General features: G+C 37.1%; 18 protein-coding genes across 29 annotated transcripts; 8 read left to right on the forward strand and 10 right to left on the reverse strand.

Annotated features, from left to right (window-relative positions):
- Positions 1–514: 514 nt before the first annotated feature.
- Positions 515–12494, forward strand: LOC121744823. Its single transcript, XM_042138481.1, has 22 exons — positions 515–1626; positions 2839–2954; positions 3238–3443; positions 3637–3753; positions 4012–4140; positions 4217–4342; positions 4657–4712; positions 4834–4933; positions 5078–5195; positions 5427–5636; positions 5822–6155; positions 6453–6546; positions 6982–7090; positions 7339–7610; positions 7736–7863; positions 8040–8274; positions 10039–10227; positions 10354–10640; positions 11095–11287; positions 11401–11643; positions 11918–11997; positions 12083–12494. Exons 1-22 carry the CDS (start codon positions 794–796, stop codon positions 12228–12230), a joined length of 4323 nt encoding a protein of 1440 aa, XP_041994415.1. The 5' UTR covers positions 515–793; the 3' UTR covers positions 12231–12494.
- A 1564-nt stretch (positions 12495–14058) lies between these two features.
- Positions 14059–18003, reverse strand: LOC121743020 (glutamyl-tRNA(Gln) amidotransferase subunit C, chloroplastic/mitochondrial-like). 3 transcript variants are annotated; one of them, XM_042136193.1, is made up of 6 exons: positions 17764–18003; positions 17623–17663; positions 16323–16378; positions 16031–16082; positions 15943–15956; positions 14059–14360 (listed from the first exon to the last, which is right to left on the reverse strand). In XM_042136193.1, the coding sequence occupies exons 1-6, from the start codon at positions 17941–17943 to the stop codon at positions 14170–14172; spliced, it is 534 nt and encodes a 177-aa protein (XP_041992127.1). In that variant the 5' UTR covers positions 17944–18003; the 3' UTR covers positions 14059–14169. The 3 variants fall into 3 exon arrangements, with proteins under 3 accessions (XP_041992127.1, XP_041992128.1, XP_041992129.1); XM_042136195.1 differs by lacking the exon at positions 14059–14360 and having other exon boundaries at positions 15665–15956; positions 17764–17997; XM_042136194.1 differs by lacking the exons at positions 15943–15956; positions 16031–16082.
- Positions 18004–19355: 1352 nt separating this feature from the next.
- LOC121743339 (serine/threonine-protein kinase Aurora-2-like) lies at positions 19356–21934 on the forward strand. Its single transcript, XM_042136622.1, has 9 exons — positions 19356–19476; positions 20028–20144; positions 20381–20527; positions 20615–20710; positions 20847–20942; positions 21024–21120; positions 21275–21392; positions 21478–21550; positions 21646–21934. Exons 1-9 carry the CDS (start codon positions 19441–19443, stop codon positions 21745–21747), a joined length of 882 nt encoding a protein of 293 aa, XP_041992556.1. The 5' UTR covers positions 19356–19440; the 3' UTR covers positions 21748–21934.
- Positions 21935–22358: 424 nt separating this feature from the next.
- On the reverse strand, positions 22359–27444 carry LOC121745247 (ATP-dependent 6-phosphofructokinase 6-like). Its single transcript, XM_042139073.1, has 14 exons — positions 26971–27444; positions 26135–26181; positions 25996–26035; positions 25469–25531; positions 25237–25374; positions 24692–24850; positions 24536–24589; positions 24367–24435; positions 23871–24000; positions 23339–23592; positions 23151–23199; positions 22926–23080; positions 22659–22776; positions 22359–22520 (listed from the first exon to the last, which is right to left on the reverse strand). Exons 1-14 carry the CDS (start codon positions 27070–27072, stop codon positions 22459–22461), a joined length of 1440 nt encoding a protein of 479 aa, XP_041995007.1. The 5' UTR covers positions 27073–27444; the 3' UTR covers positions 22359–22458.
- A 4314-nt stretch (positions 27445–31758) lies between these two features.
- Positions 31759–36734, reverse strand: LOC121743739. The gene is made up of 10 exons (XM_042137094.1): positions 36469–36734; positions 35715–35797; positions 35554–35631; positions 35096–35208; positions 34940–35005; positions 33858–33959; positions 33243–33774; positions 32795–33000; positions 32541–32704; positions 31759–32142 (listed from the first exon to the last, which is right to left on the reverse strand). Exons 1-10 carry the CDS (start codon positions 36618–36620, stop codon positions 32007–32009), a joined length of 1632 nt encoding a protein of 543 aa, XP_041993028.1. The 5' UTR covers positions 36621–36734; the 3' UTR covers positions 31759–32006.
- A 3458-nt stretch (positions 36735–40192) lies between these two features.
- LOC121745517 (tryptophan--tRNA ligase, chloroplastic/mitochondrial-like) lies at positions 40193–45543 on the forward strand. Its single transcript, XM_042139464.1, has 15 exons — positions 40193–40263; positions 40365–40514; positions 40976–41063; positions 41656–41697; positions 41964–42053; positions 42152–42274; positions 42769–42840; positions 43075–43187; positions 43349–43370; positions 43469–43534; positions 43662–43718; positions 44178–44224; positions 44392–44473; positions 44557–44646; positions 45139–45543. Exons 1-15 carry the CDS (start codon positions 40196–40198, stop codon positions 45271–45273), a joined length of 1245 nt encoding a protein of 414 aa, XP_041995398.1. The 5' UTR covers positions 40193–40195; the 3' UTR covers positions 45274–45543.
- Positions 45544–45933: 390 nt separating this feature from the next.
- LOC121745076 (cell division control protein 2 homolog A-like) lies at positions 45934–49276 on the reverse strand. 3 transcript variants are annotated; one of them, XM_042138847.1, is made up of 9 exons: positions 49247–49276; positions 48593–48633; positions 48327–48511; positions 47993–48113; positions 47414–47587; positions 46982–47145; positions 46674–46761; positions 46522–46575; positions 45934–46422 (listed from the first exon to the last, which is right to left on the reverse strand). In XM_042138847.1, exons 2-9 carry the CDS (start codon positions 48599–48601, stop codon positions 46384–46386), a joined length of 834 nt encoding a protein of 277 aa, XP_041994781.1. In that variant the 5' UTR covers positions 48602–48633; positions 49247–49276; the 3' UTR covers positions 45934–46383. The 3 variants fall into 3 exon arrangements, with proteins under 3 accessions (XP_041994781.1, XP_041994778.1, XP_041994779.1); XM_042138844.1 differs by having other exon boundaries at positions 45934–46399; positions 49247–49275; XM_042138845.1 differs by lacking the exon at positions 49247–49276 and having other exon boundaries at positions 45934–46399; positions 48593–49240.
- Positions 49277–51443: 2167 nt separating this feature from the next.
- On the forward strand, positions 51444–53806 carry LOC121746229 (pentatricopeptide repeat-containing protein At4g17616-like). Its single transcript, XM_042140167.1, has one exon. The coding sequence runs from the start codon at positions 51695–51697 to the stop codon at positions 53666–53668; it is 1974 nt and encodes a 657-aa protein (XP_041996101.1). The 5' UTR covers positions 51444–51694; the 3' UTR covers positions 53669–53806.
- Positions 53807–54327: 521 nt separating this feature from the next.
- Positions 54328–57470, reverse strand: LOC121745276. Of its 3 annotated transcripts, none has more exons than XM_042139118.1 (4): positions 57277–57470; positions 55971–56204; positions 55792–55896; positions 54328–55333 (listed from the first exon to the last, which is right to left on the reverse strand). In XM_042139118.1, exons 2-4 carry the CDS (start codon positions 56188–56190, stop codon positions 54600–54602), a joined length of 1059 nt encoding a protein of 352 aa, XP_041995052.1. In that variant the 5' UTR covers positions 56191–56204; positions 57277–57470; the 3' UTR covers positions 54328–54599. The 3 variants fall into 3 exon arrangements, with proteins under 3 accessions (XP_041995052.1, XP_041995051.1, XP_041995050.1); XM_042139117.1 differs by having other exon boundaries at positions 55971–56201; positions 56557–57470; XM_042139116.1 differs by having other exon boundaries at positions 55971–56201; positions 57277–57469.
- A 587-nt stretch (positions 57471–58057) lies between these two features.
- Positions 58058–62038, reverse strand: LOC121745054 (mediator of RNA polymerase II transcription subunit 17-like). Its single transcript, XM_042138816.1, has 8 exons — positions 61809–62038; positions 61505–61730; positions 60848–60961; positions 60576–60661; positions 60059–60452; positions 59491–59955; positions 59007–59324; positions 58058–58614 (listed from the first exon to the last, which is right to left on the reverse strand). Exons 1-8 carry the CDS (start codon positions 61895–61897, stop codon positions 58300–58302), a joined length of 2007 nt encoding a protein of 668 aa, XP_041994750.1. The 5' UTR covers positions 61898–62038; the 3' UTR covers positions 58058–58299.
- A 2016-nt stretch (positions 62039–64054) lies between these two features.
- Positions 64055–69844, forward strand: LOC121745153 (casein kinase 1-like protein HD16). Its single transcript, XM_042138952.1, has 16 exons — positions 64055–64740; positions 65281–65412; positions 65494–65567; positions 65644–65713; positions 65806–65861; positions 65948–66019; positions 66776–66870; positions 66970–67036; positions 67116–67245; positions 67317–67535; positions 67629–67771; positions 67854–68028; positions 68193–68283; positions 68850–69007; positions 69110–69298; positions 69383–69844. Exons 1-16 carry the CDS (start codon positions 64336–64338, stop codon positions 69440–69442), a joined length of 2136 nt encoding a protein of 711 aa, XP_041994886.1. The 5' UTR covers positions 64055–64335; the 3' UTR covers positions 69443–69844.
- A 4509-nt stretch (positions 69845–74353) lies between these two features.
- On the forward strand, positions 74354–76295 carry LOC121743759 (GATA transcription factor 9-like). The gene is made up of 2 exons (XM_042137125.1): positions 74354–74782; positions 75477–76295. The coding sequence occupies exons 1-2, from the start codon at positions 74486–74488 to the stop codon at positions 76194–76196; spliced, it is 1017 nt and encodes a 338-aa protein (XP_041993059.1). The 5' UTR covers positions 74354–74485; the 3' UTR covers positions 76197–76295.
- Positions 76296–77548: 1253 nt separating this feature from the next.
- Positions 77549–79692, reverse strand: LOC121743212 (protein NONRESPONDING TO OXYLIPINS 2, mitochondrial-like). The gene is made up of 3 exons (XM_042136444.1): positions 79453–79692; positions 79118–79236; positions 77549–77875 (listed from the first exon to the last, which is right to left on the reverse strand). The coding sequence occupies exons 1-3, from the start codon at positions 79578–79580 to the stop codon at positions 77850–77852; spliced, it is 273 nt and encodes a 90-aa protein (XP_041992378.1). The 5' UTR covers positions 79581–79692; the 3' UTR covers positions 77549–77849.
- A 1223-nt stretch (positions 79693–80915) lies between these two features.
- Positions 80916–83072, reverse strand: LOC121745321 (small nuclear ribonucleoprotein-associated protein B-like). 2 transcript variants are annotated; one of them, XM_042139178.1, is made up of 2 exons: positions 82162–83072; positions 80916–81203 (listed from the first exon to the last, which is right to left on the reverse strand). In XM_042139178.1, exon 1 carries the CDS (start codon positions 83001–83003, stop codon positions 82170–82172), a length of 834 nt encoding a protein of 277 aa, XP_041995112.1. In that variant the 5' UTR covers positions 83004–83072; the 3' UTR covers positions 80916–81203; positions 82162–82169. The 2 variants fall into 2 exon arrangements, with proteins under 2 accessions (XP_041995112.1, XP_041995111.1); XM_042139177.1 differs by having other exon boundaries at positions 80916–81231.
- A 1585-nt stretch (positions 83073–84657) lies between these two features.
- LOC121744768 (nuclear pore complex protein NUP85-like) lies at positions 84658–90317 on the forward strand. Of its 4 annotated transcripts, XM_042138400.1 has the most exons (18): positions 84659–85086; positions 86135–86237; positions 86328–86438; positions 86532–86615; positions 86946–87017; positions 87106–87162; positions 87305–87424; positions 87496–87696; positions 87835–87945; positions 88030–88067; positions 88309–88465; positions 88625–88726; positions 88843–88899; positions 89056–89202; positions 89355–89425; positions 89524–89611; positions 89798–89854; positions 89949–90317. In XM_042138400.1, exons 1-18 carry the CDS (start codon positions 84740–84742, stop codon positions 90141–90143), a joined length of 2118 nt encoding a protein of 705 aa, XP_041994334.1. In that variant the 5' UTR covers positions 84659–84739; the 3' UTR covers positions 90144–90317. The 4 variants fall into 4 exon arrangements, with proteins under 4 accessions (XP_041994335.1, XP_041994337.1, XP_041994336.1 ...); XM_042138401.1 differs by lacking the exon at positions 89949–90317 and having other exon boundaries at positions 84658–85086; positions 89672–89806; XM_042138403.1 differs by lacking the exon at positions 89949–90317 and having other exon boundaries at positions 84658–85086; positions 89664–89798.
- A 16750-nt stretch (positions 90318–107067) lies between these two features.
- LOC121743149 (dehydration-responsive element-binding protein 3-like) lies at positions 107068–108012 on the reverse strand. The gene has a single exon (XM_042136366.1). The coding sequence runs from the start codon at positions 107866–107868 to the stop codon at positions 107281–107283; it is 588 nt and encodes a 195-aa protein (XP_041992300.1). The 5' UTR covers positions 107869–108012; the 3' UTR covers positions 107068–107280.
- Positions 108013–112377: 4365 nt separating this feature from the next.
- LOC121744582 (putative nuclease HARBI1) lies at positions 112378–113686 on the forward strand. Its single transcript, XM_042138177.1, has 3 exons — positions 112378–112809; positions 112910–113135; positions 113241–113686. The coding sequence occupies exons 1-3, from the start codon at positions 112378–112380 to the stop codon at positions 113684–113686; spliced, it is 1104 nt and encodes a 367-aa protein (XP_041994111.1).
- Positions 113687–119909: 6223 nt separating this feature from the next.
- On the reverse strand, positions 119910–123337 carry LOC121743415 (probable glycosyltransferase At5g03795). Of its 2 annotated transcripts, none has more exons than XM_042136717.1 (5): positions 123304–123337; positions 121906–122745; positions 121685–121815; positions 121235–121583; positions 119910–120901 (listed from the first exon to the last, which is right to left on the reverse strand). In XM_042136717.1, the coding sequence occupies exons 2-5, from the start codon at positions 122659–122661 to the stop codon at positions 120251–120253; spliced, it is 1887 nt and encodes a 628-aa protein (XP_041992651.1). In that variant the 5' UTR covers positions 122662–122745; positions 123304–123337; the 3' UTR covers positions 119910–120250. The 2 variants fall into 2 exon arrangements, with proteins under 2 accessions (XP_041992651.1, XP_041992650.1); XM_042136716.1 differs by lacking the exon at positions 123304–123337 and adding an exon at positions 123062–123282.
- Between the last annotated feature and the right edge of the window lie 647 nt (positions 123338–123984).

Below are 123984 nucleotides of genomic sequence, written 5' to 3' on the forward strand. Positions count from 1 at the left end.
CTTAATCGTTTTTGTGGCGGTTTGACTACGCTGTGAAAATATTCTTGAAGTTCTCTAAATCCATATAAACAGAAGACCAATTTTATTCTATCATGCATTCTTATGGATTTATATATAACAATAAATTTAAAACACGATTAATCCGACGATCATTTTAAATGAAGTACTCCTATATATTTCAACGATTTACAAGACATATAGTCGATTTAGATTTTAAAATATGAAACATTTATCAGACAATAATTATTTTGTTCATGCACTTATTTCTCTTCATCTCATTTTGCATAGTACATTTATTTTTAAGTATTTTAGTTGAATTGCAGTATAGTAATTTTTTATTTATCAAGAGTTCATTATAAATCCAAAAAATAAGATGTAAAATTTTAAATAAAATTTAATTAAGATGTAATCATATTACAATAATAGGAGTATTTTTATACTGAATATTTACTCCATAAAAAGATTGGATTAATAAAATGAAATGTAAGTAATGCATATGGAGTGGATTTCGCCCCTTCCAAATTAAAAACTTCACATTCACATCTCTTTCTCCGCAACGCATCTCTCTCTTCCCGGCCACCGAGTCACACGAATTATATCTATAGTTCTCACAATCTCGTGTATCATCACACACACTGCTAGCTCACTGCAGTAAGCTCCAATTGTAGCTACCTCGAGCTTCAGCAGCGGTTTATCGAGGGTTTTGATTTGGAAGTTTACTCGTCGGGGATGGATATCCTTTCAGCTTCTTCAACGTCGCACCGTTTGATGTGATGAGTCTTTTCCTCTCTCGATGGCGGTTTCTAAGTTTCGTTATACTGTTTCACTTCGATTAATTGGCTCCGCATTCGCGATTCTGCTAGTCTACATCGCAATTCTCGCTTCGGCGGTGTCGGAACCGGATTCGGATTCCGATTCTGATATTCTACTGTTCCATCAGGACTACTCGCCGCCTTCTCCGCCTCCGCCGCCGCCGCACCCGCCGTCGCTCTCGTGCGAGCATATCGGCGGCGTTGGTTCGTTGGACACCACTTGTGAAATAGTCTCCGATTTGAACTTGAGCGAGAACGTGTATGCAGAGGGCGACGGGAACTTTGTAATTTCGCGGAATGTGAGGGTGAGCTGCTCATCGTTTCTCGGCTGCGAGATTTCAATCAACATCTCTGGGAACTTCTCTTTGGGCGAGAATTCTTCGATAATTAGTGGCACCTTTCAGTTAATTGCAGATAGCGCGAGTTTTGGGAATGGTTCTACTGTGAATACGACATCTCTAGGGGGGACGCCACCTCCGCAGACTAGTGGGACCCCGCAAGGGATTGGTGGAGGCGGTGGGGGGCATGGGGGTAGGGGAGCGGCATGTTTGACGGATAAGACTAAGCTTCCAGAAGATGTGTGGGGTGGGGATGCATATTCGTGGTCTAGTTTGAAGAAACCGTGGAATTATGGAAGTAGAGGGGGGACGACGAGTAGGGAAGTTGATTATGGGGGCGGAGGAGGAGGGAGGGTGATGTTGATAATCTCGAGGCTTTTGGAGGTGAATTGTACTATTTTGGCAGAAGGAGGAGATGGAGGTGCTAGAGGGGGTGGTGGTTCTGGAGGCAGCATCTTCATTAAGGCGAATAAGACGTAATTCCTTGTGTCTTTACTTCATAGTAGTATAATTTTCTTGTGCTTTGGTTTAGATTCAGAATTGTGGTTACATCAACCCGTTTGATGTAATTTGTTATTTGCATAGCATGTTAATTCCAATTATGCTTATCGTGAAGTGAAGCTATGTTATTATCAAGACATCCAGGGTAGCAGTTATGATAGGAATTTTTGAAGGACAATAGTGCTATTCAAAACTTAGTAGTACCTTTTGGTAGCTCTTTATCCATGCAATTTTTTAGTTAATGCTTCTAATCCTGATAGCTTTATATAGTTTGGTCTTATATTGGGTGCATTAGTAATTAGTATCCCTTGCAGAAGTTTCATAGCCTTCTAGTTGTGGCCTTGTGGGTTTTGCTGGCATTGCAATCATATTACGACATCATTTGCATTCTAGAAAAATATATGGTGTCCATGTCTCAATTCTCAAATGTTTTATAATCCAACCACTAGCTCTTTAAAACTGAGCTATAGCGTGATAGGCAATTTACTAGTATTATTTGCTTAGCATTGGAACACCTGAAAATGAACTGCTTTTAGCACAGAAAGACGGGAATGTTTCTCGTTGGATGTTCTTATTAATTTACATGTCTGCTATTTGTTGTATCACAGCACATTCTAAGCCAATGAAGTAGGAGTACTATGTTTTTTTTGAAAAATAGCTTGGACAACAGCGTGCATATAGATCTAGCTAACACACATCGCATGTATAGAATTTTGGAATATCCCCCATCTACGTTGTAACATATTCAGCTGTAAAGAACTTTTCATTTCAGAGTTTCATCTCATTCATTTTAGATCTACATAGATTATCTCGTGGGCCAGGTGGGGTTTTGTTTATGCTGCTGCATTTAAATTGTTACGTCAATATTATGTTTTGAACATGCTTCTTGTTATTGTAATTCAGATAATGTGTGCCACAAGTGACTATCGTATTTGTTTGTTTCTACTTTATTCTTCTGCCGGTCCTGTATTCTTGTCTATTTTGCGACTTTGAAAGCCAATAGAAAAAGCAGGCACCCACAGTTTGATCTGTACAATATCAAAATTCATTTAATTCTTTTAGTGATCAAGTCTTCTTGTCTAGGAGTATTATGTTTGGTTAATTTATTAGCTGTGATTCTGAACAATCCTAAATCCCCAACCTAATACTTTAGTTGATATCAGTCCATTGTTTAATTTGAAGTGCAGGGCTGGAGTTGGCCATATAAGTGCTAGTGGGGGTAGTGGTTTTGCTGGAGGTGGTGGTGGTAGAGTTTCAGTTCATGTATATAGCTGGCACTATGAACCACCTGTATATGTACATGGTATGACCTACGCTACCTTCTGTCTCTTTTCGTTGTGATTCTGGACTTTTATGCTGCATTTGGTCATGTGATAAAAATCTCATGATGTAAAGGTACTTGTTTGCATCTATAGCCTACTTTTATGTTTTAACATCGAAATACTTGTTATTGTAGATTTGAATTATTTGTTATGATATGGTAGCTACGGATTGCTAGTAATCTGCCTCTGATCTCTGGCTAGCTTCCTATGAGATGGAGTATATAAGCCGGTCAGTTCTAACATCATATATTATTCTATGGTCAGGAGGGAGTAGTCGCAGTTGCCCTGAGAATGCTGGTGCGGCTGGTACTTTTTATAATTCGGTACCTCGCAGCCTTACCATCAGCAACAATGACAAATCTACTTATACGGACACACTTCTCTTGGACTTTCCTCAACCATTTTTGACAAACGTCTATATCTCCAATCAGGCTAAGGCTGCTGTGCCCTTGTTATGGAGCCATGTGATGGTCAGTAGAACTGTATATTTGCATCTCCTCTAACATTATAGTAACAGTGTAGCTCTTTTTGGTATATAATCCATTGTTTACTTGATCATTCTCAATGGAATGAACTACCTATCAACTTGTTATAGAGACATCCACTCGGGAGTATATTTATTATCCTTCTTTTGCATTTTAAAACCAATCTAGCCTTCTTCAGGTTCAAGGACAGATCAAGCTTTCACGCGGAGCGTTAACCTTTGGGCTTGCACATTATACACTGTCAGAGTTTGAGCTTTTCGCAGAAGAACTCCTAATGAGTGATTCTATTCTAAGAGTAAGTGATATTTTGTTATTCACAAAAAATATATGGAGTGCCTGACAAACTGACTCTTATACCCTATGTGTTACTGAGAACGGTTCTGCTGCATTGATGGACATGCTTTGACATACTTAACAATATCATTGATGGTGTGATGTTGCATAACCTAGTATCGTTTTGAGAAAAGCTTGTGCTTATTTTTTACATTCTATTGTTTTTTTTTTGAGTTTGATAATTGAGAAACATGACACTGAGTTGTACAATATATTCTAGGTTTTTGGTGCTCTCCGCATGTCTGTTAAAATGTTTTTGATGTGGAACTCAAAGATGATAATATATGGAGGACGGGATGAAACTGTCGGGACATCATTACTTGGGGCTAGCAATCTCTTAGTTTTAAGGGTAAGTAAGCTAGGTTGCCTATTGTATCTTCACATGGCATTAATAATTGACTTCCTTGCAAACTTTCTTTTGGCAGGAATCCTCTCTTATACATTCGAATGCAAGCCTTGGAGTTCAAGGTCAAGGTTCATTAAATTTGTCTGGTCCTGGAGATTGTATTGAAGCCCAACACTTAGTTTTGTCATTGTTTTCTAGCATCAAGGTATGCCATCTCTGAGTATATGTTTCTTCTAAGCCTGATTCGTCCTTCAAGGCATGGACTGGAGTATATGTTTACTTTTTCTGTATATTGGATGCCAATAATATGCTGCACAAAGGGCTCTCTTTTTTGTTGGTTTCCCATGTTCACCAAGTTTTTTTCCACTTGTAATTGGGCTCGAGAAGACCTTTGCAGCTGACTTTAACTACTTATTCTTTTCTTATATTATATTATCCACAGCTCGTGGCTAGCATATGCAACAGATGTTATATGTCTAACTGGGTATTATTGCTTTGTTTCTTCATTTCATGATGAAGATTGGACATGGATCGGTTCTGCGTGGTCCTCTTAGAAATGCCACAGACGATGATGTGTGAGTCCCATAGTTCATGCTAAAATAACTTGAGCTTGACGTGTACAATTTAGCTCGTCCAAGATTCACCAGAAGATGGTCAAGTTCGTATCGTGGTTAATTGTTTGTTGCGACTTGTTAGGATGCCCAAACTGTACTGTGATTCACAAAATTGCCCTATTGAGCTGCTTCACCCACCCGAAGATTGTAATGTTAACTCTTCTCTCGCCTTTACCATGCAGGTGCAAATTTGTTACGAAATAAAACATCATTAATTTTAATTTCCACTAGTGTTTAGCTTAAAGATTTTGGTTTTTTTCTCCGGGCTTAGCATATGTTTCATTTCTGGTATGGATTTCTTATGCACTTTGTTATTTGTTGTGAAGATCTGTCGAGTGGAGGATATACTAGTTCAAGGTCTTGTTGAAGGTTCTGTTGTTCTTTTTCATAGAGCACGAACGGTGACTGTCCAATCTTCTGGAATTATAAGTGCATCTGGAATGGGTATGACTTGGGCTCATCTCCTCTTTTCAGTCCATCATGCCTATTTTTTATGTAATTATTTTATTCTAAGAATATCTCTCTCACTCGCTCTCTCAAATCGTTAAGAGTGTGAGTAAATTGGAAAAGTTTCTATTGTGTCATTGCATCCGTAAGTTAGTCTGATTATAGAAGACTTTGCATTAATGTCATACAGTACTTGACAATTTAGGATTTGAATTTGTACTTGTACAGGCTGCAATGGTGGTGTTGGTCAAGGAAAATTACTTGGCAATGGTCTTGGTAGTGGTGGTGGACATGGTGGTCAAGGTGGAATGGGCTGTTACAATGACAGTTGTATAGAGGGAGGAGCATCCTATGGGGATGCTGATTTACCCTGTGAACTGGGCAGTGGAAGTGGAAATGATAGCTTGGCCATGTCAACTGCTGGTGGAGGTGTTTTAGGTTAGCTAAGATTTCCAGTTGAATTATCACGCCCCCCCCCCCCGGCCCTACAACAACAAAAATAAACTAACATAAAAGAAAATGCTGTATATTGCTATTCTTGGACATGGTATATATGTTACTCCTAGTTGAGTAGTAACCTGTTTGCGTAGCCAAGTCATTCTTCATCTGTTCCTTCCTTGCAGTGATAGGCTCCTTGGAGTATCCGTTGCAAAATTTGCAGATTGAAGGTTCCGTTAGAGCAGATGGGGACAACTCCAGTGGGAGCATCCAAAAGAAGGATTCCCTCATTAGTGTTCCATATATTGGTCCAGGGGGTGGATCTGGAGGTTCCATCTTGTTATTCTTGCATACATTGTCCCTTGGTGAATCTGCCGTTTTATCCAGCACTGGAGGTCATGGGAGCATGAATGGTGGTGGTGGAGGTGGTGGTGGAAGGATTCATTTTCACTGGTCGGATATTTCCACTGGAGATGTATATTCGCCAATTGCTTTAGTGAATGGAAGCATTCTTGCTGGGTTAGTGCGAATACTTCTTCTATTGCCCCTCAATTCTTGCAATTTCTGGAATAGTTTATCAAGTAAAATCCTAAATTAATGGTTTTTTAAACTATGTTCTTGTACGTACTAATTGCACGCTTTTCTTGACAAGATAACTAGCATTTTTTTCCGAAGTTGCAATTGAAGAAGCAATGTGAAAAATTGGCTCTTAATAATTTCAGCATGTATGTCGATTCAAGTTGAATGCTGGGAAGTGCCTGTTTTTTCTTGGTGCACCTTGGCATTTATGCTACATTAACAGTTCTTTTATCATAGGGGTGGATTTGGTGTTAATCAGAGTCTCATGGGTGAAGATGGAACAGTCAGTGGAAAAGCTTGCCCCAAGGGACTTTACGGGATATTCTGTGAGGTGGTTTATAATTCATAATCCCTAACCTGTCTCCAAGTATTCTTTCATCTTTAGTGAAATATTTTGGTTATGTTTCTCTTTTCAATTTATTTGGGGGGGGGGGGGGGGTTGGGTTTCATACCCTGTATACCTAGGTGCCTAAGGTATAGTCTTTACCAAGTTCTCATATAATATTTATTGAATTGGTTCAACAGATTGATGGCTTGTTATATCACAAAATCATTGCACTCGTGTAATATGATGTTATTAAGGTTGAGATAGGATATGCAAAATCCTTTCTCATTGCTGCTGTTTAATAGTTTGCTAGGTTGGTCTGTCTACCCAAAATATAAGAATCACACTGATCAGAACCTGTTACACACTAAGTAATATTTGTTCAACATGGTTTTGGTCAAAATTTCTTTCTGAGCTTGTTACTGTTTTTCATAACTGCAGGAATGTCCAGATGGCACTTATAAGAATGTTACAGGGTCAGACATATCCCTGTGTTCTTCATGTCCAAGCCATGAGCTTCCCGGTCGTGCCGTTTATGTTCATGTTCGAGGTACTGCGAAATCCAGAGGGTTATGTGGTTTCTGTCCTTCCTTTTTGTTATCCTTGGAATTATTGATGTCATCTTCCCCTTTCTATGTAACATATGAAAACTGCAATACATTCATACTTAATTTTTTTTGTCCCGGTCCCGAAATATAATACCCTTTCAGTAGTCAAAAGTTCTGCTTATTGTTCCTTTTCCATTTTATACGCGGAGTTGCAAGATTTAATATACTAGCCTCCTGATTGTTCTGGCAGGCGGTGTTACTGAGGCACCATGTCCTTACAAATGCATTTCTGGGAGATATCACTTGCCACACTGTTATACTACTCTTGAAGAGTTGGTATATACATTTGGTGGACCCTGGGTGTTCAGCCTCCTCTTTGTAGGTGTCGTTATCTTGCTTGCAATGGTGCTAAGTGTGGCACGGGTGAAGTTCAGTGGGGAAGATGAAATATCCAGCCATGGTCCTATACAGCAGGGTTCTCTAACAGATCACTCATTCCCTTTCCTGGAGTCTTTGAATGAGGTAAGTTCTGTATAACCTTGAACATTCAGCCAATAAAATATAATAATATGAATGCCAAGATTAATCTCCCATTCTCTTATTTTAATGGTGAAGTATGAAAGTTTTTAGCTCATGTTTGCCACTAGGTTCTGGAAACTAACAGAGCTGAGGAGTCTCAGAGTCACATGCATCGGCTGTACTTTATGGGTCCAAATACATTTAAAGAACCTTGGCATCTTCCTCATTCACCCCCTAGACAAGTTAGAGAAATAGTGTAAGTTTCTCCTGTCATTATTGCTCTGGCCTGTTTGGCAAATTAGTGCAGATATGCTGCAATTGCTTATCTTACTATTCGAAGTTGCAAATACAATAATATTCTCTGTGCCATTTAGAAGATTAAGAGATACTGCTGACCTAGAGGTAACCTTTGACTTTCTTACGAAATGGCAGATATGAGGACGCATATAATATATTTGTTGACGAGATCAATGTGCTTGCTGCCTATCAGTGGTGGGAAGGTTCAGTGCATATTGTTCTTTGTGTACTCGCTTATCCTCTTGCATGGTCATGGCAACAATGGCGCCGGAGAATGAAAGTACAAAAAATTCGAGAATATGTACGGTCTGAATATGATCATGCTTGCTTGCGCTCCTGCCGTTCACGTGCTCTGTATGAAGGGTTAAAGGTTAGTTTCTCAAGAATCATGCATGTATTTTGAACATCAATATTCATGGTGGTTACCTTACTTTGAAATAAGAATCTTCATAGTTGGGCACTGCAGCTATTATAGCATCCCTGCATCACATCCTGAGTCAGTTTTTTATCTATATAGATCGAATACTTGAGGAACATCATCGCGCAAATTGTCACCTTCGGTATCTGTACATACCACGGAAGGAAATGAATAAGAAATAGGAAAACAAAATTTTGACGCTATCGATGTCAGTTTTTCACATAATGATTGAAGAAAATATTTGCCAATTCTTTTTTATTTAAGTTCATAGACCAATTTGGAGTTTAAACAGTATAACAACTATTTTCTGTATTCATGCAACATCATGTAGGAGCAGAAAGACAGTTAAAATGCTCAGCAACCTGCTCTCAGGGCTGGTTTCGATGCTCTGGAGGCCTACAGCCTGAAGCTGCCCAAACCTGTTTCAATTTTCACAATGTCACGTTGCAATACGTTTAGTAGCCTATGAAACTCTTGTAGAAATCATATGAGGCTTAGTGAATAAAGAATCCTCAGCATTAGCAATGGCAAAAATCTCATCACAAAACTTGGGCAGATCATATATAGTAACTGATACTATCACTGTTTGTTCCAAGGAATCTTCTTGTTTACTGGAAGCACGAACATATGAAACCTACCTTGTAAGATACTATAACATATGAATTGTCCTCTGAATTCTGAAATATGGAAAGAAGGAAGAAAATGAAACAAAGACTTGCTTCTAGAGGATGTTTAGCAGCTGAATGGATCTCATATTACTACTTATGTTGTGCAATAAGACCTAATAGGATGTGATTATGTTAATGCTTCAAATATTGCTAATAAACTTAGAGAGGAAGTCAGTTGTCCTGAAACAAGAATGCGCATGAATCCTTCCCTTTGCCAAATCTTCCCAACTAAACACAATCTAAATGATACTATAAAGATTCATAGCTTTAGCCTTACGAAAACATCAGACTGAAAAGGGGAAGAAACAGATTAACAGTCACTCGACTACACCACTTTCTATTTTAACAAATGTTGTTGTTAGCATACCAGATGCTGGAACCGTTTACAAGATCTGTCCGCTGGATTTAGAGAAGAGAATGCACTAAAGGGTGCAAAAGAAACTGATAGCTGTTCTTAGATGACCTTCAACAGCTTATTGGATCTCCTATCACTACTCGTGTTGTTAACAAAAATCATCATAGGAATATTTAGCTAATTTTCCAATTTTGCAACGAACTTGAAGAATTTCGTTATATTGAAACAAGAGGCTCTATTAATCCTACTTCTAGACAACACTTTCAACAGCTTATTGGATCCTCCTTCATGGTGGTTACCTTATTTTTCTTTGAAAAGTCATATCATTCTGGCACAAATTCTGGGAGTAACACTTTGGTGGGCTATTGCGTTTTTTTTCTCATTATTCCCTGTTATAGGATAGTTTCCCTGACTAGCATTAACTGATCTGCACTGTGAATCTGTGATACATGTTATTCTCAATATACCAACTTTTGAGTTCTGGAACTATTCGTTAACCATCTAACTTTGTGGTTAGCCCGACTAATAATCCATTTACATGAATCAGAACTTCTAGCCAAAACTGGAAATTGCTCTAGAGACTGTTTGCAATTAACCCAATATGCCGACCATCTCCTTGAAATCTATTTTCTCTGGCTGCAATCTTGAGTCTTGACACCCTTTTTATATAATTACTGACATGTGTTACTTCAGGTTGCTGCCACACCAGATCTTATGCTAGCATATCTTGATTTTTTTCTTGGAGGCGATGAAAAGAGAAGCGACTTTCCTCCTTGTCTCCGTCAAAGATTTCCAATCTCTCTAATATTTGGAGGAAATGGGAGCTACATGGCTCCTTTCTCACTTCATAATGACAACACTATCACCAGTATCATGAGTCAGGTTTGTCATCTAAGTACAGGGAACTGTCAACCACTTTTTTTTAATCAAGAAAACTCTGAAATAGGCATTTCGTTGGTATTTTTTTAATAGAATACAGAATTCTTCTGAAACACATCTTTTCTTCAGGCTGTGCCTCCCACTACTTGGTACCGGTTTGTGGCTGGCCTGAATGCGCGATTACGCTTGGCTCACAAGGGTTGTCTGAAAAGGAAATTTCGCCCAGTCATCGAATGGCTTGAAACTTGTGCAAATCCCAAATTAAGTATCTACGGGGCGCGTGTGGATCTTGCTATATTTCAAGTTACTGTTAGTGGCTATTGCCAGTACGGACTTATGATATATTCTGCTGAAGAACTGGACCATATATCATTTGGACATCTTGATGAATCAATTCATAATGAACAACACTCAAGGTATGCACAGTATGCTTACAGAGAAATTTTTATTTAGTTATGGATACATGCTATTTTTTGTATTTAAAAAACATACAAGTTTTATTAAGTCTTATTTTGGTTAATTTTCTGCTCTGCCCCTCTTTTCTTTTGATGATAATGAATCCCATCTAGTACATATCTGATTATTAAGTCTTATTTTGGTTAATTTTTCGTTGAAAGGGATATGCTTAAATTGCAAATTTGTTTTACAAAGGGCTCAAATGTATATTAGATATCCCGAAGATCTTGTACGAAAAAATCTATAATTTGGCCAGTCCTTCCTTCTTGTATCCCCTTTAGATGTAAAATGACTTGGTAACTAATTTGGTGGAAATTGTGGTAATCTGCAATGTCATTGCCATATTGTACTTCCACGCCTGTTAATTACTCCTACCTGCTGTTGTTGCATCATATATCTCCTTTTGCCTGTCAGTTCTGTGAGTTTATTCTCTCTGAAAGATGAGATTGACTCTGCCCAAAGTCGGAGAAGCTCCAACTATAACTCAAGACAGAAGATTTATCAAGGGATATTAGATATTAAAAGTTTGAAGGCGCTCAAAGAGAAAAGAGATGCATCTATTCTCTTATCTATCCTGGTTCACAACAGTAGACCTACCAATCATCAGGTACCTTCATGTCTTCGCTCTCCACATAGTTAATCCACCCACTTGCTATATATTTGTACGTCATTGTGTTTATTATCTTATTACTGCTAAAAGTCGTGTGAACTCTGCTGCAGGATCTTGTCGGTTTGGCCATCTCTACCCTGCTTCTAGGAGATTTTAGCTTAGTATTGCTCACATTGCTTCACCTGTACTCACTTTCCATAGCAGACGTCTTTCTCGTGTTGTTAGTATTACCCCTGGGGATTTTGATCCCCTTCCCTGCTGGAATCAATGCTTTATTCAGTCACGGACCAAGGCGATCAGAAGGAGTTACTCGTATGTATGCTATGTGGAATGTCTCATCCTTGATAAACACGGTAAGTTGCACTTCTTTCTACATCAGTGTCTGGCTACTTACACGTACTTCAAATTCACAAAACATTTTTTTTCATAAAAGTTAGTCTTGTTACCATCCCACTTAATTCATGGAGTAAAAAATAACTGTTACAGAAGAGGTTCCAACTGAAAAAGTTCCCTTACTGGGATATGTTTTTTGTTTGTTATTAGGATTTTGTTACTGAGTTAGTGGGAAAAATCTCTTCCTATAGTTTCTCCTATCAATATCAATATTGCCTGATTTTGATGGCACAGGGTGTTGCATTTGCTTGTGGCTACATACACTATTCCAATCAATCAAGTAGCCGACTTCCAAACTTCGAGCCACTGAATATGTGAGCCCGGCATCCTACTTTTTATCTCTTTTTTTCATTTTGGACATTCACCTGAGTTGTTATTAAGATGTGATGTAATCTGCAGGGACGGAAACGAGTGGTGGATATTCCCTGCTGCACTTGTATTGTGTAAGTGCATCCAGTCGCAACTCATAAACTGGCACGTAGCTAATCTGGAGATTCAAGACCGTTCACTGTACAGTAAGGACTTCACTATGTTTTGGCGATCATAATATTAGTCACTAAGCAAAAACTCACCAATTCCCATCGTTTTTTGGTGTGGGTTGTGTTTGTAGTGCATGTTAATGATAGTCCCGTAGAGAAAATAGATTGATTTTTGCAGAGTGGTATAAATAAGTTGAAAATGAAATTGGGAAAAGTTTGGTAGGATTAGCTAGCTACTATATCTTCTACAGTTGTGTTCCTCCACTGTAAATAGTGTTTTGATCTCTAATTCGAGCCACTTGTCGCGTTAGTGAAGGATTATGGCATGTTAATACACCATGATGTTAGAAAGGGAGATGGGAGTATTATTTGCAGTAGAAACATTCTTTTATATATACATATTCAAATGGGAGAAAAGATGGTTAGAGTATTGTTAATTGAAGTTGAGTAAATAGAAAAGATAGAGAAAGAAACTGGAGAGAGAACGATAGACTACCTTAAAAAAAATAGAACTATTGATAATGAACAAAAGGAGCTGTAAATTCATTGGCTTTGCATGTTTTGACCAAATTAATTTGAAGAGCATGAGTGTGAATTCGAAGTGCAAACGAATCATGCCTATTCAGAGCGAGCTAATTTGGGTAGATTGGAAGTTCCAACTTTTATTCCAATTTTGATTTTATGTAAATATGATTACGTTATGTGAACTATATTGAAATCGTTTTTGTGTGTGTGTGTGGGGTGTCGTGTCAAGGAAAAGAATCAGTTAGGATCCACTTTTATTCAATTTTGATTATATTTAAATTAGATTAAGTTAAGTAAAATATATGTACGTGAGAGAGAGAGAGAGAGATTAATATACACCATCAAAATGTCGTGCATAAATGATTTAACAGAAGAGAAAATCCAGTTCGTTGGAACACAACTATATTATTCCACCTCATTTAAGAAGACCTTTGGAACTTTGATATAAGAATCTTCATATCCACACAGTTTTTGATTCATATATATTAAATTTCCACCATTTTCTGAACGGATTATTATCAAATACTTGAGGAGCATCATCGCGCAAATTGTCACCTTCGGAAGTAAATGAATTGGAAATAGGAAAACAAAATTTCGAGGCTATCAATATCAGTTTTTCACATAATGATTGAAGAAATATTTAACATTTTTATTTAAGTTCATAGAGAGCAAAAAACGCATGAAGAGGAGCAGTGTAACAACAATTTGTGTATTCATAAAATATAATGTAGGAGCAGAAAGTTCAATTTTTAGCAAGTTTTCGTAATTTAAAAATCTGGAGTTCATTATAAGTTTTTTATTACTTCATTATAATGAATTTCAGATTATCTTATAATGATGTTGCTAGGTGTTTAGCGTTTAAGAATGGTTGGGTATTGAAACTATATTCAAAACACCATTTATTACTCCATCTATTATTACTAACATTCAACTATATAGTAAAGAGTTATTTGCCTGTAAACACATAAACTTTCAACTTTTTCTGATTTTTTCCCTAAACTTGAATTTTTTAATACAGATGCATGAACTTTAGTTTTTTCTGATTTTTCCCCAAAATAAAAAATCAAAACTGATGTGGCTATATGGCAATCAAAACTATGTCGTTTTGATTTATTAAGTTTTACAAAATAAAAATAAATTCCATGTCATCATAGCAATATTGAAAAATAATACTCCTTCCATTCCACTAAAGATGTCCCACTTTCCTTTTTTATTTGTCTCAACTAAGATGACTCATTATTAAAAATGAAAACACTTTTATCTATACTTTATTCTTTCTCTCTTACTTTAACTCTTGCCGCTCATAGAAGGGGTCATCTTTCTTGGGACGGAATGAGTACATTTATAAAAATTGAAGGGGCGAAAAAGACATTTTCCAACTCAATCCTAATGATATTTAAGCTCACCGAACAATCAGGAACCAACACTCAAGTTCACATATAATGCTCTCAACAATCTCAGCTAGAAAAATGAAAATGCGTCTCACACAGAGAGTGTCTTCTTGATCATGTAGAGTAGATGAGTCGCCCCCTTTATATCTAGGCTGGGCATGAGATAAAACCGAATCAGCTCACAACCTCCTTCGGTCGTTTGAACTCCAAAGCCTATCTTAATTCTTAACCAACAGCTCGCAACTGCTATCTTAACTAACTTCTTTATTTGCAGTTTGGTCCCTACACTTGCCAAATAACATACAAAGTATCTTATTTAGTTTAGATATCAATATAACTATCATAATACATCAATATAATACAAAACCTAGCTTTCCCAGAGGGAGGAGGGTCAGAGGGAGGGAGTTTTAAAGGTAGATAAGTCACAGAAACTACCAAGAACAATCATGCAAGGATTTTCTAAAGCTATAACTCTACAGTTAGCAAGCAAACAATTAAAACCGCGTACACAAGCAAGCACACATAGGTGGTTAGCCCAAAGTGTGCTCAATATGAATATACTTAACAAGCAACCTCAAGAAGCATGCTAAAAGCAAAGATCATCCCTCTCTGTCATGAGCACCCCGGCAAGAAGATTTCTAGTTCCCAAGCACTCAATGTGTGAGGGCGCAGGGGGTCACTCAAGGCGGTTAAGACACTTGGTGGATAGGTAACTTTCTCAAGGAGTCATTATACTCACTGATACCCACTTTTGCTAACACTTAGAACATCAGCACATGCACATCGGAAGAAAACAAAGGAAAGCAGCAAGAGCACCTTGTAAAGCAATTAAAACAAGAGCAAACATGTGCAATAAAAACCTAGATCGCGGCCAGTGATGTCTACCAGCACATAATCGCAAACTTAAAACTAGAAAGTGATAAAAGTTTTAAGGGATAAGCCAGAGCGGATACCCTATCGTTAAGGGATACCCGATTATACCTCAAAGCCTGCCCAGAGGCTGAGCCTTACTCTGTAGAACCCACCCCCTTATAATTTAGCAACTCGGCTTGCCCGTCAATCCCATCGTGGCTCTGATGCTACTGTAGGGATCAGATCGACAGAGTTCACGAGACCTCTTTTTGATTACAAGATGAGAGATGGTCAATCTCTCAATCACAGACCAGTTACAACTGAATCAAGATACTAAGTACATGCAATAATACAAGATGAAAGTCCTAGCACTAGCCAGATCATCAACCGACTCTGACTCTAGTCAAACGCCATTTATAGTACCTGCACACTTAATTAAACCAAATAGTAACCACAAGAGTCGGACTATGTCTGGGGCTGGGGAGGAGCTGCACTTTCAGATGAGCACCGTGCTCACCAACGAGGACACGTGCACCAACGCCGCGCTCAGGGCAGTCGGTCACCAGCAATGCTCTGGCGCTCGTCAACTGCTTTGTTGATAAGGTTGTGGTTCCATTAATTTTCTTGTAAACGCTTTTAGGTTTCTCATTGATAAATGTTTTTTACAGTACTTGTTTTTTATAGTACCACACCTATTTATTTTGGTGCACATGAAAAGAGATAAGATGTGCGTATAAAAGCAAAACACCTCATGCATCCAAATTCATACAATCTACCTCCAACACTACATTTGATCAAGCAAATCACGATCACACAAATAAACGCACAACACACAGTAAAACACTCAAATCATAAAAGAGAGAGAGAGAGATTAATATACTCCATCAAAATGTCCGGAATAAATTATTAACAGAAGAGAAAAGTCCGCTCGTTGGAACACAACTATATTATTCCTCCTTATTTAAGACCTTTGGAACTTTGATATAAGAATCTTCATAGTTGGGCACTGCACCTATTATAGCATCCCTGCACCACATCCAGACTCAGTTTTTGATTCATATAGATTACATTTCTACCATTTTCTGAACGGATTTTGTTACCTATTATCAAATACTTGAGGAACATCATCACGCAAATTGTCACCTTCGGTTTCTGTACATACCACGGAAGCAAATAAATTGGAAATAGGAAAACAAAATTTCGAGGCTATCAATATCAGTTTTTCACATAATGATTGAAGAAAATATTTAACAATTCTTTTTAGTTTAAGCTCATAGAGACCAAAAACACATGGAGTATGAAGAGGAGCAGTGTAACAACAATTTACTGTATTCATAAAACATCATGTAGGAGCAGAGAGACAGTTAAAATGTTTAGCAAGTTTTCGGTAACCTGCTCTCAGGGCTGGTTCGATGCTCTGAAGGTCCACAGCCTGAAGCTGCCCAAACCTGTTTCGAATTTCACAATGTCACATTGCAATACTTGTTTATTAGTAAACAATGAAATGCTTGTAGAAATCATTTGAAGCTAAGTGAATAAAGAATCCACAGCATTAGCAATGACAAAAATCTTATCTCAAAACATGGGAAGATCATATATTGTAACCGATAATATCACTGTTTGTTCCAACATATCTTCTTGTTTAGCATACTGGAAGCATGAACATAGGAAACCTATAACATATAGTTACAAGAATTATCCTCTGAAATATGGAAGGAAGAAATGGAACAAAGAGTCAAAGACATGCTTCTAGAGGATGTTAAGCAGCTGACTGGATCTCCTACAACTATATACTTATGTTGTGAATAAGACCAAATGGGATGTGATTATGCTAATGCTTCAAACATTGCTAATAAACTAAGAGAAGAAGTCAACTGTCCTGAAACAAGAATGCGTGTGAATCCTTCCTTTTGCCAAATCTTCCCAACTAAACACAATCTAAATGATAAAATAGATCCATAGCTTTAGCAGTACCAAAACATCAGACAAAAAAGGGAAGAAATAGATTAATAGTCACTCGACTACACCACTTTTTATTCTAACAAATGTTGTTGTCTAGCATACCAGATGCTGGAACACATTTACAAGATCTGTGGACGGAATTTAGAAAAAAAAGGAAGCACTAAAGGGTGCAAAAGAAACTGATAACTGTTCTAAAGATGACCTTCAACAGCTTATTGGATCTCCTATGACTACTCGTGTTGTTAACGAAAATCATCATAGGAATTCCATATTTTGCAACAAACTTGGAAAATTCCATATTGAAACAAGAGGCTCCATTAATCATTCTTCTCGGCAACATTTCAAAACCAAACACAATCGCAAAGTTATAGAAACCATCCTATATGTCAAGTTGCAGCACCACAACTTTGGATCTTATATAATTCTATTGTAGTTAAACTTCATACGATGTGTACAACATAAGTGGTGGCATTATACTCTCATGAAATAATATACTACCAGAATGAAATACATGAAAACCACGTGAAATGAAATTGCTAGCAAACTCAGAAGACTACAAAAGCATAAAATGAGTTCCACTCAGTCACTTTATAAGTAGATTTGTTACGATACACACACACAAACATGCATCAATACACATTATCCATACAAAACTATACATCACCCGCCGTACTAGCTCAGCACACATTCCCACTCGCCATAAACGCACAAACACAGAACAAGAGAGTACCAGTCTACCACTTGCCGAATTTTGGGAGCAAATTCCTCGACCTATAAAATACGAAAAATCGAATAACTAAACAGATAAATAAAACAATCAGCGGCTGAATTCACATTGGAAACAGACAGAATCCGAAACGCAAATTCATACTTGTTTCGGGGTGAGAGAAATCCGAGCTTTCTCAGCCAAACTCGGAACATCCGGCGGGTCGAGGCTATACTTCGCCGCATAAAACCGCTTTTTCGATTGAAATGCTTTCGGAAAACCGCTGCTCCTGAAGCTGAACAACTGCGGATTAGCTCGGAGAAGCATAATCGCTCTGCTACCCATTTTCACGATAAGGTACGACGAATCTCTCTCTCTTTTTCTAAACGCAAGGACTCTAATGGGCTTCAAAATTTGAGACCAATAACATTTTATACCCATGAATTAGGCCCATTTTGACATCTTGCAAATTTTAAATGTTTTGGCTTTGGCATGATGAAATTAGAATTAGATAGAATTCTCTATGTTAGCTTATATGGTGGAGTTGTTCTTTCAATCTAGTTTGTATTTGAAAATCGAATAGTTAAATCTTTTACTTGACAACCTAGAATTCATAAATACATCACTTCTAGAATTAGCTACTCCACTAAGGACCCGTTTTATAGGTGATAAACCAAGGTTAAGGTTGGTGGGACCCACCACAATCCAATGTTTGATACAAATTTTCAGCCTGGATAAATGCAATCCAAGGCCCGAAAAAAATTGCGGCGGCCCGCCAGGCCCGCGTGAATAGTGCCCGTTTTCACTATTGGGCTTAGTTAATGTGACCCACAAAATTTGTGGGTTTATTTTATCCTGTTGTGGGTTTATTTTATCCTATATAAATCCTACATTTGGCCCGAAAATTTTATCCTATGTTAATCCTCTTGTTATAACCCACTCACTCTATAAAACGGGTCCTAAGTAAAGATTTCATATCTTTATTACCCTCTTTATTTCATATTAATAGATGCATTTAATTTTCTATACTCGTTTTGAAAAAATAGTATAAAATATAAATAGTTAAAATTGAGAAGGAGTAGAGTAAGAGAGAGAATAATGTATATATTATTTTACTCTATTTTTCTCTACTTTTACTATTTATTAATATATTTTTTTAAAATGAGTGCAAAACATAAAATGCATATATTAACATGGGACGGAGGAGTGCTTTTTATTTGTGGTTATTTGTAATTAGTTCTCAACAAATCTAATTTTATAGCATTTCATAATAAATCGTAATTTATTCACGAGCAAATCCAAACTAAGTCTTTTAACCCTTGATTGTCTAGTTTTTAATCATATGATAACAACTTACTGCAAAATTTAAATATTCAAATTCGATCATATTAAAATATTGAAACGAAAGTGGATCTTTTGATAGTAAACTATACTGCATCTAAAATGAAATCATTACACAATGCAAGTATTATTGAAAACCTTAATCAAACAAACTAAATAATAAATTCAAAGTATTTCCAATCTAAAAAATATTAATCATGTGACTCATGTCTAATAAAGAAAAGGAGAAAATTACTAGAAAAACTATAAATAAAGGCCCGAGCCCGGGCCCGGTGTAGGACGCTCTTCTTTGAATTTTTTTTAAAAAGTTATTTATTTAATGCATTATTTGAAAAGCATTTCCAGCGGCAAGGCACGTGTATACATATGACCGTTGCTATATTACGCCAATAAAAACCAAAAACGGTTCTCTTATTTCTCTACAAATTTGAAAATCATTTTTGCAGCATTCGTGTCTCTCTCTCACGTCAACTGTGTGAGCTTTGTGTGTGTTTTCCGGAGATGGCGATCGCGGCAGAGTCTCAACAAGATCACAAGGTAGGCGATTAAAACCTCTGTTCGTAAAAATTTGAAATTAATTTAGGGTTGTTGGATGATTTTTGGTCCAGTAATTGAACATTCTCTAAGGATCATTCCATCATTCATTTTCCCCTTTCTGTTGTGATTTTGTTGTGTCAATTTCTCACTATAGGCTTTGGTCGTTCATCTTTACTTTTTCTTTTTGTTTTTTTTCATTGAATTTGGTTTTTAAAATGCAATTGCACATGAAATTATCCATGTTTTGATTTTTCAATGTTTTTTAGTAGAAAGAAAGGAAATTGCAATTCTGAATTCGTAAATGTCAACAACTACTAAGAAACTCAGATGTATAATAGAAAAAACCCGATGGTAAAACCTCTTTAATTAGGGATGTAGCATCTTTTTTTTTTCTGTCTTTGCTTCTATGATCGGGGAAGGGGGATATCATGGGGCTCACCATGTCTGCATTGTGTTTTCTTAGCTCAATCTGTAGATTTTTATTGTTTGAGTTTCTTTGAAGTGCTTTGTGATATGCCTGAATATGTTAAAGAAATTTCCCTTTTCTACAGAATTCTTCAGAAAGCACAGCAGCAGAGAGGAAGAAATGGACCCTAAATGACTTTGACATCGGAAAGCCTCTCGGCCGAGGGAAGTTTGGGCATGTATATCTTGCTAGAGAAAAGAGGGTCAGTGCTGTTTAAATCAATAATCTTATCTTTTGTATTTGTATAGCTTAGATCTTGCTTACTCTGATCAGTACCTAGATTCAAGTTATTTCACTTTGATATGCAGCCCTTGATGTGTTGTGATCAATAGCTTTTAGAGTATACACTAAACTGGAAAGATAAATTGGCTGCTTCTGATGTACTTACTACCTACTTGGGCTTACAACTCAATTATGTTTCAATGTTGTTTGAAGCAGAGCAACCATGTTATCGCACTGAAGGTCTTGTTTAAGAGCCAGCTTAAAGAGTCTCAGGTCGAGCACCAGCTTCGTCGTGAAGTGGAGATACAGAGTCATCTTCGACACCCCAACATTCTACGGCTATATGGTTACTTCTACGATCAGGTATAGAGCATTTCCATAGTTTGCTATGCCTTGGAAGTTGGAATTAAACCCTTGGCTGGGCTTGAAGTGTGAGATCATTAACTGCAGAAACGAGTTTACTTGATTCTGGAATATGCTGCCAAGGGAGAGCTCTACAAGGAGCTGCAGAAGTGCAAATATTTTAGTGAAAGACGCGCTGCAACAGTGAGTGATCGATCCTCTCATTTTCTTACCCTCTTTTATGAACTAAGATCAGATAAATGCACCATTTAGCTTTATGTTTTTATGACTTGTCTCGAATAAATATAGTTTCTGATTGTACTTTTCCAACATGTTACAGTATATTGCATCATTAGCCCGAGCACTCATATATTGCCATGGTAAGCATGTTATACACCGAGACATCAAACCTGAGAACCTTTTGGTCGGAGCTCAGGTAACTATTGCTCTCTATTTGGTTGATTGAAAGAACCAGGCTGTAGTCTTTCGCTTTTGACACTTGTGTTTCCAATTTCAGGGTGAGCTCAAAATTGCAGATTTTGGCTGGTCTGTCCACACATTTAATCGTAGGAGGACCATGTGCGGCACTCTTGACTATCTCCCACCTGAGATGGGTAAGCTATCTGATATTTATGCAAGATTTGGATAAGCAGGCGAATCGATGAATTCAAACACACCTAATATCAAGCCACTCTGCAAAACAAGTCTTTTTACTCCCAAGTATTTCCAGATCTGTTATTGAATAATAATGCCGAATGTTTAATGCAGTGGAGAGTGTGGAGCATGATGCGAATGTAGATATATGGAGTCTTGGTATTCTGTGTTACGAGTTTCTCTATGGATTGCCCCCATTTGAAGCAAAAGAACACGCAGACACATACAGAAGGTAAATCCACGATCTTAGCACACTCAATTTCGTATATGAATTTCACATATTAATCTGCAAAGCTTGTGTTGTTTGTTCTGTGAAGGATTATCCAAGTGGATTTAAAATTTCCTCCAAAGCCAATAGTTTCTTCAGCTGCTAAAGATCTAATTAGTCAGGTAAAACTTAGCCCATAAATGCCTATATCAAGCTTTCTGCTATGGGTCTCTGAGTTCACCGAATTCATATCTATCGATCTTAATAAAATCTGCAGATGCTCGTCAAGGATTCTTCGAAGCGTCTGCCTTTGCACAAACTACTAGAGCATCCATGGATTGTGCAGAATGCTGATCCATCTGGTGTTTACAGGGGTTGATTGATGCTGCTGCTATACACATGTTATGCCTTGATTATATCATTTCACTGTAGATTATATCAATCTTTGTTGTGTTAAATGTAGATGAGAGTGATATAATATGCATTCTCTCCTATATGCATATATTGGTGCAGTAATCAGCATTAGCTGCCAAAACAATTATCTAATTGAATAATGCTTCTTATTATTGGCAATAATTTACAATTCTTTTGTGGGAGTTCAATTTTTTGTTACCTTTCTTCCATTGACGTGAATACATTACATGCACAATAATAACATCTCAAATGGAGTAGTTGAGTTTGTGAAATGCAGGTTTGTGAAAAACAATGTTATGGGGTTATATGCTAGAGTATATTTGAAACAGACATTTTCCACAATAAAAATGGAAGAATGATTACTCATTACAGATTTGTGAATGTGCGGATAAAAAAATAATATGCTTCCTCCATCATGATGCCTGCTGTATTGCTCTCTCTCTCTCTCTCTCTAAGACACACACACACTAACAATTATAAACCATCATTAGCTGCTAATTCCACAACTATACACTTAATGCGAATGCTAATTCAGCATAAAACAAGATAAGTAACACACAAAAGACCTTAACTATATAGCTTCAAGGACCTCAACTTATTACTACAAAGCAATAAATGTACAAAGTATTTTGACTCCCAAATGTTCAATAAATAAATAACTTCAACAGATTGTTATTCACGGCTTCAGGCTGAGGCATCCTAATAGACCGGTGACCTTGTCATATGTTCCTAGTTGACCTGATCAATCCGATATTATAGTACATAACTCATACGTTGAGATGTGGAACAAAATATATATTTTTTTTGTTGGCTGTCAACAGGAAGTAGTCGAGAATCAAGTGTTTTCTGTTCCGTTTATACCGGAGTCTGTATTACCTGCATTCGTAAGACTGGGGCATTTCGGTCCCAGAAAGCTTGGTTGATTAGTGGAAGATAGAAGCCTTGCCCACATCCTGTCTGTTATGACGACCTTGTTTTGCTTTTCGATGATACGCTGCACAAATACAGACATTTTCCATCACATTCGTATAGATGATGGATCAGGACATACACGTCCAGATTGTTTTGTTAGAGCTGACGTACAAATCTGAACTCTTTTGAAATATAATCAATCATCATATTTATTTACTGAAAATCACTTACATTGAAGGGAATGTATGTATGGCGGCCATTAACAAGCCCGCTTGTGAAGCCTGTATATCCTGCCATTGCCCCATGAACCGCGCTTTGAGCAAGGAGTGTGCAGTAAACGTTGTCGGATGCATTGCTAGGAATGGCACGGATCATGTAAGTTGGATCTGCATGTTATCAAGTTTAGTGCCACTATCTTAATAAAGGATAATATGAATTCAATACAAGTATTCTGACCTATATATTTTAGAGTAATTGGCATTTTGGTTTGCTTCGCAAAATGGTCCTGTCAAAAGAGAAAAGTAGCTTAACAGATTTTTTTGACAAAGAAAAACATGATTCTCGTACTGTGAATTCTCAAAGAGAATGAAAGAGACGCGGAAATTAAGGATGTCACTGAAAGTTAGCATCAATGTAACCTGTACCTTTATCCTTTGAGCAATCCACAACCCGACATCCTGAAGTAGCTTGTTTCCTGAAGCATCTTCTTCATTTTTGGTAGGAAGAAGCTCCTGTCCTGCTCCTTCAGCAACAACAATGACCATATGCCCATTTTCTTTGAGCTTTTTCTCTATATATTCAAAAAGCCCCCCTTTTCCTTCAAGATAGAAAGGCGATTCTGGAATCAAACAGCAGTCCACATCTCGGCTCGCCAGTGTAGCATGCATTGCAATAAAACCTGCAGAATAAATCTGACAATTTTAGAAGGAAGTATAAATTGGGCCATCATAAAAGAAAGTGTTTCACTGAATAATAACTTAGCTAGGGGCTCCTGTTTTTGTTTGTAATGGACCTTAGCCATTTGTACGCGTATACGATATACATCTTTGTTGCTTTACATAGTAAATGGTATCTGAAATTATTGTGAAAGACTTTCTCTAGACTATGATTCAATTAGAAAGTGCAACCTTTACATCATAAGGTTTCTGATTTTTCAGTTGTATAGACTCATCTTACCGCTATAGCGACCCATTAGTTTAACCATGCCAATTCCATTCTCTGCACTATTGGCTTCAACATGTGCAGCATTAATGGCACGCTGAGCTTCTTCTACAGCAGTATCAAAACCAAATGACCTGTCAATAACCTGATAATAGAAGCCAAAGGGATTTAGTTAGGGATGAAAAAGGAATAGTGATTGTAGGCATACAAAATAAAGGAAATCACAAGTAGATGCAGTGTCCCTGTGATAAAAAAAAAGTGAGGGGTGATCTATTCAAAACACATTTTGCTAGTGAAATTTCTAGTTGGTTGAAACACATTTTGAACATGGAAGACAACTGGTCCTCCATGCGGACCCGAAGGTTAAGTTGCTTTTAGGAGGTGCATATGAAATACTAACAGATTTCATTCCTCACAGTTAACCATGTAATTTAATACTCAGAAAATTAATAAGAAGAACAATGTAAAAACAGTTCATCTAATAGGAAGTATGGTGACTGAATACTGATACCGGAATGTCATTGTCAATTGTCTTGGGAATGCCACCAACAGCGACTTTTAAACCACGCTTTCTGATTTCCTGCAGAACGATTTAGACACATGCTAAGCTCAAGGACATATGCACTGGGAGAATGGAAGAGTGGATAAAACAGTTAAGTTTTTCCCCTTAGTAAAAATACCTCATAGATCACATTTGCTCCTCTTAGAGTGCCATCTCCTCCGATAATATAAACCTGAGCCAGTAATACTGTTCATCAGAGCTTAAAAAATGCATTTTATAAAAAGAAATCCTAGATTCTTGCTGTGTCAACGGTTTAGTACAAGGTAACACGTGCCTGATTAATTCCACGGTCCTGAATGCTGTCAACAATCTTTGTGGTATCATGGCCACCTCGAGAAGATCCAATGATTGTCCCACCACGCTTATGTATGTCATTACAAAGCTTTGGTGTCAAATTAATTGTATTCTTTGAATAAAAACCCCTGTAGCCTCCCTAAGAAAAGAGATGCCACCATTGTCAGATTACAGATTCGTAAAAATGATTAATTAACCTCAACAAAGAAACTGCCATGACGAAAATATGCGACTTTAGTACTTTTCTTAACCAGCATGTCTGATGAGGAAGAAAGATGCATTGCATGAATTGGATGATTAAAGATCCATCGCAATTAACATGTATGTCTGACAGGTTAAAAGTGCAGAATCTCAAAAAAAAAACCAGACATAAAGATATAGATTAGGCAATTCAAAACTAACTCTTCTGAGATACAAAGAAGAAGGCGGACAGGTCTTGACCAGGTTTCATGATTTAAAATGTAAGTGGTGAAACCTAAAAATAAATTGTAAAGATTCTATTAAATTCATGATTGACCAACTTACATCTATTCCTAGGACTTTGGTGACCCCGTACATATAATCAAGGCTGTGCACAATTTCTCTGATCACCGTGTTTAGTCCAGGACATAGGCCACCACATGTCACAATACAAGCAAGTACGTCATCTGATGCAAAATAGACCTGTGGACATCAGTGAAAATGTGTCATATTTAGCTTTAAATTAAAATTTCCTCAAGGAAAGGAAAAAAAAGGGAACAAAAAAAGGTTTGATTACCTGTTGACGAGGTCCAGCTCTCCGAAAATGTACCCCTCTTGGAGTATCCTTGTGAACAACAATCTGTTAAAATACACCAAGCATACATGCATGCAATATAAGAATGAATTTCTCTGAGTTCGTGTGGAAGGATATCGTACTTTATGTCAAAAAGGATGAATATCTATATATTACAAAAGATATACTATCCCCCAGTCACGTGAAATCTATGATAAGCAAGCAGCCCAGGGACACAATATTTCGAATCTTGCATTGTTAGTGGAAACCAAAATTCAATTATGACGCCTTTTAAGGCTTTTATACTCAAGTCTTGGATAACATGAACAAAATCAACTTCGGGTTTAAACTATAGGACCCCTTTCCAGTGTCGTAGGTTTGTGTATAATATAGTTGCCTGTGGGTGCCTTACTATTTCAGCCTTATATTCATTAACCAGAACCAGCGTTTTAGAAAACCATAAAGAATAAATACAACTCCCTGATTTATGATCCTGGCTGCATAGAACCAAGCTGCAGGCTAGATCATACCTTTTCAGGGACACTGTCATCCATGTCAACAAAGTATTGCCTGGAATCAGAAGTAAGAGCACAGATTATTAATAACTATCAACATATAATACAATGCTGCGATAAAGTAACCAGGTCCAAAGAAGAAAATTCAACTCACTTAACCACTGAGTATGCGGGATTGGAGCGCAGGGGATTTGGATAAGTCTGAAACAAATGTTCGTGCACAAAAGTAAATAATTAAAAGAAAAAGGAACTAAAACTATTTTAAAGCAAAAGGTACAAAACAATATTGGAATTATTGACACTTAGGCCTCCTACCATCTTCTACATTTCCTCAAAGAGACTGTATAAACAAAACCATGGCAGTAAAAGTACTACTTCTATATAGTAGTACATTTTTTTCACTTTTCTCTTCCTTCTCACCTCAAGTATGCTATGTTCATGAGAATTATTTAACGAACATAAAAATTCCAGATAAAGCCTTGACTGTGGAATTAAATACTAATCAAGTTCAGCAGCTAATTCCTTAAAAGTTAAGTTAAAAAAGGATAGTGGAAAAAGAAAAACCAATGCATTTGAGGGGCACATGTACCAGAACAATTATTTCATATTTACTGATAAATAAGATAGACTTGTGCCAAGGAAAAGAATCAGTTAGGATCCACTTTTCTTTATTATCCCAGCAATCAATATCTTGTATCATCATTCACATTGTAATGCAAAATACACATGCAAACTGAAGCTAAACCACATAACTCTATGTTTCTTAATCTTAGATAGATGCACACATATTTGAAAAATGTACTTTGTGCATCTAAATAAGTACTATCATTTAAGCAAAACACATCATGTATCTAGATTCATACAATCTCCCTCCCACGCTACAATTGATCAAACAAATCACGATCACACAAAAAAGGCGAACGTCGCAAATCAACTCGCTGATGCGCGCACAACACACAGTAAAACACTCAAATCATAAAAGCAAATTACCTGAAGATCGGAAATGTAATCGGAGAAATGAGGCACATCTTGGAGAACGTATCCGAACTCTCCTGGAACCTCCTTCATCTGAAAATTACTCTGAGAGCCCATAATCAAGCGAGAATTCACCCGATCACGAAAAAACGAATCGACGAAAAACGGTGTATAACTAATAAACAAGCTGCCAACACGGTATATCAGAATTTTCACAAGCGGAATTCTCCGATTAAAGGTGATCGAAAGTGGAATTTCAAAAATTGAAAATTATTCCCTTGACATCAGGAGCTTAATTGTCAAATTCTTCCAGAAAAATTGCTTAATATAAACAGGTGGCGCCACTTTGCACGCTTGATTGAGCTGCGCTTTCCGCATAGTTGATGGTTTGAGCTCGTGTACGATGAGCGAAGCGTGAGGTACCACTTGTTATGCTAAGTTGAATTGTGTGGTGTGAAGCATGGAAGATTCTCGTCAACTCGGATTCCGTTGAAATTTGGAACCTACAAACTTTTATCATTGGTTTATAATAACGGTGACGTATTTATTTTATTTGCCGATAAAGGGAAATAAATATTTAGGTAGATTTCAGGTTGTTTTTTGTTTTTTTCTATTTTTGTGAAAGTGGTTGTTTTCTGTCATATTCCAAATAAAGTTTTATGTACCCTTATTTTTGTTAATTAAATGTATAAAAATATAAATAACTGAGAGAATAAAATATAGTGAGACGTCTTAAGAAAACGGATCAAATTAAATAGTGTATAATTATTCTAGATTTGTTAAAAAATGAAGAGTTGACTTTGATTTGAATTTTAATGGATGATTAAATCGACATTATTTAAAGGTATTAAAGTACTTGCTCGAATCTTATTATGATTCGTATGAAATTGGTTTCGTGTTTGAATTTAATTGGACAATTAAAGTATTCAAGTAATATATTGATTATTATACACATCATATATTCAAATTAAGGTGAAAAAGAGAAATGATTGTTTGCGAATATGTATTGTTAACTCAAAACGGTGACATTCCACTTTATGGAATATGATTGTAACACACAACAAATTAAAATAAAAATAAAACTGATTGCAATGTTACGATTTTCGTACATTTCTAAATATGTTTTGCATATAAATTAGTAGGTGCAAATACTAATTTTTTATAGTAATAACTAATAACTAAATATCTATTTTGTACGTTAAAAATATCAATACACAGACATAAATTTATCAATTTTCTTATATTGATAAATTTATATTTTTGTGTATATATATTTAAATTTACATGTTGCATTGATATAATTATATCTTTATGTTGATAAATTTAATATACATAATTAAAAGTTATTATTTATTACTGTAAATTAGTTAGCACACTAACGCAACCCTAAATCAGTATATTCTTTATTTGCATATGCCCATATCAAAATAATCGTTTTTCTCAACTTTTAAGAAAATCCATTTTTGTTGTATTTATTTATTAAAAAGCATTATAACGCCTACAACAAAATAACCGTAGTCTTGGTTGTAATAGGAAAACTTTATTCTAGCTTCCTAGTGCTTTGTTCAACTACAATAATTATAAAAAAAAAAGTACTAGAACATATGTCGAAAATATATTTCAACTGTAATAATTATCTTGTTTATTCACTAATACGTAGAATATATAAAATACTCCTTTATTACTATGAGTCAAGTGTCAAATCAATAACATATTAAAGCTAGCGATTAACCAATCAATGAACTTGCATGAGCTGTCGCGCACGCCCACTGTATTAATTAGTGAAATTATTTATTGTGTGACAAGATGAATTACTTCTACTCCTCTGCTCCCTCCGTTCCGCGGTAATAAAGTCGTTTCCATTTGATACGTGAGGGCATTAGCAATGTGGCGCCCTAAGGCGCCCTATGGCGCGTCACGTCAGCAGTTTTATCCTCCTACCTCCCCAACTGCAGTGGGGAGCCCTAAGGCGCGCCCTATGGCGCGCCACGTCATCATTTTTTTAATATTTACAAAATCCATACGAATTTTAAAAAAAATAATACATTAAAATACGAATTTCAAAAACTTCATTTCATTTAATAAAAATTAATACATTACAATGCGAATTAAAAAAACACAAACTCAGCGACGGCGGTTACGAGCCCACACTTCTTCAATCATGTCGCTCATGAGTTGTGCATGCTCCTGTTGGTTGCGCATTGAGGCCTGTCTAGATAGAACATCTTCGAAGCCTAACGGTAACCCTCTATCGGGTGTGTCGGTCGATGTGCCGGAAGAGCTAGATGCACGGTCGTCTTCATTCCAATCGGTGATGCTTCCGCCTTCACTCTCGACTATCATGTTGTGCATGATTATGCACGCATATATGACATCGGCGATGACTTCCTTGTACCAGAAACGAGCCGGCCCTTTCACAATTGCACACCGTGATTGGAGCATCCCAAATGCCCGCTCGACATCCTTCCGCGCCGCCTCCTGCTTTTGCGCAAATAAAACCCTCTTCTCACCAATTGGGCAGCTGACCGTCTTTAGGAAAACTGGCCACCGTGGGTAGATGTCACCGGCCAAGTAGTACTCCATATGGTATTGGCGTTTGTTGGCAGTGAACTCGATGGTCGGGCCGTTGCCGTTACATTGGTCGGTGAAGAGGATGGACGAGTTGAGGACGTTGATGTCGTTGTTCGACCAGGCTACGCCGAAGTAAGCATGCCAGATCCAGAGCCAATGGTCAGCGACGGCTTCGAGGATCATCGTCGGGTGGCTGCCCTTATATCCACTTGTGAATTGGCCTCTCCACGCCGTCGGACAATTCTTCCACTCCCAGTGCATACAGTCGATGCCCGGGAAACCCGTGCGCCCTCTCGTGCATCTGCATCAGACCCTAGCAATCAGTGGTTGTCTGCTTGCGCAAATATGTGTCGCCGTAGGTCTCTACTATCCCCCGACAAAAGCTCTTCAGACACTCGCAGCTTGTAGTCTCCCCACAGTGGAGGTACTCGTCAAAAAGGTCCGCCGTGGTGCCGTATGCCAACTGACGAATAGCAGTCGTGCACTTTTGCAATGGTGTAAGGTCGGGTTTCCCGATGCCGTCCTCCCGAAATGTGAAGTATTCATCACGTGAAGACAATGTACGAACAATGCTGAGAAAAAGGTACCTCGACATTCTAAACCGGCGGCGGAAAACAGTCGGGCCCCATCGCGGCAAAATAGTCTTCAACCAGACATCTGTGAGCTTCCTGGTGGTCGCGTCGGACATACGACCTATGTCGAATAGGCCAATGGACTTGCTCAGCCGCCGTTGCCGCCCCCGCGGCCGCCGCCTCCTTCTCGCGCTGCATTTGCGCATAGCATGCCTCCATGGCCTCTTCAACGGCTGCATCTAATGCTTCGTCAAGCGAACCACCAGATTCAGACGAACTAGAACTATTGGTGTCGCCGAGATTCATTTTGGTTGGATGTAGAGAGAGAATATGTAAAGAGATAGTCGATATGTTTGTATGCACAACTGAATGAGAAACGAGATTTAAATAGAAAATCAAAACCGCGTGCCATCGTCCGCGTCGATCGTCCGCAACCTCCACAATGGGGCTGACGATGGCGCGGACGATGACCATCGTCCGCGGCCATCGTCCGCGACAGCCGCAATGGGGCGGACGATGGCGCGGACGATGGCCATCGTCCGCGCTATCCTCCGCGACCGAAGTATAGGGCGGCTATCGTCCGCGCCCTATGGCACGCACCCGCAAATCCGCAATGGGTGCGGACGATGCGCGCCATCGGGCGTGCCATCGTCCGCCCATTGCGGATGCTCTGATTTAAAAAAAATTATATTCAGTGAGTTAAGTAAATGAAGAATAAAATAAAAATTGAAAAAAAATAAAGAGATAAAAGGAGAGTAAAGTAAGTGAGAAGAAATGTATTGACTTTTGCTATAAAAGGAAATTACTCTATTATAATGAATCGTACCAAAATGACTTCACTACTGTGGAACGAAAGGAGCAGTATATTTGTAAATAGTCTGTTTCTAACCTCACACAATAATAACTCTAGTGAATCTCCAAAATAAGGTAGAGAAAAATGAGCAAAGTAAAAGAGAGGAAGATAAAAGATAGTGAAAGTAGTATTAATGGATTTTCATAAAGTTTTTAACAAAAGAGAATTTCATTTATTGAAAACATTATGAGACTATGGTAATTCTTGAGTTGTGATTTGTACTACCTCGGTATTGGGATGAAGTTGCTACATCGCGTGATTGGTGGCAACTCTAAAAATCAAATTTAGCGGAGTATTCTAATCCTTATAGGCTGGTGGTAAGATATGTTAACTCTCGACCTAACTTGACTATGCCACTAGTCTAGACCATGGCATCCATCACTCATGGTCTAGCTCACTAGCAGTAGGATGATCAACCCTCCGGCCCCCACCCGAATCATACATATTTTCTCATGATCCGGCAGTAGAATCGGCCAGCCCTTCAACCCACCTAAACATGCCATTGGTCGAGGCCATGGCGTCCATGAACGAGGAATGCACGGCTGAAGAAGCCATAAACATGGAGTGAGGTGAATGGCTTTTATTTTTACAAACACTTCATTTCTTCATCGATGTATTTTAAAAGCACTCCGTCGTACTAGCGCGATCTAACTTCGGGTTTAGTTAAAAAATCACGCAAAAAGCATCATTTTTCCAATGGTACATTAAAAATATAGTCCAAATATTTGTACTAGGAAGAAAGCTCAATATTTATGGGAGTATATTTGAACGTTTGAGCCTAATGTACGTAAGCACCAAATCAAGACATAATATAATGAAATGAAATTATAATAGTATATTATTCATTATACATATGTAAAAGTATACTACTATATCACAATCTATAAGTTCCATCTACATTCTACAACCATCACCCAAAGTTGTCCAAACACTTTTTTTCTGCGAACCATTATACGACACAGTTATCTGCACGAAAGATTTGCCAAGAAAAGCAAGAGTTTCATAGGTTCTATACCTCACCAGGTACCTAATTTTTGCATTTGACACTGCTGTTTCTAGAGCTTCTCGTCCACCACTTGTGAGCTCCTCAGCCCCCAGAATGCCTGAGGCCTCATTTTCTTCTTTGTAGCGGAGAAGTACCAACCCATTTGCGATCCACACATTATACATTCAGCAACTGACCACGCGTAACTGCAGCCACAGGACAGATAAGATCTCAAGCACGAAAAACAGATTATGTCTCAACAAATGCACAAAATTTTCATGGTTTACACTTAAAGAGGTCTTAAGAGAGACTAGAAACTAGTAAGAACTTGATATATAATTGAATGTTTTGATGTAAAGTTAAAATACTATTATGTTCTAGATGAAAATTGAGAAATATCAGCACTTCAGCAAATGTCTCAACAAATATTGAGATCCAAAGTGAAAAAATTGGGTATTGTTCAGGTGGCAATATGTTTTCAGCCTGCATTGAGTAACTTAAATAAGTGATGAAAACAAGTGGTTTTTGCAACAAAAAGAAATACCTAGTACACAATCCTCAAATCATGTAGTATCTGAACTGCTAAACGTAAATGAAATTTTACCCTGGAAACCAGCTATATTCTTTTACTGGAGGCCCTGTGACTGCTATTCCATCTGTCCTGGTGAGAGTTATCACTTCGTGCACGTAGCCACTCGGATTAGCAAAAGCACCAAGTGGGCCATCACTAGACATCACTAACATGTTACTTCTCTTTGCAATGAGAGTCTACACATACAAGAAATGTCATTTGTCTGTACAAGGACCTCTAATTCACATATATGAAAACATCTATCAAGAGATACTTTCCAAAGTTACCTGACAAGTTTTACAACGCATTTTATCGAAACTTTCCAGCAACTCTATCTCTTTCCGCAATCTATAAGTTGTTCCATCAATCTCCAGGAGTTCTTGCCTTGCTATATCAGATATTGGAATTCTACTAGCAATATGAAATGAAAGAAGATCTGGTTTCATCACAAGGCTGTCCAAGTTTGGGGATTTAACAACCTGTTTCCAGCGGTCTGCAAATATTTAAGGCCAAAAACATCAAACCAAATTTAGTGTCAATATCTTCCAATTCAAATTGGTAAAGATGCAATCTTTCTATTCTGCCTGAGAGAAAAGGCAAACAAATATGCCCCAAGCATAGGTCACCACTATAGATTTTGATATTAAACAAAATATTACTCCCGCCTCCTGCTACTATTACCTATGCATAGTAAATGTATTAAGATTCACTGAGTAGAAAACGATACCACTTTACCTGCTGCCTTCCTAGCAAGCACATAGGAGTCATACATGCTATAGACCCAACTGGGCCAGAAGGCTCTTGGAACATCACGAAATGAAGCTATGGAGTGCTTTCCCCATCCTGCCTTTTTAGAATGTTGCATGTATGAAAATGGCATCTTCCCAACTCCGGGATTGCCATCATCATTCTCCTTGTTGAGTCCTAACCGCACTGGTCTTGTATGGTTATCTAAGGGAGACCTTTCTGATTGACATTCATAAAATCGCTTAGATCTTTCATCGTCGCTGCTTATGGATTCGTCATATACCTCAGAGCTATTAGAAGATACAAGAGCATAATGATGCAGCCTTCTTTCTGTTGCTGAAAGTTCACTTTCAAAACTTCCCTCTGACATTATATCAGAATGATTTCCTTCCTCGCAGCTTGGTTGAGTAGATGGCACACTATTTGCCTGAGAATTTCTTAATGGAGCCAGTTTACCAACAGCTTCCCGGGGTGTTCTTAATGGCACATCTTCCTGGATGATATGAACCTCTCCACAAAGCTGTTCAGAAACAGAAGCATAGTAGGAAGTTAACAGCAAGAAGACAAACATACAAGCATGATTTAATTTCTTATAGTACCTACCGATCCTTCTACATCAACCCAACGGCGCTTCAGGCGAAAGCGCTGCTGTCCTCGGGCAACAATATTTATAGAGCCATCTTCCAGTTTCTTATATTGCCGAATCTGTTATTAAGACACTGAGAATCATCCACAAAATACAATCAAGAAAAAACTATAGCTGAAGGTCTCTACTATGTTTATAAACAGAGAAAAGAAATTGATATTCTGTGTTGTGTCAGCTGCTCAGCACAATGCTCATAGACTAGATCACAGTCAACTTGAGAAATGTAAACTATGGCCAGCTATAGGTGTGGGCTTGACCTCAACTTTTACTCACACCACTGTTTCCCCACATTGGACATGAGTTTACTAGTGCAATGCCTTAGACCCACGGGGGTGAGAGCCTGTAGCAATACGAAGGCACAATGGACTCCACTACCACAGTGGCCCGCATTGAGCTTGTGTAAACTATTGCAATGCCCCAGACCCATGGGGGTGAGAGCCTATCACAGTACAAAGGAACAATGGAATCCACCAAGTTGCTGTACGGGTCCACTGAGCCCACCTAAATATCCTTAAAACATAAGCTTTTACATCCTACGCTTGACATTACATTACAAGTTATAGGACCAATAAGAAACTTTTTTTTTTGAGATTATAATTTTAACAGTAAAACATGGGAGCAAAATATCAACAATACCATAGAATCATACAAATTTAAATGAGAACATTTAAGGGACGGATAAAAGGCTGTGATCAGCCTAGTTAGTGGCAGCCTTCCAGAGATCACCCACATTTGGTTCTACAGATCTAGTAGATGGATGGACTAACAGGTAACAGCTATTAATATCACTAGAGTTTCCCACATATGTATACTTGTATATGTACATTGTACATTGTACATTATAACAGTTATTAATTTAGAGTCTCGATGTTATTTAGTTTATTGCATATGGTATCTTCTAATAAAAATACCAACTAATATATTACAAACATGGAGCAGTATTCACCATGAGATATAAATGACCACATAGGAATATATGTATCAATCATTTACAAATCACAATCAAATAGAAGAATAAACAAAGGGTTGCACTCCGTACCTCTGCAGTAGTGCCAATTGCTGAAAGCTTTACTCTGCCACTGTTGGGATCCTTGTACACACGAACCTAAAGGCATAGCCGACATAAGGATAATAAGACTAAATTTTGTCCATGAAACACTTGTGTATGCAACAGGAGGAAATAAATTGCACGTACCACACCAATTTTATAACGAGCATCAGCTTGTGCCATTGCTCTCTCAACACCAGCTATAAAATTAGGAATGACTACTCTAAGGGGTAGTGTTGCCTCAGGAAATAAAACAACATCTGTAAAGAGAGGTAAAGCAATATAATTCAGAAGTCAAATATATAAAGGTGTATATAAGTAGTTATATTGGCTTGATAGTTGATACACCCAAAAAAAGGATGTGCTCCCATTTGAGATGTAAGCAAGTCCTTAATATACACAAAATAGAACACACTACACAGTTTCTGATAAAAAAAAAGTGAAATCTTTAGCATTGAGAGTGAGCTAGCATCTGACAGTGAAGGTTATAGATAATATCCAAGTGAGCAATTCAACCAGAAAATTGACATCTGAATATTGCATAAAGCAGATAACAAAAAACAGGTGACTAATAACAATACTTCACTTTACATTGGATAAAGTACCTTCAAGATAATACAGGGGAAGGGTCAGCATAACACCACCATCCAAAAATGCCATCCTACTGTGAGTGTCTTCAACGACTGATATGAAATGATTAGTTAGTGAGTCAGATATAGAGCATCTCACTTTTTGTTTCTCAGGAATAGAGCAAAAAGTGGCCTACCACCAAGATAGGAATGCAAGGTAACTAAGGAGGTATCATATGTATATTCACTAGATGCAGAAGCTCCTGCAGAAACACGACGACTACAAAAGGCCAATGGGAAGAAAAATGATTAGTTAGTTGAGCATCAATTGTCGCACTATAAATCATTAATTCTGCAATTCGTTTGTGTACCAATTGCAGAATACCAACATCTACAACAATAGAAAATCTAAGCATTACTCAAGTGCTTAAACTGCAGCCGCGACATGAACTGAAAAATTCTCTCCAATTAGCTTAGCCTCAAAGAACCGCCATATCAATCCTAATTATTTAAAGTTTCAAATTTCAACTTGCTAGTTTCCAGGGGGGAAAAAAAAAAAAAAAAAAAAAAAAAAAAAAAAAAAAAAAACTTGCTAGTTTCCAGATCCAATGCATTAAACACACAGATTATACACACATGGACCAACAAGCACCACGACTTCTCCATAATTACATCTATTTCTGACCACTCACATAGCTGCATGTAACATGCATAAACAACACATACAGACAATTAAAAGTTTATCGGCTTAAAAAACCCTAAGTCCAGCACCGCCCATTCCAACCTTCCGCCAGAAACACGCAAAATAAGAGAGCAAAAAAATCAACTCTCATCCAAATTTCACCCCCAAACCGAACGGCAAAGTAACCAGAAACGAAATCGACGATTAAAAAAAACAGCAAAAAATGAAGAAAAAAAATCTCGCGTAACAGAAATAGATCGAATACTGACTACTCATCGTCGGACGATTCTTCGTCCTCCACTTCTTCGACTTCCAATTCTTCGAATTCGAGCTCCATAATCTGCTCGATCTGTAGCCTCTCGCTCTCCGAAATCAAGTCGTTTGCCATCGGATTAGCCTCTATCCAGCTCCGATTGTTCATGCTAGTTTTTTGAGGAGCGAGAGTGCGGGAAAAATAAAATAAAATAAAATAAAATAAAATAAAATAAAATAAAATGGGAATTATGTGTTTGATCTGATGCAACTGTAAATTGTGGTAGAAGTACTTGTTTAATGTCAATATGGAGTATTACAGAGTAGTAGTATTTCAATTACATTACATTTTTTTGTCAGCATAGTCTATCACTCTATCTTAACATTTTTTTTTTGTCTTATCTTAACTTTAATTCTAGTATATAAAAGATAAAAAAATCCTATATCTTATTAATTTTATAAATTCTATGGATAAATAGAGTAAACTAAGCTAATTAACTCTACTTTTAGTGTAATCAACATTAATATTAATTTTGGTTATTGTAAATTGGCGTGAACTTACTAAGTTAATCAATTTCTAGTCAATTATTGATTAATTTCATAACCTCATTAAATAATCGATTGTATTATAATTTTAATATTTTTTAATAGCTCCATATTTAGATTTGAGTAGAATTATGTAGCTATAATATTGTAAACAGGAAAAATACTACTCCATATGGATAAAATGTTCAACTACTTAAACGAATTTAATACATCTAGTCAAATACATATTTTTTACTCGTGAACATGTCACCTCAATAAATTTAGCATGTTCAAGTATTTTAGTGGATGCGAATCCGGGTAGCGCTAAACTAAGGAAAGTGAGGTGAAGAGGTGACAATAAGTCAAGCCGCAACTGGGTCAGATTTGAGCAACGATTCGCCTATCCCTATGATGTCCAAATGCTATTCAAAGACTACTCTTGTCTTCATCGTTGAAAGAATTTCGCGTGAGTATCTTGCACGACTCAATCGGAGCTCGGATGAGGAAGTTATGGTCGTTTTACGAAAGTCGCGCAGTCAAGCAAAGGGGGCTCCAAAAAGTTCACGCGGGCGGGTGTTTTTATGCATGACAACACCCAAATGGGTGTTTTGTGTCCTGGAAGAATTCAAAAGGCGGGATTTTGAATTATTTTAAGGGTCTTTTCATATTCTAACCCTAGTTTGAGTGACCTTTCATCCCCCAATCTTCCACATCTATAAATAGGGTCTTTTGTATCATTTGTAATAAAAAAAAGATTAGATTAGATTGAGTGTAGAAAAAAGTGGCTCCTTTTTTAGAGTCGCTCCCCATGTTGGGTGAGATGAATGTTTGGAAAAATCCATGGTCGGGCTATGGTTACTTTGTGGTTAGCCCGGGGTTAGTCACTTGGTAAATTCACAACTAGCACCATGTAGCTAGTAGCGGAGCTTGAGTGAGAGTATACCCTAGGGGCGGAGCTCGAAAGTGTATACCTCTAGTGGTGGAGTTCGAACGAAAGTATACCCTAGTGTCGTGTAGCTAGCGAGTGAGTCGATAATAATGGTTACTTGGATGAAAGTTGCCAAGGGTTGCCATGATCTTTTTGGTGGAGGTCCTTCGGTCTTTAAGAGGTCATTTGTTCACTCCTCAATTTCTTTCATTTCGATCCCCCTCGTCCATTCTATTTTGTTCTAGCTTTTTGTGGGATGGAACACCTATCTTTTTTAGTGTAATATTTAGAGTAAATGCCCAATTTGATCCTTAACATATTGCAATTTATTGATTTTGGTCCAAAATATTATCTTTTGAATTATTCGGTCCCTCACAAATAATAACGGGTCACATTTGGTCCGAATTTAACGGAACCGTTAAAAGTTAACGGTCAACGAATCTTAATTTGATTTTGACCGCATCTCCGCCGTCTGGCTCGCCGGCACCGAGCTCCTCCGAGCCCACCCCTCACGGAATCTCCTGGACCTTCCGCAAAGACAACACCCGCTACTCCTCCCTCCTCACCTTCACAACAATCAATTCCAGATCATTCTATAGCTATTGCATAACACAAATTAACCAACAATTCATAACTAAGAATGGGGGATCGGGTGGGGCATCGTGGTCGGAGCCCCATGGCTGGCGAAAGTGGGTGGTAGTGCGGAGGGTCTGAGATGGAGTGTAGAGAAAGTAAGAGTAGGTGTGGGGGTCGCCGGGGATGGGGTTGTGGAAAGGGATGGGAAGCTTCTCAAAACCTCTGGAAGCGTCGGAGGTTCTGCGGGAAGTCACGTTGGTGGAGAGGTGGGGCAAGGTTTTACAGGTTGAGGAGATGGAGACTAGCTCGGTGGGATTGAGGTAAGGAATGACGATGGGGGCGCATTGGAAGAATGGTTCGCTGGTTTGATGGTAGTTGATTTTCCGGCAATGTGGTTCCTCCATTGTAGAATTGTGCGGAGGTCCAACCGTCCGAATTCGTAGAATTGGGAGGAGGCCTAGAATTCGGTGCCGGCGAGCCAGACGGCGGAGACGCGGTCAAAATTGAATTAAGATTCGTTGACCGTTAACTTTTAACGGTTCCGTCAAATTCGGACCAAATGTGACCCGTTTTTATTTGTGAGAGACCGAATAATTCAAAAGATAATGTTCTGGACCAAAATCAATAAATCGCAATATGTTAAGGACCAAATTGAACCTTTACTCTAATATTTATTTAAGATTCAATGTAATGTAGTGTTTTTATGTTATTGTTGTAGTGTTTTTAGTTTGTAATTTTAATTGTGTTGCTTTTACAAGAATAAGTCTTGGGCTAATTTTGGAGATTCACATCATCAGTTGTGTGACGATTCGTAAATATGTTAGTACTACTATGTAGTTTGTCATTTTTAAAAATATGGAATTGGTCTTAAATTGATCAAACTAAGCGTATTTTCCAGCAATTTCACTTTTTTTACTTTACTTTATTGCATTGCCTTTAAAATTATTACTACTAGTGTACCACCGTATATTCCTTTTTGGGAAGTTCCAATATGTTTAAGTGAGTTATTTTTTTTTGGTATCATTTATCTTATTTTGCCATTTCTACTTTATTCACTATTTATTTTACTAACAAAATCCAATTTTCTTAAATCTCGTGCTAAAAAATCATCTCTTAGCAAGGGACGAAGGGAGTATTAGTGCCCTTTTAGTTTACTAAACAAAATTATCATGGATATAGTCTAGGATAGAGTAATATTGGCTTTGTCTAGGATTAAATTAGACTATTTTTCTCTCCACCATTATTATATTATCTCGAAGTGGACAAATGACTGAAACATGAAATAGAACACGCCCATGCACAACTTTCGCTACCTTGCTTTAGCTGTGTGTGTGTGTTTATGTTGTCACTGCACCTCCGTCGCACTTCCCTCAACCCACACAGACGGTGGTTGTAGACTAGAGTGGGGAGGAGTATGAGAGGTGAGGGAGTGCGATGCGACAAATTAGCCGGGGGGAAAGGTTTGATGGTTAGTCAAGAGATTAGGGAGAAAAGGAGTCTGCTCAGATGGGCCAAGACGGGCCCAGATCTAAAGTAGTGGGCTGAGATTTGGTTGACCGAACAGCCGACTATACAGTTGTATTTATGGGCCGACCTTCAAATATATCCAGGCCCATATTAAGTACCGATGGGTCGGAACAATGGTTCCGGGTGAAAATCCGGATATATATAAATATCATCATTCAAATCCGAAACCGGAAACAACAGCAGCAGAAATGGGGCGCTCCATTTTCTCTCACTTCCTAATCCTCTCCAACACTCCTCCGCGTTACGTCGTCTCACTGTAAATTTTTCCTTCACTCTCACCGCTCATTTTGTTGCTTCAATTTCTCCATGAAAATTATGGTTCGATTTTTTATTTTTTATTTTTTGGAATCCGAGCAGGCCGCGCGGTGCTCGTCTCGGAAAATGCTTGAACAGAGCTGGTGGAATCTACGAGCCGCGGCGGCTGAGGATCGGGGAGAGTCTGCGCTGCCTCTGCAGCCTCTCAGTGTCGGAGCCTTCGACTTCGCAGGCTTCGTCTAGCTCAGTGAAGTATTAGCTCTTGCGACTTTTTTTTACTGATAATTTGAGTGTATTTCTAGCTCTGAGGATTTGTTTGATGAGTGATTTGGTGTGGATGTGTTTTCCAAGCAATGCATGCCTTGTATATGGAAATTGCAGTTGTTCTTGTTTAAATTGTGATCTTATGTTCCCCGTAATTTGGAGCTAGAGCATTGGTGCATTTCTCTCACGTTGTAAGGCGTGCGTGGTTGTAACTTCTGTGAGGTTTGAATGTTGATATTGAAGTTTGTCGAATTGTAAGGAACTCTGCTGAGACTGCTTATTGTCTATGTGGCTTAAGTTTAGACTCGTTTGATGTTAAATTTTCATGAAGCGTGTTAGGACAACTAAAATGTGAGGCATTGTTTGTATTTTTTGTTAATATGGCATTACCTTTTACTTGCTGTGAAATTATTTATATGCCATGACTATGTATTAATTTTCATTTATAGGAAGAGAATAGTCTCCGGCGTTCAGCCCACAGGATCCATACATCTTGGTAATTATCTCGGAGCCATAAAAAATTGGATTGACTTGCAGGTTAGCAAATATTTGTCCAGCACTTTATTAAGGTTTGATTTGAATTAGATATCTATGTGTCCCTGCTCCGTGTTTAAGCCAACTCTATTGGATGGAGAAACAGTCAGGATTAGTATTAGATGTTATAGCAATCATAGATAGGAAGATGGGAGGGTGAACATATAAGGACATTTATCATGATGTTCTTATCAACCTATGTGCAGGCTTGCCATAGTTCTTTCAAGTAGTAAAAAGACATGAATAATTGAGCAGTATAAACAGAATATGGTTAGACATGTTATAATCTCGTAGACTTCTGTAGCTTAGCAGTCTCATCAGATGAACAAATGTGAGTCCGCTGGTCTATAATGGGGGTACACATGCATAATACAGGCATGACTTCCTTAGCTCAGTCAGAGTCTCATGCTTTGCAAAACTGATTTAAGAATTCTTCAGCTACATGCCTACCACAGTCCTGTTCTTACATGCTCCATTATTGTCATCACATACACGTTCTTAGTATACAATCGTATTCCATTTATGTCACTTTTGTTTTTTGTCAGAGCTCTGCTCTTGTTTCCCTGTTGTTTCACCTCCAATTTGCTTTTTGCAGAATACGTGCGAGACACTCTTTTTCATCGTGGACCTCCATGCGGTACCCTCAGTTTTCTTCTTGATTTGAGTATCACATATTCCATTTCACTACATCTGAATTGTAGCTCCTTGTTTGAATAATCTCACTAAAACACAGTGCTTTGAAACTTATGATATATAGTGGAGTAGTTATTTAAAATAGGTTTAAATTTTGTGGATTTACTTTAAACTAGGTATATCACTGAGTTAACGCTCACAAAATAAACCTCATCTTGATTAAATTATTTCTCGTAGTTCTTAAGTTAGACTAATACTTTTCTCTTGCAGATAACTTTGCCATATGAAGGACACAAATTATCTAAAGCTACCAAAGATACTGCAGCTCTTTATTTAGCATGTGGTGTTGATCCTTCCAAGGTCTCACAGTGAACTTATGCCCCTTTATGATTGAACATTATAGCCGCTTATCACTTGACGATTGTTTGCATGACTTTGCGGCTTACTTCCCATTCCAGGCATCAGTCTTTGTGCAGTCTCATGTGCGTGCTCATGTGGAATTGATGTGGTTACTGAGTTCGGCCACCCCAATTGGTTGGCTGAATAGAATGATTCAATTCAAAGAAAAATCGCAGAAGGAGGTGAGTTTTGTGATGTTCGTTGTTTAGCTGATTATTCATCTCATGTTTATCTTGTTAACATATCATGTCAACTCATGCACCATAGTGATTTTATGTGCATCTCATAGGCTAAATATATTCCTTGCAGAATATCTACACCATAGTAATCTAATAAAAGGAATTTATAGGTTATGATGCTGATTACCTTAGCTGTTTGTGAACCTGGATTGCTGGTTTTTAGCTTATATTACCGCTATATACATGCTGATTTAGTACTTTGAATTTGATACAATTACTTACCTCTTGCTCATACAAGATGTAATTGCCTGCGTGTGGAAAACACCTTTGATGCAACAAGAAGAGGTAAAATACAGTTCTTAATCATTATTAGTGGAATCTCGCTTATCTTGACAAAAAAATCTCTACTCCGCAATACTTTGATTAAGGTACTTGAAGTTATTTCTGAATAGTATAGTTTTATTCTTGTTATAATTAAATCTAATCATTACTTACAGGGGAATGAAAATGTTGGGGTCGCCCTTCTAACGTATCCAGTGCTGATGGCCTCAGATATACTGTTGTATCAAGTAATCCTTTCTTTTCTTTCATTATGTCCTTTTCCTTATTTTTGGAGATCTATTCTTAGTTTAGGGTCCTAGTTGTGTTTGTGCACTATACTTGTGTGACCTTGGGAGAGTAGCAAGTCTTTCACATTACATGGTGAAGATTATAGTTGCAACAAGATACTTACATATTGTTATGGGTGGCTGTATTGTACTGGCTGAATGAGTCACTTTTATGACTATTGTATTCTTGTGCAGTCTGATCTTGTTCCAGTTGGTGAGGATCAGAAACAACACCTCGAGCTGACACGAGAAATAGCTGAACGAGTTAATTATCTATATGGAGGGAGGAAGTGGAAAAAGCTAGGAGGGTAAGACTTAGTATAGTTCAAATATATTTTAGCAATATACTTTTAGCTTCATTTATGTCATGAGCTTCTGTGCAAGATTTTTCTCGTTATACTGTGTCTTTCCTACTTGCGGCACTAGGAAATCTGAATGATTTGTCTGATCAACTTTTCTCTGGCCACAGGAGAGGTGGTGCTATTTTTAAGGTTTGTTTCGTTCATTGTCCTGTTATGCAATAAACTTCTGGAGAACACATCAATTTGGAGATTGGATTAACTCATGCTTTACTATGTAATCAATATAGGTTCCTGAAGCCCTTATTCCACCTACTGGAGCTCGTGTAATGTCCCTCACTGATGGTCTTTCTAAGGTTATGATTTCACATAACTTGGGGATCTTTATTTAGATAAAGTCATTGCAAGTTTACAACAACTGTTGCTTACAAGAAATCTGCTCCTTTTGTAGTAGTACTTATATCCATTGTTCTTTGTACGTAGATGTCAAAATCTGCTCCGTCTGATCAATCACGAATCAATCTGCTTGATTCAAAAGATGTGAGTATAAACATTTCTGTCAATCTGGTCCTTCTGTATCTTCAGTTTTTTTTTATTCTTTTTCGAAACAAGAATTATGTTGAAGCAAGTAAAGTCAGTTGTAATTTGTAATTTGAACATGTAACACTTCATAAAGATTTTAATTGGCTAAAAGACTAAAATAGAGCAGGAATTACTTATATGGAAATTTGTTGGTAATCTTTAAATATCTGTCTCCCCTTTGTTTTCTTTATTTTAAACAATAGGGGAGGGAGCATTATGCTAGAATTTGGAAAGCTAAATCGACACTTGCTCTCAGGATCATCAGCTTCATATTTTTATAGAGTGTACCATAGATATCAATAAAAATATCTCAGACTCTGATCATTTGTTTCTGGTTGAAGTATGTTGGTATCTAACAAGTTGCTACAGCATTTTTATTGTCCCTATCCTAAAATAATTTCTTCAATGAATTTGCAGGCAATTGCAAACAAAATAAAACGTTGCAAGACGGACTCATTTACTTGGTTGGATCCTATATTGCTTAATCTTGATGCTCATGTATTTAAGCTTGTTTGCATCACTTTTGTACTCTTTTCTCTCTTTTTTCCTCTGTGTGTGTGTGAGAGTGCTTGTACGAGATAGTTACAAAAGCTAAAATCTTCTTATCTCTGCTTGTTGGAAAACTTTTCAGGTTGGAATTTGATAATCCCGAGAGGCCTGAATGTAATAACCTTCTTTCAGTATATCAGCTTATTACCAGCAAGAGCAAACAGGTACCTGATCGAAACAGATGTTACTTGTTTCAATTTGAATGTCCTTTTGAGCTGATAAAGCTTTACTGGTTTCCATTATGCAGGAGGTTCTGGAAGAGTGCAAAGATATGAATTGGGGATCATTCAAACCCCTTCTCACTGATGCCTTAATTGATCATCTTCATCCAATCCAGGTTTCGCTTCCTCTTTGGTATCTTTATTATTCACAGATGCATACAATAAAGGAAATATGACTGGATTATCCTTAATTTCTTCTGTAAATACGCATGTCTGAAAAGTATCATAGACGAAGAATATGAAATAAAACATTCTAGGCTTGTCGTCATGATTTATGAGTGTGAAGTTAGGGACTTCGAAGATGATAGTTTGGGGTTCAGTCTGTTTCTAATCCTGTAATCATCTCCAATCCTCCATGTATCTGCTCTTACTACTTAGTCCCTCCGTCCTCAAATACGTGACCCGAAAGTGGTTTACTAACTCTTTTTTATCCTCATTATTGCATGAAAACAGAACTCTCTAACTAGTTTGTCCCTGCATTCTAAATAGGACAGTTATTTGGGGACAGAAGGAGTTTCAATTTGTTTTTTCCCCCATTTTCCAGCAACCTTTATGCTCTTGCTGGTAATTGAGAAAGATTAGTCTCTTACAGTTTAGCTGCTATACAGGAACGTTACGCAGAAATAACATCGGATCCCTCTTACTTGGACGGAGTTTTGGCTGACGGTGCTAGTAAAGCTGCATCCATAGCAGATGCTACGGTCAATAACGTTTACCAGGCAATGGGATTTTTACGGAGATGATGAAAATCAACTCTCTGGGATAATGCGTGCGGAAATGTCATTCAGGTGGCTGCTTTGAACAACTGAATAAACTCGAAGAGGTTTTGCTTTTTATTTTTACTTATTGTTAGTACTTGTTCGAGGTTGGTGCATTTGTTTCTAGCAGCTGGATTGTTTGGTCAAATATCATATCTGATTTTTTGAAATGATTCATATACATCTATTTCTAATCTAACTTATTGATTCAATCACATACATTTGCAAGGCTCGTTATATGCCTTTGTACTAAAATAATGTTTGTAGTTTCTTTTTCCCCACTACTGTACAAGTAAAAATTCTCCGTTCTTGAGCAAGGCTCGTTATATATTTTGTATTACAAGTATTATTTACGCCTTCTTGTTATAAAGCATAACTAAATTGTTGAACTTTCATCTGAACTTTACTAGTGAGGAAAAATATCTGTGATTACACAATAAATTGCAAAAATAAAGTTTACTCCGTAGTTTTAAAACTGTCTCTTTTAATCTTCCACGAACTTGGACACTAAATTTTGATAATCGTACTATTTATTCAGTCTTCGGTTGAAAAAATACAATAATTTGAATTGTCTCAACATAACAGAGTATCATATTCTAATCAAGAATAATCAAGCTACTAATTTCTAACATATCGAATAAGATATACAATCAACACAGTATATAAGATATATAAGCAACTGTTTGCTCCGAAACAATGTCAAAAAGTAACATTTGGGTAATAGCACGATGTTACATCAAAACTGTCAAAAATAAACATATAAAAAAAGAAAAAAAATTGACACAACCACACAGGGGAGGGGGGGGGGGAGAAGATAAGAGCAAGTGAAAGCAGGGGCAACTGAGATTTCCTTCATAGTTCCTTGTGTGCAGAATCACTTTGGTATAAACCAAATCGTACCGAAAGAGAAGGAAGAAATGGGAAGATAACGTCGCCCGTGTGTCACACTTTTGTCGAGAGGAATAAAATTGCAGCTGCCACGCATAAAAATATACAATATAACAAAGAGCAAGGGCATCGATCAGGGGACAAACCCGATATCCTTGAAGTATTCATGCTCCAGCGCGTTTCTGGCAGTAATTCTTTTGCTCGGATCTAAGCAGAGCATTTTCTGTGAAATGGCAGATAAGTCGCCTGGACATCAGAGATGTTCCTCACACATTTATGTAGTAAACAGAGAGCGGAAATGTGTAAAAAGACTACTCTACAGTCAATGGAGACAAATGAACTTACACCGAGGAGGTCAAGGCCGCCAGCGTCAAGATTTGGAACCACAGACGAGAGATCCTGTGGAATAAACGTATTAGTCAAAATCATACATCTGAAGTAGCTAGAACAATAAATTTGGGAATGTGAGTTTTAAAATAGATCCCTATTTTAATCACCTTGGGTGGCCATTTCGGAAATGCTGATTTAAAATCAGGTAAAGATGTCACTCCAGGCCATGTATCTTCATTTGGGGTGCCCATGATTCTTCAATACAAAAGAATAAACAGGAAGCAGATATTACGTTTTCAAAATGCTGATATGTTGTTCAAATATACTTTACGAATATCTTCAGTCCACAAATGACCTATAAAGGCATGGTCAGTTTGTTTAAATAATGCACAAGAAAAAAAGATTGGTCAAGAATTTTGCTCTGTTGCGACTTTAATTTAACTAAAATGAAACATCACCACTTCAGAGGCATCACCTAAAGATTTTGAAGAGTTCGTCTATCTCAGAGTCCCCAGGAAATAATGGTCGTTGGTTTACCATCTCAGCAAATATACAACCAACCGACCATATGTCCACAGGAGTTGAATAGTGGCGTGATCCCAGCAGTATTTCCGGAGCCCTGTACCATAGAGTCACAACCTGCAAAAAAGGCACTGGTGGTTAAGGGAAACAAACGATGTACTGATCAAGTAGGAAACTCTTCTAAAGTGATCATTCGGGGTGAAGAATGTACCGCTAGTGAAGTAGAGTATTTTCTAGACATGGTGAACTCATTTTGAAAAATCGTTAGGTTCCATGCCCAGTAAGATTATAAACAAACAATCCCAAAAGGGAAATTAAGGAACAAAAGCATATAGTAGACTACAATAGCCTGCAAACTGATGTATTGCCGAGTGATAGAACATACTTCATGTGTAAATGTCCTGACAGGAATGCCAAATGCTCTAGCCAATCCAAAATCTGCAAGCTTTAATGCATTGGTACGTCGATCAATCAGCAAGTTTTGAGGCTTCAGGTCTCTATGAAGGACTCGATGAGAGTGACAATAGGCAATACCACGGAGTATTTGATACAGAAACATCTGTGAAATTGGAGCTTGCACAATTACAACATTGATATGCAAGCTAGAGCTTTAGGTGCTACACATCTTTGAAGTATTATCGCTTTACTTATCCTTGGGATGCTGAAATACAAGTGCATGGTCCCACAAAACTTACAATCAATTTGATATTTGTATTTTAAAAACTATAATACCACCCAACATCCTGACCTGACCTACTATGTGTCCTACAGCTAAATATATTAAGCAACTACACTGATGCCTTTCAAAAGAAAAGGTGAAGAAAACCACATAATGTTACTGTTGTTTATTTGTATACGATCTATGCAGAAACCAAGAATACCCTGTACTCTACTGTACTCTTCAGACAACAAACTTTAATTATGACAAAGAATCAAGGTCATTTGGCAGAGAAATGAGACATACTTTAACCAGGCGAGGATCCTTTGAGAATTCTGGGCAAGAATCCATGTGTTTTTTCAAGTCCAAGTCCAGATATTCAAATACCAGGTACAGTCGCTTATCGCTGTGCACCACATCCTGTAACCTGTGACCAAACATCAGAGTTCAGGCCTCACTAGGTTTGCAGATTATGCAATACTACCTTAGAAAAGCCTTTCCAAACTCAGAAAATAATTGCTTTTTATCAGAGACAATGACATCAAATGAAACAGCACCATAAAGAACACGTTCACACCCATACTTGATACTTCTCACTTACTATAAGTAAGTATCTAGACTTATTATTACTATTAAGTACCTTACAATATTCCCATGTTGCATCTCTTTCAAGAGAGAAATCTCTCTGATAGCTGTACTCGGCACTCCCTCATCTTCCTGCTCTAGCCGGATTTTCTTTAAAGCAATAGTCTCATTTGTTACACGATCCCGGGCCTTGTACACCACGCCATACGTTCCCTCACCGATCTTCTCAACCTTTTCATACTACACTCAAAATTGGATTATGTAACTACCATTACAGCCACAAGGCAATACAAACAGAAAGAGTAGGATAACTATCTTTACCTGGTCCATCTAGTAAAAAAATAATCGATATCAACAATCAGCTACAAAATGAAGAACCAAAAAAACGTGAGGCGACAGTGTCGAAGCAACATGAACATTGAATATCTATAGCTACGATCAGAACAACAGACTTCTACAGTTCAGATGAAATCAGATTACACTTCCAATGCCGGAAAAATAGGCAGATCGGTTTCGTTAATATTTAGTATTCACTTCGCAAAACAAATTTGATCAAAGACTACAAAAGTCAGCTCAAAAACACCAGCAAATCAGCTCGCCTTTCTCCAACATCAATTTTTAAAATGTAAATCAAAGTGCAAAACACACACACACAGCGCATTAACAACAGTAACAACTCTATAATTAAACGCGCACGAATTAATTAATTCGTCCAACAAACAACCGCAGCATCGACCGATTCAGCTGGAATTAACACAACGCACTTATAAACTAATCAAATTAACGCCGATTGAACAATAATCACAAATATACAGAAATAAAATAAAAATAAAACAAAAATAAAAATCAAAAGATGTGGCCAGGATAAACAAAGACAGTCATATAGTAACTGCGCATCCACATAAATTATGCATAAAAAAGGAAAAAAGCTCAAAACAAGTACAGATGAGTGGAGATGGTATGCGTACGACGTACCAGAGAGAGAGAGGGAGTGAGAGAGTGAAGAGAGCGAGGGAGGGAGAGAGTGGGCTCTATTTATATGAGCTCTCTCACATATAGGGTTGCTTCTTTTTTATTTTAATTTATTTCAAAATTGGTCAGTTTTTTTTTCAACATTTTGACCAAAGTTTTACTATAGTTTTCTACTGTCTTTTTATTTCTTTTTTACTACTGTAGGTAAATTTTACATTAAGACATTAATCACTATTTTTGTATTTATACTATATGGAAAATGCATTATTATTAACACCCATAAAAAAATACACTATATGACACAGAAAATTAATGCATTGGTTTATCATCATCAAAAGATGTAGTACACTACTATACTACTAGTATTTAGTTTTAATCTAGATACTAGTACAACATTAGTATTTATTCTGATTTATTATTACTATGAAAGAGTATATATAGTGTTTAATAGAGCTTGTGTTATTTAATCTTGCAAAGTATAAATAAATTCACGATTTATGTCTCTAATGGGTTCATTGCGATTTAAAATATTACAATTTCGAGTTAATCAATTGAATTATTATGGTTGCACTTTAATATTTGATGTGACAAAAGAAGTCCAATATTATTCGTCGTATTGATTGGAAAACGGCTAATAATAGTGATGATTTTCAAGCTCATAATTACCATGAAATTTAATACTATCATCATTTGTAATGACTAATGAACTAATGAATTTATTTTCGTTAGCGACCAAATTTGTCATTCTTCGCAAACCAATCAAGTACTACCAAAATTAAATACACAAATAGTTTGATCTTTTTCTTTGGCTGTGATTTTTTTTTATTGCAATGTTCTTTTTCTCATTTTACCTCACAATGACATAACAATTTATTTATTTTATTTTTCAATGAATATTTACGTGATACACACATGTCTACACAAGATTTTCATGTCATTCATAAGTAACAGTCCATAACATTTACTGTACCATCATATGCTAAATATTTATTGCCAACGGAAAAGGTTTGAAATTATTATTAGCACATAATTATCACATTCTCATGACCCACATATAATGTGAACCATTAATACATAATTTAATATGCTTTGACGAGGAGTTTTCAAGATTAATTTATGGTTCATACGTGCAATACTGTTTGAACTTATTATTTACGCACTCATAACTTAATTATTGTGCACTTATCTTAAATAATTTAAAACATAAATACACAAAAAAAATAATGTACGTATGTTACATTTAGTTAAGCCTTTTTTTGTGAAGGCAAAATATAACAATTTTGAAGTCTTAAAAATGCGCTCCTGTTTATCACAGTGGAAACACATGCAATGATGCAATGATGCAATGATGCAATCAATATAAATATACTGCATTGATAGTATTGTGAAATATGCTATGCATAGCTCATTTTTTTTACTAATTATAACCCTTTAAATCAAATAATAATATTAAGAGATTTATTATTTTATCCTTATAGCTGAAACAAGTGATTGTTTAGTTTTAAGGGATATATTAATTAGAAATCTATTAATAATATTAAGAGAATTATTATTTTATCCTTTTAGCCGAAACAAGTGATTGTTTAGTTTTAGCCTTTTACGGGATATATTAATTAGAAATCTATTTTGAAGTTACAAAGCAGGCAATAAGGTAAATTGTCGACAAAATCACCAACCTTGGTCAAATATGTGATTAGTCTTTTAAATTACAAAAATAGTTGATGATATTATAATCCGAGCATTTTAAATTTAGTGACATGACAAATGACTGCCAAGGTGTACTCTTAAACAATATTGTTGAAATAGCCAAACATTTTGTCCACATTTTTCATATCATGCATAATTTCTCCAATTTTGGGTTTATGAGAAAAATATATCAAAGTTTTGATATATTAAGAGACTACTTTATAGTATGATGCGGGATTGAGAAGAAAATCGATAATTTTTTTGACATTTTTTCCGGAAATTTACTCAAAACAAAACAATATAGAGTATTCACTAGTAATATTTTTATCATTATTTTTAAATAAGAAACTACTCCGTAATGTAAAAACATAGGGCTATGGCTGCAATTAATGGGCTTCCACATTAAGCCCAAAGTAGTATTGTACGTAGTAGAGCCCATCATATTTTAAAAATGGGCCACATTTAAAAACAAATGGGCCCAATTCTTCAAAAGTTCGCTAATCATTAGCTTCGACCGCCAATCGACCTCTCCATCGCCGCCGTGATTTCTAACCACTCCCAATCCGGCCACCGTCTCCAGATTGGTGTCAATTTCACAGTGAATCGGTTAAATCCGCAGTTGAGCTGATTTAAATGGCAGTCGTCTCGTCTGTTTGCGAGCTTGGTGGAATCAGTCGCACTTTCTCACTCTAGCTGCTATGGTTTCGCATTTTATCAGGATGCTTTCTCATTGAATGTGGTCGATGATTATTTACTCCGTAATTCATGATTCGATCGTTGATAAGAGAGAAGCAAAGAGGTTCAGGTTTATTAAGATCATTATCTGGTGGAAGATTTGTCTTAGGTCACAATGTGACTCACTTTCCAAAAGGAATTTCAACGCTGTGTTCAAAAGGCCCCTCTCGGTGGAGCTTATTAGGGAAGCTAGAGAGAGAGTTGAAGGAACACAAAATCGATGAGGCTTGGGAGACTTATAACAACTTTGTGCGTGTTTATGGCTTTGTCGATCAATCTCTGGTGGCTAATCTGATTACTGAGTCTTCGTATTCATCTGATTCCAAATCTCTTCGTATGGCTTCTCATTTAGTTGTTAGGCTTTCAAAGGAGAGGCTGGTTTTGCTTAAACCTGAGGTGATGACGAAGCTGCTCCTTTCTTTGGCCCGGGCTCAGATTCTTGTTCCAGCTGCAAGGGTTTTTAGAGTGATGCTGGAGAATAAGATCTTGCCGCCTTTGGAAATCTTGCAGATGGTTTTTCTACATTTGGTGAAGACAGAAACTGGGACATATTTAGCATCCAATATTTTGGGGGAAATTTGCTGTAGTTTAAAGGAAGGGAGAGTAAACAGAACAATGACAAGGCCTGATGTTATGGTTTTCAACCTTGTTCTTTCTGCTTGTGTTAGATATGGAGCTTCTTTACAGGGGCAACTGATTATGGAGCTGATGCCGGTAGTGGGAGTCGCGGCAGATGCCCATACCGCTGTGATTATTGCACGTATACACGAAATGAATACCGCGAGAGACGAGTTGAAGAAGTTGAAAGAATGTGTGGATATGGTTCCGGTTAGTTTGGTTCATTACTATCTGCCCTTTTATGACTCTTTGTTGAGCTTGAATTTTATGTTCAATGATATCGATAGCGCATCTACACTTTTGTTAGATCTGTCTGAGTTATATTTAAGGGATCGGAATGAACAGAGATCCTGCAATGTTTCGATTGGATCTGACAATATAAAGATGGGGTTGAAGCTGCAGTTTCTACCTCAGCAGCTGCACAAGGATTTTGTGTATAAACTCAACCAAAGGCAGGAGCTGCTATTGCATAAGAATGGAAATTTTGTTCTGACCACAAAAGGGTTGGCCAAGCTCATCACAGGGTACAAGAGAGCAGGGCGAATCAATGAGCTCTCGAGGCTTTTGATCACCATTCAAGAGATGCTCAATTCACCAGATAAAAGCAGCCCTTGTTCTCAGGTGATCGATGCTTGTGTTTACTTGGGGTGGCTCGAAACAGCTCATGACATACTTGAGGATTTGGTAATGGAAATTGAAAATCACTCGGTTTTTTTAAGTTCATATGCATTGCTCTTGTCTGCTTATTACAGTAGAGATATGGTGAGGGAAGCAGAAGGGCTAGTGAGACAAATCCAAAGACTCGGTTTTGACATAGAAACATCCTCAAAGATTTCGGATTCAGAAGATAAACACACATCAAATTTGGCCAACTCGATCAGCCAAACAATGAGGGAAGAAGAAGATGGAGGAGTCTCACTACATCAGTTCAATTCCTCCATCTTCTTCTTTGCAAAGGCCAAGATGATCGAAGATGCAAGAGAGACATACCGGAAAATGCAGAAGCTGAAGATCCACCCTAATGCTTCCACATATTTCTATCTTATATGTGGGTACAGTTCTTTGGGGATGTTTCGTGAGATTACTATCTTGTGGGGTGACATCAAGAGGAGCATGGTGAATCGAAATACAGTATACAAGAGAGAATTGTATGAGTTGGTGCTGCTGAATTTTATTCAGGGAGGCTATTTTGAGAGGGTGATGGAGGTTATTCATCTCATGATGGAGAATGATATGTTCTTGGATAAGTGGGGCTATAAAACTGAGTTCTTGAAGTTTCATACGAACCTTTACCGGACCTTGACTTTGGCCGAGGCTAAGGACGAGGCGCAACGCATGAGGCTCGAGCATGTGAAAGCGTTCCGGAGATGGGCTGGCATAAGTTAAACATAGTGGAAGTTTGTAAGTATGCGATCTGTAACTAGGAACTAATTTTTGTGGACTTACCAAAATAGAGTAACTTATAAGTGGACTATTCATAGTATACTAAGGTTTATATGTGTTCTAATTTATCATGTTTTACTATACGAGTCTCATGAGAACACGTAGTAAAATCAGTAATTGATCAAGATTAGGAGTGTATAATTAGAAACATGTTTGAGTAATTATTACACTTGGTAATTAGTGGGTATACTAAACGAGTTTGGTCATGATTTCCAAGCTTCGGATACTATTCAAGTTAATTTTGGTATTTTGAATAGTCTATATAAAGATATTTTTATATAATACTGTAAGCCAAATATAAATAACTAGCCCCACACAATTTAAAAGCATTTTCCATCGAATTTCGACGAGTTACACATGGCTCACTTTTGCACCTCGTCTCGAAGATGCAATCACATTATATTGAATGTAACCGAGACAAAGTGGGATTTATAGGAACCTTGCAGAATGCTGATATTACAGATTCCCATTTATTTCATAATTCTATGTACCTCATACTCCATAAGCCAGGAAAATTATACAGTTTTCAAAATTGCAAAGGTATATAAACAGAAAATAGAAATAAAAGTAGAAGAGAATAAACATTCTAACCAAAAGAAGTGTTAGACGGTAACAGCACTCACACTGAAGGTGCTGCAAAGAGCAAATAGCATTTGTAAGTTCGTTGTGTTCCAAAAAAAAACTCAAAATCGTGGCACTCAGCGTTGAACTCTAAACTTATGAACATCTCACTCTCCCTTCCAGATATGCACAAGGAAGAAGAATGAGAGGGTAACAAGAAAATGTAATGTTTGCAAAATTGAGAGCTTCAAATTGGATAGATGAAAAGAGAACAGGAAGCCACATTCAGAATGCACAAGAAAGCTAAATTCACCTACAAAATATTTGGAAGTTGAGAGTCCAATCTGTGCTGCAACTCCTTGATCTTGATCGAAAGCTCCGAGTTCTGCTCCTTATAGCTTTGCAGCAAGTAGTCTTTTCCTTTATTCAATTCTTTCAGCTCACTCACTTCCCTCCTCAACATTTCAATCCTTTCCCCATTTCTCCCTTTCTCTGGAGACTCCATGTTGTTTTCGACTTCTGGGTAACCATTCACATGCCCGTTGTTCTCAGCTGGCCAAATGGGGACTGTAGGGAGTTTCTCACCTGAGTGGACATGTCCGACACAGCGATCTGCTATTGCCTTGCGTAGCCTCTGTACCTCCTGATCTGATTCAAACAAATCCCTGTTTGCAGCATCCAGACAAGATTGCAAGTGCGAAGAATGTGAAACCTGTGCGGCAACAGAGGTTTGCACTTCTGCAATTTGATCTTGCATTTCTAGTATCATGTCATCTCTTCTCTTTAGCTGCTGTCTCAGCTTTTGTATGACCTCCCGCTTGCAGAAAATGTCGGAACCAGATTCTGAGACGCAAGGGGAGTCGGAGCTGTTAGATTGGTGGAAAGGTTTCTGGGGCAGCTCCAGGCGGTCAGGAGAAGACGACCACATCACGCCATTTTCTTTATTGAACTCTGAAATGGGAACAGTCACTAGTGGAAGAGCCATTTCAGGTTCTGACATCATCTGACCATTGGCGTGTGGTTTGATTTCCATCACATTCCCGGATCCTATTTTACGAATACATAGATCAGTGAAGTAGAGATAGTTAGAAAGCTCAAAAGATAACCTGTTAAATTTTATGGAAAATTTAGAGAGGAACATAATAGGAGTAGTTAAATACAAAGGGGCAAGCATGAATTTAGTATTTGATTACATGGTCAGGAAGGAACTATCAATAATGCCAATTCTCTTGACCATATATCAATAATGCAAGTAATTGTGAATGGTGAACTAGATCACTACTTCCATCAGGCCAAATACTGGAATCAATGCTCCCTAAAGACACATTTTCAACCCAGCAGTACAAGTTTTCTCCGGCACGAGAAAATTGAGGAAAATCGAGTTCGGTTGTACAAATATGCATATGCAGGTATATGTTTTACGTATTCGAGGTAAATCTTAGCACACTCCAAATCTGAGGAATCAATATTATTAAGGCTTTTGACTGGGACTAAGATGTGATTACCTGAATAATGGCTGTAGCAAACATCTTCATCTTGAGGATAGCAAAAGGCATTTGAATGCATTGGGCAGCTTCCTGATTTCTTTCCATTGGTAGATTTTCCATTAACTGCAATTACAGTAAACTCTCAGATAATATAAATAGAATTTTCTGGAATAGTTGCATGAACATGCATTCAATACCTTTTAAGCTTGGACTACTGCTGTCCAGTTGTTTAGCATCAAGGACCTGTTTGAGCTTATACCCAAGGCGCATTGACAAAGTACTAATCAGTGCACTCCCTGCAATAAAAATCCAATTTGGTCCCTCCCCTGGAACATTTCTCGACCTCCGGGGTGCCTCAGTGGCTCTTGGCTTCATTGGTAAAGCTATAGAAATGCAGACCAAAAGCTTCTCTGGCATGCACACAAATTCTGCTTTTGAATCATGAAAAATACAACAATTACTTTACAGAAAAAAATTAATTTATCATTTGTTAATCAAAATGTTCTTTTTCAATGTCCATGCACACTCCAATATATCCATAAAAATATGTAATGTAGCTCTCCAACAAAAAATGCTGAAGTGAATGTCCATAGAATTATTGGCAGTCAATTATGCTCGTATTGAACAAGTTCTGTGTGTGCATCTCTCGTTTTAGTTCACATACTGACTTGACTATCTGTAAATCCTAATGACAAATCCTTACGCTAGTTACTAAAATATTGTTTTCTTTCAGAAAAAATATGTTTGCACAGTTCATCTCAAGAACTGTTGTAGAATCCCTACCTTGTATATATGCTATTCTGACTTTTCTTCCAAATCTTTGTCCTAATCCAAGTAACCCCAATTCATTTAGGCTACATCACACAAACGGTAACTCTGACTCTGTGAGTAGTTGGACCTTTAGCCATAAAACACAAACTAAAAGTGTTCCATTCTAGAATCACCTAGTTGATTGCATTTTGCATAACTAAAAACTGACTAGCTAAGCTATAAAGACAACATAACACAAAGCTTCCCAACAGAACAGCCTATTAAAAGATAATCTCAAAACACGGGAGAAAATAGACCGCACTCCACTGCTGTATTTTATTTTTTGTGTTCAGGTCTGTACACTGTATGCTCTTATCACAAACTCATGGACACATTTTGCTAAAAAGAATCGTATGAATAACAAGGAGATGGCATTAACTGTCCGAGTAGAGAGTAGAACAGAAGAACTACGAAACTATCATGTATTGACTATCGTATAGAAATTCGTCCATATTTATGAAAACCGATTAACCAAACCACCAGCCACAGATAATTCCAAAACCTCATAATTGCTACATTACTCATACATTCTCAACCACATCCTTCTATTCAGAGCTCAACCAGCTAGTAATTTAGTTTACACGGAGATACATACAGTAACGCAATCAATAACCCCCAACAGAAGCAAGCGCGCGAAATAAATAAAATAATTGAAAAGTAAAAGAATCCGCTAAAATAGGATAAAGATTCCACCAAGCTCGCAACCAGTCTCACACGGCTGCCATTTCAATCAGCTCCATTGCCGTATTACCAAGCTGGAGTCGGTGGGTGGCCGGGTTGAGTGTGGGTAGAATCACGGCGGTGGAGAGAGCGATTGACGGAGGAAATGGGGAAAGTGAGACGAAGTTAGGGCGGCTTTTTCTAAATATATTGATCTAAATCCTAATTCTTGTGCAGTTTTTGCTACTCCAATTATTTTGGTAGTTAGTATTAACCGTTTAGTACGCAGCTAAAAATACGTAGTAAATATAAAATGGTCTAATTTTTTGGTAATAAAATAATAATTTGATTTTATGAATCTTCATTAATATTTAAATATTATTCATAACGTATGTAACGGCTGTAACGACAATTAAAACAGGAAAAAAACAATAAACCATGAAAAAGTGCTATACCACTCATTCTCAGATACTACTACTACCAAGTAAAGAATTAAATAAAGTAAAGCTTTGTTAATATACGTATCAAACTATCCCTCTTTATAGTTTATGGGTATGCTATTTATTGTCGGACTTCTCTACCGGTATTTTCGTAACGTTTTTCAATAATATTGATTTTTTTGTACTACTAGACAAAGCACACATTTTCTAGAATTATTCTACTTGTGATTTCTCATTGTCATGTTCTAGTTCTGGTAAATAAAAGCATGTGTTTATCCAATGCACAATTTTTAGACAAAAAGCGAAGAAATGTCATACTATCAACAAAGACGAAGACCAAACTATACATAAATTATCACCAAATAATAAAGTACTAAAAAATAAAGCTGTGATGAAGCATATTATACCATTTTGTTTGCCTGTCACCATATGCTCTCACGTGAAGTACATGTCACTCACTAATATATGAGGAAATAGTAAACCCATTTGTCACGTTTAGTACTTTACAGATACAGATACAGATACAGATACATGTCTGATGTCTATTCCTACTTACATTTTACTATAACACACAAATTTTAAGTAAATCAAAAATTCGTTTATAAACGACCAATTATCAATAGCTGCATAAGTTCAGAAAATCCAACAAAGTGGAATGCAAGAGATCAAGAGGCAAATAGCCTAAGAACTTCCTTCTCTGCGACTCAAAATAGGACATGTCTGAACGAAGCTTGTGTTCCTCGGTGAGGCCATCGTCTATCGTGAGCCACCAAGAGATGCAACCTTGGGTATCATCAGGGTCTACATGTGCCACCAGTCGAGCTATCTCGCCCTGCTCCAACTCGAACGCCAGTGATAAGAAATCTCTGTTTGCTTTGATGCCGACTGCGAGAGCTTCCTCATGCAGCCACTGGATGATTTGGCTAGCAACCTATAAAAGAATTTTGCCAACATTACAACATATACATAGATAGCTGTATAAGTGTTATTGTACATCTACTTGTCAGGACCATACAGGACGCGCCATAACATCTAGAACGGTGTCACATATGAAGAAAGTTTTGTGTATGAATTCGTAAAAGCACCATTTGCAACTCAAGAACATGTTCTATAGTTCACATTAAAAAGAGAAACGTGGCCATTTTCATATATGATTTGAGTCTATACTAAAGAGCAGCTTGTGCAATGTGCAAGAACAAACAGGTGAAATATTTCTAGGTTTCAACTTTGTGACGAGACCCCTTAGCTTTTTGTGAGCAACATAGCAAAATATTATGATAACAGAAAGTTGGCACTAAATATTTTCAGATGCCATTCACATACCTGCTGAATAAGTATTATAGGAAGATCTGCCAAGTCACAGTCGTATCCATTAATAGAGCTGACAGCTTCAGATTTTCCTTTGAAAAGACCTAGAATATTAGGAGCACCTTCACCATGTACGCTAATGGAATCATCAATCACCACAACCTTAGTCCAGAACTGGGATCTTACAACCTTCCCGTTGCCAGTGCCGGGTCTCTGAATTTGGCTAGCAGCATGAATGATGGATTCAGGAATCTTCATTGAAAGTGTCCATGAAGATGTCCGAGAGTGCCAGGTTGGATGAGAAAATAATTGGACGTACGGTGTCCTGTGAACCTTCAAGTGCATAAAATACACTTAATCAGTCTGTGCATAAGAACTTAATCCAGATTAATTAAAATATATGTATAATTATTGATGGTTTTTAGTAAATTTAAGAGTAGAATTTATGTTATTTGGCATTTATAATGTCAAGTTGTCAAGAACGAGATGCAGTACATACCAGATTTTCCAGCATAGACAGGACCTTATTTGAGAATATTCTGTGACCAAGAGACATGCAGAAATGCCCTAGTACGCTAGAATTGTCCTTAGCTGGCTGGCCAGGAATTTGACTCTTTCTTAAAGGCATGGCTTTGGATTTTGCTCTGACAAACACATACTCATGAAATAATTGTCGCAAATAAATCTCAAAACCAAGTTGTCTTGGGACCCTTGATCTCTCTGCTTTATCAATAGCTTTTCCATAATCTTGTTCGTCAAATGATTCCACATCTACATTTGAAGTTTCTACAGAATTTACTTCCGATGCACTACTTATTTGCTGATCATCTTGACTGGATGAGACGAGTGAGAGGGAAACAGATGCTCCTTCACCAATGCTTAGGCGCAAATAATTTTCTTTTATGCCAGTCAGGTTCACATGCAATGAAGGACTACATGCTTCACGGTTTACCAAATCAAACACCTGAAATACATTATTTTAATAAAAAATTAAAAACTGATGGAATTATATTTTAGCACAGCCTAATAGTATGATATAATGAGATATATATAAAAGGAATATATACCTGCTCATCATGTATTGCTCGATGAACTTCACGTAAGGTTAAATGCATTGCCCTCACACGTTCTTCATCCGTTGCATGTTCCTTCACAGGCATTGGGGAAGATCCATTGGATTCTTCTTGCGTGTTTGTCTCACTAGCTCTTGTCAACTTACAGGAAGGATTGAGTCCAAGAAACTGAAACTGAAACTGAAGAGAGTGGCATGACTCACGGGGTACATTCACTGTGAGCATTCCAGCTGCATCATGCTCAACGGGAATTGTAGACATGGAAGATGGACGAAATACAGAAGCCAAATCATATAATGAACTGTCAAATAAATCAATATAGAAGCCTTCATTGCCAGAGGCAGCTGCAACCAATCGATGTCGTTTAATTTTCCAATTTTGCTGCAATCTGCCATCCATTAGAAAATGCAATTTGTTAGTGAGGAGGAGAAGAGAAATTTCCACTAGCTTTATGTAAATCGCACACTGGGAGAACAGAAACATATAGCTTCTTCAAGCACTTATTAATTACCTAATGAGGGCCCCATAAAATCTAGCCTCTCTTGCTACTTGTTCTTCCAATGCTTTGGCAGATTGCTTTAAATATTTTCCAAGACCCTGCAGTGTAACATAAGACTTTATCCATACTGCATCATAGCATTAATGTGCAAAAACTATTTGCATCAAAGCACAAATATGCACATAGCTGACAAGAAAGAAAAAAGATGTATGAAGTTAGAGGTCATTAGTAAAGTCCTGTATGAGTCGTATGACAAAGACAACAACTTAGGAAGACATAAGTACCCGGAAACACTGTAGCTTAGTTGCTGTAGACACAGCAAGGTCAGATAGATGTTCATTCGGTAACGGCTTTGGCCGTGTCATTCCCGCAACTGTTACAGCATCATTGGCTTCTACCTGTGTAAATCACATTAGAGTTATATGTAGGTTCTAAATCCTTGGTGCCAATTCCCTATATGAAATCACGCAGACTGAAAAAACAATAGGGTGGAAACTTATTCCTTCGGCTCGCCCAGAAGGCTTGGATGGTTTAAACAGGTAGTCCATCACCATCATATAACCATAAATCTCTAAGACGGTAACTAGTTGAGCAAGCAAACAAAAATCCTAGGCCTCTGCTCAAGCTGCTGGCCAAAACCAAACTAATAGGTCAGCCGAAACAGGCTAAAACTTGATTTAGAACTCTAAGAGTGACCTTTATTAGCAAGACATTACTCTTGGCATATGTATTTCCACAATTAAATTCAAGATAAGTAAGACATAGATGCAGAGACGGTCGCTATATAATACTAACCCCTTTGAACACCTATAGAAGAACAAGTTCAATTGAGCCTTTTTATAACTAACAAGGACTTAAAGCATGACTCCGCAGAATTACTTGTCATATACACATTAGATATAGAAACGAGCAATAGAAGGGAAGGGCTAAAAATTATTTACCGTATTAATAAGATCAATTATGACGGAGAGCTCTTGGTGAGCTAACTGCAGATTCTCCACTAAGCTCTGCCATTGCCATTGCCATTGCTGCTGACTGGATGTTGCACCATCCTTGGCACTCGCACCTTCACTCTTCCGCTTCTTGCTGGGATCCTCTCTTTCCACTGCCCAGGCAAAGTCTATCCTCCTCACCAAGTTCACTCTCTTTTCATCATACCCCACATCCCTGCCACATACACACACCAATATCACATCAATCCATCTGAATTGAGATTTTTTACCATAGTGTGGAAAGTGAACTGACGTTGGGAAGTGTTCGAAGCCATTTTCCTCGATGGCATCGAGCCGTTTGATTGGAAGCTTGTCTAGTGAAATTTCAAGATCCCCGTCCATTATTCTTGTTTAGATTTCCAATGAATAATCCCCGGCGCAATTGAATCAAATAGTAGAAGCTAACTAGTACAGAAGGTGGCGGCGCCGGTGACGAGATTGTAGTCGGAGTCTTGGAGATGGAATTGAATTACCGAATAGGGTTTTTCCTACGCATATTAAAATTTGAATTTAATTATTTACTTTTTTTATTCGATTAATAAGGATTAATTGGGCCGGATTTTTGTTATTGGGCTGGAAAGTTAAAATACTCCAAATTTGAATTATATTTGTGGGCAAGTGGTGGCCCGCTACAAAAAAGACAATAAAAACTGGCGTGGCGATGGTGTTTTTCACTTTCGAATGCCATATCTGCTACTATTTGACAACATTGAACATTGCAACTCGACAATACGCAAATTGAAAATTTAAAAGCTGATTATTATATCAAATTGATTAGCAAGACCACCAACATCCCACTATTGCTTAAACCTTACTACAATCTCAATCTCAGTCTCCTCCTATCCGGAGCTCCACTAGCTACTATCTATTTATTATACATAAATTAATTCCTAGAATATGACCATAATCACACGCATTATACGGAACTATAGTAGCTATGGAGCATAATTACCACAAATTCCACCAATCTCACGAATAGTCTCAGATGACTACCATTTCAATCAACTTAGGCAGTGAATTATTCGATTCATTGTTAACTTAACACCGAGCTTGAAATGAAGACCAAATCTAGAGTATGTATAATCACAGCGGTTCCACAATGATGTGCCAACCGTGGCGGTGGAGAGAACAATTGACGGGGGATGAGGAAAGGGAGAGAAATTGAGAAATGAAGATTTCGGGCTTTTCAAAAATTAGCAGCTATATAGCATAATTACCACAAATTCTACCAAGCTCACAAATAGTCTAAGATGACTACCGTTTTAATCATAAGTGAATTATTCGATTCATTGTTAACTTAACACCGAGCTTGAAATGAAGACCCGATTGAGAGTATGTATAATCACGGCGGCGCCACAACGATGTGCCAACCGTGGCGGTGGAGAGAACGATTGACGGGGGATGAGGAAAGGGAGAGAAGTTGAGAAATGAAGATATAGGGCTTTTCAAAATTTAGTGCACAAATGTGTGTTTTCAGAGATTTCCTCTCAATCCAACTCCTCCCCATCACCCTTGTATCCCACTCTTTCCTCTCCCACTCATCTTTCCCCTGAAATGTAAAAAACTCATAATGGCTATTCCGGAAACAAAACTTCCTTGAGAGAAACATACGTGGAAATAAAATCAAGAGGACAGAATTTGAAAGAGAGTGAAGAAGTGTGGGGATGTCATTAAAACATTGTGTGAATTGGATTATGGACTTGTTTGTTCATAGTTGATAGGGGTTAGTAAATGGCTAATTATATAAGTACCAATGTATTTCAATAATATGATTTTATGTTTTAATATTTCATTTATGTTATATTTTTTGATATAATAAAGATTTTTTTTATATTTCCAATGGCATTTATAGGATTATTTCCAAAACTCTACTCTTGTACTATATTTATAGATAGGTGTATTAGTCATAATAGTAGCCTTTAGAAGAAACAAACTCGTATAAGTATTTGTTGTTAGGGGGGTGGGGAAGCAAATAGGTCTTATATTAACAAAATTAGTAGGATAATACAAACTGTCGGAGCCACAAGACCAAACCAAACCTATTTACAAAGCTACTTATCTTCATGTTCCCTTTCCTCTTTCTCGATTGTCTCGACATATTTCTCCACCTTCTTCAAGATACTGTTTAAGACATGCAATTTAATATCTTGGATTTTCCTCCTCCCCATTCTCCTTCTTCGTCTTATAGTATGCATTCGCTTGAGCACCTGATTGAAATAATGTTCGAAAATCCCAAATTCCCTCCACCATGGCCTAAAACTTAAGAAGGAAGGGTCATTTGCTGTGCATTTTCCACATTAAAAAACAAAAATATTTGTAAACACACTTTTTTTTTCCCTCGTGCCATTCATATCTGTGAAGATTGCCCCGCTTCCTTCAAAATAAAGTAGAAAAGAAATTTAAAATTGATTAGAAATAGAGTCTGTTAATTGAGCGAAAAAGTGAATACTGTGTTACCAAGCTTTGTTGTGGTATGTCAAAAGCTAGAAAAGAAAGTATGTGGCAAAATTTAGTAAATATTATCTCGGTGAAATAAACACAACAATTTGAGGACACAGCCACTGTCTTTTTTCTTTTCCCCAATTCAACCCTAATTTTTCCATCTCAAACTCCACAAACCCTCACTCGAGCTCACCTCGATCGCCGATCATCCTGCAGCCGGTCCTACCTCATCTTATTCCTCCGATTTCCGCTGCAACTCACAGCTAGCTGGTTCGATCTCGGAGTTGATGACGAAGAAGTCGCCGATTTCGCGACGGAGTTGATGGACGACCACAGATATGCCTCAACTGCGTAGCGGAGCGCGCAGAGGCCGCCGACCCGCTGTCGCAGCTCCCGCTCCCGAACGGAACAAGGGGAAAGCCGCTCGAGCTGACAAGGGAACCGTACCAGCTGCTGGGAAACGAGCTGCAGGGAATAGAGTCGACGCCGCCGCCGCAGGTGGTGCTGATAAGGAGAAGGAGGTTTTGGTGGGGGATTGTGGTGGTGGTGGAGGAGAGGCACATGTTGATGCTGCTGTGAAGGAAACGACGTCGTTGAAGGTTGGGGAGGATAATAATAACAAATTAGAGGAGGTTGGAGAAGACGTGGAAGAGAAGAAGATGGATGAGTGTGATAGTGGTGGTAACGGAAGTAAGGGGTTGGGTGCTGAGGATGAAGGAAGCACTACTCCTATTCCCGAAAGGGTTCGTTAATTTCATTCTTAATTTTGTTTTCTAATGTTTGATGATTCTGTATTATGTACTCCATTAAGATAAAACAGCTTGTTTTTTTAATGCTTATAATCGTTATCTTATGTGGTTGTGTTTGATGTTAGGAGTTTATTTTCGAGTTGCATGTTAGGGATGTGGTATATGGTGGTTTTATGAACCAAAGATTTGAGTTTTAGTTTACTTACTGATCGAGTTGTACCCATGAAAGCGTATACATTGTATTTCTGGTTTTGAGTATTTTTTAGATAAAATAAATACTACTATAAAAGTATAAATTTCACATATTATGGGAAGTTTCTACTCTTTAGCTTCCTAGGGAGTTTACTGCGAGTGAATTGATGATAGACACATGAAATTTTTTCATATATAAGGAAGTTACTTCTGTCTGCAGAAGTTTGCTCATTTAATTTTGTTTCCTCTTATCCTCTAAGAATCTGACAGAAATCTGATAGAGGCATATAGCTTATACATGTCATATTCAGCTTACGGTTTAATTTAATCGCTTGGCAACAGGTCCAGGTTGGTGGTTCTCCAGCTTATCGAATTGATAAGAAATTAGGGAAAGGTGGATTTGGCCAAGTTTATGTAGGCCGGCGAATCAACCCCCCAAACCCAAATGAGAGAAATGGACCAGGAGCGGTAGAAGTACGTACTTGTTCCCTGTTATTGGCAGCTTTGGCCTCAGTATCTGCAAAGAATCTCTCTCTCAGTTTTATCTCTTTTTAGGTTGCTTTGAAATTTGAGCACCGTAGTAGCAAAGGTTGTAATTATGGACCACCTTATGAATGGCAAGTTTACAGGTGAGTTTTGTATTAGTTCCTATGTCTCTGTTAAATTTTGCAAAATATGAACTTTGTTTACTGCATTCTTCCATAGTGCTCTTGGTGGTAGTCACGGCATACCACGTGTGCATTACAAAGGACGTCAGAGTGATTACTATATTATGGTATGTGCCTGAAACTCAGAATTTCTTCCAGTTCTAAACACAAATGTATATCTTTTCTTTGCTGGTATGAAGAGTTTCTTTGTACTTTGTAGGTAATGGATATGCTAGGTCCTAGTTTATGGGATGTCTGGAACAACAATTCGAATACGTGAGGCAACAATTTCAACAGAGTTATTTTTGCTTTCTGGTTTACTTTGCAGTCTTTCACCTAACATTTAAATGACACTTTTGCAGAATGTCAATTGAAATGGTGGCATGTATTGCTATTGAAGCCATATCCATTTTGGAAAAGTTACATTCTAGAGGGTAAATATTCAACAATATTTGCAATTGTGGGATTCTTAATTCTTTGATGCACAAGCTTAGATATTTGATTTGTCAGTAATGTTAATATGGACATAGATTGATTGTAGAGACTTGTGAATCTGAGTGCTATTATATTCTGTCGGGAGTACAGACGATGCTACTACACATTCATACTTCAGTTCAATCGCTTACACTTACTAAGTTACTTGCATGTTTGTTTTTGTGATTGGTCCTGAATCTGAGTTGAACTATAGCTGTATGTATGCTATGTTGCTGGCATTTGAGCGTTGTACCAACTGTAACTGAATCGCATTACCTAAGTTGATGCTCTTGGATAACTCACAAGAGCTAGAGCTGTAAATGAGCTATAAGGACGTCAATCTTGTTGGAACTCAAAGACGACTATATTTGGCTTATGTTTTTCAGCAAGCTAGATATAGCTATTAGTTTAAACTCAAACTTGGCTCTGTAAAATTTGACTGTAGCTCGAACTTTCTGATATTCAGCTTGGTGCAGTTCAACTATGCCCCTAGCAAGAACCTTAGTGTGGGAGTCAATTGAATTGAATATGTGACAATAAGTGTCTCCACTTCAGTATACAAGAGATCGTGTTTTGGGCAATTGTTTCTTTTTTTTTTGTCTTGCCTTCAGTTCAGTTATTTTGGTTGTAGTCCCTGATTGTTGTTTTTTTTTTCTTTTTTTCCTTTCTATTTCTATCAAACCTTTTCTTTTCTCTAATTACCTCAATACCTGCAGATATGTGCATGGGGATGTAAAGCCAGAAAACTTTTTGCTTGGTACACCTGGAACTGCTGATGAGAAAAAACTTTTTTTGGTTGATCTTGGATTGGGTAATATACATGCTCTGCCTCTTGTATTTATTTTATACTCCATACTTATGATATTAACAATTGGTACTCTTAACAACAATTTCCTGTTAAAAATTGCAGCTGTTCGGTGGCGTGATAATTCAACTGGTCTTCATGTTGATTATGATCAACGACCTGATGTATTCAGGTAAAGTTACGACCATTTGTAGTTCTTCATTTTCTTTTTGGTTTAATTCTCTTGTAACCTGAGTTTCTGGTTGATGCAGAGGAACTGTGCGGTATGCTAGTGTGCATGCTCATCTGGGAAGGACCGGTAGTCGTAGGGATGACCTGGAATCCCTTGCTTATACCCTCATTTTTCTTCTTCGAGGTCGCCTTCCTTGGCAAGGTTACCAGGTTAGTAATTGTGGATGACATGTGTGTTCATTAGGAGCATCACTCTTGATGCTTACTTTATCTTCTAATAGGGCGAGAATAAAGGCTTTCTGGTCTGCAAAAAGAAGATGGGAACTTCTCCAGAAGCCCTTTGTTGTTTCTGTCCTGCACCTTTTAAACAGTTTGTTGAGTTTGTTGTTAACTTGAAGTTTGATGAAGAGCCTAATTATGCAAAATACATATCCCTTTTTGATGGGATTATTGGTCCGAATCCGGACATCAGGCCAATCAACACTGAAGGTGCTCGAAAGGTATATTATAATTTTACTATTTACAAGTTGTCTGTAAATTGGCTGCATTCATCGAAAATTTCCTTCATTAAACATATTTTTTACAATGTGAAGCTTGTATATCAAGTCGGACAGAAGAGAGGAAGGCTTATGATGGACGACGATGATGATGAGCAGCCAAAGAAGAAAGTCCGCATGGGAATGCCTGCTACACAGTGGATTAGTGTGTACAATGCTCGAAGACCGATGAAGCAAAGGTATCATCATGGTAACTCTTTTGAGTTTCTTCTAGGATTTTTTGGAGGAAGGGTTTGAGTTAACCCTGCATTTCTCTCGCAGATATCATTACAATGTTGCAGATTTAAGATTGGACCAGCATATTGAGAAAGGAAATGAAGATGGACTTTATATTAGCAGTGTGGCCTCTTGTTCAAATCTATGGGCCTTGATTATGGATACAGGGACCGGTTTCAGTGATCAAGTCTATGAACTTTCACCTCATTTCCTTCATAAGGTATCAAATCTCTAGCATGCCATACTTAGTGAGTCTTGATATGACATTGCTAAAACTTGAGTGTCATATGATATCAGTTGATTAAATTCTAACGAGGCTTAATCTCTTATAGAGCATGATGTGTAGGCAGCGTATCTTATTACTTTTTGCGTTATCACCTGCAGGAGTGGATCATGGAACAATGGGAGAAAAATTACTACATAAGTGCCATAGCAGGGGCTAATAATGGGAGCTCATTAATAGTCATGTCTAAGGGTTAGTGTTGCAATTCAAGGACTGGAGTTCTAATTTTGTACTCCCTTTCTTCCGCAGTTGTTGAGTCATTTTGCCATTTTTGTACTTTCCATGGCAGGGGAGTCATTTCTAATTTTTGAAACAATTAGGGATTTTAATTAAGTTTAGTGGACTAATTAAGCACCCCCTTATTACCCTTTAATCATAAGTTTATTAATTAGAAAAGTGACCCATTCCCCAACCCTAAATGACGCGTTCATTCTACCCTTTACACCCTCTCTCTGGATGATTTCTTTCTTTCCGTCGTCGCCACTGAAACCATAATTTCCGACTGCCATCCAGAAATCGCACCCCTTCTCTCTTCCTCCATCTCATGTCTCCATACAGCAAAAGACATTCATTTTAAAGACAAATTGAAAATAAAACCATCCTATCACTTAATATCTACGTTATTATCAAACCCATGTAACACACTAAACATCCCTTTTTATTCTCTGTGCTGAAAAGAAATGTCTCCACTATTGTGGAACGGAGGGAGTACATGTTTCAGATAATGTTTTGAAATGGGATTGCTTTATGAGATGCAGGTACCCCGTATCTGCAGCAGTCATACAAAGTTAGTGAGTCATTTCCATTCAAGTGGATCAACAAGAAATGGAGAGAAGGTTTTTACGTTACTGCCATGGCTACAGCTGGAACTAGATGGGCAATTGTTATGTCCCGTGGGGCAGGTTTTTCTGATCAGGTATAATATTGTAGTTTCAGTGATGGCTGTTGTTATGTACTGATCCAAAGAACAGGAATAAAGGATTTCTACTATTTGCTTCAATTTATGTTTCTTTTTCAGGTTGTCGAGTTGGACTTTCTGTATCCAAGTGAAGGTATTCATAGGAGGTGGGATTCTGGCTATCGCATCACATCAACTGCAGCAACATGGGATCAAACTGCCCTTGTTCTTAGCAATCCACGACGGAAACCTTCAGATGAAACACAAGAAACACTTCGGACTTCTGCTTTCCCAAGCACACATGTTAAGGTAGATTTTGTTTAGATCACCTTTCATGTTATTTTACCCTGTTTTCCATACTTCGTTCTTACAGTTTCTGGTTGTCACTTTCAGGAGAAATGGGCAAAAAATCTTTACATAGCATCGGTGTGCTATGGAAGAACTGTATCTTGATGTCTCGTAATTTTGTTGGAGTAGGTTACTCGAAGATGAAGTCCTCTCTGATCAAACTCAATTGTTATTTCTGTAATCAGAGGAAGGGGAGATCTTTGGTCTGTGGTCAAGCTGACTCTTGTTGCTCTAAGGACCTGATTTGTGCTTACTATTGCCATTGACATATAGGAGCCTGTGTAAAACCTCTGCACCGGACTGTGATTATGTCTAAATGCTTTAGGAAAGTGTTAGAACTCCGACAAGTGTAATTCGATCATTCCTTAATGTTTGTATAGTGATGGAAATTTAATGTTTGATGACAGTATCCAGCGGCTGTGTCTATATTAGCAGTGCTTGTATATGTAAAATCAGGCTATGCAACCCAAGGATATGTTCTATTAAATGTACTTGTTTCTCTTCTCATTATTTGTAATTATATTTCACATCTTTTGACATGTTTCTTTAACATACTTCTCTACTCAAACTTGTGAATATTTTCTCATGAAGTTATTTTGACTTGGTTATTATATCAACTAGCTTCAAGGCACAACCTTGGTTTAAATTGCTGTGTTAATTTATGGTTAATCTTTCTCTATTTGTACATATCACTCTGCTAGGCTTTTTTTTTCTTTTTTCCGTGCTGGATTATGTCGTCCTCCTAAGTATAGGTGGTTTGGTATTCCTTTCTCTCTTCTGGTGTATAATTCTGTGCTGCTATCTTCTGGTCATTTTAGTTGGATGGTAGGCAGAGAAAGGTTCTAGCAATTGCTGCTTTTGTGCCTTTTGTCCTGTAGAAATCCCCGTTTATGTTCGGGATCCGGGCTGGATCGGGAGCCAGTGTGCTTCATGAACATGCATGGTTGGAGGTATTATACTCTCCACTGTACCATATTCATACATTGTCAGGTTCATATTGATGCATATCTGTTTATAGCAGGACAAGAATTGTATCTCAATTTTGAAGTAGGATTGCAGTTTGTCTCTCGGTTTTCTCGTTGATGCACCATTCTTGATCCGATGCTTACTGCTATTTCAAGTTTCGAATGATCAGACAGATGGTGAAAGGAACGACCGTTGCCTGTTAGTCTGTGTTTCCTTATTTAGTTTAATTGACTCAACTGCATTGACATGCTCATGGTAGAAGACTTGAAGGGAAATTTATTTTTTTTGTTATGGTTTTTGGGATTACACCTTAAATTTGGTTTAGAGTTGTCCAGTAGTATATGTGTTAGAGGAAATTTGTCAGTCAATTAGCATATAGTAATAGCCTTTTTATCTGAGTATTTTCACTTTCTTTGTGATTTTATCCCCTTTAATCAACTCTACTAAAGTGGTAATCAGACATAAATCTGATTGGCTTGCAGTTTCGCTTTAAGAATCTAATGCCTTTAATCATTATATATGTATAAATACACTTGAAAAGATTATTCCAAAAATGGAAAATCATGAAATGGGTAGAATGTGAGCTTGATGTTGGATGTGATGGTGGCAATGATGAGTTTCTTACAATTCAATTAATTAAAATTTTGCAGTTAGTTTTTTTATCAATGAATAAATATCCTTGTTATAACAAGGAGTTGAAAAGCAACATCCAAATTCAATTGGATTCCTCTTATTGACGAGATACTTATATCGGCTTCTAACTTCTTGACTATACAAGCTAGTGCGTAGAACTAGTGTGTTTATTTTAATTTTGTTGCATTAATGAAGATTCTAACCCTATAAAAATTGGATTCGAATTTTTATTTTGACTATATCTTATGTTTATATTATTACAATGATAAAGTTCAATATTATTGTCAAGAAGCTATATCCAAGTAAATTGAAGCCCATTTTAGTAATTTATTGTAAATACTAGTAGTATGGATTTATTCAAGAAGTCGAAATTCCTAACTGTTAACTACACTCAAATAAATTTAAGTTCCAAGTTATGACGGAAAGCCAAAAAAGGAAAAAAGAAAAAAATGAAAATAGGAGAATTGAGTGCCCTTGGCACGAGGTTATCACGTGGGGATCACCACAAACACACGTGACCCGGACGGCACGTGTTTGCACGTTACAGATACTCAATAGCAAAATCAAAATATTAAATTGGTAAGCAAAAATATATCCGTTGGATGCTTGACACGTGGAGATCATCACCGTCAATTTTGGTATGCACTCACATGAGTTTCTGACAAATTCCCTACCTTCTGTCACGTGCAATTTGGACATTAGAGATTATTAACTTTCTTAAATATAGATTTTATTTCACTAGCAATACAAAACATAGATATTAAATATTAATTAAAGCCTAAATTAGATCTTGCAGGATAACAATACTAATTAAGTATGGTAGATTAAACAAAAGGAGAGTGGTTGTATATTTGTGAGCATTCTTGCTAAGAATCAAGTGGATATCTTAAACTAATTAACGAAGCCTTAATTATTATACTACACTGCAATGAATAAGTTTTTTTCTACCCAGTTAGTGAATTATGAATAAGAGTACTTTCTAAAATATATAATAAAGAACATAATGAATTGTAAAAAATATTTCCTACGTGTAAAATTATATTTTGTCATAAAATAATGCATGTTTTGTTATTTCTTCGTTTGGTCAATTTTTTTTTTTTTTGCATTTTACCTTATTTCGTCATGCACTTGTTTACAAAGAAAGCAAACTTAGCTCATCATTATTTACATCAATTAACATAAATTGTACTAGCAATTATCTAAAATATACTGTATTTTGTATTTTAGATAATTGCTGCACCAAGGAATGCGTTATTTTGTCGATAAGAGATTTTTGAGAGATTTTTTATTACTATGGATTTTTCTTATTGAGAGAATTGTATCTAAAATATGAGTCTCGACTTATAAAAGATTATTACTATAATTTTTTCTTACGTTGGATATGGATTATATGACATAATGAAGACATAGTGGGGAACTCGTGCCCAATTTAACCTTTTTGAATAGATTAATTGTAATTAATAAAATATGGGATAAAGGGTGTAGTATTATTTTGTAAATATTTAACTTATTTGTTTTTATCTTTTAATTTATTTCCATCCATCTGTATGTAGCCGTAGGTTAAAATGATGCAAATGAATTAATGAAAAATGAAGCACCACTATCCACTCATAGGGATTGGTGGTACCCAATAGCTTATCATGTATGGCCACGTGTCCCAAAAATTCAATAATGATATTCTAATTCAATCAGAGATAATCGAACAAATTATGTTAATATGTAATTTCGTACGAAACAAGTATCGTGTTGTAGTTTATAACTAAACAATAAATCGGACACATTAACCTAATGCAATCATAATAAATAGGATTTAAAGAGCTAATAAAAAACCAACTAAAAAATAAGTTAATGAAAAACACATTTACTTCGTAATTAATAAAGTTACAGATAAAAAAATCAATTTTTTAAATTTTTTTCATGGGTTTTCCAGAATACTGCTCCTACAACGTTAATAATTATAAAATAAATAAGTTTGTTATTAGAAAGGCTTAAAATCTCTAAAAAACTAAAAATAAAAAGACATATAGTACATATGAGTGGATGGATAAAATTTAGCAAACATTAACCGCTTAAGAAAAAAAATTGAACTGTCTTTTATATTTCAACATGTTTGATCTATTCACTTGGGAGATTAGATTAGTAACCAACATTAATCTAATATATTTTGTAGGAATTTTAAAGGAATGTTATATGGATTTAGTATGCTTTTTACATGTTTAATTAATCAATTCATTTTGGTTAAGTCTTTACCATCTAAAGATGTAATATTAATTAATTACTAATGCATACAAACCTAACCACACAAGTACCATCACCCCAAGCTACCCAAATTAATACTACCATTCAATACGAGTGACATCTTTTTATCTGTTTTCATATAACCTCAACTAAAAATAATAACATAAGCACCATAAAACAAAAAATAATAATAAGTGTACATAATAGAAAAGTGAAATATAACCAACATGTCTTTTATATTTCAACATGTTTGATCTATTCACTTGGGAGATTAGATTAGTAACCAACATTAATCTAATATATTTTGTAGGAATTCTAAAGGAATATTATATGGATTTAGTATGCTTGTTGTTTATGTATTCATCACTCCATTCTCATTTTACCCAGCATCACACCTCAATGGTGGTCCACCAATCATAGCAACCCATCACCCCCTAAACTTTCAAACCTACCTTTGCAAATTTAGGTGATGTGTTTGTGAATTTTGATAAAATACACGTTTATATTTATGCTAAGGAAAAGAATATAACTAGAATGTTATATGCACAAGTATTATTCATGGAACAAAACACTTGTCCCTTTCCCCACCCGATTAAAAATACTTTGTATTTTCATCCCAAGTTAATCAAGATATTTTTTTTCGATACATATTTACAAAATGTTGTTTAATGATGAGATAAGTGAAGAGTGAATAAAATCGACAAATGAAAAAATTGAGACTAGATAAAACAAGTAAGAGAGATTAATAATTTTTATCAAAAGAATAAATGATTCATTTAACTTGAGATATCCAATTAATGTGGAGCTGAAGAAATATTATTGAGGCAACGAGGGTACACTCCAGAATTTGCCATTTGACATAGTTCTTAAATCGTGGCAACTACAAAATCACATTTCATTTTCTTTAAATAGTACTATATCAGTATGCTTGTCTTAATCTTATCAAATTATAATGACCTCATTATAGTAATTCAACAAACTTAGCCAATAAAATTTAAGATCTTTATAATTACCAGATTTAAAAAAATCATGTACTACAAATTACCCAATTCCTTAACTCCACCTCCTTTCCATAATTAAAAAAAATAAAATAATGTAAGCCATAATTTCCCTCGTCAAACCTGTCCCATTCTAACGCAAATAAACCCCTCTCCTCACTTCTCTCCCACAAAACTTCAGTCTCTCACTCCCCAAAAACACACACACATACTCTTTTCCGCTATTTTTCTCTACACTTTCCCCCTCTCTCTCTCTCATCCCACCAAACTTTCATTTGGTGTTGGAATTGTGAGTGGAGAAATTGAATCCCAAATGGAACAAGCCGCCCCCGAATTCTTCGAAGCCGGCTGCTACGACGCCGTCTTGACGTCGGAGAGGCGCCTCTCTGACGCCAAAAACGGCGACAATTTCATTGTCGATGACCTCCTCGACCTCCCCAACGACGACACTCTCGTCGCAGGAGAGCCCGAGCCCGGCCTCGACGCCACCGTCACCTCCGCCGACTCCTCGTTCCCCGTCGTGGACCCTCATTTCTCCGCCACCGACGTTGGTGGGGCCCGCGCACCCGCCGCAACTGCCGGCCACTACTCCGGCGAACTCTGCGTCCCGGTGCGTAATATATATTATAATTATAGCAATTAATTATTCATGCAATTTAATTAGAGCTGCATGCAATTAGCTCTCTCTTTCTCTAACTAATTGAATACTAGTTACTAGAAATTGAAATGAAATGCTACTACTAATTTATTCACTAATATACTTGAACTCGAATTAGCCATTAAATTTGGCATGTTCCTTTCTTGGGAGAAAATAGTACTAGTACTCCCTCCGTCCCATAGTAGATGTCACTTGTCACACTTTCCTTTTTAGTTTGTCCCATAAAAGATGCCACATTTCCTCTTTTGGAAAAAATTCTCTCTCTCACACCAATTATAAAATTACATTTTCTCTTACCACCTAACACACAAAATAACATCTCCTAAAATCTCGTGCCGTCTCCCAAGTGTGACATCTACTATGGGACGGAGGGATTACTAAATAAGTACATTATAATATAAAAAGTGAAGGCTGCAAATTGAAGGAAGAAAGATAAAGATACAAGAAAGAGTGTAGTGTATGTTACACTAATTAATTTCAATAGTTTATGATAATAGTAGTAAGATAAAAGTTAAAACGAGCTGAAATCACCCTGTGCAATATGCTACCATCACATTCAATTTCTTTCTCTCTACTTACCTCAATAAAATTTTACTTTCATATATAAATGTAGTAATAGTTAATTTTCGAGTAATTTATTGAACAGTACGATGAATTGGCTGAGCTAGAATGGCTGTCCAATTTTGTGGAGGAATCATTTTCAAGCGAGGATTTGCAAAAGCTGCAGCTGATTCAAGGAATGAAAGCCCGAAACGACGACGTTACATCCGCGCTCCAATACCCGTTTCAGCCCGAAACCTCCAAGTCGGGCCCCATGCTGCGGCCCGAACTCTCGGTCCCCGCCAAGGCCCGCAGCAAGCGCTCACGCGCCGCCCCGGGTAGCTGGTCTTCCCGCCTCCTCATGGTGTCCCCGACCCGGCCCGCAGCCATCCCCGCCCTGTCTTCCTCTTCAGAGTCGAACGGCACTGCCAGGAAGGCAGGGAAGGCGGCCGGCCCGAAGAAGAGGGACGGGCAAGACGGGGGCGAGGGGAGGAAGTGCCTCCACTGCGCCACTGACAAGACGCCGCAGTGGAGGACGGGGCCCATGGGCCCAAAGACACTCTGCAATGCATGCGGGGTGAGGTACAAGTCGGGCCGGCTGGTGCCTGAGTACAGGCCTGCAGCCAGCCCGACTTTCGTGCTGACGAAGCACTCGAATTCGCACAGGAAGGTGATGGAGCTGAGGAGGCAGAAGGCGCAGCCGCCGGCAGCGCCGCCGTCGTATATGCACCACCACCAACATCAAAATGTGGTATTTGATGTATCCAACGGCGATGATTACTTGATTCATCAACACATGGGGCCGGATTTTAGGCAATTGATTTAGGATTAGTTTGATAATGATGATAAAGTTTTTATATATGGGGAGATTTGGACAAAAAAAAAACTATTTCTAAGATTTTTTTTGGTCACAAAGTTATTTCAATTAGGACATTAATTCCTAACTTTGAGTTTTTTCTGTTTCTTGAATTTTGATTTGAAAGGAGCGAAAAATTAGAAAATAGGCTCTAATGTCCTTAGTACTCTTTTAATCTCTTTTGTTTTGCCAAAAGATTGGCAAATTATTGAACAATTTTTGTTATTTAAATGACTTTTATATATCTCATATTTATTGGAGACTGTGTTGTCCTATTTTCTTTAATTTGTACACTTTGATTTTTTGCAAATAGTCTAGGAATACAAACTTTGCATTAAAAAATTAAATAGTAGGAGTAGTACTATAAAGGGAGGAATATTAGATGTTAGTAGTACTCAACGTATGATCCTAGGCATCCCCTAATCCATAGACTTAGCCTACTTCAAATTTTATTTTATTTTATTTTTTTCCTTAGATGAAGGAATCTTTATATTTATTAAAATAATATCACTGCACACTTAGTAGTGATTTAATTATATTCCAAATATAATAGTAACACCGAGGCATTGTACAGAATTATGCAGCAAGGATTACCCAATGTGTAGCTAGCAATGTGGCATGGTGCAGTATAAATATTGAAGTAAAATGGCTTAATTAACATTAATCAAAGATTATATACTAATTTCTTTCCAATTTCTGCATTTGATCAGTGTCACGTGCGCCCCCCCCCCCCCCCCCCCCAAATTAAGTTCATTAATTCATAAATGCATTACCACTTACACCGTAACTTAGTGTATTGATTTATGTTTATCACGTGGTGCTGCTCATTCATGGAACGTAAAATTATTTCAATATTTATTTAAACAAATAAAAGTAATAAATGGTTTGTTTGACATACAAGAGCAAAAAATAGTGGGCTTCCATGCATGTAGGGATATTTCCATGTTACTATAAAGAGCATTTGTCTCCTTTTTTTTAATAGAAAAATTAGATAACTTTCTGAATCAGATTCTATTTAAGTTAGTATGGTTCAATAGCTTCATTTGGATTTGTTCAATACAATTAGAATAATAGACCAAATTCAATTATCTTTATTTTTCTTCAATTTTAAACCAAATCAACCTCATATCATTAGACCGTTTAATCTTGACCGAGCCAGCCTGATCGGCATAACAGTAGGCACGCAGCCGGCATAGTTTCAGTATCGCCACACCATCAACATTTTCCACATCATAATCATCTCGAGTGAGTAGTGAAGAAATTTGACACATAGGGAGTTCAAAGTACAAGAATTGGGTGAAAAATTGCTTAAAACATCAAAATGTAAGAAGTCTGGGCTCAGGCTCGATGTGCACAAGACCTATAATAAGATATAGGAGTATATAACAAAAGCAAACTAATGACTAACTTGATCAATAAGACCATGTTGAAAGACGAGTACAATGATTCAATTCTCTAAAAACACAGGATTTTCAGCATGCAAGAGAAGATATTTTTGCTTATACAAAAATGAGCCAAAGATTCTCTCTGTAAGTAAATTGTGAAAGTATACACTGTCGAAAAGGGAGACATGATCCATCAAACAGGAAGTATCTTTCTTCAACCTTTATTGCGTTTCCTCTCTCATCGTGGGACAGAGAGACCTAGTTCTGAAATAAGAAGGCAACGGTACATTAGGAGATGCTGCATGCCACACATTGTACATCACGGGATGCAAAGACAAATAATAACACGCAAAGGAAAAAGCAAAGAAATGGAACGAAATCATATGGGCCGGATTGCTATAAGCACAAAGAGTAACTAATAAAACAGAGCCTACTTCTTAATAGTAGCTATGAATGGCAATGAGGTCGGATTCTAAGTTCTTGAGACTTAATGTCAAATAACAATGCATTGCTAAATCTTTGGCTGAGGGGATCGGTAGTATTCCACATTATACAGTAAGGACACATTGCATAAAATTTGTACAAATAAGCTTCAATCAAATGTGATCACCGAAGTCTACATTAATTATGCATTCAACAAGGACAAGATTTCAATTCAAAGCAATAGGAAGCTTATGGAAAGAACCAAGAGGAAAACATCAGTAATTCCAAAAGGTAAGTGGCCCATATTCCATACAGAGAAAAACATGAAAACTCTTACTCAAAACTTGAGCGCCGCAAACGTAGACACATGAAGCCTAACTAATCAGGTGGTAGGCAGGTTGCAGCACATTCCTTCTCCAATTGTAACAAAAGAATGAGAAAAATACAAACAAAAAAAAGGAAAGGTATATGAAAATTTGGGCGTCACTTTTGTTACAACAATCCCAAACAAACAAAATACCCGATAAACATATCATTTGAAAGCATACAAGGACATCCCAGACAACAAGGCACACAAAAAGGTGATAAAAACTATATAAGGCTATGCAGCAGTCAGAACAAGGTCTTGTTTCTCCTGCATAGAATATAAAACTGGCACCTAACAAATCGTGTGAATATAGAATTTGAAACGATGTCCTCAAATGTCTTTGGAATATTCTTTTCCAGATCTTGAAACTAAGTTTTCCCTTTACCGGCTTCTAAGATAAACGCGATACTTCTACAAGTAAAAAATCTTACCACAACAAACTGTTCTAACTCAAAACATGTGAGATCAAGCATCTCAATCAATGAAAATAACTATAATAAAAACACTAAAAACTATCGAGTAACTCAATTATGCCACATTCAAAGCATAAACAATGAACAAAATAAGTAAAGGATTTTCAATGAATGAAGAAAGGATAGTACAAAAAAAAACTGCAGGCTCCTCTTTTATGACATGAAAAAGGACATAAAAAGAAGTATTCTTACAGAAACATTATAAAATCTATCAAACTCCAGGGTTGACACTGGAGAGCATACCCTGAGACAAAGATCTGCAGCCCTTGGTGTCTATGCCTAGACAAGAGGTTAGCCGAGCCGACGACAATGCCGAGTGAAGCGGTAACAGAGATTGGAGCATAGCCATTTGAGGCAATGGACTGAAAATTTTCCCAATTCAGAAACAAATCACACACTACCTCAAACGACACAAATTAAGCCCTAAAAATCAATCTTCAAAACATTAACAGAAGCTCATCTTAAACCCAAATCTCATAATTAAGTGGAACATAAGGCATAAATTTTTCAGTGCAGCCTAAAAATCGCAAAGCACCGGTGAGAACATATCGATTCGAGAGAAAAGGGGCTGAACGTACCTAGAAAATGGGGATGGGGAGAGGCGCGGCGATTGAGCTGAGAACATGGGTGTGCTTGAGGGCTTTGAGAAGGAGGATTTGAGAAAGCTCATTGCTGGCCTTGAGATCGTTCTGCATCGAGACGCCATTGTTGAAGAGCGGTGGCTGGAAGAAAAGGTGAATTGAGGGTTTTGGAGAGGTATTAGAAGAAGCTCAAGCGCGTTGGTGCTCTGCGCTTCAAATGTTGGACTTCAAGATTTGGGTTGGGCACCCCCTTTTTTTCGCTTACACACAATTTTATACTCCATAATTGGGATATTGGCGTTTAGCATCACAAAACTTTTTAAAGTTTATTTTTTCACACGAATTTTAAACTTGGCATGTAACGGCATGAACTTATATAATTGTTGCATTTTTATCACCAATGACAAAATACAACTACATTTTACTTGCCATTACAACACGCCAGATAAAGTTATCACTGAAAAATGATAGTTATATGATTACAAAGCCCTTAAAATACAAGTATGATTATCTATCTCATTTTAATGTAATCGAATTTTGTCGCCAATGGTAAAAGTCCAACTATATAAGTTTGTAATATTAGGCGTCAATACCCCTTTAACATCATTTCTGAACTATTATTTCTTCAAATTTTCACTTCACCTTGAGTTGGATATTAATGAACCATGTTGATTGTAGTTAGTTTATGTTCGAGATTGAAATAATTGGTTACGTTATTTGTAATTTATGATTACGAAAGCTTCCAAAAACAAACATTTATCAAGTTGGTTGTGGATAAACCACATTATTTATAATTTATGATCGAGCTAGACTTAATCGACCAAGTTGGTTGTATTCATGATTGAGAATTTGAATTTTGATACAGATATTTGCTAATATATATCCATTTCAAAAATCCAAATTTTAATGAAAATTGATTCTAAACCAAATCAAATTGTCTAGAAATCGTAATTCCTAAATCCAAAATATGAAATTCCATCCAAACCGAAAAATAAAAAATTGCAAAAAATTATTGGAAACCGTAGTCCTCTATTTCCACAATTCAAAATCAAATCTCATTTAATTTCCTAGTTGTGAAAATTGATCTTTTCCTTTTCTGCATTTGAAAATGAAGTCACTTACAACAGTTGAATCCAATAGCATAACTTTGTTCGAAATGAATTGACAACACAAGGAGAATACATACTTACAAAAGTTTATCAACAGAATAAGAAAGACGTGACCTTAAAATACAGTAATGATACAAACTAGCACATGAATAATGGTGACAACCATCTATACTGCAATTTCCACTAAAATTGAAGTATATAACAACCAATCACCACCTTCAGTGAAGATAATCAATCCAAGAAACTCAATTATGAAGAACAGCATTAAAAATTATCACAGTAAACAGTAATTAACTACATCAACTGAAAGAGAAAGAAGAGAAAATGCAGAAAGAACGATTTGGAAATCAGTCAACAAGAACCAAATCAAATATGTTAACAGTAATGAGCGAGGAGGGAAGGCAAGAATTGTCTCTACATATTTAAAGAAACCGAAGAGGCCAAAGAATTCAGACAGTATATATATTCACCAATCACCGCCATCACATACTTCGTAACAAACTCAGAAAATAAATCCTAGTTATCAGAAGATAAGGAAGCCGGATTACTACAGTAACATCTCTTTACTACATGCTACAAAAGCTGCAAAGATTGAACTCCAAATCCACCGGTAGCTTTGTTGTCAGATAACCTGCACACCTGTTGAACAGCCAATTTTGAGGAACCTCTGCAGCAATATGAAGAAATATTTTGAGAGCGCGAAACAGAAACACCAGTTTCTAACAGAAATTTCCTAATCAAATTAAATCAGTATGCAAGAAAATAGTAACCATGGTCCAAAGAAACAACTTGGAATTAGTAATAAGTGCATGCAGATAGAACTCATAAGTGTAAATACTTCTTTAGAATGTATAGTACTGTTATTATAACCACACTTGAATACTTTTCTCTTATATGCTGATGGGCAAGTGTGTAGACTGTAGAACATGGTGAAGCACGCAAAATGAAAATTATAGGGCAAAACTTGATGCTAGGTAGCAAAACAGGTCCTAAATCGAAATCTCAAACTGAATCAGCTAAATCTAGTTTAGTGGTAACTGATAAAGATAAACATCTTGATAATTGAAATAAGAACCCTATATGCTAGATCATGTTCAACACCTCTATTTGCAATCCAACATAGGAAATCAATTTTGCTCCATATTGCATTTCTAGGTATTAGATCAACATAAACACATTGAATTCAAAATAAATTATAGACAAATAGACAGATCCTGTTTTGAAATTTGACATTGGTACAACATAAACAGAACGCATATCCTACAAGTGATACAAATTCTAGCCCTTAGATAAATTCATAAACAAGTGCAGTATATTCCTCCCTGTTACTAAGATTGTGTTGTTTAAATTCATGAACAATTGGTTTTAATCCATTACACACATCCAGAACCACACACATTGATAAACAATAATAATGGATAATGATAATGCAAATTATACTTTCATTTTTATAGAAACTAGTAGAAAGCAATATATATATAAACATATAAGAAAATTGACGCCCGAATTAGCTTCACCAATCTCCAATTAGAGCTTATTAATCCTTAGGTTTTATGAATGGCACCTAAAAATTGAATAATCTAAGTTATGAACTAACCTTGTTGATTACTGTTGCTGATTATGAGGGGCGTTCGGTGGCGGCATTCCTGGCCTAAACATATGCCCTTGCCCACCGGGAGGTGGTGGAGGGGCCATACCAGGCCTCGGCGGCTGCTGCCCAGGTGGAGGACCACCGGGCATTCCAGGCCTCGGAGGGCCACCAGGCGGAGGCGGGCCCCTCATCATCTGAGGCGGGGGCATCATCTGCGGTCTCTGTCCATACTGCGGAGGAGGACCAAATCCAGCTGGAGGCGGACCACCGGGCCTGAACTGCGGCGGAGGCGGCATAGGCATCCCTGGCCTCGGCGGGAACCCTCCCTGCGGAGGCGCGACAGACGGCGGCCTAACCACCGGCGGCTGCTGCTGGTACGGCATCGGTGGAACTGAAATCTGAGGCGGCCGGGAAATCTGAGGTTGCATCATGCCAGGAGCCGGCCCGCCAACGCCGCGGACGGGGCCAGCTAGACCTGGCTGGGCCTGGGAGAGCGGGCCAGTGACAACGCCTCGGCCGGCTGCGCGGCCTATTCCGGGACCGGAAACCGCGGTGGCAGATGCGGTTTTGAGGCGGGAGTCGTCCGGGGGAGGGGGGCCCTCGACGGTGAGGGAGATGACTTCCTCGCCGCGGAGGAGGACGAGGCCGAGGGTGCGGCGGTCCTCGCGCTCTTCCTTGGATCCTTTAGTCGGCGGCAGCTTGCGGAACTCCTCGCAATCGCCGAGGACGAGATTCATGTGGCGGTCGAACGCCATGAATTTTCCGATGAGCTGGCGGCCGTCCTGGATCGTCACCCGCATCCGGTAATTGATGTACTGCAGCATCTTGGAGCTCTTCGACATCGACATTTTCGCCGGTGGGGCGAATTGCAGCCTCTCTCCCTACCTAGGGTTTTGAGTGTGTGTGTTGTGAGAGAGGAAGGGGTGAATTGTAATTCGAAAATGAGGGAGAGCTTAGGGTTTTATATGAGAAATTAATATTCGATGTAAATTAATTAAGTAAAAAATACTGTATAATTCGAGGTAAAATAATTAAGCCAAAAATATTACTAGTAGTATTAGTATTAAATATAGGGTTAGTACTAGGACTTATTAGTGCCTAATATCATAAAACTATTAAAAATATTTTAAGAATTTTTATCTCAAGGCATACTATCATGAATTTAGGGTGGAGTGATTCTTACCGACGACTAGATTCAAATTCAGAAAAATAACATTGTAGATGAGCCGATTTATTTTAATTGACGAAGCATTTTTAAAATAATGTTATAGAAATTATTTAAAAAGACATCGTTTTAATGAATTAAAATTTCAAAAAGAAAACATCCTCTCCAATTTAGTCACTTATAGTTGCATAGTCTTGTCTCATTCCGTAGCCAACTCGCCATCATGGCAATGGAGAGTCCATAACACGGTGATGCGCCGATTACCGGCAATAATGGAGGTTTACGCCCCTCCACGGGCTTCCCTCAATTATCCAGAGAACGTCGAACATTCTACCGAATTCCTCGTCATTTCTCTTTCGTTGTGGCTATGGCTTCCGCTTCCTATTATTGCCGCATGCTTCGGGCGATTGCTACCATAGCATTCTCGACTCGGCATATTGCATCGTCGTTGAATGATTCTATTCCTGACTAATCAAATGGTTGGTCGATGCTCGACAATCATGATTGTAGAGAAGAGTGGGTGGTTTCGAGCATGCGGGGGAAAAAATTTGCATCCAGTCAAATGGTAAGGGTCAACAACAATTTTAAGCAATTTCTCACTTTTCCCTTATAAATAATAAAAAGTTAAAATAATGTTAATTTGTTTTATGAAATACCGTGATCTAAGTTCACGATACTCGTTGAAAAATTAAAACTATGATCAAAGTTCATGATACTATTATAGGGGTGCGCTAGGGTGACACCGGTCTTAAAGTGACAACTCGACAACAACGTATCATGCAATATGCGATACATAAGCAAGCAACTCAACTCAACATATGGTTCCAAGCAATCTGATATACGAAATCAGAACACTATGGTGACACCATAATTAAAATGATAATCTAGACAAACAACCTGCTATACATAGACAAACAACTCGGCATATGGTTCCAAACAATTTACGATACAAAATTAGAGATAATCAAACAATATGCGATACATAAACAAGCAAACGTGTTCGTTGATGGTATGTTGTCATTTTAAATATGGTTGTCATTTTAATACAATCTTACTGATATTATATACGATAAGTTTATGAATAAACCGCTAGAAATATTTTCTAAAACTGTGTGATAATAAGCATTAATACATTAAAAATAATGCAATGTGATTGTATTGGAAAAAATCAACAACCTAAAGTAACACTATTTATGAAGTACTTATTTATTCTCTGGGACAATTATATTATTGAATTGATTGATAAACATAATTTGTGAATTAGATTAGATTAATGCGCTTAAAAATAATTAAATGATTATTAATACAGAAAATCACAAAAAATAAAAAGCGCTATTTTCTGTGAAGTGCTCCAAATCAACTCATTCACTCTCTCTTCTCTAAGCCCTTGCAAAACCCTGAGCAGAATATTCCGGCGGGATGCCGGCAGTGACCTCAGATTCCGGCGAGGTCAACTCGCTCTCCATCGTTCCACACTCTCTGGAGACGCAGACGCTGAGAGTCTATCCTCTGCGGACGCGCACAGCGCCGCCATTCTGGCGCGTCTCGATCTCCTGGGGGCGTGGGAGCACGCTCCGCGTCTCACTCCTGCAACCTGGAGGAGCTGAATCCGATGGGGAAGTTGTGGAAGTGAATCTCACCAATACGGAAAGAGGAGAAATTTCCGAAGCTGAGCGGCAGAGAATCGCGCACGGCTCGGTCACGCCCTTCGCGCTTCTCCAGAGCCGGAAGAATCAGATGGACGAGTTGCAGTATGGCAAAACTTGGTAATTGATTGGTGTGCAGTCAGTTTGTTTGATTGTTATTGTTAATAAGTTCAGCTGATTTTGAATCCGCCGAGGTTGGGAAGAAAGGTATTCGTTCTGGTTAGATATGTGAGACTGAAATAGCTGATTGTTTCTGTTTGTGTTGTTAGTTAAAATTGAATTTGTGAACTATGTGTTTTGGTTAGAAGACTGTTGGTTGAGATGTTAGGCAGCACATACGCTTAGTGAATTGGGTATTAGTGTCTAGTAGTCTTATTTAGGGCTTAACTCTTGTTCAAATAAGATTAAATCGTATCCACAAGATCAGGGAAATGTACTTGTGGTAGCTGTATATCAAAAGATTCTGTAGGTGACTCTCTTAAATAGGAACTCACTCGAAATCCATCTAAGAGTATTCATGGAATTTCTTAACAAGAAGGTGTTATAACACCTATACTACTTTTTGTATGGAAGCTGAATTGCTCTTCCATTACTTATTGGTTTAGCAGTCGATTTCCAGGATAAGGCTCCTCTGTGGATATGTTTCCATGATTTTATAATATTCAGTCATGCATCATGCATGGCATGAATGGTCAAATTCAACCAATATTGTAGGTGTGCTTATACAGAGATCTATGGGTTAAGCCAGCATATGTTAAGGTGGGGCAAATGCCCCTCCTCAAATATATTACCATATGCTACTATTTTATTATCTAATTTTTTTTAAAAAAAATTAAATTTCTTTATATTTGCCCCTTCTCAATTTTTTTTAAAATTTTCTTCACATATAATTTTGCCCCCTTTCATTTATATTCCTTGCTCTGCCTGTGTACAGAGCTTCTCTATATTACTTATTCATGAGGATGAGCTAAAGCCTAAATGGCAGTTCACGTGTCCATAATATTCAGTTATCATCTTTTCATGTATCATTCACTTAAGTTTTATGGAAATTGAAAATTTGTTTTCTCTGTATCATTCACCTTTAGCTGTCATTTATTTATCAGCAATCTCTGGTATTTTCGAATTTTTGGACCTTTGAAAGGCCATGAACTTTCTCTCAAATATGCAGGTGGGTACATTTAATGGAGTACAGCAATGAAATTAAATCTCTCCTTGGTACTTCAAAGTCATATATTACACCAACCATTGAAGACCCAAAGGCATTATTGGAGGTAACTCTTCATTTCTTATAAGGTGTTAGCATTTTTGCAGCTTATCAGATTTTTAGGACTCCTTCATCTGACTGTTGCATATAAAATCAGGATGTTGAGGAGCCAACCTCATTGAAAGCTGCCTGGGAGCTGGTGGAAATGTTTTATGCAGATAAGCAATCTCAGACCTGGATCCCTGAACGCCTCCTTGATTGGTTAGCTGTACGGGACATCCTATTGTTATCTTCTTTCACCTTGCAGTCTTCTTCCCATCTTTTGTCCATGGCAAATAATAATGCCTCTTTTTTTTAGCAGGATTTTGATTGTTTGTTATCTGCAACTCAGCCAACTGTCCATGCAAGACTTGTGGCTTTCCAGAAAGCACTTGTAACCATACAGGTCATTCGTCACTTTATCTTTGACATTCATTGAACCATATATCACTCACTTTTTTGTTCTTGAACTGCATCTGCTCCCCCCATCCAGTGTCAAAAATCTAGGTTTAACATCTGAATTCACATTACTTTTGGAATAAAACATGTAAATCATTTATTGGCCGTTATTATAACATTATAAAATAATGTTAAGTAGAATTTGATTTGTTAATATGCACATAGAGATACAACACATTCCTATTTATTATCTACAGTATGGGATCATTTCAGCCTCGGTTAATTAATTTGTCCAGTGTTTGTCTTTTGACTCTTTTCATTTACTTTCTCTTTGCAGGAAGTTGAGAATGATCCAGAGTATTGGGAAATTATGTCGTCTGCTTTAGGCATTGGCTGGCTAGACATTGTTGTGAGTTTATATAAATAGAACAAGTCCCTTCCATGTAAAGTTGAATACTTTATTGGTGCGTGCTGCTTCTCATACTAAACATTTGCAGGTAAAAATGTTGCGGTTGCATGGATCTTACCAGTTGGACCAGGTTGGAACTCGAGAGGTAAGTCTGACTAAAATCTCTACTCTGTATAAGAAACTATGTGGAAATTATTCAAAATAATAAGTTTTGCTCAGATGTGTTGATTTATTCACCAACCTTATATACAAATAACATCTGGATCTTTTGCGCATTGCTGAAACAGATTGAAAGTGGACTCGTTGAAGCAGTTGCTGTTCTTATATCGCAGATGCCACGATTGCGTCCTCATATATCAGACGAAAAATTAGGAGAATGCTACAACACCAAACCTGAGTTTATGAAAGTAACATATATACTTGAGAATTAGCACCTGAACATCAAATTGTACTATTCTTTATACATCTCATTTGTCAGGCATGGGAGAAGTGGAGAACTCAACTCACTAAACTGGACTGTCATCCTTTCTGGCTTCAGTGTGATCATAAACAGACCAGAGTTGGACTTAAAAACATGATTCAGATAATGCTGGGAAATGCTAATGTTATCTCAAACGCAACATATCACTGGATAGAGCTTTACATTTCTCACCTTTTGTACATTAGGCCTTTCACTGTGGTAAGTTCGATGAGGTTGATATTTCATATTTACTCGGTGTAGTTGCCTATCTAGATCGTGGAAAATGAAGTTGAAGAGTAATTTTGATCTCCATTAATCCATTTAACATCCTTATTATAAATAATTGTTCTGTTGTAGGGTTTAGAAAGTATGTATACCCTAGCCCAGAAATGCATGCATTTAAAACCAATTACCAATCGACATAAGTTGATGGGACTCTTAATTGGGATTCTTGAAGAAAATACAGAGGTAATGTCTTAATTTTTGGTCCTAGAATTGTCTAATTTTTTTTGCCTCATTCAGCCAGCCTTTGAGTGATCATTGGTGTTTCAGGTTGTTCTCGCTGAATGCTCAAGATCATTTGGCCCCTGGTAAGAGATTCTGTTCTCTTCTTCCTTTCTTGGTTTGTGCACAGAGCTGTAGTTCAGCTATTTTTATGTGATACAGTTATAAAATTATGCAAATAATTGTTGGTGCTCTTTGATAACTGTTCACAGTTGGCAAAGCAGTAGAGTTTTTTCCATCGTGGGTGTATGTAACTTATGTCATTCCCTGATATTTGGTTAGTGAATCAATAAAATCATGTGGTGGTTTGTCTTTATCTTTGAACAGGATGATAACCCATGCTGCAGAGCTGCTGACAGCTGGAAGTGCTCAAGCAGAAATGCTTTTGCATGAGGAGCAGTCTAAGATTGGAGGAATCTGCATAGAAGAGCTTCATCGACTGATTTATGCTCAAATTCTATCATCTCATGCCTTGACATGGAATGTAAGTAGTGAACCAGCAGTTCTTTTTCGGCATTGCTCTTGATGCCTCCTAGCCTTTTGACATTGAGGACCACACATCTTTGATATAGGTTCTGTTTTTTACTTGTAAAATTCTTCCACTACTCCCTATTTCTGATATATTTTTATTCTGGTCCTTCAGATCGCTCCTATATATTTGACTTCATGTATGAAGCAAGGTTTGGGTTTATTGGAAAATTTACTGTACAAGCAGCCCGTACAGCAGCATCAAGTGTTATCGGAGGTGCTTAAGGACTGCAACATTCTATCGCCTGTTTCTGTCAAAATCCCTGAATTCACATTAACCTTCAGCATCGATTACTGGAGTTCTTAGACAGTGTACCTTTTCTCTTTATGCAGAGCATAGAGATCTGTCGTCTCAATGGAATAGATTATGTTAGTCGCCATATGATGAAGGTATGTTTCAAGCAATGATTACCTATCTCCTGGGATTGTGCTGCATGTACCACAAGGATCTCATCCCTTACCGATGAAACTATTTTTTATGTACTTCTCATTTTCAATACATGCCTGTGAAGTTTACTTGTACCAATATGTCGTCTATGAAAACAGATAGCTGGAGTTCATTACTGGAAGCATGGAGAGAAAAATTCCGCTGTGTACTGGCTGCAGCAAGCTCAGGATGAAGTTCGTTTAAACCGAATTGCGAAGCATTTATTTGATCTTGTTGGAAAATCAGTTTCTGATGAAAGTTTCAAGGTAATGTTACACAGAAATTGTATTTTACCTCACGGAATTTAAAAATGGTTAGTTCGTACTGTGACTAACTAGGTTTACCAGAATCAAAATATAAAGCATCGTTTATAAATATACCAACTCTTTTAGTGTATTGTCTTCCTTCTTTCGTGCAGCAATGGGAAGGAATGATTGATTTGCTGGGAACTGAGTCCAAAACTGCTGGCGGTCTTGAGTTCTTGAAAAAGTATGCAATTTTCATGCTTTCGATTTTCGATAGTTGCAGAGTTCTACGTGCTCTTTATTGATTTCTGAATCTCTGATCCTTCGGTTGACGATCCTCAGGTACAGGGATTTCCGGCGATCTCTCCAGCAAGTTCAGGATGGAATCACAACTGACGATGCTAGAAAAGCTTCAGAAGCCCTCATATCTGTAAGTTGGATGTATCACTGTTATATATCTTCACTAGTCACATTTATTGAAGTTCCGCAGGAAGGTTCACCTGCACGGTGGCTTGACTTGGCTCGTTCCACCCGTCTATTGCTAAACGAGAAACAAAGCACGATTATTTCCAACGTACTACAATCTAATTAATGATACCTGAATCCATTTGTACAGCTAATGAGAAACCCTTCTACACCTCAACAATTCTGGCTTCGTCTGCTAAACGACTCAGTAAGTAACCTGTTCCCCTTGCAGACCCAAAAATGAGCTTTGACTAGAAATTCAAAAGGTACTATTTGTTACATGATGCTTCAACACCGTGCAGTTGGAATTGCTGAACTGGAAGGATCGTCCCTTGTTCAATGTTTCTCAAACCAAGCTTTTGTTGAATAAGTTGCAAGAGCTGTCGCTTGCACGACTTCTGCCAGGCTATGTTGATGCTGACTTGCCACCAGAGGCCTTCAAGTCCGTCCGACTGGCCCTTGCCTCCAATCTCGGCCGTGCCATCCTTGAAGAGTAAGAGCCCTTCCTCAATGCGCGACGTCCTTATTAGTTTGTGTTTCACCTGTGTGGGAACTCTTGTCATAGCTTTGTGTATCGACTGAATGTGTTGTTGATCATATGGATTTTCAATTGATTGTAATTACTAATTATCAATATTTATATGTTATAGTAGTATATTACACATGTATCATCCAATCTTTAACCATCTCATTGCATCATTCTTTTATCCTGAATTTTCTTTATTTATTGCTGTCTTTATCTTGACATTTGTTGATTATTTCTGTCTTTGTCGTATACTCCTACTAGATAGCACTAATTTCTACTACTCCATATAAGAAGTCAAGTCACTGATTTTGGGCTTACTTTATCGCACTCTATAGGTCCATTACTACGATCTTCTGTACTATTATGGGCCTTAAATAATTATTAAGCCCAATGGATGTTTAATAATTGTTGAGTCATTGATCTTAGTCAAATTGGATTTAATGCCCAAATAATTGGACTAGTATGAAAAGGTCACGTATTTTTAAAAAATGGGAAGATGATTTATGTACACTCTAAGTAACAACCTGCAAATAAAATAAATTTTATTTCAGTTTATAGTTTACACAATATTTTCGGGTTCAATGATTTTGAAAGTTACTCTCACCCAAACCACGTAACAACTAACAATGATAACTACAAAAACTCAACATTTCAGAATTTTCAAAGATGGATGAAGTATTAAATCATTAGTGCGTATATTTTAAAACTTAGATATTTGTTCAAATATCATTGTATAGACCCCCATTCCAATAGACTAGTTTCAATCCCAATCATAGAGTTTTGGGAACAATACTGCAGTTTTATTCAATGCAAAAACTAATCATGTCACTACATTGTCTCTATTGACAATGATGGCAGCTTACAAACTTGGGAAACTTCTGGAATTCAATTCATTTTTTGAAAGGGTAAATATCATGGTGTACATCATTGTATGTCGAATTATTTATGTAATATTATCACAATTTTAAAATTTTACGAATACATACATATTTATTTAATCTCCTGTTGTAATCTGTAATAATATATTCACTATGTACCAAGTGTGTCGACCTCGATTTTGTAAATATTATTGATAAAAATTATTTAATCAATTTTTTTAGCAACATAATCATGTCATGTCATCAATATGCACATTTGTATAAATGATTTTGGCAGTATAATTTGTTTTGAAAACATAATTTTGGCAATATATATCTGTCTCTTAATACGCAAAATTAAAAATGATGTTGGAGTATAATTTGTTTGGAATTAATAAGCAATTGTGATTTATAAGAACTCTATGTGAATAATGATTATTAGTTGCTGAGTGTGAGGAAAATAGTAAAGTTACGAGCTGCCGAGAAGAGTCCCGAGCTCGTAACTGCCGAGAAGAGTCCCGAGCTCGTAACTGCCGAGAAGAGTCCCGAGCTCGTAACTGCCGAGAAGAGTCCCGAGCTGCCGAGAAGAAGGTCACAGCTCCCGAGCTTCAGGAGCCGTCCGATCAAGCGCGCCATCTGCAAGATTGAATGTCAACCGTAGATTCAACTAGCCGTTGGATTTGTAACAGTTTTTGTGTTTGTTTCAGCTTTCTAGTTTGTTAGTTGTTAAGCTCTCTTATTCGGTTCTCATACATAAGAACGAGAGAGAGATGTTTTCAGTTTGTAACAGATAACATCCATTTTAGATTTTTCTCAAGAAAGCTTTCCAAATTTTTCCCAAAGTGTGTTCATCATTTTTGTTCATTGATTCTTGATTGTGTTTCTCGATACTATTCTAACAAGTGGCGCCGTCTGTGGGAACTATCCGGCAAGAGTATCGATCAAAATCAGATTGAATCGGTGTTGATGATGGCTTCAAGATTCGAAGCAGAAAGATTTACCGGGAAAAACGACTTCAGCCTTTGGAGAATGAAGATGAAGGCGATGTTGATCCAGCAGGGTTTGTCTGAGGCTCTGGCGCCGGCGAGCAAGGAAGGTGAAGGCCAAGTGCTCGATGAAAAGGCCAAGGCCAAGCGCGCAGAGGTTTTTGCAAAGGCACACAGCACGGTGGTGCTGTGCTTGGGCGACAAGGTGTTGCGGGAAGTTGCAAAAGAGACAACCGCCGCTGGGGTTCTTGAGAAACTTGAGGATCTATACATGACAAAGTCCCTCGCAAATCGCCTCTTCATGAAGCAGAGGCTATATTCATACCGGTTTTCGCAGGAAAAGGGAATACTAGAGCAGCTGGAAGACTTTGATAAGGCAGTGGATGATTTGGAAAACATTGATGTTTCCATTGGTGATGAAGACAAGGCCATACTATTATTAAATGCCTTGCCAAAGTCCTATGATCAATTGAGAGATGCCATACTCTTTGGAAGGGAAGGCACGGTTACTTTCCAAGAAGTTCAAAATGCTCTGAGGGCCAAAGAACTGCACAAGAAGGGATGCAAGGAGGCTGAAGTTGTTCCAGAGAGCCTCAATGTCAGAAAGTTCAAAGCCAAGAAGATGTTCAAGAAAATTGGTGAGAATAGCAAGGCACCCTCAATTGATCAAAAGGAGACTCGAGCTTGTTTTTGGTGCAAGAAGCCGGGTCACCTAAAGAAGGATTGCTTCGCTTGGAAAAAGAAACAAGCTGCTGAATCTGGAAAGGGGAAGAACACCACTGATTTTGTGGAAGAAGCTGAGGAGTCCCCTGAGGTATTGAATATTATGGCATATGAGGATGGGAGTTCATGGATTCTTGACTCCGGGTGCAGCTTCCACATATGTCCATGTGTGGAATTTTTCTCTGATTTGAGAGAGTCAACTGGGACAGTTATACTTGGGAACAATCAAGTATGTCATGTTGAAGCTATAGGGAATGTAAAACTCAGGCTGGATAATGGCTCTGAGAAAATCTTGAGCGATGTTAGGCTGATCCCCACAGTGAAGAGAAACCTTATATCACTAGGGATGCTTGAGAAGAAGGGGTGCACTTTTGAGTCCTCGGATGGAGTGATGAAAATCAAGAAGGGGGCCACTGTGATTATGCATGGAGAGAGGAAGGGAAGCCTCTATTACTTGTGTGGAGCTGCAGTCAGGATCAGGGGCAGTCAACTGAACAACATTGTGCCAGAATCTGTGAAAACTTGGCACATGAGACTCGGGCATCCAGCAGCTGGGAGCATTAAGGAGTTGATTAAAAAGGGAGTTATTCATGGGCTGGAAAGCAAGAATGGTGAGCCATGTGAAGAGTGTATTCTTGGCAAGTCAAAGAAGCTCCCTTATCCAAAAGGTAAACATCTATCACAAGCACCTCTTGATTATGCACATAGTGATTTGTGGGGACCCTCCCCTGTGAATTCAGTTGGAGGAGGGAGGTATTATATGACCATAATAGATGATTATTCCAGAAAAATATGGCTATATATCTTGAAGGAAAAATCTGAGGCTTTTACTAAGTTTAGAGATTGGTGCATTATGGTTGAAAGAGAGAAAGGCAGATCTCTGGGCTGTCTGAGGACAGACAATGGACTCGAATTTTTGTCAAAAGAATTTGATAGATTCTGCCAGGATAGAGGGATCAGACGCCACAAAACCGTTCCACTAAACCCCCAACAAAATGGGGTGGCAGAAAGGGCAAACCGCACCATATTAGAGAGAGTAAGGTGTATGTTGCTCAGTTCAGGAATGGAGAAGAAATTTTGGGCTGAAGCTGCTGCAACTGCTGTGAAATTATTGAATAAATGTCCCTCTTCAGCCATTGAGAGTGACACTCCAGACTTTAAATGGTATGGGACATATGGAAACTACTCAGATCTCAAGATATTTGGCTGCCAAGCCTATGCACACCTCAAACAAAGTAAGCTGGATGCAAGGGCAGTGAAATGTGTGCTTCTGGGATACCAACCTGGTGTAAAGGGATACAGGCTTTGGAGCATTGAACCTGGAAATCACAAGATCATTGTGAGCCGAGATGTAGTCTTCAATGAGTTTGTGATGCCCTTCAATAAGTCACAAGGTTCTGCAAAGGCTGCTGCAGTATCTGATGAAGCTATGAGATCTGGAATACAGCCTGAGGTGGAGCCTGAAGTGGAGTCTGAAGAGGTGGTTCCAGGTGGAGCAAATGATGGAAATATTGATCAGCCACAAGAAGGGTCAGATGCAGAGACTGAGGATCTCAGCCAATATCAGTTAGCTCGAGATAGAGTCAGGAGAAAGAATGTCAAAATGCCAGCCAGATATGCTGACTCAGAGATGCTTTACTTTGCATTATGTGTAGCTGAGGAGGTGGAGTTTGGGGAACCAGCCACATATAAAGCTGCCATGGAATGCAAAGAAAGAAGTGAGTGGATGAAAGCCATGGTTGAGGAGATAGACTCCTTGCTGAAAAATGGGACATGGATATTGGTAGACAAAGTTGAAGGAAGAAGGATTGTGAGCTGCAAGTGGATATTCAAAAAGAAATTGGAGTCGGCTGATAATGTGAAAATCAGATACAAGGCTAGACTTGTAGCAAGGGGCTTCACACAAGAGTATGGAGTTGATTATAGTGAGGTCTTCTCTCCTGTGGTGAAGCACACATCCATAAGAACTCTCTTGGCAGTGGTTGCAAGGCTGGACTGGGAGCTGGAGCAGCTCGATGTGAAAACGGCTTTTTTGCATGGAGATTTGGTGGAAACAATCTTTATGCAACAGCCAGAGGGCTTTGCCAAAGCTGGGGAGGAAAACAAAGTTTGTCTATTGAAAAAGAGTATATATGGCCTCAAGCAAGCTAGTAGGCAATGGCATATCAAGTTTGATAATCATATCTTGGCAAATGGCTTCACTAGATCGAAATATGATGAATGCGTTTATATCAAGAAGAAAGGGGGTCTGGTGGTGGCTTATTTGCTCTTGTACGTGGATGATATGCTAGTTGCTGGTTCAAGCAAGAAGGTGATTCAAGAGATCAAAGAGGATCTAAAGTCAGCATTTGATATGAAAGATCTTGGGAATGCTAGAAGGATCTTGGGCATGAACATTGTTAGAAATAGATCCAAGAAGGAGATTTGGTTGAACCAGTCTGATTACATTTCGAGATTGGTCAGAAAGTTCAAGATGCAAGACACAAAACCTACAGCAACTCCTCTGGCCCAACACTTCAGATTGTCTGTTGAGCAGAAGCCACAAACTGAGGAAGAGAGAGCTGAGATGCAGAAAGTCCCTTATGCCAATATTGTGGGGAGTATCATGTATGCAATGATCAGCTCGAGGCCAGATGTGGCTCAAGCCATCAGTGTAACCAGCAGGTTCATGAGTGACCATGGCAAGGAGCATTGGTCAGCCTTGAAGTGGATATTAAAGTACTTGAATGGAGCAGGAAACCTTGGGATCCTGTTCAAGGGAAATAAGGAGGTAAAAGGGGATGCGTTGGTGGGTTATTGTGATAGTGATTATGCTGGGAATATTGACAGTAGAAAGTCCCAGTCAGGTTACATTTTCACCCTATATGGAAGTGCAGTGAGCTGGAAATCCAGCTTGCAAAGTGTGGTTGCATTGTCCACCACAGAGGCCGAATATATGGCCTTGGTAGCAGCTGTGAAAGAGTCATTTTGGTTGAAGGGGATAGCTGCAGATTTTGGTGTTAGTCAGAAGGCAGTAGCCATTGGTTGTGACAACCAAAGTGCCATCAGCTTAGCTAAGAACAATGTGTTTCATGAGAGGAGCAAGCACATAGATGTGCGTCTGCATTTCATTCGTGAAGAGATAGAGAAGGGAAGGGTGAAGGTGTTTAAGGTAGACACCTTGGAAAATCCAGCCGACATGCTCACCAAAACCTTACCGAGGGAGAAGTTTGAGTTGTGTTTGAAGTTGGTTGGGATGTGTAAAAGAAGTTGATCACTCAGCAAATAATATTCAAGGTGGAGATTGTGAATAATGATTATTAGTTGCTGAGTGTGAGGAAAATAGTAAAGTTACGAGCTGCCGAGAAGAGTCCCGAGCTCGTAACTGCCGAGAAGAGTCCCGAGCTCGTAACTGCCGAGAAGAGTCCCGAGCTGCCGAGAAGAAGGTCACAGCTCCCGAGCTTCAGGAGCCGTCCGATCAAGCGCGCCATCTGCAAGATTGAATGTCAACCGTAGATTCAACTAGCCGTTGGATTTGTAACAGTTTTTGTGTTTGTTTCAGCTTTCTAGTTTGTTAGTTGTTAAGCTCTCTTATTCGGTTCTCATACATAAGAACGAGAGAGAGATGTTTTCAGTTTGTAACAGATAACATCCATTTTAGATTTTTCTCAAGAAAGCTTTCCAAATTTTTCCCAAAGTGTGTTCATCATTTTTGTTCATTGATTCTTGATTGTGTTTCTCGATACTATTCTAACACTCTAGAAATTGATAAATTCTAATGGCGAATTCCTAATATTATATAGGGGAATTTTTTAATTCCAATTAAAGCCAATTAGGATTTACTAATTCTCAACACAACAGCATGTATTAATCCCAATTAAAATTTAATAATTACAACTATTTTTTATTTATGATGAGTAAACCGAACACATAACATGTAGTATTGAAATACTCCACACTTTGCTAGAATAAAATTTACCACAAATTACTTTATCTAATAACTTAAGAATTTAGCACTTCGCTATTATGTTTGTTGATGCCAAATCAATCATCCATCATTGCACATCTCATGTCTCCCATTTTATAAGAGAATCCAGATCATTTACTTTTATGAAATATATTTGATTTATTATACTATATCACTAGCCATCAACAATAAAATAGCTTATACTCTCTCCGTTCCTCTGTTCCGTATGTGAAATATTGTTCAATTTTTTTATTTCGATCCGTCTATGAAATGTTGTTTACTTAGCTTTTCTTCATTTTTCGATAAATAAAGTCCATTTTCCACTAACTCATTATACTCACATTCTATTATAAAATTAGTATATAAATGTGAAACCTATATTCCACTAAATTTTTTCACTAACTTTTCATCACATTTCTTAAAATCTGTGTTGAGTCAAACATAGACAACATTTTACGAACGGTGGGAATACTAGTTTAGCCAACATATTTTTTTGGTTATTTTGACTAAAATTTAGCTCGACTAAAATCATGAATTTTGTAATTATGCTATACTTTTGAGGATATTTGATTTTCTATTCAAGAAAATGATGTACTACTATAATTTAACTTATGTATATATACAAATCTCATTTAAGCTCGAAACATCAATTTGTAACGTCAATATTCAACAAATTAAGGCTTAGTTAATTTGATATGTAAAATTTATTTGAATTTTCATATCTTAAATGTCAAAATATGTATGACTGTATGCATATATAATCACTGACGTATTCAACAAATTAAGGCTTAGTTAATTTGATATTTAAAATTTATTTGAATTTTCATATCTTAAATGTCAAAATATTTATGACTGTAATGCTTTTTCAATCAAACCATTGTAGTCCAGCGGTTGAATGCCACTTAGTCTACGCAGAGACCCAAGTCGATCCTGGTTGCTGTGAGCTGTATAGTTTATTTCCTTGCATATAATTATTCTTTATTCTATTTTGAAGAATGCCTATTATCTCCATTCTATTTTGGAAATTGCCTATCTGTCTTCTTATTCGATTAAACCACATATTCCCTTTTATTTTGCTGCATTTTATTTTTTTAGTTGTTGTATTTTAATTTTACTCCCTTTTACAGTTATATTCTACAGGTGACTTAAGTATTTTGCTGTAATTTTAATTTATTCTACTTACTATTTTGAAGTTATTATATTTTAAAAATAGGTTATACTTTATATGAATAATTTATAATAAAAAGATTTACTAGGAGACTTAACTATTTTGCTGTAATTTAATTTATTCTACTTTCTATTTGAAGTTATTATATTTCAAAGATAGCTTATAATTTTAATTTATTCTACCTTTATTTTGAAGTTATTATATTTCATAAATACCTTATACTTTATATGAATAATTTATACTCAAAAGATTTACTAGTATTTTATTTAACAGAATGAAATAAAATGATCGATCAAATTTTAAAGGTCTAAGGTATTGGAAATATCGTACTCCCGAATTAAAAATCTTGGATACGCCAATGTATATAATTATTATTGCTCTCTATCTCTATCTCTACCTCTACCTCTACCTCTACCTCTATCTCTATATATGCTTTTATTGTTTAATTAGTTATATTCACAATGTTGCAATATTAACGAGTGCGTCCTTTTTCAGCTTTTTTTTTCTTTTCTTGATTAATTTATTGCAAAAAAGACAAATGATTGGAGTACTTTTAGGCAATTATGTGCACTTTTGTCTTTACACTACAAAAAAGGTTTTCTTTTTGGAGGATTTTCGTTTTATTTTCCATAGACTAACTGCAAAAAATAAGAAATTATTGTCCATTAAATTCCCGATTAATTCTGAGCAATGTAGTAATGAAAAATATGCATTTTATCCTAAACAGAAAATACTCGATTAAGACTGGAACATCTCAATATATATAATGTAAAAAACTCGTAGCATCTATATATATATGAAAATAATTGGTATTAGTACACCCTCCATCTATAAACAAATGCATCAGTTTAAGTGAGTGAAATTTTTTTAGTGAATAGTATGAAATTTATTTACAAAAGTAGTACTGTAATAAAAATGAAGTGATAGGATCGATTTAGTGATGAAAATGGCGAAATGAAAATGGAACTGAGAAAGTTTATTGGAGTACTGTAATAAAAATGAAGTGATAGGATCGATTTAGTGTATAAGAAATGAGAAAATAAGGAGGGCAAGGTCGCACGTGCGACGGCATGAGAGCCTCTATGAAACGGCAAAAACGGCGTCGTATATTGAGTAGGGTTAGAGCATCCACTATGGGACCGTCGCGCCTATAGCCCCGGCGGGGGCGGTCCCGGGGCGGTTTATAGTGAGAGAGATGTCCGCCCCCGGGGCGGACGAGGAAATGGGGGCGGTAGGCGGCGGACGACGGATAGGCGACGCCAGGGCGAGGACGAACCGGACGTCCTTTCGCCGCGCCTATAGGCGCGCCGGCGGTCCTCTTCGAATTTTTAATTTTTTTAATTACCTCTATAAATACCACTCTCCACCACCCATTTTTTCACCATTTTCACAAAATCCCTCCATTCACTATCTACACTTTCACTCTCTAAAAAATGCACGTTGGAGACGACGAATCCCTCGACTCGCAGGAATCGAGCTATGGAGGCAATCCTTCACAGCCGTCGGCTGGCTATCCTTCACAGCCATCGGGATATGGCGGCTATCCTTCTCAGCCGACGGGATATGGCGGGTCTCCGTCCCAGCCGTGGATGTGGAGTCAATCTCCCCCGCTGTGGGCATCGAGCCCAAACCTACCTCCATCTTAGTCGTGGAGGTCTTCTCCAACGCCGAGTAGACGGTGGCAGAGTTTTTAGTTGTATTTTATTTTAAATATTCGTTGTATAATTTTATCCTTTTGTAATACAACGAATATTCAGGTCCAATTACCTCGTTTTCTAATTATTGATATTGCAATAGTTTTAATTATACTTGATTAAAACTAAAAAAAATTTAAAATGAAAATTGATTATAAAATTTAGGGGCTATTGGAAGTGTCCACTATAGTGGCTGAAACAAAATTTTGAGGCTATAGACAAAAAAATTGTAGATATGGACAAAAACTGGGACGGGCCGGGGCTATTGGGGGTGTACGCTTAAGATGTGCCACATCTCTCTAAACAGCGTTTAGAACAGAAACAGAAAAGAAAAGACGTGTCCGTACAGACAGCAGGAAGGCTATGATATGAATAAGATGTGCCACATCAACATCCATCACACCATCTCTCTCTCTCTTTGGGGAATGCCGACACCGCTGCCAGCTGTCACATAGATTCTCATTCTAAATATATTTAAATTACCCCAATTAGCATGATTCTCATTTTAATTTTCATGATCCAGCTAGATAGATAATTGGCTTTATAGGTGTATCAGTTAGGACTCACTATTTTCGATATAAAACATTACCGTTCTAATAAATGAAATTTTTTCATAAGAGCATCCGTAACACCATGGCCGGGCCGCAAATCGCGAGTCCCGGCCTGTCCCATGCATTACACGGAAGGGCGGCACGGCTCAGGCCCGTCCCTGGGCCGCGTTCTCGGCCTGGGGAGCGTCTCGCGTCCCGGCCCGGGACGGGGTTGCACGGTGAGGGGCCGCATGTCCCGCGTCCCGGCCCAGCATTACACGCTCTTCGGGCCGGGCCGCAAATCCAATTTTTTTTAATTCGATGTCTATAAATACGAGCATGCGTTCCATCCATTTCAATCATGTGTTCCATTTCAATACTCTATTATACCCTTTGTTTCGGCGCCAATGGATTGGTTCAACAGCGATCAACGTGAGATGGAGGAGTTCGTTAACTCGAACAATTGGTACATACCGTCGTCGCAACCATCGCAGACACAGCCTAGTCCGGGAGTCGGTAGGAACGTCGACATTACATCGCCGGTCAACACCGAAGAGTTCGAGCTCAGTGAGATGGAGCCCGCTCAAAAGCGGGGAAAGGAGAAGGTCGGGGAGGAGGATGGGCCGAAGAAGTACACTCCGCACGAGACAATGTGGCTTGCGAGGAACTACATCGACGTCGCCGAGGATCCTATCATCGGCAACCAGCAGACCGACAAGGCTTTTTGGGAGCGGATTGCGCAGAAATATAACGCTGGCCGTCTGGAAGGGTCGATCGAGCGTAGCTACGTGAAGCTGCGCAAGCATTGGGGCCGGGTCCAGGCGGATATGAGCAAGTGGAATGGAAAGTGGGCCAACGTAGTCCGTATGTGGCCGAGCGGGCACAGCGAGGCGGACCTCGTCGAGAAGGCGAAGGATGCGTTCTTCACTGACGGGAAGAAGACCTTCAAGTACTTCGAAGTTTGGAAGCTCGTCGAGAAGAGCCCGAAGTACACCAGCGGTGCCGAGCCGGCGGCAACTGGGGCAGCGAAGAGAACCAAAGTTTCCGCCTCCGGAAACTACTCTTCGAGCGAAGGAGGTCTGGCGATCGACCTCAACGTGACGGACGACGATGTCTTCTGCTCCTCTCCTAGCATTCAGTGCCGCCCGACAGGAACAAAGGCGGCCAAGAAGAAAGCAAAGGGGAAGGCAGCTGCGAGCAACTCCGCTATGGTGCCACCGCCGACCAATCCGTCTCTGGATAATATGGCCGACACTTTGTCGGAGATGAATATTACATGGCAGATGAGCCAGCTGACGGAGTTGACATCGATGGATACATCGAAGATGTCGGACGAGGAGATCGAGTTGCACCGTGAGATGATCGCCTACCTTCGCGCCCAAATGAAGAAGTAGTAGGCGTGGTCCGGGTTTCTTGTATTTCAAATTTGCTTCGTTTAGTAATGTAATGTTAATTTATAATGAACAATGCATTTTCTCGGTTTCAATTGTTCAACGAATTGCGTTTACGAGTTAAATAGGTTGGAGTTGTGAATAGTGTCATTTATTAGTTGCGGCCCGGGCCGCAACCTGCAGGGTTACAGCAGTTGGGGCCTGGGCCGCAACTGTAGAGGAATGATGACGTGGAGGGGACTTGGGGCCGGAAATGGAGACGGGGTTAATGATGCCCTTAGACTTCCCGACCATTCCTTCGAAGAGAGGAACAGCTTACCATCTCACGTGGCGTGCTGTGGGCAGAATGGGTACGACTGGGCGTGGTTTGCACCTTGAAATTTTTGTAAAAAAATATTGGTAAAATTAAAAAAAACTCAGAAAAAATATACTCTCCGTCCCTCAAAAATATGCACTCTTTCCTTTTTAGTTCGTCCCACAAGAATATGCACTTTCTAATTTTAGAAAGTCTCTTCTCTTTAATGAGGTGAGACTCATTCTCCACTAACAATACTTTATTTACTTTTTCTCTTTACATCTCTCTTACTTTACCAATTTTACATTAAAACTCGTGGCGACCCCAAAGTGCATATTCTTTGGGGATGGAGGGAGTAGTATATAAAAAATATTCCCACTTTTCCATATATTACAATTTTTTTTCACTTTTTAATTCCAATAAATCATATATCAATACCCAATTTATGTACTGCAAAATTTAATGCGATTTTTTATTTTGAGGATTTAAAAGTTAAATATAGTTAAAGAATGTCAAAAGTGTAAATTGAAGGTTGTTGTGGAACGAGAATGGTAGTATAATATAATAAGACATGAGTAATTATACGTAATACTCCTACTATCTCAATGCTAAGTATTGTTTGAACGCAAATCAACGCATCCAACTGAACACTAGTACTTCCTCTGGCCGGCATTAAGAGTCCTATTTGTTGGCGGCACGAGTTTTAAGAAATGTTAAGAAAAATGAGCGGAAAAAAAATTAGTAGAACAATGGTTCCACTTGTATATATTAATTTTAAATAAAATGTGAGTGAAATGAGTTAGTGGAAGGTGAAAACCTATTACCATTTATGGTAAAAGTGAACTGAGACTCCTATTTTGTGGACTGACTAACACGGAAAAACGAGTTTCATATTCGCGGACGGAGGGAGTATATCATAAAACTAAATCATATCAAATCCATGGGATCGTATCTCGGCTATGATTGATTTTATACTACTTAAAGTCATGTTAACATTATGGTGAAAAATATATAATAGATCTAAAATATTTTTACAAGGTGCCAGTCACTAAATAATATGCAAAATTATTCATTACTCATGTCGTTTTCTTTATAAGTATTTTAATAAATTTAATAGTTAATCATTACATAATTCATGCAAGTTTACATACATTATCTATGCATGACGATATATAGATTCTTTCATTATTTTCCGACAATATTAAATTTTTGTACTCTATGCTAGTTGTATTCTACATTTTTGGACATGTTGTGGATTTTCAACGAGTAGGACCATTTCCTTCATGAGTATGAATACATGTCAATTTTAAGTAGACTATAGGCAACTTTAAGAGTTTAATAATTAGGAATTTCATATATGTCAAAGTGTCCTTTTATATAATACAAGAAATATAATATAATCAAGACAAGTGTTTATAGGGGCCGGGGGGTCTTATTTTGAACACAGACAAGGTAATATTACCTACTTAATTAAATCTTACTTTGAATCCGGATGCAATCTTGTTCATTGTGGCTAAAAAATAACTTTAAATTACAAATTTCATCCATTTTTGAAAAAAAATGCTAAATAGAGAATATGTTACAATTATTTTGCTTACATGTTTTACATATATGAACTAAATCAACTAATAATTGTGCTCAGAAATTCAAATTTGAATTATTATTTATAATTATTTTAATCATTAAAAATTATAATTATTTGAAGTATTAATAATTAATACTCCAATTAGAAATGTATTTTTCGTAATGTTTAACGAAGTATAACGAAGTATTAAGAAATATAGGATTTAAGATTTGAAGTAATGTTTAACTTGTTTCACTTGATATATTGATAATTTTTCGTAAGTAAATCTGCGAAGTGTATCGCCTAGTGGTGTTCATCATTCTAACACATGCATATATAAATGCACTACTTGCCAATTTATCAAACAAATCGAATAAAATGAACAAATTACCCGAAACCGACCAATAACAATAATATGGACAATTGGAAGTAATTTTAGATTATTTTTATAATTATTTGGATTTGCTAGCCGACTCAATATATATATGTAGTGTTGTTGCATAAACTTCGACATAAATTATCAGAACAACAGGTTAAATATACATCTAATTAATTTTTACTTATACTTTTGGCATCTAATTGTTCCATTATTAGTAAAGCGAATCTTATCTGAATCATTAGGGACATCTTAGCCATTCGATAATTCAATTGCTAATGTGGACATTTTGTTTTTATTCATTAATTAAAAATTATAGTACCAGTATATGTGTGTGTACGTAGTCCTTTTTGGGTTTGTGGTATCAATATAGTGATATTTCTTACATTTTCGGTGTTTAAAAATAATAATTAATGAAATATTTAAAATTAATTGTTGATCAATTATGTAATTTCGAACATTCAAAATAAATTGAACTTGTTCTATATATGTGAAGCTAACGAGTGCGCAATATATAGCATTAATTAGCATTGTTTGAAATATATATTAATTTTTTTCGAAGAGTAGTCTTTATTCATGTGAAACCTTTTTTAAAAATATAATAAATGTGCAGCTAATTTTTAATTTATTTTATTTTCATAGATCGATAAATAGTTTATAAGCTGAAGCATACTAGTACTAGTATTAATCAATAAGTTTCACAACGAACTAAAAAGATATTTATTCTTAAATTACACCTGTAATTATTTTATTGCAACTTGTGTTTTTTAATTACCTACTATTGCTAGAAATAATTTGCCGACTTCAGTATTCTTTCTAAAGTAGTATAGGGAGTACTACGTTTTTTTATAAACTGTGGATCCTACTAATTTTATTAGTATAACTTACTAATTTTTATTTTTTTAATCTAATGAAGAGTAAGAAAAATTAAAAAAACAGTGAATATTCGAGCAAGTCTTATTCGTCGACATTCAATCAGATTTTATTGGTACGTACATTAAAAAAATTTAAATTAACGTATAATAATTAGTTAGAAAACCTAACCCTATCTATAAAACCCAATTAAAAAAGTTTATGTAGACTCAATTTAGCATTACTATAATTTATATTGTACAAAGAATTATGTCTAGTTAGTTAATCATGTCGATCGTCAAATAAGATCATTCAAATGGAGAAATTAATTGGGTATAATATGTAAGTAATATCAATTTGATTGATTGAAGACAAAATTTAAAAACTGGGAAATACAATATTATTTGATTTAGTTTGTCTTTTAGCTTTATTATTTGTGTGGTGTGTATTGGGGTTGAAAATTATGTGTACACTAATTATTAACCACGAAGTTAAAGTTGATAAGAACTTTGATATTAGGGCGTTTTGCTTTATGTCCTTTTTCATATATATTACACTCACGAGTTCGAAGTTTAGCTTAATTAACTACATATTAGACTTAATTATCATCCTAATGATGATTAGCTAGATAGTTGATTAGACTTTGTTTACATTTAGTAACTATCAAATCGTGCATATAATAAATAATAATAGTATTATTATTATACACAAAGTTACAAACCGTACTAAAATAACAATATATAACTTACAATTCGACTTATCAAATATTGATGGGATTCGAATCCGAGATAAGACAAGAGTGGATAGAGTTCTATATATAAACCCTAAATTATGATTCCTTTTTTTTTATGTAAGTCGTTTTCAAGAGGTCATTAATCCACTGTCTTATATAATTATAACTTTAGTTAAAAAGATTGTCGGGTAGAATGATTAATTGGTTGATTTTGACTAATAAATTTTATTTGGAGCGAATGTTGGAAAATGGTGTGACACAAGGAATTTCGCTAATTTGATCAACACCATGAATATAATTAAAAACATGTGATAATCCATATAATATAACGTACTACTTAGTTATCTCACTAAACTATTAGTGCCAATATATAGGAAAATAAACATATTCCATTTGTTGAATTGATCGTTTAATGGCATGTGTGTATATAAAACATACTATTTTTACAATGGTTTTATAATCAAGCATGATTATCATTAACTTCAAAAGTTGTACCTTAATACTATTAATAATACAGTTGTAGATAAAGTATTAAAATAGTGATGGGATTGACATATCCTCATGATATAGCATATCAGTTGTATATATGTGAAATCGATGTAGCATACTTTGGATTTTATTTGCGTATAAACCTTTAGACTATACAAAATATAAAACTAACCCCAATTATTATTGGTTTTACTTTTAAAAATATTCAGAGATCGACAATCTGGCTGCATAATGAGCCAACTCGCCAAATTTTATGTGAAAATGCTCCTAAATATCAGAATCGATATAGTTTATGTGTATTTAAAAAGATATCTTCGAGTTAACCTTTATTTTTAAAATAATATTAAAGCTCGTAACAATAAAAAATCTCGAAATTAGAAAATTTTGATAAATTTAGAACTTATATATACATTGAAAATTTTGGACGTTATAGGTAGACGAATTCCAAGGTTGCGGTAGTAATGGAAATAAATTGGTAAAATATACGTATGCATGTTATATCTATATATGTGGAGTATTCTTTGTAAATTACTTTTTGGACCCTCAAAATGTATTTGGTCTGGAAAAAAGATTTGATTCAACAATATCGACCCATTGATTTTATTTCTAAAAGGGTACTGGATCGATTCTTTTTACACATTAGTGTCCTTTTTATTGTCGGAATGTTTTATTCTCGTACTAGTATTTTACAATAATGATAATAGTTATATAGTTGTAATAATAATAATATTCAGTATAATTTGAAATAGCATAACAATAGAAAGAAAGAAACTACATGAGTTAAATTGTTTATACTATATACTACCATATATACACACTACAATTATATTCCATGGACAAGTAACTTAAAATTAAATAATGATTGCATGTGCCAAGCAGCAACATGTAACGTTCTTATTCATGATTGAGAATTCGACTTTCTTAGTTATCAAATGGACCTTATGTATATTTCATCGACAAGTACAATCAAGTTTAATAACGATTCTATATGCCAGGTAAAAATAAGTAACATGGTTATTTACTATTGGCTTTGAGTTTCTATGGTCCCACCTTAAAATCAAACAATAATTTTAAAAAGAAAAATAATGAAACAATAGATTATAGAGAAGAATAATTGGCACACCACACCGATATGGAGAAAGTTCAGTATAGTACTCTAGCTTCGTAGATTCTGTAACACCTAATTAAACATAAGTCATGCCTATTGCCTAGAGCAGTTCAGTGACATATGCCCATATCAAGTAGTACTACTAGTACTCGATTATAACAAACATGAAATTTACTCTTGAGACTTTTACACATTATTGTGGTTGCTCGAGCATTTTTCATTAAAAAAAGAGTAAGAGAGAAGAATGTACAATAGGATTGATTTGAGAAAGAGAAAGAAATGCAAGCCCTTGATTAAAAAAATAAAAAGGGCTAGAATTTCTCTAATTACGAGAAAAGAGGGTAGAATAAAAGATGATTACAAAAGAAAAAACTCACCTAAAATGCACAATTAAAATCAATAATTCCACAGCAAAGTTTCGAAGCAGCTCGAAATCCCAGCATCCGCATCGCCCCACAGAGGCGGCGCGTCGAACCACCCCTCTTCCACCGCGTTCTCCACACACACAAACTCATTCCCCTCGAAACACGGCGGCCCCAAACTCGGCAGCTCCACGATCTCACTCAACTCCTCCTCAGCCGCCGATATGTCGAGGCACGACACAAGCGATGCCAGCGACGGCGGCGACGGAGAAACATCGAATTTGTCCATAGCCGCAGCCTTCGCGGCCGCCTCCTGGACGTCGCGCGGGCTGAGGGAGGCGGGGCGGGGGAGATCCGCGGCGATTTGGGGGAAATTGAGGGCGGCGGAGGAGCCCTTGATGCTGAGCGCGGCGACGTCATGAGCACGCGCCGCCATCTCGGGGGTGGGGAAGGTCCCTAGCCAAATCCGCGACTTCTTCCGCGGCTCCCGGATTTCGGACACCCATTTCCCCCAGCTCCGCATCCGGACACCGCGGTAGACAGGGTGCTTGGTGTTCCTGCCGCCGCCGCGAGCTCGCTTGATCTTTCCCTGCGTCTGGGAGGAGTGTTGATCGGCATTCATTATTTTATTTATTTTTTATTTTTTATTTTTTATTTTTTTTGGAATGGAATGATTTTAGTGAAAATTTAGTGGGTGTTGTGAGAGAAAAATGTGCATGTTGGATTGTAAACCTTTCCTAGTAGGAAATGAGAATGGGTGGTAGAGAGAGAGTGTATGCGTATATATATATACACACATGGATGGGATTGTAACTGTATGCGAATACAGTTATCCTAAAATCTTTTTATTTTCTATAATTAGAAATTTATTATTTTTCTTAAAAATAATTATTAGGCACTGGAAAAAGTTACTACAATATTATAAGTACATTAAATTAAGAGAATATTGACTGCATAAAGATGAATGATGATTACAGATTTTATATACATCGAGTTATATCCCTCGACCTTCCAAGCAGTCGCCACTTGTAGTATTCTTATTTCTCTCACAAAAGCTAACCTTATTTTATTTTCTTGAGTTTTTCTCGCATATCTTGGCTTATAAATTTAGATCTTAAACTAATTTTATTTAAAATTATTTCACCATCAATAATTAATAATTGGTAGTAGTATTTTATTATTTTATTTTGAGTGATCGATAAGATTAGTTATGTTATTTCCAATTTTATTACTATAGATTTTAACTATTTTCTCTTGTACTGTTTCAATTTACTATTGAAGTACAACAACAAAAAAAATCCGTCAACGACATTTTTAATACAATTAAAAATGGTGTTTTTTTTAATTATATCACCAACACTTAAAAAATGTTCTTATTATTAGTGTCCCAACTAAGATTAAAAGAAGTAAATGGAAGCATCCTAAAAGGCAAAAATTAAGTTAATTTGTCATTAGTTTTGGAACGTTTTCTTTTGCGTCCTAAATTGTTATTATTTTTAAAAATTTTCCAATATACGTAATTTGCTTCTCAATTTTTATATCCTTAAAAGATAATAAAGCTTTGTATCGTTCATTATAAAAATTATTGGTAGAAAACGTAGTATAAGTATAGTATTTAATGTCTAGATTAATTTCCATTTCGTTTAATCATATTTACAATTCAAGGTCATCTCTATATTTTATTACTATAAGTACTATCAAAAGTGTAACTCTCTTGTTTTCTTCATTTTTCTGTATTTAAAGAAGAAATAGAGTTGATTAGGCTGAATTTTATGCAAAAATGGGCTCCATTGACCGATTCAATGACCCGATTCATTTCATCATTTCTTTTGGTTATATATTAGTAATAAATAAAAAATGACAACAAATTTCCCAAAGGTTACTCGAGAGTATATTCGGGATAAATCCTAGTATTATTATGTAACACTGTAATTTTTTATTTTTGAATAATGAATAAATTAAGGACTGCATTTTTTAATAAACCATATAGCTAGTCAAACTATAACCTTAATTTGGAATATAAATATGGACAGTACTTGTTTTGCCAGCATTATATATAGTTTTGATTTTTTAATTTATATATATGGATGACAATATTTTATGAGATATTGAAAAGCATTTGCAAATTCTTTGAAAAAAATATAGGTGTGCATACTTATTGCAAAAATCAAGTGAATGCAAAATTGTCGTTTTCTCCTCTCCAAAATTTCTACATGCTTGTTTTGAATACTAGCGATGATTCATTAAAATAAATATAACATTTATTAATAAAATTCACAAGTATTTTTGTGTAATTTGATATTTAGGTTATGGGTTTAATTAGTCCCTTTACATTAATTTCAATGTAATGATTAATGAAGGACTATTAACCCTCCATTTCTTAAAATAGGAGAAATGTATATTCTGAATACAAGTATACACATATAGTATATTAAGGGGGCGTTCAGTTTGCAAGATTGTATCCGAGATTAAATTTGTAGTGTGTTTGGTTCATGAGATTCAACTCTACAACTCAATTCTAGATGGATAATCATGAGATAATTAGTTATAGAACCCTCTATGACTAAAATAATCTCACAACTCAATCCTAAATTTTATCTTGGTATTATTTTATTTTGGAAACCGAACACCACCTAAGCCTACAAAATATTGCCAAGATTCAATCGAATCTTTATATGATCAGCCACTCACGAAAGTCGTCACGGTTTTCTTTTTAATACATTTTATAATTATTAATTATATATGTAGGGCTGATAACCCACTTCTAGGGTTTTCCTGCGTGGTCAGTATCATAATTAAGTTCTTTTTTTCCACAAAGTTGATTTGGTGGGTTACATATCTATATGTACTATATAGAATGTGTACTCTTTTTAATTATAATTTTGGATAAAATAAATATTTTCGTTATTTTCGTTATTTGTTATATATTGTTTCTATTATGAATTTTTTTTTTACTTGTACTAGTCAATCTTTGGCTTGAGCATTTCTTTGTATTAAAAAATGTCGCCTAGCCACCTGCTAACAGAATCAAATAGGAGTATTATAGAGCTGTTAATTGATGATTAAAATATACATTAAATGATTTTTCAGAAATCACACTAGAAATAAAAATGGACAATAATTTTAAGTACTTTCACAACGTGAATATGTCTCTGATAATTTGTGGTCTACACGCAAACTTGGCCAAGCACGATATCTACGAAAGGTCCACTTCAAAAATATTTGTATTAGTAAAACATATTTCTTGAATAAATAATTATTTATACGTGTATATTTGATGACAAGATGTTTTGTTTTCATTGTAGCAAGAGAGAAACTATATAGGTTGTGAAAAACAACTAAAATCAAGATATTTTGTTTGCTTAAAATTGCTCTGCATTGAAGAGGAATTTTAGTTTGGATTTTTATAGATAAATTGCTATTCGGTTCCCTATTTTTTTTAACAAGAATTGACGTGATAAATATTTCAGTTGTTAAAAAAAATCTACGTGAAACCTACATTTAATACTAGATTATAAAGAGATTTTGGTCAAAAATTAGAGACCCACTTATTTAACTTGTATTAATTAATTAATGCGGATATATCAACGAAAGAAAATTATAGAACAGAATGATGTTAAATCCGACGTAGTTAAGGTCCCATTTTTGTATAATATCTTGCAAATTGCGTGTTATTAATCACGATTTGATACTAAATTCCTAATTATATTGCCTATGTGGGGTACTATAATTAGGCCTAGCTCTTTTATTTATCTAAGTATTTTGTTACAGTATAATTTTTAGTTTGTACTTTAGGCTTATAAATATAAATAAGCAAATAGCATTAATAAACACATTTAATATAGTTGAATTTCATGACTCTAAATAGTGTGAATATAAGCCAAACGTGCTAGCTAGCTAGATTTTTAGCTGTCACAATTAAACAGAAATATCGTATTTTTAGCTGTCACAATTAAACAGAAATATCGTACTTCATAAATTCTATTAATTTAAGGTTTAAATTTCTGACTTTAGAGATATTCATATTTAATTACTTACTTGGTTGTTATATACTGATATACAGTTCATGCGACTATATATATAAATGTTACTCCGGTGTTATGTCGGGTCAAAGTACTTGTCAATTACTTAAAACAATTTATATCAAAATGGTGTTTTATTAAGGAAAATAAGAGCTTAATTATGAAGAAAACTAAAATTTACCAGAAAAGGACTAATATGTGGTCACTTAAATATTAAGATTTCGATAATGACTCTTTCTTATACTATTATATATGTATATCCCTTAAGGGGGTGTTTAAGTTTCCAGAAATGGTGAGAAATAGGGTGAATTCTTGGGCTTAAATGATGTTCATGTTTCACTGAATATTTATGGAGAGCCCGATCAGAAATAGAAGGCCCGCACTGTTGGGCTGTGTAATACCCTTAAATCAATTCTCCTCCAGGACGTGGTTTTTAAATTCTGCTTTGAAGATTGTGCCCAGAAATGGAGTTCCATTTACTAATTTGGCCCTTGACATCTCGAAAACTTAAAAAAGCGAAGCCCCAACCCATTCTGATATTATCTTCACACTGCAATACTGGGCGAACCCTAATTTCCCCAATTTGAATCGGTGCGCAAATTACACCAGAATTTGAGCGAACCATCAAAATCTGGAATTGTTGAAAGGCGACACAGTCATACGGCGTGCACTGTCGATTGTGTGACACAAATTGGTAGGTATCGCCGGTGAGCCTTGTTACGGTCACCCTACTTCTTCAATTGAAGACTTGTAATCCATTTTCTGACGCACTGCGGTATGTTTGTTTATGAATCTGACAGGTTGGATCGGAATTGTTGTACACTGCTACTAGATTGGAGCGATAGCGAGGTCGACGAACAACAATTTTTTGTATTCAGTGTGTTTTTATCTACTGGTGAGTTTCTTTTATTTTTATACATGTGTTTGTTAGTTTTTTAGATTATATACCGATGTTTATGATGCGTTCATTTAACTTTACATACTCTGCTGAATCCGGTTGTGTAGTGAAGATGACAACCTTCACTACAAATTATATGAATCTATGCATGTTGTTGGAGGACATTATGGTTATATATCGCGTAGAAACCACTGCCATTATAAATGAATACATGTATGCTGGTTCTACTCGGCAAAGGCGTCGGGTTGTGGAGCGTGCACGTCGGCGCAGCGTGATCCGAAAGATGCCAATACAGTTGAAGAACTTGGATCGCCTGGTACACTGGACTGATGCGGCTTGCATTGCCAATTTGAGAATGGATCGTAACACATTCGCAAGGCTGTGTCGTATACTTTCTGGTCGTGGTGGTCTCACAATCAAGAAATGTCTAGGGATTGAAGAACAAACTGCTATATTTCTGTCTATACTTGCGCACCATAAAAAAAACCGTGTTGTTAGCCAAAACTTTTGGCGTTCGGGGGGAACTGTATCGCGATGTGTGCATAACGTTCTAGCTGCTGTTCTTAGCCTCCATTCTATACTGCTTTCGAAGCCGAAACCAGTGCCAAATGATTGCACGGATTATAGATGGAAATGGTTCAAGGTAAGACAGTCTCTTTGTTGTTGGTAATCAATTGTATAAAGTCTCATGAGTTCCCTGCCTTTTCTAATTGCCACACATATTATTTATTTTATTACTGTAGGGATGTCTTGGTGCTCTTGACGGCACACACATTAATGTTTTGGTTAGCAACGAGGACAAACCTAGGTACAGATCCAGGAAAGGGCAAATATCGACAAACACTCTTGCGGTGTGTGACCGTAACATGCAGTTTGTTTATTTGCTCCCTGGATGGGAGGGGTCGGCTGGTGATTCTCGTGTATTAAGGGACGCCGTATCCCGTGAGGGTGGGCTGAAAGTGCCACAAGGTATAGTACAACTTCTTGAAACTATATATTTTCAACTCAAACGTGCATTGATTTGTCCATGAGAGGGTGGTATTACACAACTAAAAATGGGGTACTTCAATACAGGGTGTTACTATCTGTGCGATAATGCTTATGCAAACAGTAGTGGCTTTCTAACTCCTTACAAGGGGGTTAGGTATCATTTGAAGGAATGGGGGCCAGGCACCGAGATGCCGCAGAACACAAAAGAAATTTTCAACATGAGGCACACGAAGGCAAGAAATGTTATCGAACGAGCTTTTGGAGTATTGAAAATGCGCTGGGGAATTCTGCGGAGTGCATCCTTTTATCCAATCAAAACGCAAATACGTCTGATTATGGCATGTTTCCTCCTCCATAACTTTATTAGACGTGAGATGGAAATTGATCCCGCCGAAATTGAATTAGACGGAGTTAGTACGGCTGTTGAGGAAGACAACATTGGACTAGACTATGTTGATTGCGTGGAGCCGTCATCAGAGTGGACTAACTTGAGGGATAGCATAGCATTAGATATGTGGAATAACTTCTAGTCCAAAGTATCTGGTTGTGATGCTATATAATTACGTTTCGGTCTTTGTCTTGAACTAGAAAATTGAATGACTCATCTCTTCTTTTGTCATCTGTTGACATTGATGCTTTAGTTTTTATCCATTTTGCGGATTTGATGTTGGTTGTTTATTTTCTATTTGCTGATTTGTTTTTTGTTCTTAATTTTCTCTTTGTTGATTTGTTTTTGGTTCTTCATTTTCATATATCTATGCATCTTCTATCAGCACTATGAGCAAGATGAACGATACGCCCGAATGTGTATGTGGCTGCGGTAGAATGGTGTTAAAGCGTGCCGGTGAGAGGGCTATGCATCCCGGTCGACATTATTTGAAGTGTCCAGTCAATGGGAATCATGCCGGATCTTTCAAATGGTATGACAAGGTGGCCGTGGAAGTTTCTACTAGCTCTACCGTCCAAGCTGACCGAGATAATCTCGACACTCCAATGAAACCAGCAGAGTCGAGTGATGCTTCATTGAAGGAAGTCACCTGCTCATCTTGCGCCTCCGGCCTTGCAGTTGTGAACTTCAAGGCGAATGTTATTATTGTGTTCACTGGGTTGAGTTTGGTCGTAATTGGCTTTCTGATTGGGAAGCTTGCATAAATTCGGAGCTACGTTAATAATTGTTCGTAGAAGAGCGTTTTCGTAACTCTTTCCATTTCAAATGTCTTCTTTATCAAACTTTTCTGGAACGTCTGAACAACTTTGCTCTCGATATGCTGGCTATTGGCAAGGCCGGAAAATACGTCATCCTCCATAGCCCTTCGCTCTCAAAACGTATTACAACCACTTGAAATTCAGGACCATTATAAATCTCTCTCCATACTGGAGATAGAAGAATCAAGAGGGAGCAGCAAATGGTAGAAGGATTAAAGTATACTCCCTCTTCCAATGTTAAATATAACATTTTTTGAGATATTCAGATTGGATAAACGTCTAACATGAACAAACATTTGTCCATTAGAAGGAACATAATTTAGTCACTGCTTACCCACAAAACGAAGCTACGGGTCTTTGCAGTTTTCAGGTGGCTAAACAAACCAATAGCTAAGTACTGAAACAGTTAGAAGCAACGCCAAAATACTGGAAAAACTATGCTTAATAGCTATATATATAAACTAAGCCAAAAAATAGCACCATAACCCATTCAAATGGCACCACGCTCGTACTGAATCAGGCGTAGGAGATACCCAAGTCTTGCATTGTCGGGCATGCCATTGAACACTTCCAGTCGTTGAGGTTTGTCTCCCAAGATGTTGCACAGATCATAAGTTTGATCAACTGTAAGCCCTTCGACAGTACCTAGCTTAGCAAACACCTCTTCTCTTGCCTTGGCCATATCGAACTCATACCCTATCCTATTGGAGATCTTATCCAATCTGGTATTTGTTTCAGCATGAAGGTTGCCAAGGAACTCCATTAGATCACCATCACGTGACACCATTTTGCGTTTCTTTGGGCTTGTTCTGGCGGTCGATGTTTGTTTGCCAACATTTCTGGAGCTAGTATCGTGGAAGTCGGTGTCACCCACATGAGTGTTTGGGTTGGAGATAAAATCTTCAAAGGATGGATAATACTCGTTTTCATTGCATTCACTCCCAGACGGCATTTGTGCCCGCAAGCGAACTGCTGCCGCGTCAACATTTTCAGCACCACCCCCAGATGCGCGATCTTTGCCAAAGATGAACTTCCAAGTGTCAAACAGTGGCCACGACTTTGTGCGCATAAACTTCGTGTCCTTGTCTGCCTGTATACACATCAAAGTTAGGAGTTACACCACGAGATTAGGAGTTTAGCCGTTCAACTTATGTTAAACAAAACAGAGTAGCAATATGTAAGATAATGGAATATAAGTTGTTCAGTACCGCAACAATTTGATCCCACTGATCATCACTGCAATCAATTTTGTATTGACCATCGTCGTTGAAACCGACCCCACTTCGAGACAGAATGTTTCTTAAGAGACCATAACTTTTTTTCCAAGCACCGATCTTTGAAGTTATATGAGGTTGGCCTTTCAAGTCGGAGTTGGGGAACTCCGCACGGATACTATCCTCGATCTTAGTTAGATACCCCGCTCTGAAACCATTGTCTGATTTCCAGCCCCTTGCCACGAGTTCCATCAAAGTTGCCGCTAGTATTTCCTCCTCCCTAGCAACCCACATCCGACGAGTTCGGTCTCCCTTGCGAAACTTGCGCTGTGGAGTTTCATCTACCACTGCAAAAACACAAAAGGAACACTGTCGACTCCATATACAACAGGGCAGTAGCTCGGTAATCCCAAACATAGACCTCTAAAGCAAGAAAATTAGAAAGACAAAACATACAGTCAGTGCCGAGGCTGGTAGAGCGACCTCCCGAAGGACGTGTTCCTTCACTACGGATACCTACAACAAGATGAGCAAATTATGCTTTCATGCACAAAATTCAGACCATGCTTTCATTTAAGCAGCGTAACGAATAACTACTATACCACAAACGAACAAACATTCAGACTTCGCAAGATTTATAGGAAGCAATTTCACATTGTCTCATTGAAAGATTACATACACTAGGCAGATTTGCAAATTCACAGACCCAATAGTTACAAATCGAATCGAATCGGCGGGTTGATGCACGACATAAGTAGTGGGTGAAAAACCGAAATAACCGTACAAAGAATGAAAGTCGAGGTTAAGCAAAAACACCCACAATCAATTCAGAAGGTCGGGTATACCTTTACCCTGTTGCTGTGTCGATTGCATTGTTCTTTGATGAGCGTGGTTTCTGCGGTGTTGATGGGCTCCTCTTTTATTTCCACCCAAATGCAATCAAATTTGGAGTATTTGCCGCTCAATATTTTTGGCTTGGCGGGTCATCTAGACAGCAGAATTTGAGTTGGGGGTATTATGGTCTCACAACCCATGTGAGATTAAAATAATAATTTTCGCCGGGACATTTCTTGGTTCATTTCGTAAAAACATGAACACCCTAATTACTTTCAATTTTTCATATATGAACAGTGCCAATTTTGGCTTAGATTTTAATCTGACGAACTCATTTCGTGTAAAATGAACAAGTACTAATTATTGGGGTTCTAGTGTTATAATTAGATTCATTAATATTGGAAGAAAAATGTATTTCGTTTCAAATCAGTTAGATGTGATGTATGTGTTTATCAAAGCTGATAAAATCCTTGTGTAGTTATTGAGATCCCAATTTCAAGCAAACCTACACTATAGGATTACTTATTATTCATTAATTAATTTGTATAAGGAAAAATAAAATAATAAATACTTTTGAGCCATGAAAAAATTCCTCACTGACAAGAGTATGTAAGAAAATAAAAAGAGACAATAGTAAAATTAAGGCATAGTTTGAGGTAGCAGAATTTCAACCAATTTTTTTGTACAGTTTGTCACATATGTCAGTAAATAACCAAAGATTTTACTGCAATAAATGTCCTCGTTCTGGGTTTGCAGTAAAAGTAACAAAATGCATGTCTAGTTTAAGATTTACTGATTTAGATAGAAGTTGAACATATAATGGGTAAATAATAATTTATGTACAGCGCCATATGCAGTATGAGTATATTGCTAGTTTGTTTTGTGATATCGATGTGTATAAAGTGTGTTTGGATTCTATACTTTTTTTAAATCGATATATGTAGTTTGATGCTAGGTAAATGTTGTTAGTGCTTGTTTTGGGAGTATGGTTGTTTTCTTTCTTCTCTTGAACGCTATGGGAGTTGGAAAGAATGGATAATGTGTCCAAATCTAAGTTTATAATCATATGTTAACCCCAAATTCAATAGTTAATAATTGTGAATGCCTCAATTCAAAGAATCAAAGTTCATGTATATATAACGACGAATATGCCAGCTATGTCTTTGTTTTCCAATCACAATAATTTTGATTAGATCAATAATCCTATTTTTCACTTTGATCGAAATCTGATTTGATAGTTCAATAGTCTTTACTACATCTATAATTGCAACTTCTGTACAATACTCATAAATGAGCCAAAGATTGAGGAGGAAATAACACCAAACAATAATACAAATAAAAATATATTGGTGGAATCGGAAGTCATAATTTTTCTGATATAGTATAGTTATACCTAACAATATCGACTATCAAGTATTATTGCAATTACTATTATTTATCTTATATATACGTATATTTTATACCCTAAGAAAAGTAGGCTTGTTTGTACTATTCTTTGGGTCATGAAAGCCTTTAATGCACCCCATCACTTGTTTCTCCATATTTACTGTGCTGTCCAATTTTGGTAATAACAACAAATATCCGTATGTGTCCTACAATTTTCTAAGTACGTCCCACCAATAATTTCACTGTTTTCATAAATAAAAAATTATTATTAAGATTTAACAAAAAAAATCTACTCCATAATTTTGGAATAAATGAATACTGTGTCATCCTATAGTATGATAGTATTTGTGTAAATGTGTCATTGCAATATATGCACGTCGCGTGTATTAATAATATGCATCACCTCTATTTTATATTTGAAAAAAAAATGCTCAAACCACTGGTAGCAGTTTCCAACATAACATAATAGACAAAAAACAAAAGAAGTCTAAATTCATATTGAAAGAAATAGGCTTTGGGCTCCGGCTTCTCATCCACGACCTAAGTAGGGGCATTCTATTTTTCCCTTTTCGAGCTCCCAGTTTACCTCTAATCTTGGTAAGTCATTTATTTCTGATATACCGAATTGGCCATGCAATGACGTAAACCATAGAAATCCATACTTTTTTTTATGAATGTTACAAATTGAGGTAGAGCCGAGCAAGAAAACAAGAAGAATCAACCAAGAAGGAAATTACAGTAAGCAATTGAATGAGAAAACCGAAGAAAAACTCTTATTGATTTTGCTGTAGTATGATGATTCTATCAACTACAAGATACAACATTGAGACTTATATCTAGAGAGCTAAGACTCAAAATTAAACTGCTCTCAACAAACTGAGCTGAAAAACAACAGACAAGCCAACGGCTCTATTCTCAACTCCTTTCTAACTAACCTTGTGAAGCCTCTTCAACGGCTCGTTTCTTCTCACGATCTCAGCTTGATGACTCACGAGCTGTTATGCTCTTTCAGTATTCACAGTGAAGAAGCATCATCTATAATAACCATTTCCTTTTTTTTATGAAGAAGCATCATAATAACCATTTCGCAAATTAATAATCCGACTTATATATTTAGAAACTACTGTAACATCTAACTATCTTAAATTTAAGAAAAATGATTCGCCAAATTCTGCATTTATGGCGTCACGTGACCTAACTCTGAATCATAGACATGGATTTTAAATTTCAACATCAACTAACAGAAAGTAGGCCCCCATTTCAGTTCGATTTTTATTTCTTGCTTGCTCTCTAAAAACATATATTGATATACTCTATGATTTGAAATTGCATGCATGTGGAGTCCATGAAATCTAAATCTAATTAATAGTAATCGAAACATAATAATCTGTTATTCATGCAAATATGCAACAACATTATGTATATATATATAGATCATTCATTTATTGAAGAAATCACTAGAAATTTCTTATCGGAAGTCTGACAACACACGGATATGCCAAGTTTACCGGGTTTTAAGCAGACTTGAGCTAGCGTCAGAGTCTCTTCCCAGCCTTCGTGGCCGGAATCCTTACACAGTGAAAGAAGATTTACTGTTATATCCACAAATAACGCCTTGAACCTCACTATGACATGTAGAGAATGCAAACTAGAGCTCTTCAATTATGATTTTAGTTGGTAAAGAAATATAATAACATAGATCTTTGAGATATGATATCTGTTCAAATATAGTACTAGTACTATCTTAAATTAAGAGATAAATTAGTGAAATACTTTTGCGCAACGAAATTCATACTATTCTATTGTGATTTCATTCCGTATTTAGACTACATGGTATTTAAAATATCTAAGATTATTTATAAAATTATTGTTTAATAATGCACGTGTATTTCCATATTCCAACTAAATTAAAAATAGGCCTAATATGTCAGCCCAATTAAACATATTAAAATTGGACCACCTAGATCAAGGTAAGTGTAAGTGAGCCCAAATGATAAATTCTTTAAAGCCCAAATATACATTTATTTCTATATGCAATTTAATAGTATTCATTATTAGGTAATTTTATTTTTAAAAAACTGAATAGTGATCAACATTACTAAGCTATATAGCATGAAAAAAGAAAATACAAATATTTTATTTCAATAACCAGCATTCTCCTAAAATTACAATAGTAAAACAAACTTTTCTCCTTCTGAATATCCACGGAAAAATAAAATAAAAATAAAAGTGCAGAAGAAGCTCAATTCTGGTACCCATATCTATGATTAATAGAATTCCAAATAATCATAAATTTCCAATTTTCTTGATCAACTCTTTTATTCCTCTCTACTTTTAGAGGGGGAGATAAAGTCTCGTGTCTCACACAGTAAGATAGGTCGATATCTCGATAACAATATTACAAATATGGCATCCATGGATCGCGTGTTCGCACGGTGCGGCCCACACGAGAGGTCACTCCGGCCGCACACGAAACACTCTGTTGTACCAAACAGAGTGAAGTATCATATGAAAGATGTCATACCTCTTTGGAGCATTATGCCAAATGAAATGCTTCCTCACCTGCCGTACCCGATGCTGCATCACGGCGTACCTCGTCTCCGTTATCGAGACGAGGATGTTCTTCAGGTTCGGGATGTCCCTCTCGAGGACAAACACCGCAAAGGCCTCCCAGTTCAGGATGTTGAAGAACGGGGGGACAAAGTTGTCCGAGACGATCACGGGAATGCAGCCGTACAGGATCGCCTCGACCACCCTCGGGCTGTTCACCTCGTACCCCTTGGCGCACACGCAGTACTTGCTGTTCTGCATGTACCACATGTACCCCTTTCGTATAGGCCCGGATATTTGCATTTCCGGGTCCTTGTTCTCCCAGTGCTTGACCAAGATTGAGCGGACGTCGCCGTGCATGTTGCCGGCGAAGAAGGCCAGGGTGGTCCGCTTGGAGGCCGGGTTGCCTCCGGTCACTCTCATCGGATTTTGAGGCGACTGGACGTTTGTTTCGGGCAGAGCAACATCCTTTCCAAATTGGAACCCTTCCTTAATGTCCGAATTGCATAGCGCGCGTATGCACTTGGACATGTGGTGCTTCGTCTCGTATGTTGCCTGAAAGTAGACATAAAATTTTGTTACAAATCTCTTCCAAGAATAAACTTTTAGTACTTGAGCTAGTTTTGTCTACCTAAATTTTGTTTGTGGTGCTAATTCAAGAATCTATTGTAGTGTGGTTGAAGTCATTGAGGTTATAATCTTGCCACAAAACTCTCCAAAAATTAGATTGTTGTACTAAAGCTAGGTTAATCTACCTATATTTTGTGTGTGTTAATGTAACAATTTATCCACTTAACAAAATCAAGAACTTTAGTGGTGATAACAATTTATCCATGTAACAAAATCAAGAATTGTAGTGGTGTGATGAAGTATCCTAGCAGAACTTACCCAATCATGACAACCGGTGAGGAAATGATCTGCCCCGTCTGTTCTGTTCCAGAAAGGGTGCCGAGCCTTGATTGTGTCGACGTAGTTTTTCAAGAACGCAATTATGTCGTCGAAAGAATGAGAGTCTTTAACGTAAACGTAGTCCACGAGAAGCTGAGAGCTAAAAGGCAAGTAGAACAAATGAGCTTCATCGGGATTGCTAGTCACAAACTGGCTACTCGCTTCCATGTGTTTCATGAACCATCCCTCGGAGGCGTATATACCTCTCAGCCTTGGGTTATGGAACACGGGCCTCTCCCCATCCTTGTAGACGTAAACCTTGAGCTTCTGCTCCATGATTTCATAACTCCTGCACAAGCAAAATCAAATAAAGTACCATCTCGTTTTCAACCAACCTAAATTTGGTAAACACAGCAACAATTGTAAGATTTCAATAGATTGGAAGCTTACTTCACAAATGTTGTAAGATTTCGATAAATCGGGGAGTATAGGGTCGGATGGTGGCTGATGATCGGTGCATGCTCGATTTGGAACCTTGCATCTAATAGCTCTTGATCAGCAGCTGAGGACCACAATGGAGTCTGCAATAAGTATTTTTATTTGCATTGTGTCAGTACAATCTTTGACATAGTTTGAAATAATGATTAATTCCCAATAATTTATCTATATACCTCAGAAAACGACGAAGCCCGGCTGCGAAGCAACATCTCATTCATGTCTGATATCGTAGCTACAGAGGGGTTCTCGGAGATCTTGGGCTGTTCCACGGGAGGAGGAGGACTGTTTACTGACGGGGGCTGCACATTGCTCTCGTTCCTAGAGGCCCCAGTTTCAACACCTATATCACTTTCCCTAGGAGAGGCTGATTTGGATGGAGCTGATACATCTGAGGCAGCCGGGCTTGGAGCAATCCTTGCATCCACGCCTGACACTAACACTGCAGAGCTATTCGAGATTGGGACACTAAACTTCTCGTCTATCGCCTCATAAGGTGCCGGTGCAACACTAGCCGTGACACTAACAGATGGACTAACATCAGCAGGTGCAGACGGGCTAATCTCAGACGAGGTGCTCGCCTTTTCTGGCACGAAGCTAGCAGTTCTAACCATACTATCCTCTTCATCAGTGCGTTTGATGTCCGGCATGTCTCCTAACTCAGCATTTTCTTCCGAAACACTTCCCTTCCCTGACTCATGCTTCATTGGCAACGAGTGATTCATGAGGTTCGACTGCTGTCCATATCCGACACCTCCATATGGACCCGAGGAATTGAAATGAGACGACCCCAAGGGAAACAACGAGAGAACACGACCTTTAGATGGTATGTCGAAAAATTGAACTACTAAAACAGAGGCAAGCACTAGAGTTACTATCCATACAACTCTACTAGACTCTAGGTGCCATTTACGACTAAAATCCGAGCCCATAACTCGAGATCGCGATGCGAAACTGGCCTCGATCAACAATCTGCAACGCGACTAGTGAAGTTCATATGAGCAATATAGCTGTATCTACATGTACATTGAGAGGAAAATAGGCGTCAAAATCCTATACAACGCAAATACAATCATCCAAACAACAAGAATTAACAACAATGCAACAAAATAGATCAAATATAGGTCAACAAAATTCAATCTTGTTGAGATAATCACATCACTCGAAAAATGCCCTTTTAATATTATATTCATGTAGCAAAAACTATGGAAAAATCAAATATGTATCATCCAAATGCTAAATAAAGACAATCATAAGCTAATTTTTTTTACAGAATTATATAAAATCGATCGAATTCTCATCAAGAAAGTACAAATTTCAAGAATTACTCACTCAAAAAAACAATCTTGAATTTAATTACTCGCATTCTTAATTTTCCTATGTTGGGAAATGAAGAAGAACCAAAAGTGAGAAACAAAGCCACAAAAACATCAAACAGAAGAACTAATTAACACAGTACAAACATTCAAATGAAAACAAGATGATTTGGATCAACACCAAACAAATAACAAGAAAATTCTCAAAAACCAAACAAAAAAGTGACCAAAAAATGAAAAACCCAGTTCATGAATTACCTCTGTCACAACTGCTTCTCCACCAAAATTTAGCCTAGACACTCACAATCAATAAATAAATAAAATAAATCAAAGAAAGTGGTGATTTTGACTGAATTTAGAGTGTGCCGCCATGCATTGGCTACCTCTCATACCACCTTTACATGTGTAAAAATCATGTGCCAGGTTTAAGGTTTTGGTTGGCATTTATATTTATTTTCTTATTCAACTTTCTTTTTCTATTTAATATATAAATACTAACATTAATTTAGAGAAGCAGCCTCCATTGGAATTTGGATATCCAATAAATTTTGCGTGAACGTCACTCTCTTCTTCACGTTTATCCACATTTTTTCCCCTTTGCTTCCATATGATTCAGCTTCAATTCTCGAGATGGGAAAGAAATTCAATTTTGATCAAAGAAGGAAATAAATCAACTAAAACTAAACAAAATCCATTGCCTTCAATGTTCAATCCCTATATATATTCAGAATTCAGTATTGCTGTTACGAGATACGAGTAATGTATAATCTTTGAACGGAGTCTTTTTATTTTTCGGCATTTAATTACAACTTACCAAATATATATATTTCCTTTTGACTATAGGGTTATCGCATTCATTAATATCTAACTTATTTCCTAATTATTTGCATGAATATTTCAATGCTTGATTTTCAACGTAAAGGATTTATCAGCGAAGAG

Source organism: Salvia splendens, chromosome 8, assembly GCF_004379255.2.
Source record: "Salvia splendens isolate huo1 chromosome 8, SspV2, whole genome shotgun sequence".
In the NCBI taxonomy this organism is placed as follows: domain Eukaryota; kingdom Viridiplantae; phylum Streptophyta; class Magnoliopsida; order Lamiales; family Lamiaceae; genus Salvia; species Salvia splendens.

What these genes read in the sequence shown, in the direction of transcription:
- LOC121744823 (XM_042138481.1), top strand. Translation starts at nt 794, where the DNA reads ATGGCGGTTTCTAAGTTTCGTTATACTGTTTCACTTCGATTAATTGGC. An exon ending in CTCTCGCCTTTACCATGCAG is followed by an intron (nt 4,934 to 5,077) that starts GTGCAAATTTGT and finishes TTTGTTGTGAAG; the next exon opens with ATCTGTCGAGTGGAGGATAT. An exon ending in AATGGAAGCATTCTTGCTGG is followed by an intron (nt 6,156 to 6,452) that starts GTTAGTGCGAAT and finishes CTTTTATCATAG; the next exon opens with GGGTGGATTTGGTGTTAATC.
- LOC121743020 (XM_042136193.1), bottom strand. Translation starts at nt 17,943, where the DNA reads ATGGGTAGCAGAGCGATTATGCTTCTCCGAGCTAATCCGCAGTTGTTC. An exon ending in TTTCTCTCACCCCGAAACAA is followed by an intron (nt 17,664 to 17,763) that starts GTATGAATTTGC and finishes CGTATTTTATAG; the next exon opens with GTCGAGGAATTTGCTCCCAA. An exon ending in CGAACCAGCCCTGAGAGCAG is followed by an intron (nt 16,083 to 16,322) that starts GTTACCGAAAAC and finishes TGGTATGTACAG; the next exon opens with AAACCGAAGGTGACAATTTG.
- LOC121743339 (XM_042136622.1), top strand. Translation starts at nt 19,441, where the DNA reads ATGGCGATCGCGGCAGAGTCTCAACAAGATCACAAG. An exon ending in ATCTTGCTAGAGAAAAGAGG is followed by an intron (nt 20,145 to 20,380) that starts GTCAGTGCTGTT and finishes TGTTTGAAGCAG; the next exon opens with AGCAACCATGTTATCGCACT. An exon ending in ATGGTTACTTCTACGATCAG is followed by an intron (nt 20,528 to 20,614) that starts GTATAGAGCATT and finishes CATTAACTGCAG; the next exon opens with AAACGAGTTTACTTGATTCT.
- LOC121745247 (XM_042139073.1), bottom strand. Translation starts at nt 27,072, where the DNA reads ATGGGCTCTCAGAGTAATTTTCAGATGAAGGAGGTTCCAGGAGAGTTC. An exon ending in AGGACCGTGGAATTAATCAG is followed by an intron (nt 24,590 to 24,691) that starts GCACGTGTTACC and finishes TTACTGGCTCAG; the next exon opens with GTTTATATTATCGGAGGAGA. An exon ending in CCCCAGTCTTACGAATGCAG is followed by an intron (nt 22,521 to 22,658) that starts GTAATACAGACT and finishes CGGATTGATCAG; the next exon opens with GTCAACTAGGAACATATGAC.
- LOC121743739 (XM_042137094.1), bottom strand. Translation starts at nt 36,620, where the DNA reads ATGAACAATCGGAGCTGGATAGAGGCTAATCCGATGGCAAACGACTTG. An exon ending in CTTGCATTCCTATCTTGGTG is followed by an intron (nt 35,632 to 35,714) that starts GTAGGCCACTTT and finishes ATTTCATATCAG; the next exon opens with TCGTTGAAGACACTCACAGT. An exon ending in CTCGTTATAAAATTGGTGTG is followed by an intron (nt 35,006 to 35,095) that starts GTACGTGCAATT and finishes CTATGCCTTTAG; the next exon opens with GTTCGTGTGTACAAGGATCC.
- LOC121745517 (XM_042139464.1), top strand. Translation starts at nt 40,196, where the DNA reads ATGGGGCGCTCCATTTTCTCTCACTTCCTAATCCTCTCCAACACTCCT. An exon ending in GCTTCGTCTAGCTCAGTGAA is followed by an intron (nt 40,515 to 40,975) that starts GTATTAGCTCTT and finishes TTTCATTTATAG; the next exon opens with GAAGAGAATAGTCTCCGGCG. An exon ending in CAGATATACTGTTGTATCAA is followed by an intron (nt 42,841 to 43,074) that starts GTAATCCTTTCT and finishes ATTCTTGTGCAG; the next exon opens with TCTGATCTTGTTCCAGTTGG.
- LOC121745076 (XM_042138844.1), bottom strand. An exon ending in GAACTCTTCAAAATCTTTAG is followed by an intron (nt 46,762 to 46,981) that starts GTGATGCCTCTG and finishes TTTGTATTGAAG; the next exon opens with AATCATGGGCACCCCAAATG. An exon ending in TTCCGAAATGGCCACCCAAG is followed by an intron (nt 46,576 to 46,673) that starts GTGATTAAAATA and finishes TTTATTCCACAG; the next exon opens with GATCTCTCGTCTGTGGTTCC.
- LOC121746229 (XM_042140167.1), top strand. Translation starts at nt 51,695, where the DNA reads ATGATTCGATCGTTGATAAGAGAGAAGCAAAGAGGTTCAGGTTTATTA.
- LOC121745276 (XM_042139118.1), bottom strand. Translation starts at nt 56,190, where the DNA reads ATGCCAGAGAAGCTTTTGGTCTGCATTTCTATAGCTTTACCAATGAAG. An exon ending in CAGTAGTCCAAGCTTAAAAG is followed by an intron (nt 55,897 to 55,970) that starts GTATTGAATGCA and finishes CTGTAATTGCAG; the next exon opens with TTAATGGAAAATCTACCAAT. An exon ending in TTGCTACAGCCATTATTCAG is followed by an intron (nt 55,334 to 55,791) that starts GTAATCACATCT and finishes TTCGTAAAATAG; the next exon opens with GATCCGGGAATGTGATGGAA.
- LOC121745054 (XM_042138816.1), bottom strand. Translation starts at nt 61,897, where the DNA reads ATGGACGGGGATCTTGAAATTTCACTAGACAAGCTTCCAATCAAACGG. An exon ending in GGCTTCGAACACTTCCCAAC is followed by an intron (nt 61,731 to 61,808) that starts GTCAGTTCACTT and finishes TGTATGTGGCAG; the next exon opens with GGATGTGGGGTATGATGAAA. An exon ending in TAATTGATCTTATTAATACG is followed by an intron (nt 60,962 to 61,504) that starts GTAAATAATTTT and finishes TGATTTACACAG; the next exon opens with GTAGAAGCCAATGATGCTGT.
- LOC121745153 (XM_042138952.1), top strand. Translation starts at nt 64,336, where the DNA reads ATGCCTCAACTGCGTAGCGGAGCGCGCAGAGGCCGCCGACCCGCTGTC. An exon ending in AGAGTGATTACTATATTATG is followed by an intron (nt 65,714 to 65,805) that starts GTATGTGCCTGA and finishes TGTACTTTGTAG; the next exon opens with GTAATGGATATGCTAGGTCC. An exon ending in TTTGGTTGATCTTGGATTGG is followed by an intron (nt 66,871 to 66,969) that starts GTAATATACATG and finishes TAAAAATTGCAG; the next exon opens with CTGTTCGGTGGCGTGATAAT.
- LOC121743759 (XM_042137125.1), top strand. Translation starts at nt 74,486, where the DNA reads ATGGAACAAGCCGCCCCCGAATTCTTCGAAGCCGGCTGCTACGACGCC. An exon ending in CCGGCGAACTCTGCGTCCCG is followed by an intron (nt 74,783 to 75,476) that starts GTGCGTAATATA and finishes TTTATTGAACAG; the next exon opens with TACGATGAATTGGCTGAGCT.
- LOC121743212 (XM_042136444.1), bottom strand. Translation starts at nt 79,580, where the DNA reads ATGGCGTCTCGATGCAGAACGATCTCAAGGCCAGCAATGAGCTTTCTC. An exon ending in TCCCCATCCCCATTTTCTAG is followed by an intron (nt 79,237 to 79,452) that starts GTACGTTCAGCC and finishes GAAAATTTTCAG; the next exon opens with TCCATTGCCTCAAATGGCTA. An exon ending in CTGCAGATCTTTGTCTCAGG is followed by an intron (nt 77,876 to 79,117) that starts GTATGCTCTCCA and finishes TTCTTATTTCAG; the next exon opens with AACTAGGTCTCTCTGTCCCA.
- LOC121745321 (XM_042139178.1), bottom strand. Translation starts at nt 83,003, where the DNA reads ATGTCGATGTCGAAGAGCTCCAAGATGCTGCAGTACATCAATTACCGG.
- LOC121744768 (XM_042138400.1), top strand. Translation starts at nt 84,740, where the DNA reads ATGCCGGCAGTGACCTCAGATTCCGGCGAGGTCAACTCGCTCTCCATC. An exon ending in CCAAACCTGAGTTTATGAAA is followed by an intron (nt 87,425 to 87,495) that starts GTAACATATATA and finishes CTCATTTGTCAG; the next exon opens with GCATGGGAGAAGTGGAGAAC. An exon ending in TTTCTGATGAAAGTTTCAAG is followed by an intron (nt 89,203 to 89,354) that starts GTAATGTTACAC and finishes TCTTTCGTGCAG; the next exon opens with CAATGGGAAGGAATGATTGA.
- LOC121743149 (XM_042136366.1), bottom strand. Translation starts at nt 107,868, where the DNA reads ATGAATGCCGATCAACACTCCTCCCAGACGCAGGGAAAGATCAAGCGA.
- LOC121744582 (XM_042138177.1), top strand. Translation starts at nt 112,378, where the DNA reads ATGTATGCTGGTTCTACTCGGCAAAGGCGTCGGGTTGTGGAGCGTGCA. An exon ending in ATAGATGGAAATGGTTCAAG is followed by an intron (nt 112,810 to 112,909) that starts GTAAGACAGTCT and finishes TTATTACTGTAG; the next exon opens with GGATGTCTTGGTGCTCTTGA. An exon ending in TGGGCTGAAAGTGCCACAAG is followed by an intron (nt 113,136 to 113,240) that starts GTATAGTACAAC and finishes ACTTCAATACAG; the next exon opens with GGTGTTACTATCTGTGCGAT.
- LOC121743415 (XM_042136717.1), bottom strand. Translation starts at nt 122,661, where the DNA reads ATGGGCTCGGATTTTAGTCGTAAATGGCACCTAGAGTCTAGTAGAGTT. An exon ending in GGGCTTCGTCGTTTTCTGAG is followed by an intron (nt 121,816 to 121,905) that starts GTATATAGATAA and finishes TACTTATTGCAG; the next exon opens with ACTCCATTGTGGTCCTCAGC. An exon ending in TCACCGGTTGTCATGATTGG is followed by an intron (nt 120,902 to 121,234) that starts GTAAGTTCTGCT and finishes GTCTACTTTCAG; the next exon opens with GCAACATACGAGACGAAGCA.